Genomic DNA, 140,799 nt, shown 5'->3' on the forward strand with positions numbered 1-140,799 from the left:
AGTTTGTGTTGGTGTAGCCACTTTTCTTTAACAACCCCACTCGTCTAGCCCATCCTTCCCTCCTTCCTGCCCTTCCACGGAGAGTTTCAGAGAGCCGGCTCCATGCAGCCACACGCCCAGCTACCAGGAATAGGAGTGTAAACAAAACAGTCATGATCTTGGCCCTCAGGGAGCTTGCTGCCCAGTGGCAAGGCCTGATGAGCCCACTGACATTGATGTCACAGGAGTAGTGGCCTGAGACAGGCGCTCAAGGTGCTGTGGCTGCACAGGCCAGCGGATGGGAGTGAGCCGGGAGAGCTCTCAGGAGGAGGTGATGTTTCAGTTAAGACCTGAAGGTTGAGAAAGAAGCAACCAGGAAAGAATGTGGGGCCCTGGGGGAGGGGCAGGGTGTTCCTGGCAAGTGGCACAGCACAAGCAGGAGCTGGGAGGTTGCAGAGAGTAGGGAGTGGGCAAGCCAGTGGGGGAAGCAGGAGTCAGGGGAGGGGAGGGGAGACCGTGAGCGGAAACAGACAGGAAACAGCTCCCATCGAAAACCGAGACACAGACTGCAGCCAAACCACTGCAGGGCCTTGCCGGCCAGGCTTGCCAGGTATGGGCTTGACTCCGAGGCCCACAGAGAGCCACGCAAGGCCTTGAAAGCAGGGAGTCACATGGCCAGATTGTGCTTTAGAAATTAGTGATTGCAAAGAAGAAAGCAATATTTTATGGGGCAAAAGCCATGAGCAGAAATTTCACAAAAGAGAAAATGCAGACGGCTGAGGAACATGGCAAGATGTCCATCCTCACTAGTGACGAGGGACACGTGGACTAAAACCATGCCAGGTACCATTTCACACCTACTACACGGCACACACGAGTTGGTGAGGAGGTGGCACGCTTGGCAGCAGCTGGTGGAAATACACATGGGCACAAACGCTTTGCAGCAATTGTTTGGCATGAGCTGATGAGCCTGAATATGTGGATGCCCCATGACCTAGCTCTCTCCTGTATGCCTGCCCTAAAGGACTCGTACAAATGTCACAGGGAGACAGGCACAAGGCAGCTATAGCAGCATTATTTGTAATAGGAAAAACAAAATAAAACAAAAACCAGAAAACAATCTCAATGTCCATAGACAGAGACTCATTCAGTATCCAAGAGCTGGGCTGTGGAATACTCTACAGCACTGGAAAGGAATGAAGACCACCTGGGAGCACTGACGGATGCATCTCATCTCCTCAATGCAATGAGTCTCTTTATATCAAGTTTGAAAATAGCCCTAACTACACAGATTAGGGATGCATACAGAAGTGGGAACACTTTTAAGGAAACTCTGGGAGTTAAGTATGACTGGGAAGGGACCCCAGAGAGGATTTCTGGGTCAAGAAGCCTGTGCTTTTCACAGGACCCCCTTCTCGTGTTTGCATATAACCCTAATCAGCCCCTGGGCTCATGTCACATTCTCCCCTGCTGGCTAACATTTTTGCAATGGGTGTAACCTGCTTGTTTTATTATTAGTCACCAACCGCAGGCGACTTGCTTTTCCATCAGACCCTCGTGGTGAGCCTAGCCTTCGGTTCCCAACCTAGTGCAAACCAATGATCCTATGAGATCCAGCTCTGATTGGCTGGATCACGGGGGCTTCCACGACTTGAGAGCCAATCACTGAGGAGCTTGATGAAGTCTCCTTGTGTCTATTGAAAATTTTACAAAGAGCATATGAAAAAAATGTGTGCTACATGTACCCCAGGACCTAAAGTACAATAAAAAATAATGTGTGCTAAATACATGTCTGACAGTGTCTGAATTGAATGTCCAAGAAATTAACCTGAAACTAAAGACTGCAAACTTACCCCTACTATCGGGGCCATTCACGGATCACTCTCCAGTATCTGGGAATAGCCCTCAGTTTCCATGTGGAGATTCCTCCCACCTGCTCAGGCCTCTGGGCACACATATGACCTGGGTGGGATCACTCTCCAGTATCTGGGAATAGCCCTCAGTTTCCATGTGGAGATTCCTCCCACCTGCTCAGGCCTCTGGGTACACATATGACCTGGGCGGAGCCAGTCAGCACGGCCCATCTCTGCTGCAGTGACTGGTTCAGCCTTGGGCACCTGAATTGAGCCCCTCCAATTGGGGAGAACCTTAAGACCAGTGCATTCGTGCTGCATTCTGGCTGGACTTGAAGAACCCTTCAAGGGTTGAGTTGAGGGACAAGCGGGGAGAAACTTGCTCCTGGTAACATATTTGAGAGTCTGGATTGTGCTGCGCTTGAAGTCCACCCCCGTACTCTCTCAGTACTGAAGTCAATAGTTCCCTTCTTGACTTAAGCCTCTTTGAATCAAGTGTACTGTGACTTGTAGCAGAAAGTACAGGCTAGCACCCTTTCCCGACTCACATCAGTCACACCTCCTGAGCCAGAAACGTGTGTGTGTGTGTGTGTGTGTGTGTGTGTGTGTGTGTGTGTTTGAAAGAGAGAGAGAGAGCCTGCCTCTCCCTGTCCCTGGCTCCCAGCATCATACCAGTCTGTGTCCTCTCCCCACCGAATCTCTCCAACGCCACCATTGCCTCCATGCCGCCAGCCCAGTCTGGGCCCCATCATCTCCCTCCTGCGCTCTTGCACCAGCTTCCTCCAGTGGCTCCCCACTGCTCTCAGAATAAATACGAAGCTTCTTCCCACGCCCACAGGCTCCCTCATGAGGCCTGGCCCTGCCACCTCCTCTTGAGAGATTGGCTCTCACGTCGTGGAAGCCCCAAACATGTCAGGAGGCCAGGACTGACAGATGGAAATGAAGGATTGAAGCATACCTCCCTGGGGTCTTCTCGATTTCCAGGGGCTTGGGCCAGTGTGGTCCAGAGGGTGTGGGTCTCCCACCTGCTCCCTCATCAGAACCCTGGTGAGGAGGCCTGGGAAAAGGAGGGACTGAAGCACCTGGGAGAAAGCTGGAGGGGCTGGGAAGAGACCAGAGGGCAACTCGGTGCAGATACCCACGGCCAAGCAGCTCTGCACGCTCAGCTTGGAGGTCAAGGGACCCTGGAGTCAGAGTGTGCTGGCACCTTAATACATCACCCCAAATAACTACTGCCAGCTTAGGTCACGTGGCCTGAAGTCTAGAGGCTGGAATGTGGAAGGCGAACTTTCTCTATGGGCCGTGCAGACCACTGCAGGGACCTATGCTTAGTCCCTGATATAGTCCTGGAAGAGGACAGCTGAATTGGGCCCAGGGCACTAGAGCAGCTGGGGTGACTCAGCCTGGGATACAGCAGCCTTGAGGCTTTGGCTGAGGAAGAGCAGGCAAGCCTAGAGGAGCAGAGGAAGGGGCCGGAGCTCAGAAGGCGGTCACCTCTCTGTGAGAAGAGGACTTTTTTCTCAATATCCACAGTGGCTCAAGAAGAGAAGGTGTTGCTTTCCCACCCTATAGCCCAGTTCCTGGCTCCTTCCTCTGGGTTCAGCTGGGGCAGGGGGACCTGGGCTCTTTCCATCCAAGGAAGGGGGTTCCAGGCTCTGTCTTTCCTGGCATTCTGGTGGCCCCGTGGGAAACACAAAGCCTGCTGGTCCGTGGCCCCAGGCCCAGGGTCTAGACTGAGAGGCCTAGACAGAAGAGCCTGGGACTCCAGAGGCCTGTGTGGCTCACCGAAGCTGCCTGGGGGGACCCAAGCGCAGCTGTTTCTGAGCTGTCTCAGTTTTGTTATCTGTGAAGTGGGGACACACAGTGTTTAAATTTCAGCAGGTGGAGGAGATGCAAGAGAGGCAGCTGTATCTGAGCTTCATAGACTGTATAATGCAGTGATGATTTCAGTTACTATTAGAATTAACTTTCAGAGCCAGGCGTGGTGGCTCATGCCTGTAATCCCAGCACTATGGGAGGCCCAGGCAGGAAAATCATGAGGTCAGGAGATCGAGACCTTCCTGGCTAACACAGTGAAACTCCATCTCTGCTAAAAATACAAAAAATTAGTCAGGCATGGTGGTACGTGTCTGTAGTCCCAGCTACTCAGGAGATTGAGGCAGGAGTATCACTTGAACCTGGGCGGCAAAGGTTACAGTGAGGTGAGATTGCAGCTCAGGTGACAGTGCAAGACTCCATCTCAAAAAAAAAAAAAAAAAAAGAAGGAAATAAATAAATAAATTTATTTTCAGTACTGCAAAAGGAATAGCATTTGAACATAAACATTCTCAGCATTTACTTGCAGGTGGCTTGCATGTGGTACATGCTCAGTAAGTATTAGCTAATATTATTTCTATAGAAGTAAGGAAACTTACTTCTATAGAAGGGTGTGTCTTGTGGATGGAGCAATGGCGAGTGCACACCTGAACAAGGTAAGGGAAGGGGTTCATATCCCTGACGCAGGTAGCCCTTACTGCTGTGTTGTTTCCCTATTGGCTAGGGTGGGACTACACAGTCTAAGCTAATTCTGATTGGCTATTTAAAATAAAGCAGGGATACGAGCCAGAGCAGGAAAGATGGTTATGGAACAGGTGACTCAAAAGTGACTCAGGATGGAGCAGGTGACAAGGGGTGACTCAGGACGACGCAGGTGACCACGACGAGTCAGGACTTTAAATATGTAGGTTACAAGGGGGACGGGTGGGGGGGACATGCAATTTAATTGAGAGGAATCAGTGCAGATAACAGGGGAACAGATGTGAACTACCGATTAGAGCTGGTGGGAAGGTTGTTTACCAAAACTAGGGGCAAGGGGACAAAAATAATAAGGAAGTTAAACTTCAAAATGGAGAACAGGCAGGTGCGGTGGCTCACGCCTGTAATCCCAGCACTTTGGGAAGTCCGACCTTCCAACATGGTGAAACCCCATCTCTACTAAAAATACAAAAAAAAACCCAATTACCCAGGTTTGGTGGGGTGCACCTGTAATCCCAGCTACTCAGGAGGCTGAGGCAGGAGAATTGCTTGAACCTGGCAGGCGGAGGTTACAGGGAGCTGAGATTGTGCCACTGCACTCCAACCTGGGTGACAGAGCAAGATTCTGACATACCAATTCTTTGAAGAGAAACTTAGAACTCCCTGTATTTAACATTACTATTCCTATCATTGCATCAGTTCAAGTCTGTTAAGAAGCCCAAAGTGATTTTGCCAGGCAAGACAGGATTAGATGTGCAAGGAACAGTTTGCAGGGAGGAAGCAGGAGAAGGCAGAAAGAGGTTCAGAGGGCAGCACAGTGCTGCCACTTTTGCTGGCAGAAGGGGAAGAAGGATTGCAGAGGAGTAGTCTTGGAACATGATGCAATTCCAAAAAACTTCAGCCAGGATGATGAGGGAGCCTTGGGAACTTGTCCAGCAGGTAAGTGCAGGGAGTCCTGGGTCTCTCTGAGATGTTGCTGCATCCCTGTTCCTCGTTCTGTGCTCTGTCATTGGTTGGGAGCAGCTCACAGTGGCTTCAGCACAAATGTGATGGTGGGTGTGGAGAAGCAGCCGGTGACCTATGCTATGGAGAAAACTGGAGATACATCTTCATGGCCACGATAATCCTCATTATCTGAAACCCACCTATACCCAAGGACTGGTTGAGTCAAGTCCTGCCAGGTAACCAGAGGTTACTTGGAGCCTCAGAGGCCAAAGTCTGTGATTTAAACAGATGTGTTTCCCTTCTTCACATTCCTAGAAGGGGAGACTTCCAGGCATAACTGGAAATCCTTGCCCCACAACAAGGCAGCCTGCTGGAGGACCAGTCATCAGCGGCATAGGAGGGGCAGCCAGAGGGGCTCGGGGTTAGATTTAAGGGCAGCAAGAAAGAAAGAAAGAATGGATGGATGAAAAAAAGAACTGGAATAGAATATAGGTAGCTTACTATTCTATTTTTATCTTGAAATAGAGGAAGCCTTTCCAAGCACAACCCCAAAACCATAGACCACAAAGAAAAATACGGGTAGGTCTGTCTACAACAAATTTTTAAAATTCTATGTGTAAAAAAGCACATAACCAAAGCTAAACTAGAGAATTCTGCAGCATGCGCTTGGCAGACAGTAGATCGGCACTCCTGCTGTACAAAAAAATGCTGATCAAGTACTACAACCAAGATGCACACCTCCATCCATAATGAAAAGAAATGAAGAATGTGTGCAAATGGTGAAATATTTAAAAGAAAGAAAATACATGTATACGTGCCCTTTGTCCTTGCAACTTCTTGGAAATAGACCAGTGCTCCAAAATACAGATTTATGGTTTTTCATTTTTTTTTTTTTTCCAGAGACAGGGTTTCACTCTGTCTCCCATACTGGAGTGCAGGGGTTAATCACAGCTCACTGCACTTTCCCACCTCAGTCTACCAAGTGGCTGGTATTACAGGCATGCACCGCCATGCCTGGCTAATTTTTAAATTTTTTTGTAAAGATGGGGTCTTGCTATGTGGTCCAGTCTGGTCTCAAACTCCTGGCCTCAAGCAATTCTCCTGCCTCAGCCTCCCAAAGTGTTGGGATTATAGGCACAAGCCACATGCCTGGCAAAGAATGTTCTTTAAATCATGTTTTATAATAAAAATTTGGAAATTATCAATGGAGGCCCAGATAAATGAACTGTGGTGACAGAATACGGTAGAATAATGGACAGCTGTTGACAGTGATTCCAAGGATATCTGTTATTGATGTAGAAAAATGACCATAATATATCACATGATAGAAAATGTTTATTAGAAGTTGTGGGCAGGCATACATACATACAGTTATGTGTATGTATAGAACATAAGCAGTTGGGCTGGGTGTGATGGCTCACACCTGTAATCCCAGCATTTTGGGAGGCCAAGGTGGGCAGATCACTTTAGGTCAGAAGTTCGAGACCAGCCTGGCCAACATGGTGAAACCACCATCTCTATTAAAAATACAAAAATTAACTAGGTGTGGTGGCATAATCCCAGCTGCTCGGGAGGCTGAGGCAGGAGAATCTCTTGAACCTGGGAGATGGAGGTTGCAGTGAGCTGAGATTGCGCTACTGCACTCCAGCCTGGGTGACAGATTGAGACTCTGTCTCAAAAAAAGAAAGAACAACAACAAAAAACAAAAACAAAAGTGGCTGGAAGAGATTCCTTGGGAAGATAGACTCTCCCAATGTTAAATGTTTTATTATATGTATTTTCTAACTTTGCTATTAAAATTAGAGCCAGTCTCTCTCATTTCACAAATGGGAAACTCAGGTTGAGAGTGGGCAAAAGCCTGTCTGGAACCAGGCTCCCTGTCTCTGGGCTGCCTTCGCTGTCCCACGGGCCTCCTTTAGCTCCTTAGGGTTTCACTGTGTGGCCTTAGGCAAGTTGCTTCCCTCTCTGGGTGGCTGCAGTGGGGAAGGGGCTCTGAGGCTGCTCGGCCTATTTTTTCAGCCTGCTGGGGAGGTCCCAGCCTCTGAGACCAGCACCCTGCCCCCTCACCCTTTCCTCTGCTGGGAGAGTTGGCCCCAACAGCAAGGCTGGGCCACGATTTATCACACCAGGCGAAGGAATGGGCCAGGGTGAGTCACGAGCAAGCTGGGCCATAGGAGGTAAGGAGGGCTGACCATTCCCAGATGGGGGTTGTGAGGCCAGACGGCTTTCCTGGAATAAGTAGACTACTTGGAAAAGTGCAAAGACATTCCAGAGTGGAAGAAAGTTGTAGTGCCTCTCCCCCACTCCTCTCCCCGCTCTATTCCGTGCACTTCAGCCCTTCCTGCCACTCTGCCAAGGGGTCCCAGTCCCTGTCCGCACACTCCGGCTCCCCACCACCTCACTACGATGTTCCCCCTCTTTCTCTGGAAGGGCAGGGAAAGCACGCTGACTCTGGATGGGCTGCTCTGGGTGGGGCCCTAGCTCCGCTGCTGAGCCTCGATTTCTCTGTAAAATGGGGGAAATACCTAGTACCTCTAGAACTGTGTAGAGGATTAAATGATCTAATCCATGTAAGGTGCCTGTTAAAAGGCTTAGTACACAGCATATGGTTAACAGACATGAGTTTATTTTTATTCTCTGTTTTTTTTGAGGCGGAGTCTCACTCTGTCGTCCAGGATGGAGTGCAGTGGGGCGATCTTGGCTCGGCGCAACCCCTGCCTCCCAGGTTCAAGTGACTCTTCTTGTCTCAGCCTCCCAAGTAGGGGGCCTGCTACCATGCCTGGCTAATATTTTTGTATTTTTAGTAGAGACAAGGTTTCACTATGTTGGTCAGGCTGGTCTCAAACTCCTGACCTCATGATCTGCCTGCTTTGGCCTCCCAAAGTGCTGGGATTACAGGCATGAGCCACTGAGCCTGGCCATTTTTTTTTTCTTTTTTCTTTTTTAAGAGATGGAGTCTCACTTTGATGTCCAGGTCTTGACCTCATGATCCATCCACCTTGGCTTCCCAAAGTGCTGGGATTATAGGCGTAAGCCATTGCGTCCGGCCCTATGAGTTTATTTTTCATCACAATCGCTGCCCCCTTTATTTAAGGCAAAATACCTTTGGAGAGAACCTAGCTGTCATAAAAAATGGAACCCCTGTAGCAAATACCAGTGCTCAAAGGGGCCAGGTGCTGGACTTGGTGGGTAATGTTGTTTCAGTGAGATGAACTTTATTAGCTAAGGCTCTAGGGTGATAGAAGCGGGCACATCAAGGCTCAGGTACAAGAAACCCCAACTTAAATAGGCTGTAGCCTCAACTAAACCAACTCAAAAACAAAACCCCAACTCAAATTGGCTGAAGCCCCAAAGAGCATTTATTGACCCTTATAACTGAAAGACCCAAGGGCAAGATGGCTTCAGGCCGAGCTATAAGCTTAAACATCACGCCATCAGAAAGCCTCTCTCTCCTTCCCCTCCTCCTCTCAGCCCTTACCTCTGAGCTGGTTTCATTCTTAGCAAGTTCCCCTAAGAGGTGGTCTCCAAGCTACTGGCTCACACTTCCAGCTGAGCAACAGGGCCGAAAGAGCGTTCCCTCCCCAGCTCCCGGGCAGGCACAATGTCCAGCCCTTACAGATGCCCCTCACTAGGGTCACATGCCCTTCCCTGAGCCAACCACTGTGGCTGGGGAGGGGATCCCCCAGTGGGCCACACCTGGCACAGGTGCTGGGGAGGATCAGCTCCAACCGAATGAACCCAGAATGGAGCCAAGAGGGCTCTGCAGAGGAGCCTCAGGGCTGGCAGCTGGTGCAGGGGCATGGGAATGGGCAGACACCAGAGATGTAGACTGCACAAGTCTTCTCGGAAGGCTCTGAGTCAGGAGCTTTTGTGGGAGATGAAGAACACAGCGTGTCTATCTATGACGTCTTAGTAGAACATTTGAGCCTGATATTGAAATGGGAGGGGTGGTTATTAGTTGGGTGTAGGTTAGGCTGCTAGTTATAGCAAGGCTATAAAAGACTCATGTGAAGGTACAGGTCAGGTGGGTGCCTCTCTGCTGTCCAGGGACCCCTTCCATGCAAGTGTGACTCTCATCTGGTAATACAAAGTGGCTGTTTCCAGCCAGCAGGAGGGGAAAGGAAGGAGAAGACTCATCCTTTCCTTTAAGGCCATGAGCCAGAAATTGGCCACGTTACTCTGCCCCCATTCAACAGTACAACACATTTGTGGTCCTACCTCGCTGCCAGGGAGGCTGGGAGTGAAACCTTCAGCCAGGAAGCCATGTGGCCATCTGCAATTTCTACAGTTATGTTTCTTACATGAACGGTAGGGGCTGACGAGGTTTCTGCTACAGGGTAGGAAGGATCTGGGTGGGTGGAACAGCGTTTGCAGTAGGGTGGAAAGGCAGAGAGGTGGGGAAGTACCTGGCGTAAGAGAAGAAATCAGTTTTTCATTGAGTGAGGAATAGGGCTCTGGGATGTAAGGACAGGGTGTAGGATGGGTAAGGAGCTGGAGAGGCACTGGGGATCCAGACCGGAGACAGCCTGAACTTGGCTCCCAGGAGGGACTGTGTGCTCATAGGTCCATGCTCTGTTCATGCTACCTGCTAGCAGCTGCCCTTGGGCCTGGGCCTGGGGTGTGTAGACTGGTGTACAGTCCACTCTTGGGAGGAAGGAGGATGAGAAGAGACCCGTGCAGACCTTGGGGATCAGGGTCGTTTAAGCAGGGACCTCTGGGCACTGGCATATGATCTGGAAAGGAGTGGGGGGAGGGCATTAGGGACTCCTTGGCAGGCACATCTCCTGTTCTCTTAGACTCCTCACTCTGGGAAGGGACAAAGCTGGAAGAAGAAGGCCAGAGGGGGGTTCCCCAAGTGGTGTTTTTCACATCTGGCAGCCTCTTACAATCTACTGGGGATTACGGAAAAAAAAAAAAAAAAAGTATTTATGCCCAACTCTACCCTCTGGAGACTGGGATTTAATTGTTCTGGAGTAGAGTCTGGTAGACAGTGGTATTAAAAAAAAAAAGAGAGAGAGCAAGAAATTCCTCAGGTGATTTGGATGCTGACAAGCCTTGTTCTAAAGCCTGGGAGCAGGTGTGCTGTCCTGGGTCTTTGATGGGGAGCAGGATGGCAGGTGTGGCCGTCCCCTGAGGGAAGCGAGGCTCTGTCTACATATCTTTCCTATTGTGTGCAATTCTCCCCCTTGAGGGTCTTAGTGGGCCTGGACACTGAGTTTCTTCTCCCTTGCAGCGGGGAGACCCACGCTGCCCCCACTGTAGCTGCAGCCTCTGTTAAATGGGAGGCAGGAGAGGTGACTAAGCAGGCTCAGGGCTGAACCACTGCTGGGGAAGGAGAGGCACTGCATCCCTTGGAGGGAGCCGGGGAGAGGCCCAGGTGGGCAGCGAGATTTTGGGCCCTGTTGCTGGGCCTTTTGTCCCGACCTGCAGGACGACAACAAGGGCCCGAAGGGAGGGAGTGGGGATGGATGGGCAGGAGACGCGAGAAATGGAGACAAGACAGGAGTCTGATCAAGTCTCGTTTATTGTTGCTGAGCTCACAGCTTAAATAGACCAGGCAGGGAGGCGGGGCAAAGGAAGCTTGCAATTGGAAAATTCCGGCCTGGTGTGCCTCGTGCCGCTACCAGCCTCGTGCCGCCTCGTGCCGTCCACGGGCTGGACCTGAATCATCAGGACTTGAACCTTCCACAAGTGGCACCTGGGCTCTCTTGGCCCCAGGATTTGGCCTGCTGCTCACAGCCTCCCACAAGCGGCACCTGGGCTCTCTTGGCCCCAGGATTTGGCCTGCTGCTCACAGTCTCCGATAAGCGGCACCTGGGCTCTCTTGGCCCCAGGATTTGGCCTGTGCCGCTCCCCACAGCCTTTCCCCCCGACTTCCAGAGACTCTGATCACAAATCTCTTTTCTCATCCAAACAGCTCAAGTTAGTTTATGTTGTTTGTAATTAACAACAACAAACATTTAGTGGAGAGCTTATGATCTATCAGACACTGCTGTGAGCATCTAAGCTTCAAAACAATCCTATAAGGCAGGGACTTCTTTATAGGCTAGGACACCAAGGCCAGAGGGGTGAAGCCATCTGCTGAAAGTCATACAGGGAGGATGTGGATTTAAATCAAAGCCATTGGGTCCCAGAGCTCATGCTCCTAAATCTATATTATCGCATGGGGTTATTATTATTGTTACTCTCATTTTGCAGATGTCAGGACTGAGGCTCAGAGAAGTGGAGGTGGCCTCCCTGAGGCTACCCAGTGAGGACGCAGACCCAGGAAGCCCAGCAACGCTTCTCTTCCCAATCCGGGCTGCCCAGGTGGGACAAGAGAGCCTCATGCCTGCTGGCCCTGGCGCCTCAGTGCCCAGGGAGATGATGAGATTGTCACTGATGTAAATAACTTCTCTGCCCACTGCGATCATTCTGTCTACGCCTTATCAGCCTGAAACTTCCTCCAACCGTGTCTCAGCCAAACCCTGGGCCCCAAATTCCTGGTGGGTGATGCGTGCTCTGCCTGCGATAACAGCCCTGGAAGGACTCCGAAGGGACCATCGCTTTGGCCACATCTCCGGCTCAGATAACAGAGGACGGGAGAAGTGTCTCCACTTTATCTTGTGGAAAGCTGGCCAGGCCTTGGGCTCCCTGGGCTGCAGGGTGAGCCGCATCTGGCTCAGTGCCTCTGCTTCCAGGCCCGGGCCCTATGGGGTGGAGCGAGCCTCGTTAGCAGTTGTTCAAGGTTTTGAGGCACTTCGATCACCCCAGGCCACTGCCCCTCCTCCCCCACAGGAGGAAGGATTCAATCTGTCACTTACTCATCAGATATTTACTGAGCACTCCCTTGGGTCAAGGCCCATCCAAAGTACAGATAATCCCTAACTCAACGATGGTTCGACTTAAGATTTTTTGAATTTAGGATGTTAGGAAAGTGGTACACACCCAGGAGAAACTGAACTTGGAATCCCCAGGTGATCACTCTGTTTTTCACTTTCTGTACACTATTCAATGAGCTACATGTGATAGTCAACACTTCATTATAAATAGGCTTTGTGTTAGATGATTTTGCCCACCTGTAGGCCAGTAATGGGAGTGTTCTGAGCACATTTAAGGTAGGCTTGGCTGAGCTGTGATGTTCTGTAGGTTAGGTGGATAAAATGCATTTTCTTTTTTCTTTTTTTTTTTTTTTTGAGACGGAGTTTCGCTCTTGTTACCCAGGCTGGAGTGCAATGGCGCGATCTCGGCTCACCGCAACCTCCGCCTCCTGGGTTCAGGCAATTCTCCTGCCTCAGCCTCCTGAGTAGCTGGGATTACAGGCACGCACCACCATGCCCAGCTAATTTTTTGTATTTTTAGTAGAGACGGGGTTTCACCATGTTGACCAGGTTGGTCTCGATCTCTCGACCTTGTGATCTACCCGCCTCGGCCTCCCAAAGTGCTGGGATTACAGGCTTGAGCCACCGCGCCCGGCTGCATTTTCAACTTACTGTATTTTTGATTTATGATGGGTTTATGGGGACATGATCCCATTATAATTGAGGAGCATCTGTACTTTTGATTTGGCTCATTTCGGTTCATTTGATCTTTCCAATAGCATCATAAGAGGCTTTGATGTCATTATGTTGATTTTACAGTTGAGGAAATGAGGGCCCAGAGAGGTGAAGTAACTTGCCCAAGGTCACACAGCTGGTGTGTGTTGACTTTCTTAAGGACCAGATGATCCTACTTATAGTCATTTATAAATGAATAAAAGAAGTCAGCCAGTGACAAGCACTGTAAATAGAGTGTGGCTAAGTCCCAGCCTGGAGAGTGGTAGTTGCTGCCCCTGCTGGGGACTCCTGGAGAGGTTCTCTGGGGGTGGTGGCGTTTCAGCTGCATCTCAATGCAGGAATGAGTCAGCCACTGGGATCTGAGGAATAGCATTCCCTGCAGAGGGAATGCTATGGCAAAGGCCCTGAGGGAACAGTAAGCACAGAGCTCCAATGGGGAAAGGGTCCAGAGGGAAGGGACCTGCCCGGGGTGAGAAAGAAGCCAGGGCAGGCCAGGTGCAGGCTGCTAGCTCAGGCTTTGGCCCCTCCATCCGCTCCTGGCTTTTCTGTGGGTGGCCCCACAGGGGCCATGGGGCCCTTCCTGGATCTAGACCCTCTCTGCTGTGTGGCCCTGGGGAGTCAGCTGCCCTGCCCTTTGCCTTTGCTCTTGGCTGTCTCATCCCTATCCTAGGCTGCAGGGAGACCCTTAGGGTGGGGTGGGCACACTCTGGGCCCAGGGCTGCTGCTCAGATGTGAGGTGGTGACCGCTGGGTCAGGTGTCTCTGGACAGGGATGGGAGGTGGTTCTGAGCCTCAGAACCTGCACAGTATGGCCCCAGGACTCAGAGAGACACAGAGACCAAGAGATAAAGTCAGAGGGAGATGTAGAGGCCAAGAAGGACGAACCGACGGACACATTGGATCAGCGATGGAGACCCCGAAAGGGACCCAGAAAGGGAGCGGCGTGGGCGTGGACTGGAGGAAGAGACACTCTGGGGGTTACACCGCAGTCACAGGCATCAAAGCTGGGGTGAGGGAAAGGACAAACTGAGTCTATCCCAAAGGTGTGGGCTCAGTACTGTCTGCCCGGGGACGTGCAGCAGCAGCGGGGCTGCAGGCAGGCCCCCAGGAGGCTGGGCCTGGCCTCTGGGCAGTTTTGTACCCGGGCCCCTCAGGCCCTCCTAATGTGCCTAAGGCAGCCGGGTCCATTTTCTAGGGGTGGGCACTGAGGCTCGGGCTGGCTGAGGCGGCCGGACTCCAACCCCTATGCCTGCCCTGCGGGCACCAGGGCCAGGCTTGGCACTCAGAGTTTAGTGCGCCGGCTACGCGGCGAGCGCGCGGGGCGGGGGAGCCGGGTCTGCGCGTCTGGGCCCCGAGCGAGCTGCGCCAGCCTGGCCCCCTCCCCGGCGGGCGGTCGAGACCCCGCCCCGGAGGCGGAGGCGGAGTCTGGGGAGGGGGCCGGGGGCCGCTGGTCCCGCCCCTCGCGCCTCCGCCCCGCCCCGCGCGCACACAGCCGGGGGCCGCCCGGGCTCTCGACGAGCCGACGGCCCGGCGGACAGACGGACGGACTGACGCTGAGCGCAGCGCCCCGCGGTGAGTGCACGCGGCCCCTCCCGCCCCGGCTCATTCCCGCTGGCCGGCGCCTCGCAGCGCAGGACTCAGGGGCGCTTGGACGCTCCGACGGCTTGGCGGACCCTCGGACGTGCCCAGCGGGCTGCCCGCGCCTCCATCCGCGGCGCCGGTCCGGTCCGCCTGGGTCTCGCTCTCCCAGTCCCGGCGCGGAGGCGGCCCGCGAGCTCCGCGATCCAGTGTACGGATGCGGGCACAGAGGCTGGCGCAGGGTGGGGGGCCAGGGGCCCGCGGGCGGGTTCCCCCACCTCGGGTCCGCAACTTCCAGCACGCTGGGTCCTCCCTTCTCCCCCGGGGCCAGGTCCTGCCACATCTACCCTGGTCCCACTGCCCACCCCCTCCCCGACCGCAGGACCCCACCACCCCTCCAGTCCAGAGAGCCGGGTCAACACCCTCAGGGAAAAACGACTGGATCCCCTGGTCTAGCACTACCCCCTCCATCACCCCCAAGTCACACTCACAGCCACACACGCACTCACAACAGCAGAAGTTTCTGCACGCTCTGCATTGGCACACCCACCTTCCCTGTCACCCCATCCTCCCTCTCCCAGCCCCATGCCCACCCTCCTGGCACCTCCAGGCCTGAATCTCTCACACTCATCTCACATCTCCTTAGCACACAATGCTCCACACGTGCCTTGCACGTTGGCACCCCTCCCAGGCATGCCTCTCTAGCAGACAGTTGTGTCTTTAATAAACACATGTGCCCTTACTGCCTTCTGACAGGCACACATGTCCACCCCACAGGGGTGACTATCACACGTGTATCTCCATCATTTGTGTCACATGTGTCTGTCACATGTGTGTGCTCCTTAGATACCTGGAGTCACTGGGAGTGCCACACCCACTGAATTTCACACACAAGCCACAGACCCGCACGACTTCACAGTCCCAGCCCCCCTGGCATTCCATGGGCAGTCTTCCCCTCTCCTGGGGGGGGGTGGGGAGCTGATTTTGGAGGAGGGAGGTGGTTGCTCCTGGCGGGGGCTGCTTACCGTGGGACCTGGGTGGTTGTGGGGAGCATGGGGGTCGCTCAGTCTCAGGCAGGGCCTGACTGCTCACCTCCCTGCACCCTCTCCCCTGTGCTGCAGTCTCCTAAATGGGGGGGGGCCCTCCCTCCCTTTTTTGCTGCCACAAGGACTTACCCGTATCAACTTTGTAGCGCCCACTTGGGCCAGTCCCAAGCAGGTCTGAACCAGCAGGTGTCCCCTGACAGACCAAAAAGAGAAAAAGGGAAGTGGATGGTTTGGGTGCTTGTGTCTACCCCGATGCCCCTGAGGTGCTGGTCCGGGCCCTCACAGAGGGAGCCCTGATGAATTGGATGGCAGCTGAGAAGTGTTCTTTCAGCCTGGCACAGATTGGGAGCTGGTGTGTGTTTGTGGCTGATTGGGGCTCTGGGCCTTAACTTCCCCATATGCAAAATGGGGTGAAGTCTCCCCAGCAGGAGGAAAAGAGGGAGGGGGAGCTACTACCCTGGGGTGCACCCTTGACTTCCTGCCCTCCCCTCCTGCAGCTGCTTGATGGGGGTGAGCAGGGGATGAAGTCAAAGAATCTTATTCCGGAGGCACAAACCTGCCAACCCCGGCTGTGGCTGCCCTGTATGTTTTGTTTGGCTCTCACCATGTTATTATTATTTTAAAAAATTAATTAGCTGCCAGCATTTACAAATTGGCAGTTTTCACGTAAAAGTCCGGATTTCCGTCTTCTCTTGAAAAATCACAAGGGCTGGCAGTTCAGGGTCTGCATCCCCTGGCTGGTGCTGCCTGCCCCCAACCCTGGGGATGGGGCAGGAGCGCTGTTTGGTCCCCGTCCCCACCTGGTCCTCTCGTGCCTTCTCGGCTCCTGCCTGGCCTGCATGGCCTTGTGTGACTGTGACTGCTGCATGCGTTGGGCTGATTTTGCTGCACTGCCTGCCTTAAGCATAGGCCCAGGTTGGTCCTTCAAGCGTAGCTGGGGAAGCCCTGGGCGGGCCTTCTCTCCTTCAAGGCGTTAGTCATTGGAGCAATGAGTGGCACCCAGGGCCCTGGGCCACAGAGCATCTTTGTGATGGTGACAGGCACTTCCCGCTGGGCTGTGGGGGACGGTGACTTGGAGTCCTCATGAAGCAAGAGCTCACGGCAGACGGTATACTCTGAGGCAGGCTTTGTTCATCCCTTTTCTTGCCAGATCCTGTCACCCTTCTGCAGGGTGGAACGCTTGCCGGGAGGCTGAGAAAGCAGGCAAGGGGGAGAGCTGGGGTTCAGCCCAGGATCTTGTCCCTCCAAAGCAAAGCTCTTTGCCTCTCTCACTGAGCCACTAGAGGGAGGACTTGGTCTCCTTGGCCCTGGGGGGAGTTCCCTGAACCCATCCATACCCCACACGGAGTAAGTTCTTCATAAATGCTTGGGGCATGCTGGTGGTAAGTGAAACTGTGTTCTCTGAAGCAGATTCAGGCCTAAGGTGAAGTCTGCACAGCCACTTACATGACCTTTGACACTTTTAATCTGCTGTAAAACCCAGCTCAGGACTCCTGCTTGGGTCTTGATGGTCACATTTGCTGTGACCCCATCGCCACCAGGTGGAGACCACTGAGTCCCGGGTGAGTCCAGGGGGCCCTGGGACCATCACGGTGTGTCCCGTTGGATGCCGCATGCAGTGTTTGCTTTGCATTTAGGAGCCGTGGGTGTGAGCATCTTTTCCTGAAACCCCTGGTTGGCCTAGGCACATGAGATCCCACATGGTGAGGGACTTGGGGCCACCATGGGGGGGGGCAGCTCTCCTTCCCAGTTCATGTTCCTCTGGGTGGCTGGGTGGGTGGCATGGGGTGGCTGGGTGGGTGGCATGGGGTGGCTGGGTGGGTGGCATGGGGTGAGGCAGTTGCTGCATTGTTCTATCCCAATTCCTGTGGCCCTCTGCTCTCTGCCTGCCATCTGTATGTGGCTGAATTCATGTTAACTAAAGGCCTTGTGATATGGGGCCTCCTGGAAGTTTGTCACCCGAATGAAGACCAGACCTGTGAGCGGCACATGGGACCTGGGGTTGGGGGAGCAGCCCTGGCCTCTTCCTTATATCTCCTGGAGAGGCTGACCCTAGCTTTTTTATTTCTGTCCTGCTGGGGGAGAGGTGTTGGGCCTGGATGTGCAAGGTGACATGGAGGGCCTGGGGCCAGGGCTGGTCTGCGTGTGGCTGCCATGCACCCCTGAGTCTGGCCCTCCCTCTTCGGGACCTCAGTCTTCCATTCTGTAAAGTGAATGCTTCTAATAGTTTCCAGTGCTCAGGGTCCTGCCGTGGGGTGGTGATGGGGGTGGATTCAGGGATGGCTCTGCAGGAGGCAGTTGGGTGTGGGCCACCTCACTGGCTTCTTGAACTCTGAGGGCCTCCCTCATCTGAAAGCCTTTCCCTGAGATGCAGTTCCAGCCTGGGACCGGCTTCTGGGCACTGTGTTCTGCCTGGCCATCCATGAGGCAGGAGCTGTAGCTGGGGGCCTGGCTCTCCTGGGCTAACCGGGGAGTCACTTGCCCATTCTGGGCCAGGCTTGGTCTGGGTAGGTGGCTCACAGAGGACAACGCAGACACCGTCTTTGCTCCCATGCAGGTTCTATTCTAGTTGGAGGGGTGATGTTGAATGCCTGGAGCTGTATTTAGATGGGTTAGATGCTGTCAAGGAGTTATGGCCAGCTGGGCAGTGTGGCATCTAGGTGGGCAGGGAGGGAGCCTTTGAGGAGGGGATTTATGAACTGAGCAACAGGAGAAGGAGGGGACAGCTTGTGCAAAAAGCTTGAGGTGGAGCCTGCTTGGCATGCTAGGGACAAAGAAAGAGAGAAGGCTGGAGTGGGTGATGGAGAGGAGAATGGGGCAGAAGAGGCAGGCAGGGAGTTGGAAAGCTACTGGAAAGTTTTGAGCCAGGGTGCAATGAGGTTTTCATTCAAACACCCTCTCCCTAGCTGCAAGGTCGAGAGGCTTTGTGCCTCCGTGGAGAGATGCTGGCGGGACTGCTGAGCTGCCTGTTCACCGGTGCCAGGCCCTGTGCTGGGGACAGGCCTCGCCTTGAGAAGCCACAGGCAGGTGGGAGAGGTCGGCCTGTCCACAGGTGCCGAGGTCTGGGGTGATGCATGCCGATTCAATAGATTATGGCTCATCCGCAGGGGGAATATTATGCAGCTACCAAAATGAGGATGTTTTCAATGGAAAGATCTTTAAGATCTTTTACGAGAAGAAAGCAAGGTATTGACTGGTGTGTAAAGTGTGCCACCTTGTGTGTAAAATAGGGATAGAAATTCATCAGCAAATCAGAAGCTGGTTTCCATGGTTACCTGTGGTCACCTGGGGTGGGGGGACAAGTGTGCAAGGGGAGGTGAGACTTCCTACCTCGTGACTTGCTCTATTTTCTGGTTTTGGGGTTGTGTTGCTGTATCACCTGTTCACATTACATGAAATTAAGAAGCAGTTGGTGGGTGAATGTTCATTGGTGAGTTTTAAGTAAAAATGTTTAAGATGGTTTAAAATTCCCTGTGTTACTGACCTTGTTGAAGAGACTTCTTCCTGGCGTGATATATGAAAGTTTCCATTGTGATTAAAAGTATATGGTACTGCAGTCAGTTTTTGCAGTTTGGCCAGTAGACAAAAAAATAGCCCCACCCATTCTCCCTCCTGCTTTTCCTTCACCTCTCTTCCGGTGGGTGTTTCCTTCTGGGGAGCGACTTCGGGCTTTTCCTGTGGGGCATCACTTCGTTTAACATTCTGTCTGGAGCCTGTTTGCTCAGTCTGCCCCACTGCCCCAGGGTTGGTGACAGGACCGGGCCCTGGGGGGGGGGGCAGGGAGCGGGCCCTGGGGGGGGGGCAGTGAGCAGGCCCAGCTCCTGGCAGCGAGCAGCCAGGTGCAGGGAAGTCCCTCTCTGGCATTCTGCAAGGCTCCAATCCAGCTCCGCTGCTCACAGGCTGTGTTCCCTTAGGGCCAGTGTGTCACATCTCAGGTCGCAGATTCCTCCTCTGGGAAGTGGGTGTCAAACTCCCTAGCTCTCAGGGTGGTTGGAAAGAGGAAAAGAGGAAGTGAGGCTGGGCCCGGTGGCTCACACCTGTGATCCTAGCCCTTGGGGAGCCCAATGCAGGAGGATCACTTGAGGCCAGGAGTTCAAGATCAGCCTGAGCAACAAAGCGAGACCCCCATCTCTACAAAAAATATAAAATTAGCTGGGTGGTGTACCTGTAGTCCCAGTTACTTGGGAGGCTGAAGTAGGAGGATCACTTGAGCCCAGGAGTTTGAGGCTGCAGTGAGCCGTGATCACACCACTGCATTCCAGCCTGAGAGACAGGGCGAGACCCTCTCTTAAAAAAAAAAAAAAAAAAAAAAAAAGGAGGGACTGGGTGCGGTGATTCATCCCTGTAATCCCAGCACTTTTTGGAGGCCTAGGCAGGTGGATAACGAGATCAATACCATCTTGGCCAACATAGTGAAATCCCATCTCTACTAAAAATACAAAAAAGCTGGGCATGGTTGGTGCACGCCTGTAGTCCCAGCTACTCAGGAGGCTGAGGCAGGAAAATTGCTCGAACCCGGGAGGTGGAGGTTGCGGTGAGCCGAGATCGCGCCCCTGCACTCCAGCCTGGTGACAGAGTGAGACTCAGTCTCAAAAAAAAAGGAAAGGAGAGCACACATTCCTTTATTCTGCATGTGTTTGCTGAGTGCTGGGCACTGTTCTGAGTCCTCGGGGTAAAGCAGTGACCAAGACGATGTCCTCTGCCCCCACAGAGCTCACTCCCGCAGGGAGACCCAGATGGAAACACGTTGATGTCCACTGTAGTGTCCTGCGCTGACCCCGTGTGGGAGGAGGGGCGGAGAAGCTGGTCTAGAGCAGGGACTGCTGTTGGGGCTGTTTTAGGTGAAGCGTCAGTGGGGGTCAGGACTCAGCCTTGGGTGTTGCTGAGGGGAGGGACATTAGGAATGAGGGTACCCCAGGTGCAGGTGACTGGGTGTGGTGAGGAGCTGCTGCTGGATTCTGGTTCGGGCAGGGGTGCGGTCTCACTGAGATCCTAAAGGTAACCTCCCCAATGCTGCTGCTGTTGGGGGAGCAGGCTGAAGGGTCCCTCTGTAGCCCAGGTGAAGGGATGGACCTGGAGAGGGCCAGGCGGCAGGTGGGAGGCCTGTGAGAGTGACAGGGCCGAGAAACTGAGGCTCAGAAGGGGCCGTGCTTGCCTGCAGTCACATAATGACTGGGGAGGAATATCTGGGATGGGAGCCAGCTCCCTCCACCTCCAGGCCCTGCCTGGAGAGCTGCCCTTGTGTACAGGGCACCACCGCACGCCTGCACCACAAACTCACCTCCTCCAGGCACGTCCTTTCCCAGGGCCCCTCTTGGGTCAAGCTGTGCGTCATTTTGTGCCATTGTCTTCAGTTATTGCAATTTGGAAACGTTGCAGAAATGCCTCTCTCTCTCCTCATATATGGAGATTGTTGCAAAGCAAGTGCTGCTTTGGGGAAAGGTTATTTCCTTCCTTGCGGGCGGGGAGCCTGGCTTTCCTGAGAGGGGCTGTATTGTAGGCGGCCAGCACGTCCCGCCCAGGTCTGTGTGTTGGTGAGGAAGTGGTGCCACCCGCCTGTGCCAGGCCAGGGATGTGGAGGGGAGCATCCATGTGCTCAGGCAGACCCTGCCAGTCCCAGGCCTCATACCTTATCAGGCCTCCGGTTATTTATCTTTGAATCGGGGGTGCCCTTCTGGCTCTGCTGACATTGGTGCCCAGGAATAGCCTGAAACTGGAGGAGGACTCTGAAGTGTGATGGGGCCCAGCTGGGAGCATGGGGAGCACCATGGGCATTGAGCGCTGCCTGGGCCTGAGCCCCCGGAGCCTGTGTCATGAGGGGTTTGTCTGCTAGCCTCAGCTTCTCTATCCGGAAAATGGGCCTGGTGGTAGAGCCTCCCAGTACGGTTGGTGTGAAGGCCGAAGGATGAATGGAGAGCCCTGGGCCCACTTCGGGAAGGTGAACAGCGCTGCTGGCTGTAGCTGGTTCTTGAGTGTGGCTGAGTGTGTCTGCCCATTTCTCCTGTGGCTTCTCTCTTCTGGCCGTGGAGACGCCATCATCTGTGTCTGGGGCTAGCCGTTGGGCTTGTGATTGGGGCACCCCAGTGCTTGATAAGCCTCCCAGAATTCTTCCCTCCTTAGCCTGGGACCCCATCCTGGCCCAAGTGAGCTTTGAGATGATCCAGAAGGTTCTGTTCTTCTTAGAGTCTCCTCAAAATGAAAACACATCATCAAAAAACATTGTAGCGGAGAACTCTCAGGACCCCAGAACACATCTCCCAGCCTCCACGGGTCCAGCCTGTGGACTATGCAGTAGCCCTAAGGGCAGTGGGGATCCCTGAGGGCCGTGGGGATACCTGAAGGAGTGGGGAGAGTGGGGTTGGGGTGGAAGCCCAGCTGGGACTTGAGAATCAGGCTGGAGTGCAGTGGCGTGATCACAGCTCACTGCAGTCTCGAACTCCTGGGCTCAAGTGATCTTCCCGCCTTGGCCTTCCAAAGCTCTAGGATTACAGGTGTGAGTCACCATGCCCTGCCCCTGCCCTGGACTTGTGGCTCTGTCACATGCCAACCCTTCAAAGTCACAAGCATGTCACACCCTCGTTGGCCCTCGGTATGTGCGTGGGCACATACACATACATTCTCTCAGTCTCTCACCTCTGTCTCTGAAGATCCCACTCGTCACCGTGGTTTCTTAGATAACTTCCCTAGTCCTTGGAGCGGAGACTTTCACTGTCCTCATGGTGGTTGGTGTTGGCCCAAACATCTCAGTGTCCTCCCTCATCTCTGTTCTCCTGCATGGCCGTGGAAACAAATTACTCCCACTGATTTGGCCCATGGGCATCCCAGGGGCCCTGGCGGCTGTTGTCTGATTATGGGGCTGATAGAGGCAGAGGGCACATAGGGGAACCTGTGCACTTTCTTAGGGAACAAACCAGTGGGTGTCAGCTTTGTTTCTGACAGAGTGAGGATGAGCTTCACCACTGTGTTTTTGGCTGTATCCTCCCTACCACCTCTCCTCAACATCATACTTAATAACTTAATGTTATTTTAATAATCCCTTCCCCGTTTTGCTTATATTTACTTTTTTTTTCTGAGACTGAGTCTCACTCTGTCTCCCAGGCTGGAATGTAGTGGCATGATCCCAGCTCACTGCAACCTCCGCCTCCTGGAGGCGCAGTGGGGATTATCCTGCCTCAGCTTCACGAGTAGCTGGGACTACAGGTGTGAGCCCGCCACGCCTGGCTGCTTATACTTTTATTTATTTTTTTTTTGAGGCAGTCTTGCTCTGTTGCCAGGCTGGAGTGTGACGGCATGATCTCGGCTCACTGCAACCTCTGTCTCTCTGGTTCAAGCGATTCCCCTGCTTCAGCCTCCTGAGTAGCTGCGACTACAGGAACCCGCCAGCACGCCCGGCTAATTTTTTGTATTTTAGTAGAGATGGGGTTTCACCATGGCCAGGATGGTCTTGATCTCCTGACCTCATGATCCCCCTGCCTCGGCCTCCCAAAGTGCTGCGATTACAGGCATGAGCCACCACGCCCGGCCATTTACTTTTAAAGGAAACCTTTTATCACAACTGTAGATAGAAATTAGGATCACTTGCCCTAAACCAGCAGTAGCCCTAAAAATAAATACAGCAGTAAAAATAGAGTATGAACATCCTAGCCTCCTAGTATTCCCTGCCACAGCCTTTGGCCCAAGCGAGTGTTGCCTGGTTTATGAAAAAGAGCGGTTGGCAAGCATCTGAGAGATGTGGGAGACACACACCCTTGCTGCCCGGAGACAGTTTCCGATAGCCCGATTGGCTCAGAGGAAGTCACAGGGGAACATTTCCTCACCATAGAACCGTTGAGCCTTGGTGCTTGCCCCTGAAATCAGCTGTCCCTGCAGTCATCTCTAGCCCTGCTGGGAAAGACCCCTGTGGCGGGGCGTCACATACCTGAACGTCTGCTGGGGCCCCCTTGGTGTGTTTTGTGCTGGCCTGGGGTGGACGGAGGAGGCTCCAGCCCTCCAGCAGGGATGTCTTCTCTGGGACAAAGTCCCTGACTCTCAGGGAGTGACTGTGTCCTCCGTACCCCCAGCCCCATGCCCTGAGACTGTCCTAGTGGGTTCTGGCTGCTGTAACAAATGTCACAGATGAGTTGAGGAGGGAATTGAAGATGGACTTTTATTTCTCAGTTCTGGAGGCTGGAAGTCCAAGCCCTAGATTTGGTTCCTGGTGAGCATTTTCTTCCCCAAGTACAAGTGGGTGCCTTCTTGCTGTGTCCTCATGTGATGGGGGAAAGGGAGCCACGGGGGGGTGGGGGGTGAGGGAGGGGGAGAGGAGGGGGGGGGAGAGAGAGAGAGAGAGAGAGAGAGAGAGAGAGAGAGAAAGGAAAGAGAGGGAGGGAGGGAGAGCTAGTGAGCTCTGGTCTCTCTTCCTCTAAGGACACTAATCCGCACATGGGGTCCCCATCCTTGTGACCTCATCTAAACCTCCTAATGGGAGGCCCCAGTTCCTGATGCCATCCTACTGGGGTCAGGGCTTTAACATATGAATGTGGGGAGGACACAGATGTTCAGCCTCTAACAGACTGGCTGAATGAACTGCCGAGGATGCTGTAACACCAGCTGCCTGTCCCTGAATGGTCACACTGTGACCCCAAGGCAGGGTGTGGTGGGGTGACCATGGCTTCCTGTGCATGGGGGTTCCCGGGGGCTGGTTGGGCATCAGCACGTGGCACTGTAGCCCACCTGTGACCTGGGCTTGGTCCCCCACGGTGACTTCAGAAGTTGGCCTGCCCATTGCTGGAAGCAGGGGCTCCTTTGCATAGGCTTCTCTGTGTCCGAGGCCACTCAGGAGACGTAGGGGCCCCACTGCATCCTCATGGAAGGACTAGCGACCCGTCAGCCCTGGGTCAAGCTGCGGCCACTAGGACTCCCTCACGCCCTATCTTTCCTTTGTCTCTGCCTTTCTCTGTGAGCCTGGTCGATTCTCTCGAAATGATGCCTGCCACATGGCAGGAAGCGTGCCTACTTTCAGAACTGGCTGTTTCTTCCCCTGCAGTTGGTCTGTGTGTTCCTTTATTTCCACTTCAGGAGCCCAGGGAGGAGCTGTGACCAGCCCAGCCTGGGAAGAACGTCAGCCCTGGGCCCGTCAGCTGTGGCTGGGGAGGGTCACGGAGTTATGCATTATGTGGCCTCAGGGGCATGTCTGGAGCCATTCCCTGAGCATGGGGACTGATCGAGGCAGCCTGCTGCCCCAGGAGGGGTCTAGTCTACTGCAGGGACACAGTTTAATAATCCCAGAAACTCAGATGTTTTGGGGTTAAGTCAGCCATGAATACAGGAAGGTGGTTCTTCTTTCTTTGTTGTCACAAATGTCAGGATAATTTGGTTGCAGGTGATAGAAAGTACAATTTCAGCAAAAAAAAAATCATGGAACTAAAATCGTATAGAGTGTAGCTTCAGGCATGGCTGTATCCAGGGCCTGTGCAGACGCCATTGAAACTGGGTCTCTGTCTCTCACTCTGCTGTTCTTTGTGTCTCATGCTCCCGGCAGGCCGTGATGTGTGGTGGTCAGGTGGCCCAGCAGCTCCAGGCTCACCCTCCTGCTCAGAAGCTCTGGAGCAAGGCAGCCCCCTCCCAGGAGCGTCAGTGTGGGCCATGTGACTGGGTTGTGTGACTGCCCTGACCTGACACTGTTGATGGGACAGGGAGACCTCTCATTGGCCATCCAGCAGTCCATGTAGCCTGAAGTCAGAGAGGGGGTTCCCCAGAGGAAAATTGGGGTGCTCTTAGCAGGAAAAGGGGGCAGAGATCCCCAGTCATCTCTGGCCTGCTCTGCATAAAGAGCCAGTATGTTTCTTTCCCTGTCGTGATCTCTCACGGCCAACTCATTGAAACGGAATGTGAGGACCTTCTAGTAGTAGCAGCTATTCATGATCTGTGATAGCTCATGCTAAAATAGGGAGTTGTAGAGAGCGGGTAGAGGCTGCAAAGCCCCAGCCTCCAACCCACCCCCACTGATGCCAAGTGGTGTGGAGTCTGTTACTCTCTGAGGGTGGGTTTGCTCTAAACTTCTTGGTTTTTCACCCTTCTCATCTGGGAACCCTAAAGATCCAGGAACTCCCTATGCAGAGTGCAGGAGGTCACAGAGACGTATCACGGAACTCCAAGGAAAGGTTTCCCAGAGAAGGGAATATTTAGCTGGGTCTTTAGGGGATAAATAGTTTGCTAAGGGGAAGAAAGGTATGCCTGACAGGGGGACCACCCTTGCAAAGGCATGGGAAGGTTTGAAGAGCTAGGAGAGGTGTAGAGTATCTGGAGTCAGTAATTGAAAAAAAATTGAACATTCCTTGAGTAATTTGTTTGCTAAGGATTTCTAGGTCACTGTTGTTGGAGCTGGGGTCTCTACAGCGTCCCCTCGAGTGTTCCCAGTAGTGCTGAGAGGCTGCTGTGGCTGGACCCATTGCGCAGATGAAAGCGCGGCTGCTCAGAGGGTCACATGCTCCGAGGTGCCCAGCAACTAGGGGCAGGGCTGCGTTCACATTTGAGGTCCGATCTCTGGGAGTCCAGGGCTTGGTCCTGCTGGCTGTCTCGCCTGGCTTTGATGGCGGGGGCTGACTACCCTGGGGTCTTCCTGGGCTCTTGAGCCCGACAGTTAAATCACAACCTGCACCAGACCCCGCTGTTGGTTGTACACCGGCCGCCTCACTGGCAGCCCTGAGAAATTCCTAAATTTCAGGGCCGTGCAGATAAATTGGGCACAGCAAAGGTCCGAGGGAGTCGTAGAGACTGGGCTGCCCACTCCGCTGGCTGGTGCCTCCTTCCAGATGCTGTGAGGGCTGAGGGAGCCTGGGTCTGCCGTAGGTTGGCCTCACCTGCCTGTCTCCACCAGCTGTCTGTCCGTCTGCTTGGCTTTCCATCTGTGCTTCTCTCTGTCTCTCTGTCTTGCTCTCTTTCTGTCTCCCTGATGGATCTCTTTCCTTGTCTCTGTCCGTCTCTGTGTCTCTCTGTGTCTCTTTCTGCCTGTCTCTTGTTGGCCCCACTCTCCCCTGCCCCCGCCACCACCCAAGTCTAGGATCTCAGCCCTTTGTGAGAGTCCAAGGGAGACACAGAGGTGAAAGGGCTTCTGTATGAAAGGGGGACACGCACCTTGGCTCTTTCAGTTACTTAACCAGTGACTTGCCAGCTGACGTCAGGGAAGCCTTTTCTGTTTCTGAAGCCCTCCTGGGATAATTGTCTGTGATACTCACATTCATAACTCATCCCATCCTCTGTGCCAGCCCGGTGCTGGGGCCATGCAGATCAATGACTCTAACCCTCTCCCCTCACCCACCCATCCATATACCCACATACCCATCCATCCATCTACCCACTCATCTGTCCACCCACTCACCCATTCATCCGCTCACCCACTCTCTTAGCCACTGGTCCATTTGTCCATCCATCTGTCCATCTATCCATCTATCCATCCACCCACCCACGCAACTACCCACCCACCTCCCCATTCACCCATCTGCTACTTACCTCACCCTTGGGGCTTGGCCTTAAAGCCGGGAGTGGGATTTGGGTTTTCAGGGTTCTAGGAGAGTTTCAGGAGAGAGGGCATCCCAGGTTGAGCTAAGATAAGAAAAAGATGAGGGGTTGGGAACCAGAGAGAGTTTTCCAGTTTAGCAGGAGTTGGGTGTGTGAAGAGCAGCAGAGGGGGATGGAGTAGGAAAGCTACGGGGGTTAGATAGTGACGCGCTTTGGGCGCCTTCCTTGGGAGTCTTTTCTTTATCCTTGGGCCGCAGGTCTTCAGCCAGGGGGATCTATGAGGGGACTCCAAGGAGTCTATGTAACTCCCTCACACAGCCATTTTAGGTATGTGCCCATATGTCTGTTAAGTGTCTTGGTTGCAAGTAACAGAAATCCTGGTCCCAGTCAGCTTAAACAAAAGGGGTTCATGTCATTGTGAAGTTCAGCTTTTCAGTTAGCTTCAGGCATAGCTGGATCCAGGTGCTGGGCAGCTGTCACTATGACCCTGTTTCTCTTTCTCGATTTTCTTGGCTTTTTCGTTTTATGAGTGGGTGCCAGCCTCTGACAGTCTCCACTTGATGACAACATGGCTTCGGGTCCCCTTGATGTTAAATCATCTTAGTCTAATACAGTAGGAAAGAGAGAAGTCGTTTGCCCAGTATTTCACCTGAGATGGGGCTTACAGGCTCTGATTGTCCTGGTGTCCATCTCTGAATCAGGTACTGTTGCGAGGGGAATGGGAAGTGCTGATTGGAGCTCCAGCGAGGTGATGGGGGGGCCACAGAATGAAATCCAGGGGCTGTTCTTGGAAAGACGCTGAATATGTGCGAGGTCATCAGAAACCCCCCAGCGTCACTGCAGAGCTTGGTTCATTTGGTGGAGCTGGGCGTGTATCATCCAAAGCTTTTTTTCACATTCTCCAAGGGGCCAGAGCTGATACAGAACCATTCAGCTTTTGGAGCAGGGATGAGATGTGATGAGCAGTCCCTGGAGGCAGGATCTCGGCCCAGGGGCAGACCACGTGGAGGATGCCTGGGGATCTTAGGACCCCCCCGCCCCAGGGGGGTCAAGGGTGTGCCTCCCTCTAGGGTCGGGCGGAGGGCGTGTGGAGCGCCAGGTGGGGAGGGCAGTGAGCTCAGCCTTGGCCGCGGGCAGCCCCATTTCTCATCGCTCCCACCCTGGGAGTGTTTCCTCTTTGCAGAGGAGTAACTTGTGGGGAAGGAAAATACCAGCTCCCTTCAATGCCAAAAGCAACATTTTCTTTTCTCAAAGGTTGATTAAAAGTCACGGCCATTAATCTTTGTAATTTTTCACCTGCTTATGTTGGTAATGAGATTAGTGATTGTTTATGTAGGGTCAGCTCTTACTCAAAGTTTGAGGAGCTTTTTATTCATTTTTTTTTTTTTAGGGAGGAGAGGGAAAATAGGGGAGAAAACCCTGGCTGTTCCGAAGGATTATTTTTCCTAGGGTTCTCATGAGCTCACCCTGTTGAAGGAAGGCCCCAGTGACCAGTGAGCGTGTGAGGAGCACGGGGCACCTGGCACCCGAAGTCCCACCTGAGGCCCACGGCTTGGTCTGTACTTCACACACGGGGCTTGCCCTGAACCTGCCTTCTCCCTCCTCCTCCTTGGGGGTCTCATACCACCTACCTGTGTCATCAGCCTCACCTGCTCAGCATGAAGGTCCACAGATCCCTGCCCATCCTCCTGGCCCTGTAGCCCTTTCTTCACAGCCAAACTTCTGGTCTTTGTGCCCATGTCATGCTATCTATTAAGATGTTTGCCCATGAGGAAATGAAGGCAACTGTAGTTTTCAAGAGTGAAGCCAACTTGATTACTTGGCTCTGATAATTTGTGAATTTCAAATCAGTCACTCCCCTTCTTTCCATTTCTCCTGCCAATACCTTCTCTGGCTTTTGTTTCCTTTTTCTGGATTATTGTAATGGTTTTTTTTTTTTTTGAGACAGAGTCTTGCTCTGTCACCCAGGCTGGAGTGCAGTGGCGTGATCTTGGCTCACTGCAACCTCTGCCTCCTGGGTTCAAGCAGTTTTCCTGCCTCAGCCTCCTGAGTAGCTGGGACTACAGGCACATGCCGCCATGACCGGCTAATTTTTTGTATTTTAGTCGAGATGGGGTTTCACCGTGTTGCCTGGGCTGATCTTGAACTCCTGAGCTCAGGCAGTCTACCCGCCTCAGCCTCCCAAAGTGCTGGAATTACAGGAGTGAGCCACTGCACCTGACCCTGTAATTATTCTTTTTTCTTTTCTTTTTTCTAATTTTTTAAATTGTATTAAGCTTTATTATTTTATTATTTTGCTTCTATTACTTTTTTTTATTATTGCATTTTAGGTTTTGGGATACATGTGAAGAACATGCAAGATTGTTGCGTAGGTACACACATGGCAGTGTGATTTCCTGCCTTCCTCTCCTTCACCTGTATCTGGCATTTCTCCCCATGCTATTTCTCCCCACTTCCCCACACCCCATCCCTCCCCTATTTCCCCCCAACAAACCCCAGTGTGTAGTGTTCCCCTCCCTGTGTCCACGTGTTCTCATTGTTCAACACCCGCCTATGAGTGAGAACATGCAGTGTTTGATTTTCTGCTCTTGTGTCAGTTTGCTGAGAATGATGGTTTCCAGGTTCATCCATGTCCCTACAAAGGACACGAACTTATCGTTTTTGATGGCTGCGTAATATTCCATGGTGTATATGTGCCACATTTTCCCTGTCTAGTCTATCATCGATGGGCATTTGGGTTGGTTCCAGGTCTTTGCTATTGTAAACAGCGCTGCAGTGAACATTCGTGTGCATGTGTCCTTATAGTAGAACGATTTATAATCCTTTGGATATATACCCAGTAATGGGATTGTTGGGTCAAATGGGATTTCTATTTCTAGGTCCTTGAGGAATCACCACACTGTCTTCCACAATGGTTGAAGTAATTTACACTCCCACCAACAGTGTAAAAGTGTTCCTATTTCTCCACATCCTCTATGGCATCTGTTGCCTCCAGATTTTTTAATGATCGCCATTTGAACTGGCGTGAGATGTATCTCAATGAGTTTTGATTTGCATTTCTCTAGTGACCAGTGATGATGAGCATTTTTTCATATGTTTGTTGGCCTCATGTATGTCTTCTTTTGAAAAGTGTCTGTTCATATCCTTCTCCCACTTTTGAATGGGCTTGTTTGTTTTTTTCTTGTAAATCTGTTTTAGTTCTTTGTAAATTCTGGATATCAGCCCTTTGTCAGATGGGTAGACTGCAAAATTTTTTTCCCCATTCTGTTGGTTGCTAATTCACTCTAATGACTGTTTCTTTTGCTGTGCAGAAGCTGTGGAGTTTGATTAGGTCCCATTTGTCTATTTTGGCTTTTGTTGCCAATGCTTTTGGTGTTTTGGTCATGAAGTCCTTGCCTACGCCTATGTCCTGAATGGACATAGATTTGCCTAGATTTTCTTCTAGGGTTTTTATGGTGTTAGGTCTTATGTTTAAGTCTTTAATCTATCTGGAGTTAATTTTGGTGTAAGGTGTCAGGAAGGGGTCCAGTTTTTGCTTTCTGCACATGGCTAGCCAGTTTTCCCAACACCATTTATTAAACAGGGAATCCTTTCCCCATTGCTTGTTTTTGTCAGGTTTGTCAAGGATCAGATGGTTGTAGATATGTTGTGTTGCCTCCGAGGCCTCTGCTGTGTTCCATTGGTCTATATCTCTGTTTTGGTACCAGTACCATGCTGTTTTGATTACTGTAGCCTTGTAGTATAGTTTGAAGTCCGGTAGTGTGATGCTTACCACTTTGTTCTTTTTGCTTAGAATTATCTTGGCTATGCGGGCTCTCTTTTGGTTCCATATGAAGTTTAAAGTGTTTTTTTTCCAGTTCTGTGAAGGTCATTGGTAGCTTGATGGGGATAGCGTTGAATCTGTAAATTACTTTGGGCAGTCTGGCCATTTTCACGATATTGATTCTTCCTAACCGTGAACATGGAACATTTCTCCATCTGTTTGTATCCTCTCTTATTTCGTTGAGCAGTGGCTTGTAGTTCTCCTTGAAGAGGTCCTTTACGTTCCTTGTTAGTTGTATTCCTACATATTTTATTCTCTTTTGTAGCAGTTGTGAATGGCAGTTTGTTCTTGATTTGGCTCTCTTTAAGTCTGTTATTGGTGTATAATAAAAACGATGGTTAGATGCCACGAAGTAGGTGGCAATGCCTTAACCGTGTGCGTATTGTCAGGCCCGAGGGCCTCTTCCATCCTTGTCAAGGGGAGTGCTAACCTTCTCTTCTTTCATAAAACACTCTTTTTTCTTTTCTTTAAGAAGTCTCTCTCTCTGTGTGTGTCTTTTAGATAATGGGGTTTTGCTCTGTCACCCAGGCTGGAGTACAGTGGTGTGATTATAGCTCAATGCAGCCTCCAACTCCTGGGCTCAAGTAATCCTCCCGTCTCAGCCTCCCAAGTAGTAGCTCTTTGAAGGGGAAGAAAACACGCATACAAGAGAGTACCTAAAATTGGTGTAGGGTGGTGGAGGAAATTCTTGGATAATCACCACCTGGGCAAAGCAAGAGGACACTGCCTGCCCATAGGTCCTCCGATTTACCTTACTGGCCACCAGACTATGCTGGTGACAACTCTTGCTTGACTTTCTAGTTCTGCATCCTGCATTTGTAGTCCCTAAATGATGTAGCTTAGATTTTTACCAGGTTTTGTACTTTATATGACTGGACTCTGTCTCAGATTTCTCAAAATGGGTGTCTACAGTCTGTTCTCGAATTCCCAGTGTGTTGTGACCTAGTGGTGGCCCTGCCACCCTGTTGGGACAACATCCTCTAATTGTTTTGCTGAGGTCCCTGGGCACTGGATGCCGTGACTGACTGACCTCCCCCTCCTTGGCGTCCCTCCTTCTGTGATGTGCGTCCCCCCTCCCCCACCTCCACCATTTTTCTTCGTGCTGCTCACTTCCCAGCGTCCACTCTCTTCCTTGTTCCCTGCATGCCAGCTGCAGTGTGTCGGGCTGGTTCCTGCCTCAGGGCCTTCACGTATACTGTTAGTGCCACTTAGGATACCAGTGCCCAGATCTTTGCGTGGCCACCACATTTTTGCATGATACCACCAAGCAGGTGTCGGCTGAAATGTTGCCTCTTAGGCCTCCTCATGTGATCGTTCTTGCCAAAAGAGCATGCAGTCTGTCTCTGTGGCAACACTCTTATCTTTTCCCGCATCACAACGTTGACTGCCTGTGGTTAGGGCTTTCCCTCCTCTTCTTCCTGGCTGTATCCCAGCACCTGCAGTGGGCTAGCCAGTAGCAGCTGCTTGCTGAATAGCTGCAAACTATAGGACTGTAGCTTTACTGTCTTGGCTAAACAGACCTGGGTTCAAATCCCCACACCTTTTACAATTCTGTGGCCTTGGACAGATCATTTACTCTGTTTGGGCCTCAGTTTCCTCATTTGTAGGTGTCAGATGGTTAAGGAAAATAAATATCCTTGGAAACTCGAAGTCCAGTGATTGGCACTGTGTTGGCATTGAGGAAGTGATAGTTAGACACGAACTTGATCAACAGCTGAAATCTCTACTTCATGCTTTGTGCCAAGGACAAGTTTATTTTTCCCAGTGAACTAGATGACTTCCTCTTATCAGATGAAGAGCACTGGGTCACCGTCTAATTTCCCTTTGGCCTTGGCTGCCAGGAAGCGGACTGCTCAGGGGAGTCTCGGGAGCAGCTCTTACTTCCTGTCCATCTTCAGTGCAGTTAGTTCTTCTTCCTCTTCTCCCTGTTCTTTGGTTATTTCCTTTTGGCTCTACAGCACACTGTGTCATTATCATCTTTTATTTTGGTAAAATATACGTAACATAAACTTTACCTTTTTTTTTTTTTTTTTTTTTGAGACGGAGTTTTTGCTCTTGTTACCCAGGCTGGAGTGCAATGGCACGATCTCAGCTCACCGCAACCTCCGCCTCCTGGGTTCAAGCAATTCTCCTGCCTCAGCCTCCTCAGTAGCTGGGATTACAGGCACGTGCCACCATGCCCAGCTAATTTTTTTTGTATTTTTAGTAGAGACGGGGTTTCACTGTGTTGACCAGGATAGTCTCGATCTGTCGACCTCGTGATCCACCCGTCTCGGCCTCCCAAAGTGCTGGGATTACAGGCTTGAGCCACCGTGCCCGGCCAACTTTACCTTTTTTTTTTTAGACTCCTCTGTCACCAGGCTGGAGTGCAGTGGCGTGATCTCGGCTCACTGCAACCGCCGCCTCCTGGGTTCAAGCAATTTTCGTGCCTCAGCCCCCTGAGTAGCTGGGATTACAGCCCCTGCCACCATGCCCGGCTAATTTTTATATTTTTAGTAAAGATGAGGTTTCACCATGTTGGCCAGGATGATCTGGAACTTCTGACCTTGTGATCTGCCTGCCTCAGCCTCCCGAAGTGTTGGGATTACAGACGTGAGCCACTGCACCCAGCCGAAGTTGACCATTTTAACCATTTTTAAGTGCACAGCTCCGTGGCATTATGTAAATTCACACTGTTTTGTAACCATTACCACTGTCTGTTTCCGTAACTTTTTCATTGTCTTGGGCAGAAACTCTGTCCCCATTAAGCAGGAACTCCTGCTTTACCCCTCGAGTCCCTGGACCACCGTTCCACTTTCTGTCTCTGAATTTGATGACTCTAGATATGTCACAGAAATGGAATCACACAGGATTTGTCCGTTGGTATCTGGCGTATTGGCCTAGCACAGTGCCCTCAGGGCTCATCCGGGTTGCAGTGTGGGTGAGAGTGCCCTCCGTTCCTTTTAAGGCTGATAATGTTGCATTGTATGGAATATTTTGTTTGTCCATTCATCCATCGGTGGTCACTTGGTTGATCCATGTGACTCGATTCTATCATGAATAACGCTGTGGTGAACTTGGATGTGCAAATATTATTTTTAAAAAATTACTTTCTGGGCCTTAGGTGGTCCCAGGCCCACTTATAAATTAAGGGTAGATTTTTGGACAGTTGCTAGGACCAGGCTCTCTTCCCTGCCTCTGCCCGGTGTGTCGATGTGTCTGTGCCCAGTAAACTCCATGGCCACTGTGGGTGCCCACCCAGCTCTCCCCTGGAGGTGCACGTGTCTCCCAGCGGCCGCAGGGCTGGCTACTGATGGCTCACACCTGTGCCTTCTCCAGCTGCTTGCACTTTGCTGGCAAGTGTCACCGTGGGGTACCTGAGAGTCACTGTCCATGGTCTTTGGCCAGTGACTGACGTGCCTCTGAGTGGGATGAGCCCGGGGCACCCCCACAAGGTTTGCCTTCTCCTGGGTCACTGGACTCCAACTGAGATGGAGCCTTGCCCAGCTCCCTCTGGCTCTGCCTGCTTTTGTTTGCCCTTCTCCTGAGAGCGCTCCCCTGACAGCCTATGCCCTCAAGCGCCCCCACCTTGGACTCTGCTTCTGGGGAGCCCAATCTAAGACAGTGTGCAGCTCACATATCCCTCCGAGCTCTGTGGGTCTTGCAGTACTGTGGGCGTTGGGTTGGACTCTGATGCAGCTGATCTACTGAGGCTGACTATACCATGTGATCATGGGTGGTCTCCTTGGAAGAGGGTGAGAACTCCCAGCATCCACCATGTATAGGAGAGGCAGGTCCTCATCCAGGAAACAAGCTATTCTGGGGGCGACCGTGGGGTGGGGTGGATGAAGGGGCCGGAGCTCCCACCTCATCCAGGCCTCTCTCCTCCTGGTGCGGACAAGAGACGCTCAGGCCTTGGAGTGTTCAGGCTGGTACGGATGACCCAGGGGGCCCAACGATGCCAACGGGAAGGGATTGTGGATTCAAATGAGCCCAGGGAAGCCTTTTGCTGGGCCCCACAGCTTCAGTGTCAAGAGTCCTGACATTAAATGCTATCATCTTAAATTAATTGTCGATGACTAATATTGGTAGCTAATTTAAAAAGCACCACATGGGCCCCACAAACACATTTGTGTGTGGACAGGCTGGATAGCTAGTGCGTACCTGCTCTCTGCTTGGACTTGGGCCAGGGGCAGCCGTGTGGGCGGAGCCAGTGGGGCAGGTGGTACTGATTACATTTGTCTTTGTCACTGTCTTGTCTGTGAGTGTCTTGTGTGTTTATTTCCCTGCTGTCATCCCCAGCTGTTTGCATGTCCCCGTGTTTTGATATAGCTGCCTATTATTGTTTAAAAGAGATCCCCTGCAAATATTTAAAAGTTTTAAAGCCTTACTGGCTCCAACCTGAGATTTTGTTCTAATCTATAGTTGCCTGGTCAAATGGAGGCTGCCCAGTTAAGGTGGAATTTCAGATAAGTGACAGATGTGTCCCAGATATTGTACAGGACATCCTTAACTGCTAGATGGTTCTCCACCATTTCTCTGAGATGCCTGAGCACATCCCAGATCTGTATTTGCTGGACCTCATCAGACCCAGAAGGGTCAGAACTAGAGGTGGAAAGACTTTTCCTTCCTGATCCAGTGTCATATCCTGTGGTCTGTGTATCCACTGAGGTGGGACCCCACTTTCCACAGTGGCGGCACTGGGAATGTCCCCCAAGGTGGCCTTGATCTTCCAGTGTCCTAGCCAGCCCAGAGAGGCTTCATCTAGGGCCTGCTCTGGATGAATGTGAAGGTCAATTTATCAAAGGAGGTGGTGTTACTTTACTGTAGGGATATGTGTTTGTTTTTATGGTGAGTTGGGTCCTAGCCCTGCCAAGACAGCAGAACAAGGAACTTGTGGCCAGTGAGAGAGGCAGCTGGGGCCTGAGCCATATCCTGAAGCACGTCTGACTCTGTTGTGCCGGAGCCCTCACTCCTCATTCTGCCTGCTCCAGTTGCCTTGTGGGGAGTCCACAGGTCTCCAGAAGGCTTACAGTGTGTGCTGAGTCACCTGTCCCTGCTGGATACTCCCTGGGGAGACCCTTACTGAATGTCTCCCCAACCCCACACTGCCCTGTGCATGATCAAGTGATGGCTCTGAGAATGTAACCCCAGGTGTGAACCCTGCTGCCACTTTAGAATGCCCTGATCTTGGCCGGGCGCGGTGGCTCACACCTGTAATCCCAGCACTTTGGGAGGCCGAGGCGGGTGGATCACGAGGTCAAGAGATCGAGACCATCCTGGTCAACATGGTGAAACCCCGTCTCTACTAAAAATACAAAAATTAGCTGGGCGTGGTGGCGCCTGCCTGTAATCCCAGCTTGGGAGGCTGAGGCAGGAGAATTGCTTGAACCCAGGAGGCGGAGGTTGCGGTGAGCCGAGATCGCGCCATTGCACTCTAGCCTGGGTGACAAGAGCGAAACTCTGTCTCAAAAAAAAAAAAAAATTAAAAAAATTAGAATACCCTGATCCCCTACCCACAGCAGGGATTTGATCAACAAAGGCCAAAGCTATGATCGCCCGATAGCCCTGGCTCCACCCACTGCTGGTCCTGTCTGGAACCTGCTCTGTGTCTTTACTCTGATGTCAAAGCCTTGCCCACAGTTCTGGATACACTCCCACATGCTAAGTGCCGAGTGCCACTTCATGTTGGCTTGACATCCTCATTGTCACCTAAATGCGCATTGTTATTTTGGCTCTTCCTATGAAGAATGGGTGGCCAAATACAAAGGAATGGCTGGGTGCAGAGGCTCACGCCTGTAATCCCAGCACTTTGGGAGGCTGAGACAGCATGATTGCTTGAGCCTGGAGTGAGGAGATGGACAAGCCTGAGGTTTGCGGTTGCCTGAGTATGGACAGAATGTGAGGCCAGGGCTGTGCTGGTGAGCAGAGCAAGGGGACAGATTCGGTGGACCGGGTGGGCTGGGCAGGAAGTTCCTCTGGAAGAAGTTCTAGGACAGCCCTGTGTCCTGTGGCTGGGGTACTGTCCTCCAGGACATGATGTTCATGCCTAGGTGTGTGATGCATCAGAAGGCAGGAGGGCAGGGAGCTTGGATCTCAGTCCACCAAATATTTCCTCTTTTGTTTTTGAGATGGAGTCTCACTCTGTCGCCGAGGATGGCGTCCAGTGGCATGATCTTGGCTCACTGCAACCTCCGCCACCCAGTTTCAAACGATTCTCCTGCCTCAGCCTCCCGAGTAGCTGGGATTACAGGCACATGCCACCAAGCCTGGCTAATTTTTGTATTTCTGGTAGAGGTGAGGTTTCACCATGTTGGCCATACTGGTCTCGAACTCCTGACCTCAAGTGATCCGCCCGCCTTGGCTTCCCAAAGTGCTGGGATTATAGGCATGAGCCACTGCACCTGGCCAAGGATTTCTTTTTTTAAAAGATTCTGTCAGCTGGCATGGTGGCTCACACCTGTAATCCCAGCACTTTAGGAGGCTGAGGCAGGAGGATCACTTGAGGCCAAGAGTTCAAGACCAACCACCAACCTGGGCAACATAGTAGGAACCCTGCTGAAAAAAAATTAGCTGGGTGTGGTGGCATGCCCCTGTAGTTCCAGCTACTCAGAGGCTGAGGTGGGAGGATCGCTTTTTCCTGCAGTGTGCTATGATCATACAACTGTGCTCTAGCCTGGACAACAAAGTAAGATCCTGTCCCTAAAAAACAAATATAGAAAGGCCCTGTTGAGAGTGGACCTGAGGGCCTCTCCCTTGCAGTCTGGAGGGTCCTTGCCTTTTCGAACTGGGATCAAATGCCCTGATTCTCCCAGGGGCCCACTCCTAATCTCAGTGGTTTTACGGATACCTCCAGCCTCTTGAGGTGGTATCTCAGTGTGAGGGCAGGGCGTCAGCCCTCGAGGCCCCAAAGGCTCTTTGGTACTCCCCTGGCCCTGGGCCTGGCATGGGCTCCCATGTCCCCACCCACGCATGGCCCTCTACCGCAGCTTTCCCTGCCTTGAGCATGCAGCTCCCACTTCCAGGTGCTCCTGGATTTCTCTCCTCTGTCCACTGCATCCTATCCATCAGCAAATCCTGTGGGTCCTACCTTCAAAATAGATCCCCTGTACCGCCCTCTCCCACCTCTCTTGGCTCACTGCCCTAGCCTCTCTCACCTGCTCCTGCTGGCTCCCCTGTCTCAGTGCGGCAGGCAGCTGGGGGGGTCCCTTGCACTGGAGAGTCCCAGGCTTCAGTGGGGATGAGTGCTTCCAGGTGTGTCCAGAGGCCCTCACTGCAGGGCAGAAGCCCATTGCTCCACAGTAAGCAATTATGTTGGCGTGGCTCTTGTGCCGGCGTGGCTCAGCCCTGGGGGCCCTCTCTCGCCCTCACTGCCTGCTGCTGCTGGTCCAGCCTCACCCCGTGGCCCTGCCACTCCCTGCCTGACCCCTCCTCAGAGAAGCCCTCTTTTTCCACTGGGCTGACACAGGCTCCCCTACCCTGCCACGTCCTCCTTCTGTCTCCCCAATTTCCGTCGTTTATTTCTTCACGGGGCTCATACCTACCTGGCATTCGGTTCTCTGCAGGTTTGCTCTTGGGTTTACTCTCTGCCCCGCTAGCCCTGAGGGTGTCAGTGCTGGGAGGATGCTGGGAGGCTGTCTTGCCGGCTCCTAGAGGGGCCAGACACAGAGGAGGCATTCCCTCAGGGCTAGGGTCAGGGGCAGGGGCAAGCCTGGGGACCACTGCTGTGGTGACGAGCCCTCCTGTCTCTCTGTCACTGTCCTGTGGGGCTGTGCTTTAGGCTGGAAGTCAGAGAGGAGCTCTTGCCTCTGACTTCGGGGAGCACGCTGTCTAGATGGGGCAGGCGGGGCCCCTGGGTCACAGGTACTGGGACTTAGGCCAGGGTGGCAGAGGGAGGAGGCGTGAGGACTGGTGAGAAGGTGGCATTTGAGTGTCTTGTGCAAGATGAGAGGAGAGAAGAGAGCCCTCAGGAGACAACAGGCCTGAGGGCCCGTGGGAGGGTCGGGTTGGGATGGCTCCTGCAGGGTCTCAAATGCTGGGCTCAGTGGGGAATCTGGACCTTGCCTTGCTGGCCATGGAAGCTGGGGCAGGCTGTGGGGCCGAGGCACGTCAGCTGCTCTCAGACCAGACTGGGCTCCCTGGGAAAGGAGAGGAGTGGAGTTGGGGTAGGCAGGGAGGTGGCGGGGCTGTTCCAGTGCAGGTGGGAGCTGAGGCTGGAGTGGGGACAGGACCTGGCGATGGAGGGAAGGGCCAGAGACTGTGGTGGGGAGGGAGTGGGGACGGATTGTGCGGCGAATGGACATGACTGGGGGAATTGGTGGGGTGTTAGCAATAGCAAGGCATCAGGAGGCGTTTGCCGGTGCTACTGTGGAGGGGAGCAGGAGTGGCCCCTGGGGCTCAGCCTGCAATCCCAGAGGGTATCACGGGGGTGTTCCTGGGTCCTAGGGTCTGTGGGCTGGGGCTCTAGTGGGGATCTAGTTCTTGCCCAGCATTTCCCCACTGACCGTGGTTTCTGGCCAGCAGCTGCCATGTGTGGCTGGGGACCGAGGGATCTGCCGGGAGGGATTGGTCGTGTGTTTGCACGGGCCTGTGTGTGTGAGACTGCCCACGGTGGGTACCAGCATGTGGGGATGCTGTGGGTGAGACAGCATATATGACTGCATGGAGGCTTATGTGCCCGACGTGCCCTGGTGAGTGTGACTGACTGGGTGTGAGGCTGTGCATGTGTGCATGTATGTGGGCATGAGGGCTCATTCAGAGGGCCTGCGTCAGAATACAGGTGAGGCTGAAGGCCAAGTGGCCCGGCAAACACCTGTGGGGTTGTCACCAACTCCAGGTCAGCACTTGTGGCACCCAGCCACTGCACACTCACCTGTCTGTGATCTGCTCCATGTGTGGCAGAGCCTGTGTGTGTGGAGGGGCATAGTCACGAGTGTGCCCCCAGGGATGAGGGCCTGCATGTAGGTGGCTGAGGCTGGGCTCTGCCTGCGTGCATGCCAGTGTGCACCCCGTCTGTGTGTGTACCCCGGTGCTGACAGGCTTCCTTTCTGATTCCTCCAGGGTCTTGAAAGAGAGGGGACCATCCTGGGCTTGCCTGGACCATGGCGCTGTTCTGGGAGCCTGTGGGAGCCTGGCTTGCTCTGGGCCTGGCCCTGGCCCTGGGCTCCAGTGTGGCCACTGCTGCCCCTCGGCAGGACTGCACGGGCATGGAGTGCCCACTGCTGGAGAACTGCATTGAGGAGGCGCTGGAGCCAGGGGCGTGCTGTGCCACGTGTGTGCAGCAGGGCTGTGCCTGCGAGGGCTACCAGTACTATGATTGCCTGCAGGGGGGCTTCACGCGCGGCCGCGTGCCCGCCGGTCAGTCCTACTTTGTGGACTTCGGCAGCACCGAGTGTTCCTGCCCACCAGGCGGCGGCAAGATCAGCTGCCAGTTCATGCTGTGCCCGGAGCTGCCGCCCAACTGCATCGAGGCCATGGTGGTGGCCGACAGCTGCCCACAGTGCGGCCAGGTGGGCTGCGTCCACGCGGGCCGCAAGTACGCTGCTGGCCACACTGTTCACCTGCCACCCTGCCAGGCCTGCCACTGCCCTGACGCTGGCGGGGAGCTCATCTGCTACCAGCTCCCTGGTTGCCACGGGAACTTCTCAAATGCCGAGGAGGGTGACTCTGAGCGACACTATGAAGAACCCTATAGCTATGACCAGGAGGTGGCTGAGACAGAAGCAGCAGCAGCCCTGGGGGGCGAGGACCAGGCGGGTGCAGTCCAGGTGGGCGCAGGGGGGCCCCCGGCTGCTCTAGGAGGTGGGCATCAACCACTATCCACCATCCAGGCCCCTCTCTGGCCAGCTGCCCTCCCCAGGCCGACAGCGGCTGCTGCCTTGGGTCCTCCAGCCCCACTGCAGGCCAAAGCTAGGAGAGTGACTGAGGACAATGAGGATGAAGAAGAGGAGGAGGAGGAGAGAGAGGAAACGGCTGTCACCGAGCCACTGGCAGCAGGTGGCCATAGGGGGCTGGACGGGTGGCCCACTACAGCCTCAGCTGGACCCAGTCTTCCCATCCAAGAGGAGAGGGCAGAAGCCAGGGCAAGGCCCGAAGAGAACCTCATCCCAGATGCCCAAGCCACGCCCCGCAGCGCTGGGCCAGAGGACGTGACGCCTGCACCAGGCGCAGGCACAGCTGCTGTGGTCCTAACTCAGGCCATGCCTGACCCTCCCAGGGACCCAGTCAAGCCCAGCCCCCACACCATCCTGTCCACACCACCACATGACTCAGCCTGGGTGCCACCCAGCCCAGAAGTGCCCAGGAAGCCGCAGGTTCTCCCCCATTTCCACACGGAGGAGGACACAGACCCCAACTCTGTCCATTCTGTCCCCAGAGGCAGCCCTGAAGGTAAGACCCTGTCCTGGTTCCTTCAGGGCATTTTGCTTGGGAAGGGCAGCCTTGGGCTCTGGCCACTGCTCCAGGCCTCTGCCTGGGTCTGGGGGTGCTGGGTCTGTGGGGCCAGGCCCAGGGCGGCCAGCCCAGGCCCTTGGTGTGGGCAGGAGGCTGTGAGAGTATACCTTCTCCCAGGCCCAGCTCTTGGGATGGAGTTGGCGGGGGGAGTGGGGTTCCTGTTGTGGGAGGTGCTGGGCCCCCTGGTAGGGCCGCGGTTGTAGTCAGGGGTCTAGAAGGTGCACACCTCCAGAGCTGGGGGTGCTGAGGAGGTTCCTGCTTCAGTCCAGCAGCCCTCTTCTCAGCTGTCCCAGTGGCTGGCCTGTGGCGTAGGAGCCTAGCATGGCCACCTCTGCCAAGTTTTCAACACATGTCAGCCAGAAAGCTGAATTTTGTGGTGACGTCTTCTCATTTCTAAGTTTCCGCGGCAAGTTCTGATCTCACAAGCATGTGTTGTAGAAAGAAGTGAACTCGTGGACAGAGGCGAGGTGGGTGGGCCATTTGAGCGGGGCTGCTGGCCACGCTGGGCCAGTGGAGGTGGCGGGGCCATGCCAGCTATACCCTCACTCCATGGAGGCCCCTCTCCAAGCTGGGCAGGCAGCTTCCCACCAGTCCTGTCAGCAGCACTGGGTGCTTACAACCCGATGCTTACAAGCCAATGAGGCAGCAGAGGCTCAGGGTGGTGCTGGAGGCTCAGGTGAGCAGTGGGCCTGGAATGCCCTGAACCCTACACTCCTGATTCTGTATCCTCCAAGCCACCTGACACGGAGTTCAACACACTCCATCGAGCACATGAGAGTAGGCAGTTAGGACCAGGGCACCCAGGCCTCAGACGGGGACCAGCCCAAGGCTGTGCAGAGGCTGGTAGACAGCCCACACCTCTTCCTGCCTGTCCATGCCTGCTCTCAGCAGGCCCTCCAAGCCCGGCACAGTCAGACACCCCATTGGAAGACCCTGTGGGCTGTGGTGAGGAGGGGAAGGGTCAGCTGAGCCCACCTATGAGCCCTCCTCAAAGAGCTCTGCTATTGAACAGGGGCCACAGCCCGCACGAGGCTGACCCCTTCCTGCTCCCGCTAGGAGCCTTGAGCTCCTGCAGGGGGTGATTCTGCATCAGCCGTGGGCTTGTGGATCCAGAAGCCTGGTCTAGCTCCCATGGGGCCCTGGGGTGGTGCTCCTCAGACCCCATGCAGGTTCGAAATCCCCCAGGACCAACACTGGAGAGGAGAGGCGTCAGATGTCCTCCAGCAAACAGGCAGGTCTGGGCGGGCCACCCTCTGCTGCCACAGCCTGGGGAATCTAGGACCTCACAGACCCATGGACGTTGGAAAGGCCCAGAGCTCCCTCAGCGTGAGAGGGGGACAGCCCCACACCTGGGGGTAGCGCCAAATCAGAGCACGCCATGCTCTGCCCTATATGGCTTCCTCCTGCCCTTCCCCAGCCTCTTCTCGCACAAATCAGAGCTTCTGTTCTTTTTTGAGATAGAATCTCGCTCTGTTTTCAGGCTGGAGCGTAGTGGTGCCATCTAGGCTCACTGCAGTCTCCACTTCCTGGCTTCAAGTGATTCTTCTGCCTCAGCCTCCTGAGTAGCTGGGACTGCAGGTGCATGCCACCATGCCCAGGTCATTTTAGTATTTGTAGTAGAGACAGGGTTTCACTATCTTGGCCAGGATGGTCTCAATCTCTTGACCTCATGATCCACCCACCTCGACCTCCCAAAGTGTTGGGATTACAGGGATGCACCACTGCGCCTGGCCCAGAGCTTCCTTTCAATCAACTTCAATTGCCTCTGGGTACAGGGCCTTTGCAGGTGCTGTTTCCGCTGCCTGGAGCACCCGCTTCCCACCACTGCCTACTTATCACGTCATCCTCCACATTGCAGCTCAAGTAGAAGCTGCAGGCTTCCTCCAGGGAGCCTTCCCTGACCCCCAGGAGGCATCAGATCCCCTGAGTGAGGCTCACTACTTCACTCCTCAGCCCGTATCACTGCTCAGAATGTCACACCTCTGTGACTGCTGGGGTCTTTATCTCCCCCTCAAAGCCCCAAGCTCTGAAGGGCAGGGTCTTTGCTGGATTTTGCCCAACCCTGTACTTTCAGCATCTGCCCGGATCCCGTGCACATGCTGGGCCCTCAGAAACCACTGTCAGAGTTGGGGCCGGGCACGGTGGCTCATGCCTGTAATCCCAGCACTTTGGGAAGCCGAAGCAGATGGGTCACCCGAGGTGAGGAGTTTGAGACCAGCCTGGTCAACATGGTGAAACCCATCTCTACTAAAAATACAAAATTAGCCAGGCGTGGTGGCGGGCGCCTGTAATCCTATTTACTTGGGAGGCTGAGGCAGGAGAATCACTGGAACTCGGGAGGCAGAGGTTGCAGTGATCCGAGATTGCACCATTGCACTCCAGTGTGGGCGACAAAAATGAAACTCCGTCTCAAAAAACAAAAAACAAAACACTGTCAGAGGGTGAAGAGCTGAAGAAGGCAGGAGAGAAGCCTGCTTCCACCGCTTTCTGCCCTTGTGTCCACAGGTGGTGGCCCGGGCTCGCTGCAGCCCACTCTCCACTCCTGTGAACTAAGAGGGCCGTTGTGAGGAGTAGAGGGCTCCGTAATCACAGAGGTCTGCCTGGCAGAGTCACAGTGCTGAGGGGCATCTGCAGGGGACAGCAGCAGTCATCTGAGTTTGAGAGTTTCCCTGTTAGCCAGAGCATCACAGCATTCAGATATCCTGCCCTGCAGAACCTGCTTGTGTTAGGCCCCAGGAAGGGACCCCTTTTAGCTGGAGTCACAGGTTGTGCTGAGGCCTTCTGCAGGTCAGGGGCTGCCCCCCAGCTGCCCTGGGAGCCTCTGACCTCCTGGGGGCCACCCTGCCTCAGGGTTCCTCCATGTGGCCCTCCATTGGGCCAGCCCTGCGGGAAAAACCGCCCTCACAAAGCCTCTTGAGTGACAACAGACGTCAGACTCCTTCCCTCCAGCCCAGGGAGTCGGGCATGTGGCTTCCATTAGGCCACATCTGGACATGCTCAGAGGCAGGGACAGCCTGGCTGAGGCAGTCTGGATCCCTGGCAGGGCTCCAGCTCAAAGACAGGACCCCCAGCCCAGCCGAGCCTGGGGCACTGGCTGTAAACCCCTTCTCTAGGCCCCAGGGCTGCCATGGCGACATGGCTGGAGGGGTCACTTCCGGCCCCATTACCTGCCTTTCTGCAGGGCCCAGGGCTGAGCAGGGCAAAGCCACCTCCCCAGCTTCGTCTCATTAAGGGCCCCTCCATCATCCAGATCCCCCAAGGCCTCCTCTAACAACAGCAGCCAGGGGCTCTAAAGCCCACACCCCTCTTCTCCCAGGAGGCTTAGTTGGGCAGCCCGATCTCCCACCTGCTGGGCTCCCATCTCTCACCCCTCCCATGCTGGGTACACATGGCGATGACCAGGATAAACCTGCCTGTGTACATCTCTGTAATGCCCTCTTCCCCCATTAGACCCTAAACAAGGGCGAGGTTGTGCCCGCCTTGCTCACTGTCGCAGCCTTGGCACAGTGAGGCTGCCCCATGAGTATCTGTTGAAGATATCAGCGGGTGGGCTGAGGACAGATGGTGACTAATCATTGTCACATTTCAAATTGCTCAGCAAGTCCTCAGCTGAGCATTGGACAAGACTTAGCTTGTTTAATCCTCAAAGCAGCCCCATCACTCAGGGACTTCTCTGCTGCTTACAGTTGGAAAAACTGAGGCACAAAACCATAAGCCACATGCCCAAATTCTGTGGGTTGTGGAGCCAGAGCCCATGAATTGGTGGTGATGAGTGGGTCATGGTGGGCAGAAGGGTGAGGGATGGGGTGTGGGTGTGGATGTTTATCTGGTCAGGCCTGAGCTTCTGGGTCCCATTTGAATCCATCCCCTACCCCTGGGTCCTTAGATCTTCCATTCCCTGCACACCAAAAACTGTAGCTGCCTGTCCCTGCCCTACTAATTGTGGTCCCTGGGCCTTTGCACGTGCTGGGTCCCCTGCCAGAACAGCCCTCAGACAAGATAAGGGGCACTCAGTTGGGGGCCCGTTGGCCAGCAGCCCTCATCAAAGCCCACACCCAAAAATCCATTTGAGAAAGCTCAGGGGAGAGGGGAAGACAGAGGCTCCTGAAAACAAAGCGGCTCTCCAGGATCCCACAGCCCAGACCGCAGAGAGGCCTGGGCATCGAGAGGCAGGGGCAGGGCTAGGGTGGGGGCTGCTTCTATTTCAGAAACCCTGGAAGCTGCACTGCCTGTACCATGCTCCTGAGTCTGGCTGCACGCCCTCCCTGGCACATGTGCACTTCATTACACATCCTGCCCACAACATCCATGCTCCCCACCTCCCCCATCCCAGCCTGCCACCTCCCGCCTGTGACCTGGTGCTGCTAGCCACACCTCTTGGATGCACTCCGCTGAGAATAGGGAGATGGAGCCCACCTCCCCAGCTTGTTGGGAGGGTCAAATCACAGAAGCAGGAGCCAGGCACCCAGGAGATGCTCAGCGAGGGTGAGTTCTGGCCCTGCCCACCGTGAGCAGGCTGAAAGCAGAGTTGGCAGGGGTGGCAGCCAGTGGGCCTGGAGGAGCCAATGGAGAACCCAGTTTCACCCCCATTGCGTGTGCATGGGCTTTGCACATGGTCTGTGCCCAGCAAGTGCTGTGGGAAGACTTGAGAGATGGGAAAACAGGATCCCAGCTAGTTAAGAGCCTTGCCCAAGGCCACAGCTATGGGCAGCAGAATGAGTGGATGCAAACACTGCTGACACTCCAGAGCCCCTCCTGCTGCCTCCTTCAGGAAACCTTCCAAGATACCACACAGGCATCTCTTCCTCGCAGCCCCCAGCCTGTGAACCAAGTCCATCCTGGTCCCTCTCTGCCCCCCCGGGGACACCAGGGCACGCTCACAGTTGACACCTAATGAAGGTTTGTAGAGTGAATGATATGGGATTGAACACGACACAGGCATCCAGCTGTGGGGACTGATCTCTAGAAACCTCCGAAGGGAGACGGGGAGAAAGTAGAGCTGGAGTTGGGGAAGTGCTGAGGGAAGGCACGAAGATTCAGGACAGCTTCCCAGAGGAGGTGCTGTCTGAGCTGGCCAGGAACAGTATGAGCAAATGCCTGGAACAGAGGGGAGATGGTTTGGGATGCTCAAAGGATGGCAGGGGAACGAGGGTGAGGAGGAATTACTAAGAGAAAGGGTGATCGGGGGATCTCCCCTGGTTCACTTATTTATCCACCCAGTGTTTATAAAGCTCTAACTGTGTGCAGGCCCTGCTGGACACCCTTGGGCTCCGCAGAGAATATGACAGGTATGATCCCCACCCTCACCTCACAGTGCTGATATTCTGCTGGGGAAGAAAACAGTAAACAAGTCCACGGGAATTATCTGCCGTAATGTCAGGTATTGGTAGGAGAAATTAAAGCAGGGTCAGGCCGGGTGCAGTGGCTTAAGATTTCCTCCAAGGAGCCCTCCCTGACCCCCAGGAGGACTCAGATTGCCCGAGTGAGGCTCGCCACTTTTCTCCTTAGCCCGTATCACTGCTCAGAATGTCACACCTCTGTGACTGCTGGGGTCTTTATCTCCCCCTCAAAGCCCCAAGCTCTGAAGGGCACGGTCTTTGCTGGATTTTGCCCAACCCTGTACTTTCAGCATCTGCCCGGATCCCATGCACATGCTGGGCACTCAGAAACCACTGTCAGAGTGGGGTCCGGGCGCGGTGGCTCATCCCTGTAATCCCAGCACTTTGGGAAGCCGAAGCAGATGGGTCACCTGAGGTGAGGAGTTCGAGACCAGCCTGGTCACCATGGTGAAACCCTATCTGTACTAAAAATACAAAATTAGCCAGGCGTGGTGGCGGGCGCCTGTAATCCCAGTTACTTGGGAGGCTGAGGCAGGAGCATCACTGGAACTCGGGAGGCAGAGGTTGCAGTGAGCCAAGATTGCGCCATTGTACTCCAGCCTGGGTGACAAAAATGAAACTGTCTCAAAAAACAAAACCAAACCAAAACAAAACACTGTCAGAGGGTGAAGAGCTGAAGAAGGCAGGAGAGAAGCCTGCTTCCACCGCTTTCTGCCCTTGTGTCCACAGGTGGTGGCCCGGGCTCGCTGCAGCCCACTCTCCACTCCTGTGAACTAAGAGGGCCGTTGTGAGGAGTAGGGGGCTTCGTAATCACAGAGGTCTGCCTGGCAGAGTCACAGTGCTGAGGGGCATCTGCAGGGGACAGCAGCAGTCCCCTGCTCAGTCATCTGAGTTTGAGGGTTTCCCTGTTAGCCAGAGCATCACAGCATTTAGATACTCCTGCCCTGCAGAACCTGTTTGTGTAATCCCAACACTTTGGGAGGCCAAGGTGTGTGGATCACCTGAGGTCAGGAGTTCAAGACCAGCCTAGCCAATATGGTGAAATCCCATCTCTACTAAAAATACAAAAATTAGCCAGATGTGGTAGTGGGCACCTGTAATTCCAGCTACTCTGGAGGCTGAGGCGGGAGAATTACTTGAACCTGGGAGTTGGAGGTTGCACTGAGCCAAGATTGTGCCACTGCATTCCAGCCTGGGCAACAGAGCAAGACTCCATCTCAAAATAAATAAAATAAATAAAAATAAAGTACAGTGAGAAGAAGGGTGGGTGGACAGGGGAGTCCTCCCTAGGGTGGTGACCTGAGCAGAGAGCTGAAGGGATTGGGGAGGGAGCCACTCGGACACCAGGAAGAGCAGTTTGGGAAAACGGAGTGCAAAGGCCTCAGGGCAGGAAGGTGCCTGGATAGGAGGCCAGTGGAGCTGAGGTAAGTGGGTGGGGGAGGATAGGAGGTCTGGGAGGTCACTGGGGCAGGCTGTCCAGGGCCTGTGGCCACCATGAGGACTTTGGCTTCCACTCTGAGTGAGGTGAGAGCCACAGCAGGGTGTTGAGCAGAGGAGGGACGCCGGCCAACTTATGTGTTAATAGGATCTCTGGCCAGAAGGAGTGGCAGAGTTAGTACTGGGCCCTCACAAGGGGTTCCCGAAAGGGAACATATCCTCTCTGTTGTCAATACAGAGACCAAGAGTACAACTGTGCCTAGAGGCTCTGTCGGGGAGGATGGGAGCAGGTAGCTGCCCCAGGTCCACAGAGCTCCACAGCGGGACAGGTGCCCTGCATTTGCTGCAGGCCCCTCCAGGCCAGCTCCCTGGGTCTTAATGCCATCAGCCCTGGCTGGCGGCTGGGTTCAGGCCCTCTGCTCAGGGGCATCTGTCAGAACATCAAGTTTCGCCCTGTGGCAACCTTAAGATACTCCACTTGGACATCCCATTTCATGGAAGAGAACACTATGATCTTGGTGCTGTGGCAGGGGCGCAGCCTCCTAGTGGAGCAGGAGGGCTTGTGGTTCCCATGGGGGACATAGAGGTACAAGTGAGTCTGGGTGGCTGGCAGCTGGGTGCTCCCCGTGTTTGCCTGCTCAGACAAAATGCATGCATTTCACAGCTGTACCTGACCCGTCTTGAGAGTCTGGGGCCAAGGCTAGGCCTGTGGTGGGTTTCTTTATTTTAATTTTTAAAACTAACTCTTGTCTTTCATTCAAAACCACTTTATTGAGATATTATTTGCATGTCATAAAGTCCCCGCTTTGAGAGAGCAGAATCTAGTGGATTTTAGTAGATTCAGAGTTGTGCAGACATCCGCAAAGTCTAACCTCAGAGTGTTCGTCACTCCAGAAAGACCCCCACATCCTGTAGCACTTTCTACTCCCTCCTTCTCCCAGCCCTGGCAGCCCAGAGTCTCCCTTCTGAGTCTATGGATTTGCAAATTCTGGATACCCCTGGACTTTCTGGGAGCCAGGCACTGTGTGGTTTCTCGTGTGTGACTCTACTTTCACTTAGCAGTGTTGTCAGGGTCCATTCGTGTGGTAGCATGTGTCGTCAGTTCATTCCTTTTCGTGGTTGAATAATGTTGTATGAATATACCACAATTCAAAAAATCTGTTCATCTGTTGTTGATGGACATTGTTCTAACTTTTCGAAATTATGAGTAATGCGGCTATAAATATTCATGTGTAAGTTTTTATGTGGACACATGTTTTCATTCATCTTGGGGAACATATCTAGGAGTGGCATCGCTGGGCCACATGGTAACTCTCTGTTTAACCCTTAGAAGAACGACCAGACTGTCTTCCGAAGTGTGCATGGCTGGTGGGAATGTCAAATGACTGCACCATTGTACTTTCCCACCAGCCATCACGAGGTTCCGGCTTCTCTACATCCTCACCAGCACCTGCTGTTGTAGCTATCCTTTGGGTGTGAAATAGCATCTCATCATGGTTTAGATTGTACTTCCCTGATGACTAAGGATGCTGAGCATGAGTTTCTAGAGATCACTCTAGAAACTTCTAGAATACACAAGTGCACATCCCATGAGACTCAAAGTGATGACATCATCACACTATCAGGTAGTCTCCGGAGAACTCCATGTACACTGGACTCTGGGAGAGGGTGTATGAAAAGGCAACCGAAGTCTTAATGTTATTACAAACATAATTTTGACCTCATGGATCCCTGAAAGTGTCTTGGAGACCCTCTAGGGCCAGGACCACACTTGAGAACCGCTGGTCAGTGCGACTTCAAGCGTGTAGGTGCATGCACGTATTTTTCACAAGCACTGACACAGGATGCACAGCATTCTGTTCTATGGTTTTTTTGAATAACAATGAATCTTGGAGCTTTTCCCTGTCATTGCATGAAAAGCCCTCTTCCTGTGTCTGACGGCTGCAGTGCCCCACAGTATGCACACCCCATCTTTGATTTACCAGTCCCCTTATTGATGGATATTCAGGTCGTTTCCAGTCTTCTGCTCTTACAAAGCGATGATGCTGTGAGCCTCTCTACACCATGCCCCAGTGTGGAATTGTGAGGTCAGTGTGTCTGTGCTTTTTCTCTTGGTACGCTGTTGATACGTAACCACTAGAACCTGTCAGAAACACACAACTCAAATGAATTTTCACAAGTGAACATGCCTGTGGAGCTGACCCTTAGCTCATGAGACAAGACCAGCCCCTAGGAAGCCTTCTTTCAGCCCCCTCTCAGGAAACCACTGCTGTGACTTCTAATGGCAGAAGTTAGTTTTCCAGCTTTTATAAGTGAACTTTTATAAATGAACATTCCGTGTTGTTGCGTGAATCAGGAGGGGTCTTTTTGATTGCGGCATCATACCCCATTGTAGGGATCGACTTTGCCTTGCTTGTTATTCCCTGGCTGGGGGCATCGGGGTTGTTTCCAGTAGGAGCCGTGAGCTTTCTCTGCTAGGCTTCTGGTCCTCATGCCTGTGCATTTCTGGCTCAGTTCTAGAAGAGATGGATGTATTTTTATAGCCCCGGTAGATGTTGTTCACTTGTCCACCCTGGAGGGTGTACTGGGTTTTACTTACACCTGCAGTGCATGAGAATGTCTTTCCTTGTTCTCTTCATGCAACAAGTATTTACTGAGTGCCTGTCTCACTGTCACAGACGCTGGGGAGACAGGGTGAGCAAAACAGACAAGGCTGGAGCTGCCAGTCATGGGGCGGGGAGACACACAGTCAGTGAAATGAATATCTGAAATCAGGCACATTAGATAGTGAAAGCGCTACAGAGGAAATTAAGCAGGTTCTGGACTTTGCCAGTCTGAGAGGTGGGGGGAGGCCACTCCTGGTGGTTTTGGTTTGTGTGTGCTTAGCTCTTCACACGCCTCGTCTGAGGGTTCCCCGGTGAGTCTCACTGGTCACACTCCTACCCATACTGCTGTGGGGTGGCCTTCCTGCCATTCTCGCCAAACCAATGTCAGTCTTTCCTCCTTGGACACACTTTGGTCGTGGTATCACTGACCCATTGCCACAGTAATGCAAGTGAGGCAACCCCTGCTCCTCTGTAGCACACACATTTATTATTGCTCCCAAGTCCACACGCCAGTTAGGCAGTCTTGCTGACCTGGCCAGGCATGGCTGGCATCAGCTGGGCCTGAGCATGTGTCTGCGGTCCGCTGGCAGCTCAGCTGGTCTGAGATGGCCTCAGCCAGGATGGCTCATGTCTGCGCCACGTGGTTTCTCATCCTCCAGCTGGTTAGCTCTGGCGTGTTCTCATTGTGGAAACAGACATCCAAGAGAAAGGTTAAACACAGGTGTTTTAGTTTAGGATCCTGAAGATGGAGAGCACCCCTTCAACCATTAAGACAGACTCGGGATGGAGATTGAGAATTTATTACTTCCTGGGGGATACGTAGTGCACCTGGGGCCACACACACGGGGAAGTCGGGGAGAACAAGGTTGGGGGCGTGGTGGGGAGAGAGGCGTGGGCCTGGGGCACTGGCATTCACTGGGCTCCAGGGTGGGGAACGTGAAGCCACGTAGTGGCTGGGCAGATTAAAGCAAGCAGGCCTGAGATTTAAAACAAACCAGTGCAAAATCCTTTCCTGGAAGGAGGTGTTATTTTGGAATCCTGCTGGCCTGGAGGCCAGGTGTGGGTTTGGGGCGAGCTGGGCTGAAGTAGAGGAAAGACAGCAGGAATTTATCATCTAAGTTAGATGGGCAGTTAGCCACAGAGGCCGAGGTAGTACATTTGCTGTAAACCTCAAGAGCCACTAGCAGGGCCACTGCTTTTGCCAAACTGTGCTGTCAGCCAGTCAGGAGGCCAGCCCAGGGCCAAGGCTGCTGGCCATGAGAGTTGCTGCAGAGTCCTGCTGCCATGGCGAGGGTTAAGGAGGGGAGAACGCAGGCGGTCTGCTCAGTGAGTGCCCCCATGCCTGAGCACCAAGCCCCAGACCCCCTGCCAGTGCTTCACGTGCCTCGTCTTAGTTAGGTCCCACAGCGACCTTACAGCAAAGGGATTAGGAGTCCCTTCCCACTGCGGTGCAAACCTGTGCCTGGCCGCGGCCGAGGGCGAGGAAGTGTTGGGCCCAGCTCTTAACCCAGATCTGTTCATGTAAAAGGCGTCTCTGTGTTTCCTGCTTGGGTCTTGGCACAGGGCTCCCCAGGTTGGAGGGTGGTTCCACCCGTCACTAGCTGTGTGACTTTAGGCAAAATGCTTAACTGTCCTGGGCCTCAAGATTTCTCGTCTGTAAAAAGGGCTTACTGCCGGCTCGCTCCCAGAGCTGTGTTCTCAGTGGGAAGAAAGCTTGAGGTGGATTCCAGGTGCTGGAGGGGCAGGGGTAGGGGGCTGCCACAAGGCAGGGCTCCACTCACAGCTGGTGTCCTGGGTGCTGTGGTTCCAAGCCCTGAAGCCCTGCTGGGAGGGTGGCAGCCTCTGAGCCCTGGCTGCATCCTCTTCACATACCCAGTCCGAGGCAGCAGATGTGGCTCTCCTAACGCTGGACCATGCCTGGGAGTCCTTGGTCTCCTGAACCTTACAGAATCCTGGGGCCCTTAGTGAGCTGGAGTTCAGGGTCTGTGCTGCAGGTCTCCCTGGAGTCTGTCAGCATCCTCTACCTGCCAGCACCGACCTCCTCCAGGCTAGGCTGGGCTGTGTGGCCTCTAGAGCCTTTGGCCTGTAGCATCCGGGGCTTTGAGGGGAAGCTTCTGGTTGAGATCAGAATTGCATGGGCTGGGATTCTGCTAGGATGTCCACCCCCTTGTTCACTCCTAGGCCTCCGTGCAGGGAAAGTGGACTTGGGGCCAAGTCGCAGTGAGATTGAGCCTGCTTTGGCCCTCAGAGAGTGAATTCCTGCTTCGGTTGCTCCTGGCTGTGTGACCTCAGGCAAGCAGCTCACCCTCTGAACTTCAGTTTGTGCATCTGTACAGTGGGGTAGTCCTGTTAGTCTCAGGATTGCTGAGAGGAGCGGGCAGGCCAATGGCAGACAGCTCGGAGTGTCAGAGGTTCTGCAGGAGCGGGGTGGGGGGAGGTGGGGATGAGAAGAGGGCTTTGTTTTTGTATCCACAAACAGATGTAGATGTGTATCTTCTGGTGGCCAGAAGTTGTCCCCTCTGGCAAAAGAGCAGAGGCGCCGGGCGTGGCGGGGCTGGGCAGGGGCCTTTCGGCTGCTGTGTTTGCTATTCCAGCTGCCTCCAGATGTGCAGCGGCGCGTTCCTCACTGGCTGTTTCCCTCCCACACTGCACTCTTGTTTCAGCCCCTGCCAACGACGTCAGCAAACACGCAAGCTGCCAGACCCCTCCCTCAGCCACACAGCCTGGCTGGGAGGCTGGCTTCCCACAGACAAGGGGAGGGGCACCCTCCTCTACTGAGTCTGCACGCGAGGCCCTCTTCGTCACCCTCACAGGTCACCCTTCGTCAGCGGAGCGTTTGTTATGTGCCAGGCGCTGTGTTCATCACTGGACGCGTATCAGTCTATGACGCAGCATGACCCCCCTGTGAGGGGATGTCTTCATTATGCCCGTTTTGTATACGAGTTGGCTGAGGCCCAGGCAGGGTAAGTGAATTGTCCAAGGCCCCTGAAACTAGTGAAGCAGATGTTTGCCAACCCCTGACTTGGTCCTCTGCACCAGGCACTTCCACCTCCTCCCGCCACCTCTCTGAGTTTGCCCGGCTGCCCGGCGTGAGCAGGCATTTGTTGTGGGCAGACTGAGGCTTCAGGACTCTCTGGATGACTGACCTTCGAGGGGCAAAGCTGAGCCCAGGGCAAGGCTTGCAGGCCCCGGGCTCTGCACTCGCCCCCACCCCCAGGTCTCTCCCTGGCACCTGCTTGGTCAAGGTCTGGGCCGGTGGACTTGGTGGGGCTGGTGGTCCCAGGTATAGTCAAGGGCTGCATAAGGACATTTCAGTCATTGACAGACCCTGTATATGACAGTAGGATTAGCAGGCAGGCAAGCCTGCCCGGCACAGAGGGCCCAGAATCTGGGTCTGGGGGAGTGGGGATAGAGAGAGCCGGAGGCTTTCTCTCCTGCTTCCCACTCTGCCCTCTCACCTGCCCCCGTCACCCTTTGAGTGCTAGGGATTCCGTGGGAACCACAAAGGTGAAGACCTGTAGGGATGAGGGTCCCTGCTGTCACTCCAGCGACTGTGGCCAGCCGGCCTTTAGAATGCATATGATGGAGAAGCAGTGCCAGGACCCTGGGAGTGAAACAGCTTGTGGGAAAGTAGGGGCCGTGGGGACGAGAGACCGCACCTAGCACACAGGGCAGTCGCCCCTGCTGTTGCCCTGGGGCCGTGGCCATAGGTAGAGGCCGCTGTGCCTGCATGGGGACCCTGGGATGCCACCCTCCAGGCCAGCTTCCCTCAACAAAGAGCAAGGCTGACGGGTGGGAGGTGGGTCTAGGACAGATGGGGAGTGGGCAGCAGCCGTGGGGAACAGAGACCTCACCTAGCACACAGGGCAGTCACCCCTGCTGTTGCCCTGGGGCCGTGGAGGCCCAGCATGGCCTGAAATTTGGGATTTTCTACCAGAAGCCTGGGATCTGGAACTTCATATGACAGCTCCCAATTTGTAAACATTAGCAATTCATTCACACATTTTTAAAGCACCCACAAAGTATGCTAGTGGCACCTGATTGCTGCCGTAATTTGGACTTCCCCCCTCCCACCCCTCATGACACCACTAGGATGACACAGAGACCCCGGGCTGGGTGAGGAGCTGGCCGACGGCTCTGCAGGCACAGAGGATGGGGGCCCAGGAGTCCTGACTCCAGCCCAGGCTCTCTTGCCAGACCTCCTATCCCAGCTGAGTCAGAGCTGGTGGGATCAGTGTCATGGCGAGGCTACATGGAGAGCTGAGGGTAGGGACCTGCAGGTAACAGTACAGCACCTGGTCCAGCAACAGTAGGAGCGTCACCCCTGGCCTGCAGGGGAGGCTGGTGAGAGCTGAGGCTCCAGGGAGTAGCCGTGGCCGTTGGTAGAGGCAGCTGTGCCCGCATGGGGACCCTGGGATGCCACCCTCCAGGCCAGCTTCCCTCAACAAAGAGCAAGGACTGACTGGTGGGAGGTGGGTCTAGGACAGATGGGGAATGGGCAGCAGGCTTTGGGGAGGTTGGCTGTATGGGTGTGGTGGTTAGGGATCAGGGACCGCCTGTGATGCCAGCACACAGGTGTGGATGTGAGATGAGCGGCCTCAGACTCATCTCTGTGTGCTCCTCACGTGCTCACATGGGAGGAGCTGGTGTCAGCTCTGACACCCAGGTAGAGATGCCACGTTGGCAGTGGGAACTCGAGCCTGGTGCTCAAGGCACAAGTCTGAGCTGGAGGTGGAAACTGATCAGAGAGTGGCTGTGCTTCTGTCCCTTCCCCACCAGACTGGCCCACCTGGCAGTTGGGACTGGGTGTGTGGTGGGTGAGTGATGGAGGGTGACCTTACAGTTCCTCCTCTGTCACCACGTGGCCCCTGAAGCCTGGGTGCAGGAGCAAGGAGGCCAAGGGTCTTGCTGGAGGTTGCTTGGCTGGTGGGGGCACGGCTGGGCTCCGAGTGGAGCTCTCTGGCTTCCAGGCTCTGTGTCCCTCACCCCAGCTGGCTGTGGCCATCAGCATAGAAGTGTTTCCTGCTCAGCATGAGGGTGGGGAGCATGTTACCCTCACCTCCCCCAGGCACCTTTGGTCAGTGCTGATTGCTTCACTTTGAGTGTCCAGAGTGGCCAATTATTCTGCAGGAGCAACTAGACAGGAGGGATGTGTTTTAGTTGAGGGTGTGTATGGGGAAATCAGATCCATTAATGTCTGGTCAAGGTCTAGGCAGGCAGGCCTGGTGGGGCCATGGTCCCAAGTACCGTCAAGCACTGCACAATGACATGTCCATCAATGATGGACCCCATATGTGATGGTGCAATCTCGGCTCACTGCAACCTCCACCTCCTGAGTTCAAGGGATTTTCCTGCCTCAGCCTCCCAAGTAGTTGGGATTACCGGTGCATACCACTATGCCCAGATAATTTTTTGTGGTTTTGGTAGAGACAGTGTTTCATCATGTTGGCCAGGCTGGTCTTGAACTCTTGACCTTGTGATTCACCTGCCTCAGCGTCCCAAAGTGCTGGAATTACAGGCCTGAGCCACCGTGCCCGGCCAGTTCCATATGATTACAGTGAAGCGGAAGGAGGTGAAAATGCCTGTTCCTAGTGACAGCATAGCCGTTGCTTGTGTTGGTGGTGGTGCTGGTGTAAGCAAACCTGGGCACTGCCAATCATATAAAAGCCCAGCATATGTAGTTAGGTACAGTGCCTCATACTTGATAGTGAGCGAGTGTTACCAGTTTATGTGTTTACTATAGTTTTGTTATTTTGATGTAGGCCCAGGGTACTACAATACACTAGTATGTTATTTGGCTTTCTACTTATTAAAAAAAAAGTTAACTATAAAACAGCCTCTGGCAGGTCCTTTGGGAGGTATCTAGGAGAAGGCATGGCGGTCACAGGAGATGACAGCTCCATCCCTTTTACTGCTTCTGAAGATGTCCCAGTGGGATAAGACGTGGAGGTGGAAGGCAGTGATACTGGTGATCCTGACCCTGTGTAGGCCTAGGCTAGTGTGTGTGTTTATATCTTAGATTTTTTTGTTTTTTGAGATGGAGTCTCACTTTGTTGCCCAGCCTAGTGTGCAGTGCCATGTTCTTGGCTCACTGCAACCTCCACCTCCTGGGTTCAAGCAATTCTCCTGCCTCAGCCTTCTGAGTAGTTGGGACTACAGGTGTGCGCCACCATGCCCAGCTAATTTTTGTAGAGACGGGGTTTCACCATGTTGGTCAGGCTGGTCTTGAATGCCTGACCTCATGATCTACCGCCTTGGCCTCCCAAAGTTTTGGGATTGCAGGTGTGAGCCACCACACCTGGCTTATGTCATAGTTTTTAAGAAAAAAGTTTTTTTTTTTTTTTTTTTTTCTTGAGACGGAGTTTTGCTCTTGTTACCCAGGCTGGAGTGCAATGGCGCGATCTCGGCTCACCGCAACCTCCGCCTCCTGGGTTCAGGCAATTCTCCTGCCTCAGCCTCCTGAGTAGCTGGGATTACAGGCACGCGCCACCATACCCAGCTAATGTTTTGTATTTTTAGTACAGACGGGGTTTCACCATGTTGACCGGGATGGTCTCGATCTCTTGACCTTGTGATCCACCCGCCTCAGCCTCCCAAAGTGCTGGGATTACAGGCTTGAGCCACCGCGCCCGGCCAAGAAAATAGTTTTAAAAGTAAAAAGAAAAATTAAAAATAGGCTGAGTGTGGTGACTCATGCGTGTAATCCCACCACTTTGGGAGGTCGAGAAGGGTGGATCATCTGAGGTCAGGAGTTCAAGACCAGCCTGGCCAACATGGGTAAACCCCATCTCTACTAAAAATACAAACGTTAGCCAGGTGCAGTGGCACAGGCCTGTAATCCCAGCTACTTGGCAAGCTGAGGCAGGAGAATCGCTTGAACCTGGGAGGTAGAGGTTGCAGTGAGCCAAGATCGTGCCACAGCACTTCAGCCTGGGTGACAGAGTGAGACTCTGTCACACACACAAAAAAATTAGCCAGGCCTGGTGGTAGATGCTTGTCATCCCAGGTACTTGGGAGGCTGAGGTAGGAGAATCGCTTGAACCCGGGAGTCGGAGGTTGTAGTGAGCCGAGATATCGCACACTGCACTCCAAGCTGGGTGACACAGCGAGACTCAGTCTCAAAAAAAAAAAAAAAAAAGAAAGAAAGAAAGAAAGAAAAACATATATAGAATAAGAATATAAAGAAATATTTTTCTATAGTGGTACAGTGAATGCATTTATGTTTTAAGCTAAGTGTTATTACAAAAGGGTAAAAATTAAAGTTTATACAGTAAAACCATTACAGTAAGCTAGGATGAATTTATGATTGAAGAAAGACAAATATTTAAAAATAAATGTAGTGTGGCCTAAGTGTCCAGTGTTTATAAAGTCTGCAGTAGCGCACAGCAGTGCCCTAGGCCTTCACATGAACTCACTGCTCATTCAGGGCAACATCCAGTCCTGCAAGTTCCATGCATGGTAAGGGCCCTGTCAACCAAAAATAAAATTCTACCCACCCCACAACACCTCCAACCATCTAAACCAACTTACTCCTCGGCCGGGGCTCTTAAAATGTAACTGGAAAGACTGGTTCAGGCCAAGAAGGGAAGTGGGGGTCGATAGGCCTCATTATACCTCTCACGTTAATGTCAACACAGACTTTAAATCTGATAAGAAACATTTTACAGCCTAGCTAAAAGCTTCATCTGCATAAAACTTTGGTCTTTATCTACATGATAAAACTATACCATGCACAACCTCTTATCCCAACCCACATCATTCCTTTCCACTGATCCCAGGTCTTTAGACAAACTCAACCAATTGTCAACCAGAAAATGTTTAAATTTGCCTGTAGCCTGGAGGCGCCCCCAGCCTCGCTTTGAGTTGTCCTGCCTTTCTGTACCAAAGGAATGTGTTTCTTAAGTGTGCTCCATTGATGTCTCTTGCCTCCCTGAAATGTATAAAACCAAGCTGCACCCCAGCCACCTTGGGCTCGTGTGGTCAGGACTTCCCGAGGCTGTCAGGGGCGCGTATCCTCAACCTTGGCAAAATACTTTCTGAATTAACTGAGAACTGTCTCAGATTTTCTGGGTCTGCAGGCCCTATACAGGGGAACCACTTTTTATCTTTTATGCCGTATTCTTACTGTGCCTTGTCTATGTCTAGCTTTGTTTAGATCACAGATACTTACCATTGTGTTTCAGCTGTCTGTAGTACTCAGTACAGTCATACGCTGGACTGATGTGTCGCCTAGGAGCAAGGCTACACCATGTGGCCCAGGTGTGTAGCAGGCTCTGCCGCTTAGGTGTGTAAGGATGCTCTGTGTCCTGACACGATGATGACATCACCTAACTATGCATTTCTCAGAACTTGTCCCCTTCGTTACGTGATGCATGATGGTGTGGGGTGAAGAGAAATGGAAAGCTGCCAGGTGGAGGCACGGGGTGTTCAGTTCTGGAAGGGCCCCAGCCTGGCCCTGAGGCTTCTCATTCGGAACCGTGGGCTCCAGGTCCCAGACCACCCTGGCTTTGCTCTAGCAGAGCGAATCTGGTGGCTGCTCCCAGGATACCTGCTGCCTCTTCTCCAGGCAGGACTTCTGAGTCAGCGCCTCGCTGGCCAGCGTGGGTCACCTGAGGCTTTGTAGAAGATGGAGCTGGACCGTGCTGGTGCCCAACTTCCTGTTTACTTCTAAGAGAAAAAAAATCCAGTTTATATTATGTGATATTTTTGTTTTTTATCAATCACTACTTATTAATGTTTCTAAAAAGGTATGTTTATATTTCTTACAGTAAATACTGGCCTGGGAACACCAAAATTGCTATGTCGTTAAATGTCTCATATTAAACTGTATATATGATGGGCTGGGAATTAAGCAAGATAGAAAAACCATAAACAGAATTAAGTCATTTGTAAGATTCATCTGTAAGTAACATAAAACATTCACTTTTTTGTTTATTTGTTTCTTTTATTTTTGAGACGGAGTCTCACTCTGTGGCCAGGCTGGAGTGCAATGGCCCAATCTTGGCTCACTGCAACTTCTGCCTCCTGGGTTCAAGCAATTCTCCTGCCTCAGCCTTTCTGAGTAGCTGGGATTACAGGCACACCCCACCATGTCTGGCTAATTTTTGTGTTATAAAACCTTAGTCTAAGAATCAGAATTGTGTTAAACTTCAGTTTGAGCTGAAATATAGTCTCTTAGGTAACGGAAGTTCCTTAAACTAATAAAGAGGTAACTGACAGTTCTGAGAAGGGACGGTACACACTTCAGTGTCTTACATGTTCCACACATTCTTTTAAAACAGAGTTAAATTTGTCAAGAATTTCTGTGCTTCTCCTGAATCAGGGGAGCCCAGAGTTGTGCAAGATACTTTTCTCTCTTTTGCATAGAGTTGGCCCCTAGACATCACAACAGAAATAACCCATGAAAATGCTGACGACAGCCGCACACATCACTGGCTCCCTGGAAGGCTGTGGAAGGGTGTGGCTTGCCCATGGGTCATCTGACTGCAAACATACCACCTTCCAGAGCTTTCTAAGGAGCAGCTGGAAGTCAGATACTATGGAGTCTCACAGCCCCTCCCTCCCACGTTTTTGAAGCCCACCATCAAGCCCTCTTTGGAAGCTGTGACTCTCCCAGCCACAGCTCACTAACATCCCAGGTTTCCACCTGGAACCCCAGCCCACACCAAGCAGCTGGGACAAACTTTCAGTGGGTCTGTTTGAGGGGGAAGGGGGCTCAGTGAAGAAGGGGCTCAGCCTCATCATTGTCCAGTGCTCTAATTTCAGACACACACACACACACACACACACACACACACACACACACACAGAGATATGTCATTCTTGACACTGTATCTTGCAACTCTTAAAAATAAAGCTGTTCTCTAATATTATCACATACTGTGACCCTACACTTAAGGCAATTACCAATTCCCTAATGCCTTCTAATATTCGGACTATATTCATCTCTCTTTTCTTCCCAAAGGATATTGTATAGCTCGTTTTGTAAAAGGAACGTCTAATCAAGGATAATTAGATGTTTGGTTTATTTTTGGTTGTTATGTCTCCTGAGTTTCCTTCTTTCTTAAAGTTTCTGTTGAAGCATAATGTCCATGCTCTTGAGTGTCTTTTAATCTGGAATAATATAACAGTACTCCTCTTAGAGCTTTATTTATTTATTTATTTTTATTGCATTTTAGGTTTTGGGATACATGTGAAGAACATGCAAGATTGTTGCATAGGTACACACGTGGCAGTGTGGTTTGCTGCCTTCCTCCCCATCACCTTTATCTGGCATTTCTCCCATGCTACCTCTCCCCAACTCCCCACGCCCCGCTGTCCCTCCCCTGTGTCCCTCCAACAGGCCCCAGTGTGTGATGCTTTTTTTTTTTTTGAGACAGTTTTCACTCTTTTGCTTAGGCTAGAGTGCAATGGCACCATCTTGGCTCACTGCAACCTTCACCCCCACCCCGGGTTCAAGTGATTCTCCTGCCTCAGCCTCCCGAGTAGCTGGGATTACTGTCACATGTCAATATGTCTGGCGAATTTTTGTATTTTTAGTAGAGATGGGGTTTCATCACTTTGGCCAGGCTGGTCTCGAACTCCTGACCTCATGATCTGCCTACCTCAGCCTCTCAAAGTGCTAGGATTACAGGCGTGAGCCCCTGCACCCGTCCAGAGCTTTTTATTAGAGTAAAATGTATAGACAATAAAGCAACAAGCCTTAATGGAACAGCCCAGGAAGTTTCTACTTATGTGTAAATCCAGGCATTCCACAGTCAAGATAGAAAACATTTCAAGTACTCCACAGTTTTCCTGGTGCCCTTCCTCAGTTCTTATACCCCATCGCTGCCTGAAACCATTATTCTGACTTTTATCACCATCAATTACTCTTGCCTTGATTTTTTTTTGCAGAGATGGGGTCTAGCTATGTTGCCCAGGTGTTGGGTCTCAAACTCCTGGCCTTAAGCAATCCTCCTGCCTTGGCCTTCCAAAGTGCTGTGATTATAGGTGTGAGCCACTGTGCCTGGCCTAACTCCTTCCTATTTTTTTTTTTTTTTTTTGAGACTGAGTCTTGCACTGTTGCTCCGGCTGGAGTGCAGTGGCATGATCTCGGCTCACTGCAAACTCCGCCTCCCAGGTTGTTCAAACAATTCTCCTGCCTCAGCCTCCCAAGTAGCTGGGATTACAGGTGCCCATCACCACACCCAGCTAATTTTTTGTATTTTTTTTTTTTTTTTTTTTTGAGACGGAGTTTCGCTCTTGTTACCCAGGCTGGAGTGCAATGGCGTGATCTCGGCTCACCGCAACCTCCGCCTCCTGGGTTCAGGCAATTCTCCTGCCTCAGCCTCCTGAGTAGCTGGGATTACAGGCACGCGCCACCATGCCCAGCTAATTTTTTTGTATTTTTAGTAGAGACGGGGTTTCACCATGTTGACCAGGATGGTCTCGATCCCTTGACCTCGTGATCCACCCGCCTCGGCCTCCCAAAGTGCTGGGATTACAGGCCTGAGCCACCGTGCCCGGCCCTATTTTTTGTATTTTTAATAGAGATGGAGTTTCACTATTTGGCCAGGCTGGTCTCGAACTCCTGACCTTGTGATTCTCCTGCCTTGGCCTCCCAAAGTGCTGGGATTACAGGTGTGAGCCACCACGCCCAGCCTGCCTATTCTTTAATTAATTTATTTATTTGAGACAGAGTCTCACTCTGTTGCCCAGGCTGGAGTGCAGAGGCGCCATCTCAGCTCACTGTAATCTCTGCTTACCAGGTTCAAGCGATTCTCGTGCTTCAGCCTCCTGAGTAGCTGGGACTACAGGTGCCTACCACCATGCCCGTAGTATTTTTGTATTTTTAGTAGAGATGGGGTTTCACCATGGTGGCCAGGCTGGTCTCAAACTCCTGACCTCAAATGATCCACCCGCCTCAGCTTCCTTAAGTGTTGGGATTACAGGCATGAGCCACTGCACCCTGCCCTGTTTTGTTTTCTATTCTTGAATTTATTTTGAATGATGGGAACATACAGCATGATCTTGCTTGTATTTGGCTTCTTTAGCTCAAGATAAAGTATTTGAGATGCATGCATGTTGGTGCATATAGCAGCAGTTTATTTTTAGAAAATGACTCCTTATGATTCCATTGTAGGAATATGTCATAGTTTAAAAAATCTGTTTTAGTGTCGATGAACATTTGGGTTCCATGCTGCACACAGTTGCTGTGAACATTCTCATCTGCGTCGTTTGGAAGATGTAGGCATCCATGTCGGCTGGCTACATACCCAGGACTGGTGTTGCTACATCAAAGGTTATGTTTAACGTTAGCGGATACGGTTTTCCAAAGTATATCTCCAGTTTCCATCCCTGCCAGCCATGCGTGAGAGTTCCATTTGCTCCACATTTTTGCCAACTCTGGCGGTTGCCATTCTTTGTAATTTTGGTCAGTCTGGAGGATGTGTCATAGTAGCTCACTAGTAGAAGCCTTTATTTGCCTTCTCTCACAAGTCGTGGTGTTGTGTACATTTTTATATTACACTTGGCCATTTTGCTGTCATTTGCCTATTTTAAAATTCAGTTTCTTTGTCATATTGGTTCATAGGAGTTTTTAAAATATGTTCTGGTTATGAGTCTCTTGTTGGATTCCACATATGTGATCTCATTCTATGACTCGCCTTTCTACCCTCTTAATGATACTTTCTGATGAATTCATTGCCAATGTTGTCATCCGAGGAACACAAATTCCAAATTGGAATAAAGAGTCATCTATTGATCTGTATATTTATGTTAATACATTTTGTGTCCTATTTAAGGAATCGATGTCTCTCCCAAGGTCATAAAGATATTTTTCTGTTATGTCCTAGATGTTTTATTGTTTTACCTTTCACATTTAGCTCCTCAGTCCATCTGGAACTTGTTTTTGTGCATGGTGTGAGTAGGAGTCAAAATTCAGTTTTTTACAAATAGGCGTTCAGCTGGCCCGGCGTGTGTTGAAAAGACTGTCTTTTCCACTCTGTGTTACATTGTTAGCTTTGCCAGGGATCAAGTGACTGCATCTGTATGGTCTGTTTCTGGCCTCTCTTCTCTTTTATTATTTATTTATTTATTTATTGAGACGGAGTCTCACTCTGTTGCCCAGGCTGGAGTTAAGTGGTGCAATCTCAGCTCACTGCAACCTCTGCCTCTTGGGTTCGAGAGATCCTCCTGCCTTAGCCTCCTGAGTACCTGGGATTACAGGCGCCTGCCACCACACCCAGCTAATTTTTGTATATTTAGTAGAGACGGGGTTTCACCATGTTAGCCAGGCTGGTCTTGAACTCCTAACCTCAAGTGATCCACCTGCCTCGGCCTCCCAATGTGCTGGGATTACAGGTGTGAGCCACTGTGCCCGGCCAATGTTTCTGGCCTCTCTTTTTTGCTCCATTATCTATCTTTGCACCATTATCGCTCTGTCTTGATGACTGTAGCCTTGTAGTAATTTTTAATATCTGCTAGTGGGAGTTTTCCAGCATGGGATCTTCTTTTTCAAGATTGTTTTAGCTGTTCTGGGTCCTTTGCATTTCCACTGAAATTTAGAGTCAGCCCCTTTAAAAGGCTGCTAGCATCTCAATTGGTATGGTATTTGAATCTGTAGCTCAAGTTTGAGAGAATTGACATTCAATATTAAGTTTCCAGTCCATGCAAATGATCTATCCCATTTTATTTAGGTGGTTTTTATTTTCTTTTGGGAGTGTTTTGTCATTTTTAATGTAGAGTTCTTGTATATCTTTAATTAGACATATTCCTAGCTAGTTGATGTTTTTAATACTCTTGCAAATTGTATTGATTTCAACACTTCATTTTCTAAGTTTTTGTGGCTCATATTAGTTTGCTTTGGTAACAGTTTATTTAGCTCATTCTGTGAGTTAGCAGTTTAGGCTGGGCTCTGCTGATGTGGGCCAGGTGTGGCTGATGTTAGCTGAGCTTGCTCATGTGTTTGTGGTCGACTGGGGGCTCAGCTGGGGGATGGCTGGTCTGGGATGGCCTCTGCTGGGATGATTGTCGATCTTCCCTCATCCATCCTCCAGCAGGCCAGCCCAGATTATAGAGTCCCAGGAGACAGTGCAGAAGCCACAAGGTCCCTTTGGATTTCACGTGTGCTGTATCCTGCTGTCCGTGGCAACATAGTCACGAGATCAGCCCCGATTCAACAGGTGGGGAAATAGGTGCCACCTCTCAATGGGAGGAACTGCAAAGCATTAAGGCGATTTCTGCAGTTGTCACAGATAGGACGACAATATTTATACTGAATTTAGCAGCCTCCTCTGCAGGGTGGGAACCTCATGGGAGTCCTCCACATGTTAACTAGCCAGGCATGGGTTAGGGTTAATCTGCACACTCACACTGTGATATAAACATAGGAAATGGTTTCAAGTTTATCTCTGGTAGACAACAGCCTTGGCTTTGGGGACAGGCAGAGCTGCGTTTCAGTCTTGGTATAGTCACTTTCTTCACCTTTAAGAGGAAGATAATTGGCTGGGCACAGTGGCTCATGCCTGTAATCCCAGCACTTTCGGAGGCTGAGGCGGGTGGATCACAAGGTCAGGAGTTCAAGACCAGCCTGGCCAAATGGTGACACTCATCTCTACAAATGCACAAATTAGCCGGGTGTGGTGGTGCAACCCTGTAGTCCCAGCTACTCAGGAGGCTGAGGCAAGAGAATTGCTTGAACCTGGGAAGCAGAGGTTGCAGTGAGCTGAGATCACACCACTGCATTCCAGCCCAGGTGACAGAGAGCGAGACTCCGTCTCAAAGAAAAAAAAAAAAAAAAAAAAAAAGAGGAAGGTAATTACCCGTGGCCTGAAGGGTTGTGGGAAGAGTGAAGTAGGGTGACATATTCAGAAGTCCCCAGTGTGGGCGTGGGCGGCTGTAACCATCAGCAAATATGAAACCTTCCTCTCTCCGCCCCAGAAGCAGCCCGTCTTAATCTGGTGTGCCTCTTGCTCTGCCACAAACACTGCAAGCTTTTCTAGCACTCAGTTTACCTCCACTTCAGAGCTGAGCTGAGCTGAGCTACAGTCGACAAGCTGTTATCCTGTGAAAGTTATAGACTTTTAAGTGAACATTTTCCCAGTTCTTTTCTGTGGTTGTCTCTTTAGATTTTGGAGCCTCTATATTTTCTTCCAGGGCCAGGAGTCAAGCATTTTTTCTGGAGACCTTTGAAAAGCTCATAGACCCCAGTGGGTGGGTGGGATACCGAGGGTACAGTTAAACCCACCCTCCTTGGTGTTTGGGGGCTGTGTGTAGAAATGTGGGCAGAGTTCCATCAGAGAACCGCTTACCTGGGTTTGATGGGCCGGGGGTGGCGCTGGGCAGGGCAGAGGTCCCCTGCTGTGGTAGGTCTCTCTCCGGAGGGGGCAGAGGTCCCCTGCTGTGATGGGCTTCTTTCTGGGTGGGGCAGAGGTCCATTGCTGTGACAGGCCTCTCTCTGGGTCAGGCGGAGGTCCCTTGCTGTGATCGGCTTCTCTCTGTGCTCAGACCTCATCTCTCACCATTCCTGGGCTCAGGGAACCTGCAGCTTGGGCAGCTTTGACTCCTGTCCTGGGGAGTGGGAGTCACCTCACAAAATAAGCTCGCCATGCTATTTAAACCCTGTGTGTGACCTTGGACATGTCACTCTGCCTCCCTGGGTCTTGGTTTTCCCAGCTGGGTGGTGGCTGTTACTAAAGTGATCCTGGCTCTGCAGGCTCTGAAGGGAGGGGGAGTCCTAGCCCCCGACCTGGGCCCAGGGAACAGCTCTTGCTGCGAGCCGGGCATCTCGAGCTGGCAGAGCTGAATGGTCAGGCTGGCTTCCAGGTGGCAGTCTGCTGGGGAGGCAGAGGGACCCCAGAGCCCAGGCCCCTGGCTCCAGACCCTGTGCAGGACAGTGTGTAGCCGAGAGCCTGCTGTGAGAGGGGGCGTGGGGAGGGGGCCAGAGGGGTGGCAGGGAGGGCCCTGGCTCCTTTGGAGGAATTGATTCGGATGGGGACTTGAACTTCCCTCCCCTTCTTTCCGTTCTTGGATGCTCGGCTCAGGAGCCTGCACTCTGGAGCCATACAGCCGGGGTGAGATCCTGCGGCTGCCCTGGCTGGGTGTGTGGTCTGGGCAAGCTGTGCCTCCTCTTTCCACAGCTGTCTGCTGGTCTGCAAAATGAGGGCTGGGGCTAGGACCTTCCTTCTAGAGCCAGAGGGAAGATACCACGGGTGCAGGCCTGGGCCCAGCAGGTAGCTCTGCCAAGCCTGAGATCCGGCTGGTTGTCGGGACTGGCCAGGCGCCTCATCTGGGCCAGGCTGGAGTGTGCAGACGGTAGACATCCACAGAGGAGAAGGTGACGGGAGAGCCATGGAGTGCAGTGGGGACGCAGAAGCTGGTGCTGAGGGGGCCGGCTGTGGCTGCTCTGCCTGCTGAGGAAGGTGTCCCTTGGGCTGAGTTGGGTGAGCTCAGGCAGAGCCCCCCCACCCAGCCACTTCTGCTGTTTCTTACCATCCCCTGCTGGTTTCTGTGATCCTGGGGAGGAAGGCAGCCCCGGGTTCAGGAGTCCTTCCTGTCTGTCTGTTTTACAGTCCTCATAAGAAAACCTCAAGATGCCTCCCCAGACCTGCAGGTAACCCCCACACCCTGCCTCTCTGCACTCCCAGGAGAGCACCAAGGATGGTGGGAACATCAAGGCTGCAGCCTTCTCTGCGATGTTTGCTCAGGCCCCACAAACATCCTGTCCAAACGGGCCTGGTGGAGATGGCCTGATCACCAGCCTCCTGCCAGGTGTGAAAACTCCTCTGCAGCGTTTTTAATGCCAGAATTCTTTAAGGCTTTAATGTCACGGAGCCAGGACTGTCTAGAGGGGTTACGACCTCTGCGCTGAATTGTTTGGAAATCCATTGTGCTGTGATCAAAGGAGCTTAGAATCCTCAGAATCTCAATTTTTTTATGAGTCTCTTGAATGAGTAATACTTGCATAAGAGATAAGAAACAAATATAAAATCAAAAGTGGTAAACAGTGACAGGTCAGTTTCCTTCCTCCCTCCCAGGGCTGAGTCCCTCCCCAAGATAGCCACCGTTTCCAGTTTCTTGGGTCTACTTCCAGAAATAATCCATGCATATCCATGCATCTTTTTAGAAAGACAAATGGTAGCTTAGTAGAGACACTATTCAGCATTGATCCTTAAAAAATTCTTCACCGTGCACGTGGAAATTGGTTCATGTAAGTACATGTAGATCTAATGCTTTTTAACAGCGGCATCAGATTAGATGGCATCAGATTAGATGGATATAGCGTCAGTTTTGCTTTGTTTTGAGATAAGGTCTTGCTCTGTCCCCAGGCTGGAGTGCAGTGGCGTGATCACCGGTCTCTGCAGCCTAGACCTCCTGGGCTCAAGCCATCCTCCTGCCTCAGCCTCCCAAGTAGCTGAGACCACAGCTACATGCCACCACGCCTGCCTAATTTTTAAATTTTTTTGTGAAGATGGAGGCTCACTGTGTTGGTCAGCATCAGTTATTCAATCCTGTCCTGCAGATGGGATTTAGGTTGTTTCTGGATCTTTGCTGTTCACAAATGCAGATGCATCAGAATCTGTGATCCTCCTGTTTGTGTTCATTAGATCATCCAATCTATCAGCAGATTAGATCCCTACCAGGAGAGGTGTGGGGTCACAGCTTTTTTATACTGCAGTGTATTATTGTTTTTATCATGTAACATGACATTGCCCATTTTTAGCTCTGCTCTTCCATGGCATGAATTACATCCACCTCGTGCAGCCATTGCCACCATCCACCTCCAGACATTTTTCATCTTCCCAAACTGAAACTCTGTCTCCGTTAAACACGAACTCCCTATCCCCCACCCCCAGCCCCTGGCATCCACCATTCCATCTTCCGTCTCTATGAATCGACTACTCTAGGGATCCTATACAAGTGGAATCATACAGTCTTTATCCTTGTGCATCTGGCTTGTTTCACTTACCGTGATTTTATTTTTTATTTTTGTTAAAACTTTTTTTTTTTTTTAGATAAGGCCTTGCCCTGTTGTTCAGGCTGAAGTGCAGTGGCACGATCATAGCTCACTGCAGCCTTGACCTCCCAGGCTCAAGTGATCTTCCTGCCTCAGCCTCCCAAGTAGCTGGGACTATAGGCACACACCAGCACACCTGGCTAATTTTTAAATTTTTTATAGAAATGGAGTGTGGCTATGTTGCCCAGGCTGGTCTCGAGCTCCTGGCCTCAAGCAGCTGTCCCACTTCGGCCTCCCAAGATGCTGGTATTATAGTCGTGAACCACTGCATCTGGCCTGCACCTATTTTTAAAAGACTCTTTTAGTCTTTAGTTTTAGAGGTTTCTGATCATACTACCATTTTCAGTACTGTTTTTGTTTGGGAGGCGAAGAGCAGTTCGGGAAGTGTCCACGTGGGCAGCAGGGCAGAAACCTTAGGGTCACCCTGACACCCCACCCCACAGTTACCACCGTCCTGACAGCAGTCAGCAGGAGTTCCCTCCTTCTCTTTATACCCCCGAGCAATCTTGCCTCATTCCTCTCTGTTTTTGAGCCTCATATGCAAGTCCGTGTACAGTACTCCCCTGTGACCTGCCTCTTTCCCTGGCGCAGTGCTGGTGTGGTCCTTGTGGGTCATTGCACGTGGTGGCAGTGAGGGAGCTGGCATCATGTGGTCACCCTGCAGCCTGCGGACCCTTTCTGTCATTTGTGGGAACTTGGAAACCACCTGGAGACTACCAGAACACTCAGGGCCGTGGGTGTGGCACCTTCTGCTTTGCCAGGGGACAGTGAGTGGTTTTCCAGAGTGGACCTGCTCTGTGCTGCTCGGCGTGGGAGCAGTGGGGTTCCTTCGGGGCAAGGGTCATGCTTACCCTGCTGCCAGGCCTGGAGCCCTGATTCTGTGAAGTCAACCGTGCGTTCCGAAGCCAGGATGTTGCTGGGCCATGTCACTGCCAATCCCAGGAGGCCAGAGAGAGCCTCAGGGTTGGGGCTGGACTGTCAGGGTGGAGAGCACCTGCGTCTGAGAACCAGCAGGTGGGGAAGGCATTGCTCTCCCTCAGCCTGAGCTCCTGCAAAGCAGCAAAGTGGACAGAAATGGGGGATTCTTGAAAAACCAGAAGAAAGAAGAGGCAGAGCAGGGTTGGGTGAAGGCTGCACCAGTTTCTGCAGCTGAAGGGATGGCTGCTTATCCTTCCATGGATTTGTCTATCCCTTTGTTAATTAACTTGGAAAGTAGTCACCAAGCATCCTGAATGGGCCAGGGGATAGGGAGGCTGCATTTACTGAGCACTAGCTGTTTGCCACACACCGAATCTTATGTCCCCACTTGTGAAATGTGGGTTGGGAAGGGGGGGTTACTTGCCCATTTTACAGGTAAGGAAATGGAGGCTCAGAAGCTGAGTGACTTGCCCAGGTCCCCCAGCCAGTGAGTGGTGGCCCAGCTACACACCTGTGCTTCCAGCAGTGGGAGGACACACCTGTGCTTGTCTTGTGACCCTGGTAGCATCTGCTACTTAGAGGTGGTATAAGGGGAGGTGGCCAGTAAGTGTTTGCATTCTTTTTTGTCATTTCCCTAAGCCTGTGCCCTTGGGCTGCATCTCTCTCTTTTTTTTTGAAACGGAGTCTTGCATCATTGCAAGGTTGGAGTGCAGTGGTGCGATTTCAGCTCACGGCAACCTCCGCCTCCCAGATTCAAGTGATTCTGGGACTACAGGCGCATGCCACTATGCCTGGCTAATTTTTTTGTGTTTTTAGTAGAGATGGGGTTTCATCATGTTAACCAGGATGGTCTCCATCTTCTGATCTCATGATCCACACGTATTGGCCTCCCAAAGTGTTGGGATTATAGGCGTTAGCCACAGGGCCTGGCTGGGCTATACCTCTTAAACTCTGAGAACCTCTTTTTACACCTCTGGGACACGGAGATCATCACACTGACCTCCTGTTGTTGATGTGAGCTTTACATGAGATGATATACACCAAGAGCCTGAAATATTTCACCCAGCCCCAGATTTTACCAGGGTCCTGGTCTGTGCTGTGTGCTGCACACTGGAGACCCTGAAATGATCAGGCTGATTTTTGGACCATGAGATCCTCACAATCTGGTGGTTAGGTCAAGCCTGCCACCTGACAGGGACATCGTGGTGGAAGGACGTGAGTGAAGTCAGAGGAGGCAGCTGCTTTACCTAGGTGCTAGACAGAGCCTGCTGGACGGACAGACAGGGAGTCACATCTGGACTGGCTCGTTAGGAATGGGTAGTTGGATACTCGCCAGGTGGCCAAGGTAGAAGAAGGGCATCCCATCAGGGAACAGCGTGTGCAAAGGCATAGAAGAAGAGAAGGTATGTGTGGCTAGGAGCTGAGTCTGGGCTGTCCTGCGAAGGCCCTGAGTCTTACTCCAGAGAGAGGCACTTGATCCTATAGGGCAGTGGCTTTCCTGTGGGATCTGTGGAGCCCCAGGGCTCCCCAAGATGACTCATGGATGGGAAGGCCAGGGCATTGTGAGGAAGACTAGGTAAGGTGACGTGATGAGGGTTGAGTAGGAGCTAGTTTAGATAGGGAAGTCAGGGAGATCCTCTCTGAGGAGGAGAGTCCCCCCAAAAGAAAAAGAGCCTGCCCCATACAGAGTGGTGGCAGCGGATGGCACAGGGAGAGGTGGAGGATCCAGGTAGGCAGCATGGCAAGTGTCCAGGTCCTGGGGCAGGACTGAGCCCAAGGAGCTCCTGAGTAGAGACAGCAAGTGGGAGAGTGGGTCAGAGAAAAGAGGCCAGGAGGGGAGGCGGGCAGTGCCCCACCATATAGGCTTTGTAAGGAAAGTGGGGACCATGGGGGGCCATAGGCACAGGAGAGATCCCATCTGATTTGTATTTGTGAACAGTCATTCTGTAGCCCTGTGGGTGACGGGCTGGAGGGTGACAGAAGTGGGAGCAAGGAGGAAAGGAGGGGGTGGTAGAGGAGGGGGTGGCTGATGGACTGGTGGACGGGGATGCCTTTGGAGGTGGCCCCACGAGTGATGGATTGGAGGGAGGCAGGGGACGGGGGATTGGCCTGAGGATGGCAGGGCCTTTGTTGACACAGGAAGACCTGGGGAGGGGGCAGCTCGGGAAAATCTGGAGCTGAGCAAATTCTAGCTGAGGGAGTGCCAGGGAGACATCTGGAGTGGTTTCTTGGCCAGCTGTGGGCATGTGCATGTGATGTGGGGGGCGGGGGCAAGGAGAAGGTGGCATTGGAAGCTTGGAGATGAGATCAGCCAGGCCAGGGTGTGATGGAGAAGAAGCCCCAGGGCTGAGACTCCAAAAGCCTTGTGCTCAGGAACTTAAAATGTGTGTGTGTCTGTGTGTGTGTGTGTGTGTGAGAGAGAGAGAGAGAGAGAGAGAGAGAGAGAGAGAGAGAGATGATCTCAGAAGAAGACTTGGAGGAGAGGAGGTGGAGGTGGCTGCTGGTTGGAGAATCAGGGTGGAGGGCTGGGGCCTCTGGACATAAGATGAGTTGTACTCACTCACCTTGCTGGGCTTTGCCTGGCTCTGCCTCCCACATTTTGGACGGCACCTGGCAATGCCACTCATGGTACCTGCACAATTTCCCCTCCTGCTGCTAGTGGCTGGCCCTCCCAGCATAAGGGTCATAGCTCCTGAGCTTTGTTTGCAAAGGAAGGTGGCCAGGAGAGAATGGGGAGAAGCCTGCCAAGCTCAGGCTGAAACCTGGCATCTGATCAAGGAGGGGCAGGTGGAGGGCGCCATTCAACTGCCAAAAAAGCAGACCCACTTCTCAGGCTGGTGATAGTTACAGTCTCAGAGAGGACCTTCAGGATCAGCTGCATCAGGTCCCCTGTGCAAAAGACGTGGGGAAGCTCAGGCCTGGAGAAAGGAGAAGAAGAGGGGAAATTGAGGCTGGGACTTCTTTTTTAGATTTGTACACACTTACGGGGTGGGTACATGTGAAATTCTGTGACATGTATGTAATTCATAGTGATTAAGTCAGGGTGCTGAGGGTATCCATTACCTGAGCACAGTGCATTTTTGTGAAGTGCAGTCACCCTGCTTGGGATTTCTAACTCCCCAGCTCATCTGTGAATAGGAAAGCTGTCAGTACCCACTCTTAGTAACTGTGAGGTTCGTGTGCTGGGACCTGGCCTGCCTGGTTACTGGCCCTGCTGTATTTCAGCTGTTACTGTTATCCTTATTGGGCATCCCATTGATGTCACCTGGCTAAGAGCCAGGTACCATCACCTCTGTAAGGCAATCTTGGAAGAGGTTTAAGGAGGGAGGATTCCGTCCTATAGAAAAATGTTGTGAGTCTGAGCTGTGCAGAAGAGAGGATAAGCCACCTGGGCAGAGTCACAGCCCGTCAGCAGGTGTTCAAATAATGAGAGACTCCCACATGCCCAGAGTGTAACAAGAGGGGATGAAGCATTGAATAGTGTCGTCACCCTCAGTGGCCACAGAGACTCAAGTCGGCATCCTGGGAGGTGGAGGCAGGGCTCTGCCTGGCACCCGGTACTCCCGAGTCCTAGGCCAGACATATCTGAGCCATGTTCCATTCAGATGGTGAGCACTGATCCCAGCCTCCGACATAGCGGCTCTCAGGGGCCCAGGGTCTCCTAGATTGATTCAACAAATACTCATTGAACACCCGCCATGTGCCAGTGGCTGATACAGCTGTGAGCAAGACAGATAAGATACCTACCATCTGGGAGCTGACATTTCAGAGGAGGAAACAGAAAACTGAGAAAGTTAACTCATAAACAAGACCCTCTCAGAGTGCCATCTCCTGTCAGAGGGTTATTTATTTATTTGTTTGAGACAAGGTCTTAGTCTGTCACCCAGGTTGGAGTGCAGTGGTGCAAGCGTGGCTCACTGAAGCTTCCGTCTCTTGGCTCAAGCAATCCTTTCCCCTCAGGCTCCTGAGTAGCTGGGAATGCAGGCATGTGCCACCATGCCCAGTTAAATTTTTTCTTTTTAAGAGACAGTTGCACTGTGTTCCTCAGGCTGGTCTCAAACTACTGGTCTCAAGTAATCCTCCTGCTTCAGCCTGGCAGAGTACTGGGATTACAGGCTGCGGATTTTATTTCTGAAGAAGATTCTCTTTATTCTGAAATTATCTTTGTAAGTTTTATTCTAATACTGCCTTTATAGATTTAGAATCGACTTTTGTGTATGATGTGATGTGGGTCCCAGCATCATATGTTAAATTCTTTCCCTGCTAAGTTTGAACGTTGCCTTCCTCATATATTCGGTTCCCATATGCACGTAGCTCTGCTTCTGAACTCTTCTCCACTGAGCTCCTTGCCTCCTTGTTCTGATTATTAGAACTTTGAAGTGTATTCTGATACTGTTAGAGAAAGTCTGCCTTCTCTGTTCTTACTTTTCAGAAACGTTCTTGGGTATTCTTAAACATTTCTTTTTTTTTTGGATGGATTTTAGAATTAACATGACAAATTCTGTGACAGTTATGCTTTGCTTTGGTTGGAATCACATTGAAATTGTAGAGTCAGTAGAAGAGAATTGACATCTTTAAGGTGTTGAATTACCCATCCAGACACATGGTATGTATTTTGAATAAAGTGTATGTTATACCCATTAGACAATTAAATTTTCTTCTTCATGTGAATCAAGCATGTTTACCGTAGATTTATTTCTAGGGAATTTTTTCCTATTAACTTTTCTATTTAGGCCGGGCGCGGTGGCTCAAGCCTGTAATCCCAGCACTTTGGGAGGCCGAGGCGGGTGGATCATGAGGTTGAGAGATCGAGACCATCCTGGTCAACATGGTGAAACCCCGTCTCTACTAAAGGTGCAAAAAAAATTAGCTGGGCATGGTGGCGCGTGCCTGTAATCCCAGCTACTCAGGAGGCTGAGGCAGGAGAATTGCCTGAGCCCAGGAGGCGGAGGTTGCGGTGAGCCGAGATCGCGCCATTGCACTCCAGCCTGGGCAACAAGAGCGAAACTCCGTCTCAAAAAAAAAAAAAAAAAAAAAAAAAAGAACTTTTCTATTTAATTGTTATGAGGGTATAGGAAAGCCACTAATTTGAGTGTGTTGTTTTGGCTATTGTATTATAAATCATTATTGTTAATTGTATCAATTCTAATACTTTGTGAGTTTTGATTCTCTTGAATTGGCTAGGAAGGTGAAACCATAACATCTGCCAATAATGACTGTTGTTTCTTCTTTCTGTTATTTCTTTGGCCCTTCTCTCTCTCTCTCGCTCTCTCTCTCTCTCTCTCTCTCTCTGTCTGTCTCTTTTTTTTCTGAGACAGTCTTGCCCTGTCACCCAGGCTAGAGTGCAGTGGCATGATCCTGGCTCACTGCAACCTGTGCCTCCCTGGTTCAAGCAATCCTCCTGCCTCAGCCTCTTGAGTAGCTGGGATTACAGGTGCATGCCACCACGCCTGGCTAATTTTTTTGGTATTTTTAGTAGAGACAGGATTTCACCACGTGAGCTAGGCCAGTCTTGAACTCCTGACCTTATGATCTGCCTGCCTCGGCCTCTCAAAGTGCTGGGATTCCAGGCATGAGCCACTGTGCTCTGCTTCCTTTTTTCTTGTTTTACTATATTTGCTAGTATCTCCAGGACAATGCTATACAGTAGCATGGCCCATGGACATTATTTTTGTAATATTTAATGATTCAGTGGGGGGTGTGTTTAATGTTCCCCCATTGAGTGTGATGTTTGCTATGTGCTTCTGGTAGACACCAGTTTTCAAGAACTCTCATTCCTCTCGGTGCCTCAGAGCAGAACAGTGACAGGCTGTGATGAAAGCTGTTTTCCCTGTGGAATAGAAACTTAGGAAAGCGTAGTGACTTGCTGTGCCTGCTAAGCTCTTGCTCCTGCTGGAGTATGCAGGCACTGTCCTTCACAGCATCTGTCCTTCAGCCCTGCACCCTTACATGAACTGCTCAGGACATTTAGAGGACTTTGAGGGCCTTACTGCCTGCACAGCCGTTTCGTCCTCATACAGAGAACGACCCTGAGTCTGTAGGGAGGAGAAGTAGCTGTCAGGGGTAATGCTGAGATGTGGACCCAGGCCCATCAGGCTGAGGCACTTGTCTGTTACCTGTTGCCCCCAGCACGAATGTCTAGGCATTCTGTATGAACTTGACTTAGGAATGTCACTTTCAGACCTCAGGGGCAAATGCGTGGGTTAATTACACTTCTCATTTCTTGGCGTGGCTCTCATTATCCTCTTTGCAAGGCTCTCTCTTGTTTTATTTACATAGTAATATTTTATTTTTGGTGCTCTGCATGTTCAGAGAAACTTATCTAGTAACGAACTATAGAAATGATCCCGGAAAGTATAGCCTTAATATTTTATTTTCTTTCATCTCCGTTCTCCATTCCCATCCACTGCCTCCACCCCCATAGCTGACAGTTTCATCTCATCAGTGTGTTTTGGCTTTCATGTGTTCTTGCAAAGTATGTATTGTCATTTTACGTGTGACATTTTAAATCTGTGTCGTAGAGCTGATTTGGCTTTTTCCTTATTTCTCTTAGTGCTGTGTTCCTACACACTGTTGTGTGTCCGTGTGTCTGGCTCGTGCTGCTGTGTTTGTATCCAGTGTGTTGTTTTTGATAGCTCCTCCACATAGGATGGCCCCCATTTTCCTCATCTTCCCCCCAGTGATGGACACCCAGGCTTTCCCCAACTCCCTTTCACAAATAACACTTGACATGGGCATCCTTATCCTGGTTGTGTTACGGGCTGTGATGAGGACCTCCCTGGCGTGGACAGCAGGAGCAGAGCGTCTGGGTCCTAGATGATACGTGTGCTTAACTGTGTAACCACGTCTCCCTCAAGCTGGCCACACCGCTTGCCACTCCCACCCCAGACACGTGGGCATACAGCAGTGCGGAGGAACACAGCACGGAAGGAGAAAGGGGATCCTCACCTCTGGCTGGCATTTCTCATATTTCCAGTTTCATGGATATGTTATGATTTTTTGAGACAGAGTCTCGCTGTGTCGCCCAGGCTGGAGTGCAGTGGCTCGATCTCAGCTCACTGCAACCTCTGCTCCCACTCCCCATCCCTGGGCTCAAGCAATCCTCCCACCTCAGCCTCCTGAGTAGCTGGTCTAACTTTTGTATTTTTTGTGGAGTTGGGGTTTTACCATGTTGCCCAGGCTGGTCTCCAACTCCTGAACTCAAGCTACCAACCCATCTTAGCCTCCCAAAGTGCTGGGATTACAGGTGTGAACCACCATATCTGGCCTAACGGGTCTTTTACTTTGGAGTTCTTTTTTTTGTTTTTTTGTTTTTGGTCAGTTTTCAGGAGTTTATTATGTTTTATAGATAGCAATTCCTTGTCAGTTTTGGACATTCCAGAAACGTCTCCTAATCTGTCAACCGTCTTTCTTATACATATTATTTTAATTTTGAGGTAATCAAATTCATTAATTTTGTAACCTAGAGCTTGTTGAGTTTTGAAAAGTTCTCTGCTACTCTTGACTCCTTCCAACCTCCCTGTCACAAATACAGTTGCCCCTTGAACAACTCAGGAGTGAAGGATGCTGACCCCACTAACAGTCAAGAATCCGCATGTAACTTTTGACTCCTCAAAAACTTGATTAATAGCTGCCTGTGGACAGGAAGCCTTACTGAGAGCACAAATAGTCAGTTAACACGTATTTTGTATGTCATATGTATTATACACTGTATTCTTACAGTAGAGTTAGCCTGAGAAAAGAAAATGTTATTAAGAAAATCATAGGAGAAAATCCGTTCACTATTTCTGCAGTGGAAGTGGGCCGTCATGCGGGTCTCCATCCTCGCTGTCTTCGTGTTGAGTAGGCTGCGGAGGAGGCGGGCTTGGTCTTGCCATCTCAGGGGTGGCAGAGGCCCCCATAACAATTAAATAGAAAAGTTAATAGGAAAACATTCCCTAGAAAGAAATCTACAGTAAATGTGCTTGATTCACATGAAGAAGAAAATTTAATCGTCTTATGGGTATAACGTACACTTTATTCCAAATAAATACATACATGTGTCTGGATGGGTGATTCAATACCTTAAAGATGACTATTCTCTTCTACTCACTCTACAGCTTCAGTGCGATTCCAAGCCAAGCAAAGACTCCTGTTTTGTTCAGGGGTGAGGTGTGTATTCAACATGAACCCTCCATGAATTTCCTGGATGAGCTTAAACTTCTCTTGCTGCCACTGCTGCTGTTTTCTTCTCTCTTGTCCTGTTTTGGTGTCTTAGATTGGGTTCCTTAGAAGCAGAGCCTGAGTTCGGGGGTCTTGTGCATGTGTTGGTTCGTTTGGGTAGACATCTCAGGAGAACCATTTGAGGAGTGAGGGGTGAGAGGCGTTCAAAGCTGTGACCTGCGTGTGGTCTGACCCCGTGGGATCTCTGGAGTGCGAGCGGCCCCACAGAGCTGGCTGCTTTGAGACTGGGGGCTGAGCTCTAGCCCCATGCTAGCCTGCGATTGCCTGGGCTCCTCCCAGCCCCTGTGGGGAGGACTCCACCTCCCAGACAGTTCTCCATGGGCAGCTGTGTTGTGAGCTGCTGGTGGCCAGTGTGCACGGCGGTGGGGTGGGTGTGTGCCTGCCCAGTGAGGGAGAGCTGGGCGGGCGCCTGCACATCTGCTGTACTTGGGGACCTCTGTATGGTGACTCTTTCTCATGTTGCCATCCACAGGCTCCACCAAGGACCTGATCGAGACGTGCTGCGCAGCCGGACAGCAGTGGGCCATCGACAATGACGAGTGCCTGGAGATCCCTGAGAGCGGCACCGAGGGCAGCGTCTGCAGGTAGGGTGGGCTCCTTGGAGCAGGCAGAGCTGCCCACTGGCCTTCTCCAGAACCCTGCTTACCTAGGGCCCGAGGCCCTGGGCAGCCCAGAGAGCGCGTACCTTCCCCTGCCTCCGGGGCACGAGGGTGACTGGCTGTGGCTGCTGTGGGCCGTCCGGCCAGGCTTTCTCCAGGCGTGGAAGGTCCAAGATGTCCCAGGAACAAACCAGCCACATAAATTGGTAACTGGCCTAGTGAGCAAGATCCGAGGAATATATAATTTGAAACAAGTTTTAAAACACTGCCGTCGCCTCGGAACAGCTGGGTGCTCGCCTCCCCACACGCTGCGGTTGCGGCCGCACTCAGCCTCCTCGGGGCTTCTCTCCTCTGCCCTCTTCCTGTCTCCGCTTTGCTGCCCTTGGGCCTCCAGGAGGCTGCCCTCTCACCACGCTCCCTTCCTGCCGTGCTGACTGTTTCTTCTGACTCTGATATCGCAGCAAAGCAATCATTTATCCCCGTGCCTTCTTCCCTTTTCCAGGCCCAGAAGGGCTCTTGGTCAGCTGCTCATGCTTTCTTTTTTTCCAGGGACCCCGTCTAACCTGCTCATTTTTCCAGACAAAGACACAGTTCAGAGAGGCAATGTGATTCACTCAAATCCGTGCAGCTCACTGGCAGCATGGCCACGATTAGACCCTGTGTTTCCCACTGTTCAGCCACGTCCTTTAAAACATTTCTATTGTAACCTTGTCTTTCCCGTCTGCTATTCCACCAATCTGGGGCTACTTAGGAGTTAGAGCATGCGCCACTGGGACTGCTGGAGTTTGGAGTCAGCGGTCCTAGTGCATGCTTGCATCCCTCTTGTGGACATGCCCTGCCTCAGGGGATGCTGCCCCCCTGCCCCCCATAATCCCCACCGCCCTGTCCTGGCTCTGGCTTCTGCAGCTGACTTGTCAGCCACCTCTGCCCCAGGCAGCCCAATGGTGACTGGCAGGCAGTGACCAGGGACCTGGAGCCTGTGCCCCTCCAGGCTGACCTGCCAGCCTTTCCTGGGATTGTGTCTCTCTGTCCTTCTCGACCCTTGTGGTGGTGGGAGCCCTGATACCAACCCTTCTCTCTCAGAGGTCAGGGACACACAGCTCCGAGTCAGGGGACCCAGGCCTGCTTCTTCTTGGTTAAGCCAAGAAATGACACCCATGCAACCCAGCGGAGGTTGTGCTGGCTCGGCCACCAGCACCAGCTCCCTCGCTGTGGACCTTGGACAGGGCTTTCCTCCTCCGAACCTCACTCAGTTTCCCCTCTGGGAGGATGGGGCAGGCGAGCGGGGGCTGAGGTACCCCCCGTGTTGCAGGACAGCCCAGAGGCACTGCTGTGTCTCCTACTTGAAGGAGAAGAGCTGCGTGGCCGGCGTCCTGGGAGCCAAGGAGGGTGAGACCTGCGGGGCCGAGGACAGCGACACCTGCAGCGTCTCCCTGTACAAGGCAAGCCTGACCTGCACCCTTCACGGGGGGGCGGGGCAGGGCGGCGAGGGGGGAAGCTGGCCTGGGCCTGAAGGTCCTCACGATCCAAGAAGTTAGGCTTTCCTTGGGACTCCTCCTGGGGGTGGTGCTTACGCCGGGGGTGGGGGACTCTTCATCTGCGCAGAAAATGTTATCAGTTAATAAACTGGCCAATTAATTCAGAGAATATTTTTTAGAACACCAGTGTGTGCCCCGGGCTCTGTTCTAGGCATCAGGGATGTAGCAATGAATAACACAGATTGTAATTCCTGCCCTCCCGGGGATTTCTTTCTGGCCAGGAAGACAGAGGAAGATCACGATGAATATGTTAGCACCTGGCGTGGTCGTGGTCGCAGGTGATTTTGCTAAGGAGGAAAAACTAAAAAGAGGTGGGATAGGCAGTGTCAGGGCTGGGGAGGGGCTACAGTGTCAGCTGACAGCCTCACTGAGAAGGGGATGTTTGTACAGTGCCTGGGGTAGGGACGTCTGTGAAAATGCTTTCAGGCAGAGTGCAGCACGTGCGAAGGCCCTGAGGTTGCAGCCTGCTTGGCATGTCTAGGCTGTGTGGCTGGAGTGCAGCGAGTGACAGGGGCAGGCAGAGCCAAGCCCGGAGAGATGACAGGGCTCTCGGCCATCATGGGAAGGACTGTGGTTTGACTCTGAGTAAGGTGGACCCCATGGAGAGTTTGAGGGACGTAATTTGGGTCCCTTCTGGCAGTTGTGGGGACTGGTTATTGATGGTGGCTTTCCCACATGGGCAGTGGGATTGGGGTGGGGTAAAACCACCGGGCAGCAGTGGTGCAGAGAACAGTGTGAGCTAACACTCAGGCAAGGACGTTGGGAAATGGGGTGTGTGGTCCAATGGCCTGGCAGCAGTAGACACAGGCCACCAGGAGTCCTCAGGCTGGCACATAAAGGACAGTAGAAGATGCTGAGAGCTTTGGGCTTCTAGCGGAGCGTCTGCACAGCCCTGGGAGGGATTTTCATCAGGAGGTCAGTTTGTGTGCTGGAGCTTATGGTGGCCACTGCAGGACAGAGCCAGGGACAGGGTATCCGTTTGGCTGTAAGTAATGGAAAACTTCCTGGAACACTGGCTTTTCTCTCGTGTGCTGCAGGCTGGGAAGGCAGACCAGAGTTAGGGGAGTGAGTGGCTCCATGGTCGTCAGGAATGGGGCACGGGCGTGGTGGTCTTCTTGACCTGCCAGCTCTAATTTGCTGCCTTATGGTCCAGGATGAACTCCAGAAAAGGACAGGAGAGCTTCCTTGTTTTAAATAATAATAATAATAATAACTATTATTATTATTTTGAGACGGAGTCTCTGTCACCCAGGCTGGAGTGCAGTGGCGTGATCTCAGCTCACTCCATCCTCTGCCTCCCGGGTTCAAGCAATTCTCCTGCCTCAGCCTCCTGAGTAGCTGGGATGACAGGCATGCACCACTACGCTTGGCAAACTTGTATTTTTAGTAAAGACAGGGTTTCACCATGTTGACCAGGTTGGTCTTGAACTCCTGACCTCAAGTGATCCACCTACCTCGGCTTCCCAAAGTGCTGGGATTACAGGCAGGGGCCACCGTGCCCGGCTTAAATTATTTTTGGTCATGGTAAAATACATGTGATGTAAGATTGATCGTCTTAACGATGTTTAAGTTCACAGCTCAGTGGCATTAAGCACATTCACATTGTTGTTCAGCCATCACCACCATCCTTCCAAGGAATTTCTCCTTGAGTTGAAACTGTTCCCATTAAACACTAACTCCCATTCCCTGTCCCTGTAGCTCCTGGTAACCACCATTCCACTTTTTGTGTCTGTGAGTTGGACTACTCTAGGGAACTCATATAAGTGGAATTATTCAGTGTTTGAGCTTTTGTGTCTGGCTTATTTCATGTAACATAATGTCTTCAAGGTTCATCCATGCCATGTGTAGCAAATGGAAGTGTTTCCTGCCTTTTTGAGTTGGAATAATAATATTCCGTTGTGTAAGACAGACCACGTTTTCTTTATCTGTGCATTCATTGATGGATACTTGGGTTGCTTCTGCCTTTTGGCTATTGTCAATAATAATGCTGCTGTGAACATTAGCAGAATAGCTCCCTTTTTTGAGGGTGGATGGCACTTCTGCTTAGATTTCATTGGCTGGAGCTTAGTCTGCTGGCCACACCTAGCTGCAAGGAAGACTAAGGAATGTAGCGTCTATTCTGGGAGGTCAGATGCCCCGCTGAACATGGGGAAGAAGGGAAGACAGACATTGGGATGGATAGCTGGCTGTCTACAGCAGAGGTGAGGGCAAACTAGGGCAGTAGCACAGTTTCAGGAGACCTCCCAGAAGGGACCTCATCCTGACTGGGGAGCCGGGAAAGGAGTTGAAGCCCACCGTCTAAAGCCTGGGTGATGGTGACAGAGGCTGCTGGATGGTTCTGGCATTTGGGGGAGGAATTTGACTTCAATTTTCGTCATCTTGGGGTCAGTTTTTTCCTTAAAACAAGTAGTATTAGTGAGAGGACCCCGTTGACAGAGTTTAGAAACGTTTAGAATCCCCTTTTCTGGTTTTGACCAGGTCTCTTTTCTGAGCCTCAGCTTTTCTATCTGGAAAATTGGGATAATAATCCTTGTCTTTTTGGTTGGTTGTGGGGAATCAGAGATAATGCAACTAAGTGTTAAGTATGTGATGGGCCTTCAGTAGCAGCAAGTGCTCAACGTTGAGAGATGCAGGACTAGAGTATCTGTTAGCTTTTGCTGGATAATGTACCATCCAAAACCCAGTGGCCTGTTGCTGGCTTAGCACATGAATTTGTGGTCAGCCAAGTACTTCTCCTGACCTGAGCCATGCTCAGCTGATCCTGGGGGGGCTTGCATATGTGGCTGCTGCCAGCTGACAGCTACACTGGAGCTAGATGATCTAGGATGGCCTCCGCTGGGGTGACTTGTCTCTGCTCCATGCAGTGTCTCAACCCCCAGCAGGCTAGCATGGGCCTGTTCCGTTAGTGGATGTGCAGAGTTCCAGGAAAAGAAATAGAAGCATTCAAGGTCTTTTGAGGCCTAGGCTAGGAACTGGTACACCGTCGTGTGTATCTCATTCTATTGGCCAAAGAAAGACATAAGGCACAACTAAGAGGCTGGGAAATATACACATCCTCTTAATAGAAGTAGCTGCAATATCACATTGCAAAGACAGTGAACACAGAAAAGAGTGAATAATTGGTGCTGTTGGTGTAACCAATATACCACTGTATTTTAAAATAATTAAACCAATTAATTTTTGATGAAAGTGGTCTGGGGTGGGGTAGATCTACATGTTTAGGAAGCCAGTCTTCTATTTTTATGTTTATTTATCTTTAACTTGTAGCTTTCATCTTCAGGATCACTTCATGGCCCAAGTGGGCTGCTAAAGCTCCAGCCATCACATATGTGCTCCAAGAAGGAGAAAGAGGGGGAGCAAAAATAATGTACTTGATTCAAGTAGAATCATCCCCAGTTTAAAGCCCTCCTGAAGTCTCCACCGAGTGAATCTGTCTCTAACTGCAAAGGCCCCTGGGAAATGCTGCCTTTTAGCTGATTGAATAGAATTGGGGTTTGCTAGTAAACATGAGGGGATAACGAGTGTGGCTAGGGGGTTAATTTATAGTTCCTTCCACAATAGGCCATTTATTTGTTATCTATTTCAAAAGACTTAAATTAGCCCTACCCTGTGCCAGACCAGGGAAATAGAGGCAGAGGGCCCCTCTGCCCTGGGAGAGTACGTAGTTTGGCAGAGAAGATAAGATAATGGCGAATTCACCTTGATTTATCAGCCCCTCCTCTGAGCCTAGCTCCAGGCTAGGGCCAGGGATTGGGCAGTGATAACCGTCTCTCTCTGCAGCAATGCTGTGACTGCTGTGGCCTGGGCCTCCGTGTGCGGGCCGAGGGCCAGTCGTGTGAGTCCAATCCCAACCTGGGCTATCCCTGCAATCATGTCATGCTCTCCTGCTGTGAGGGTGAAGAGCCTCTCATAGTACCTGAGGTCCGCCGATCTCCAGAGCCCGCGGCTGCACCACGGAGAGGTGAGTGCTGCCCTTCCCTGGCTGTAGCATATGAGGTCCAGGCTGGGTGACCTCTGGCCTTCCGTGGGGACCCTGGGTCCATCATCACCTGTGGCTTGAGACATAAGGTCTGCTCTAAACAGAGTTCTGAGGATGGTGATTTCATTGTTTTCTGTGGACCACCCACTCCACCCCCCTAACCATAAACTACCACCCATCACCCTTTCACCATCCACTCATCACCCTCCCCTCTCTTTGTCTGTACATCTTCTTCCCTATCCACTTACCAGTCTGCTCTTTTTCCATCCATCCATTGCACTTGTCCCCCACCCATCCTCCTGCCCTCTTGTCCATCTCTCTATCCATTCATCCACTCCCCCGTTCATCCGCTATCCCATTATCTGTCCATCCATTTATCCATCCACCCACCCACCCACCTACCCACCCAATTATCCATCCATTCATCCATTCATCCATCTATCCACCTACCCACCCATCCACCCACCTATCCACCCATCCACCCATTCACTCACCCACCCATCTGTGTATCCATCCATCCATTCATCCATATATCTACCTATCTACTATCCATTCATCCATCCATTCATCCCTTCGTTCATTCATCAGTTCCTCTATCCATTTATCCATCTACCTACCCATCCATTCATTCATTTATCTGTCCATCTGTTTGTCTGTCCATCTGTCTGACCATCTATTCACCTATCCATTCATCCACCCGCCCATCTGTCTATTTATCTATCCTTCTGTCCATCTATCCATCCATCTATCCATTTATCCATTCATCCATCCATCCATCCATTCATGCATTTATCCATCCATCCATCCATCCATCCATCCATCCATCCATCCATCCTTCCTCCCTCCCTCATTGTTCTTGGTGTTACCCGCTTCTGTTTCCCTTCTTGTGATGTGTCTTACAGCTGCCATGTCTAGTTCCTCTCTCCTAGCCAGGGCTGTCTCCTGGACCCATGACCATTAGCTTTCTCTGTGCCTGGTAGGTCTGCAGGAGCCCAATGAGGGTGCCCCAGTGAGTCAGCGAGTGTCCTTTGTGCACATGGGCCTTGGTGGCCCTGGGGCTGGTGCCATGAGAGTCCTGGCAGACTTGCTTTGTGGGTATCCGCATGTTCAGCCTCAGCTGGTTGGGGGTTAGATGTCCAGGTGGGTTCCAGAACCACCAGCTTAGTTTTTTTGCTGTTCCTATGGACCATCATCTGGGGCCCCTGTGAATTTGTCCTGGGCACTTCATGGAGTGGGAATTAGAGCCACAATGGGAATGAAAGCCACAGTGGGAATTAAAGCCACAATTTAATCCTGGTATCAAGATTAAACTCTTGGCCTTGGGAGTCAAGCAGACTTGGTTGGAATCTCAGCTCCTTTGCTTACTTGGGGCAAGTCACACAGTCCTCAGAGCCTTCACTGTGGCATCTGTCAAATGGAGTTGTATTCTTTACCTTGTTCAGTGCAAGGATGAATGATAGGATGCCTGTCAAGGGCTTTCCTCAGTGCCTAGTGATGCACTCAGCATTGCCACCACTGTTGCTGTTACCATTGCCATGTGTCAGTAGCTCAGAGCAGGAAGATGAGGCCCGGAGAAGGGCAGGATCTTGCCCCAGGCATATGCCGGGTCTTTGGCACAGCCAGGGCTGGACATCTTGGCTCTAATGACTCCATTTCTGCCTCAGGCTTCCCGTTGCCCGGAATTTTACCTAGACCCAGTCAGCCTGGGCTCCAAGCGACCCAGGTCTCTGTCACTATAATGCAAGATGGTGGAAGTCTGTGCATAGGGATTAAGATGCCTGCTGTCTGCAGCTGCCAGGGCCCAGGAGATCCTACAGGAAGAGCTCATATCCTGTGAGGTGCAGGTTGGGGAACAGATATCTGGATCTCCTATCAGGATGAGGCAGGGGCGAGTGTGTGGGGGTTGGACCAGGCCAGCCCTGGGCAGATTAACTAAAATAGATGGACAAACCACCCTCGCCAATCCAATGTGGGTACAGAGACTAAGTCCAGTCTAAGGAAGTGCTGCTTGCTGAGATTGGCTCTAAGGGGGCTGGTTGAGTACTGGTATGAAGGCCAGGTTAGTACACAGAAGAGTCTGGCTCGAGATAGAGTTTGAGAGGGAGTCTGGCTTTAGAAGTCAAAGGTCGGGTGGGTGGGCAACATGGCCAGGCATGATCCAGACCAGAGATCCATGCTTCCTCCTCCTGTGAGGAACATGCTGGTGAGGGTGAGCTGAGCCTGAATCCTGGAGGTGCCGCCTAGCCTGTGGTGTGCTAGGAGGGGCCCTGGGACCAGGTCTGTCCGCCACTTGCCTGCAGTGCTAAATCTCTGCAGGGCCAGACTGCCAGCCATCATGGCCCTGCCTGGAGGCACCGGCTGGGACTGATTGGGCTGCAGCTTAATGTAAACATCCTCCATATGAAACACGTTCCTCAGACGTGACTTCATGCAGCTACTCTCTCTGTGGGCTCCACTGCCTGGGTTGGGTGGGAAGGGCGGAGGCCCTGGGCTGGCACAGAGCTTGGAGGGGCTGTAGGCCTCCCCCTGAAGTCCCGGCTGCATGCTTTCTCCACAGCTGTGATACAGAGAGCTTCTCAACGCAGCTTAGCCCCAGAAGCCTCCTCTCCCATTCTCACCTGCTCCCCAGGGCAGCCCTGGGAGATGGGTTTATCTCAGAATCTGGAGACACAGAGAGGCCTAGTGCTGCCCAAGATGACCCACCTAGGGAAGGCCCAGGTCAGTGGTCACATCTGAGCCAATGGAGCCCAGATTTGGAGCCCTTTCTGTTGCTAAGGAAGGTCCTCCCTGATGTCACTGAGGTCAGGGGTCTGAATCCATTATAACACTTTAGTGAGAGCTTCCTTGTGGGTCTGACCCTGTCCTATTGTAGGGGATGCAGTGATGAAGACTTGGACCTGGCCCTGATGTGTTCATTCTCACTGTGGAGGTCTGTTCATTCATTTGCTCATCCATCCATCCATCTATCCATCCATCTGTCCATCCATCTGTCTGTCCGTCCGTCCGTCTGTCCGTTCGTCCATCCATCCATCTATCCGTCCATCCATCCATGTAGCCACCCATCCATCCATTCATCTGTCCATCCATCTACCTACCAATCCATCCATCCATTGTTCATCTGTCTGTCCACCCATCCATCTTCCTGTTCACTCATCCACCCACTCATCTACCCATCCATCCATTCAGTCTCACACCCATTCATAAATCCACTCACATATCCATCTACCAACCCATCCTTTGATCCACATATCCACCCTTCCATCTACCCATCCACCCACCCATCCACTCACCCATCTGTCTGTTCATCCACTCACCTATCCATCTACCCATCTATCTGTCTGTCCACCCACCCACCCATCCATCCATTCAGCCACATACCTCTTCAACCATTCACCCATGTATCCATCTACCATCCATCCTTCTACCTACCCATCCACCCATTCACCCATTCATTCACCCACCCACCAATCCATCCCCCCGTCCTATCCATCCACCCATCCTATTCATCTACCCACCCATTCATTCACCCACCCATCCACCCACCCACCCATCTACCCATCCATCTATCTACCCATCTGCTCACCCACCCATCCATCCACACCCATCCATCTATCTACTCACCTATCTACCCATCCATCTATCCATCTGCCTTCCCACCCACCCATCCTGCTTCATCCATCCTTGCTGTCTGCTGGGGACACAAAGGTCCTGATGAGGACCTGCACTAGTTTCCTGAAGCCGGTGGTCTCAGCCACCTTCTCTGACAAAGCTGGCTCTGTCTTGAGCTCTAACCCCTGTCCCAGTTTCAGAGGCAGAGATGGCAGGCCGAGAGGCCCTATCCCTGGGCACAGAGGCTGAGCTCCCCAACAGCCTGCCAGGTGATGACCAGGATGAGTGCCTTCTCCTCCCGGGAGAGCTGTGCCAGCACCTCTGCATCAATACTGTGGGCTCCTACCACTGTGCCTGCTTTCCCGGCTTCTTGCTGCAGGATGATGGCCGCACTTGCCGCCCAGGTAAGGACTGTGATGGACAAGGCAGGGGCTGTGGGCAGGGCTGATCTTGCCAGGGGGGTGTGGCATTCCTGGGGTGCAAACTGTGGGTTCCTTCACCTCCTGCTACCTCACACACTGGAACCCACAGGAGCCTGAGGCCCCCAGTGATGGGGAATTTGTGAGGCAGAGAAAATAGAAGCTTCCTTCCTGGAGCTCCATCTGCAGGGACCTGGCCCCAGTTCCTGGTCCTATATTTGAGCTCAGGAACAGGCTCAGGCCACAGAGGCTCTCACCAAAACCCAGCTATCTCCCCGACGCCGGGCCCACGGTGATCCAGAGGGATTTGCTCCCAGCCAGTGGTCCCGAATTGATTGGTTTTTAATCTAGACACTCTTTTTCCTTTCTCCCCTCTCTTCTTCCTTGCCTCTTTTCATCCCACCCCCTGTACTCCCAGTAGCTGAGATCGATCTTGCCTAAGGTATATGCATACTCCAAACCTCCGTTTCCTTTCCTGTGAAATGGGGTGGGGGATTAAATGTCAGTGCCCTGCGTGAGAAGGGCAGGTGCCTAGAAGTGCCTGAGGCCTGGCTGAAGACCTGAGACCTCCCCCAAACCCCTCTCTGTTTACCCGTGACAGAGGGTCACCGTCCACAGCCAGCAGCCCCACAGGAACCTGTGCTGGAGTCAGAACTTTCCCAGGTGGCCCCTAACACCATCCCGCTGCCGTTGCCACAGCCCAATACCTGCAAAGGTAAGCAGTGGGGGCAGTGTCTCCAGGCCAGGGGCCAGGGCCCAGGGGGTGGGTCTGGGCTGCTTGCAGGTGGTGAGCTCTCTGCTGCTGGGTATGTACAAGATGGCCCTTCCGAAGGGGGTGCTTCTGTTTTGGGGATGATGGACTCACCCGGGGCTGAGTGAGGAGCCGAGGAAGTCACTGAGGAGGCACAGTGTGGGGCAGCCTGGGACCTGATGTGTGATCCCAAACAAGCCCATTAGCCGCTCTTTGTCTCCATTCTTGCAGTTGAGGTAGTCGGTTCCTGGTTTGCCGAGCTGTGGTGGAGGCCGCGTTCCGCGGCGCCTAGAAAGTCCTCTTCTTTGTCGTTCTCCTCCTTCCCTCCCTCTCCTTTTTTCCTGCCTCCTTCCTTTCTCTTCCTCCTTCTCTCTTCTCCTCCATCTCCTCACTATTATTGCTGTCACTCAAGGCATGGGCTGGGATCTGAGTGGTGGGGGAGGCAGACCCAGGACACCATCCCCGACGCCAGCCAGTGTTGGAGCAGACTTAACGGATGCACCTGTGAAAAGGACCAGGAGTGGGGTTCCTTGTCTCCCAGGCTCTCTGCCTCCCAGGACCCTTGTTTCTGTGTCTCACTAGTAGGTTAGAGACAGGGATGGGGAATGAGCCAGTGTAGGCCAAGGCCAGGCCCGGGTAATCTCTGATTTCTTTATGGTTTCCTTCAGACAATGGACCCTGCAAGCAGGTGTGCAGCAGCGTTGGGGGCTCAGCCATGTGCTCCTGTTTTCCTGGCTACGCCATCATGGCGGATGGCGTGTCCTGTGAAGGTGAGTACCTTGGGGCGCCCTCCTACCTGTGCAAACCTGAGTTGGTCTGTGATGGGGACCTCCAGGTGGGGGTGGCTGGGACCTAAAACTTGATGAGTTTGTGGGGGAAAGGTCTTGGCTGCTATGATGAGCACCCCCAGTAGAGCAGGTTAAATAGTCACTCCCTCTCACGTGGCTGTGTGGTGTTACATGCACTCCTGGGTGGCCCGAAATGTGGCTGCAGAGGGACAGGGCCCGGGCTCCTCCTCTGGTGTTGCTCCGTGTTTCCTGGAGTGGTGCTTCTCCCGCTGAGTGTGTACCTGAGTCCCTAGAGGCCTGGGTAAAACAGGTGGTCCTGAGATTCTGCCGAATCCCCAGAGATCGAGTCAATAGTCCGAGTGGGTAGACCTGAGAATTTGTGCTTCTAACGAGGTGATATGGATGCTGCTGGTCCGTGGACACCACCTCCACTCACCTTGCCCTTGATTGTTGCCCTGGTCTGTGAGGCCATCTTCAGGCCTGGGTGAAGTGGGGGAAGGGGAAGTGATGCCGGTTGTTTTAAGAGCAGACAGAAGTGTCTCCAGTGATGAGTGAGAGGGAGGCTGGACAGCAGGGATCCCTGGCTGAATCTGTTCCCAAATGAAGGACATTAGTGATGATTAGCTGTCCAGGGAGCCAAGTCCTTCCACCCGTGGCCCCGCCTAGGTCTGGGTCTTGTCTCTGCGGGGCCTCTGGGGGCCAGGCCCCCCACTGTAAAATGAGGCCATTGGATCCAGCACCTGCTGGGTTGGTTCCCACAGTGAGTGGCATCTGAAGAGCCAAGCTGAGAGGTCTCAAGACTCCACCTCCTGCCTGGGGGCAGGTCAGAAATGGAGCATGCAGAGCCTAGGAAGAACGGCAGTTCAGGCTCAGGAGATGAGACCCTGGCGGGTGTCTGGGGAGAACAGAATGAAATCTGCCTGGGTGAACACCCATATCCCTGCCAGAAGCTGAAAGCCTGTGTCCACCCCCAGCTAAGACCGTGTTCTGACGTGGACAGATACCATCCTACAGGCCAAGAGAAGACAGTAGATTTGCCTAGGGTGCATGACGTGGCGGTGACCGGCAGGCCTTCCTCTCTGATGCTGGGGGCAGCTTTCAGGTCCAGGTGGAGCTGGGTTCTCTGGGCCCCGCCCCCCATCTCCCAGGGCCCTGAAAATGTAAGCACTGCATCTCTCCTGGGGCGGGCCTCCTTTGGGCCTAGCCCTGTGAGGCCTCTCTGCCTGTGCTGGCCGTGCAGCCTGGCCTTCGTCTGCATCCTCAGGACCCTCTCCCTCCTCTGGAGGCCCTGGCAGTGAAAGCCGGGTTCCAGGCCACAGGTCGTGATGGGCATTCCTAGGGCCACCTGTCCCCTTTGGGACAGAGCATAGACACTCAGTGTCCTGGAGCCCTTGTGGGCCCTTCTCTGGTTTATGTGGTTGGCCTGGTCCCCTAAGTATTGGACTTTGCAAGCTGTCTGTGGTATGGTTCCTTCAGTGGCTGTGGATGTGGGAAGTGTCGAGTGTGCACGGGAGGCGGCCTCTGGGCCTGTCTCCACTGTGACTGTGGGCAACCACCCACCTTCTCTGAGTCTCGCCACACCACTGTCGTTACTGAAGCAGTGGGGCCCAGTTCTGCACACTCAGGCTTGGGCCCAAGGCCCAGCTGCACACAAATGGGGAGACCCCGGGCAGGCCCCACCCCTCACTGGGTCTTCTCCTTCTGTCACTGGGTGTTCCGTGGCAGGCCATGCCCCTCTAACAGTACTTCTGTTTTCCTCCTGCGGCTGCTGCTAGACCAAGACGAGTGCCTGATGGGTGCTCACGATTGTAGCCGGCGACAGTTCTGTGTGAACACCCTGGGATCCTTCTACTGTGTCAACCACACAGTGATCTGTGCCGAGGGCTATATCCTCAATGCGCACAGGAAGTGCGTGGGTAAGCCAGGGCCCCGCCTGCCGCCTGCCGTCTTAGCTCTCTGCTCTGCTCCACACCAAGCCTGTCACACTGCGGCCACGTGCCAAAGGGTCTGCCCTTTGCATGTGAGCTCTCAGCACAGCCGGCACCCCCGTGCTCCATGTCTCACCCTTGCGTCCTGGCGTCCTGTCCCGCTTGGCTGCCAGCTCCACCCGGAGGCTGCTTTCCCCAGGGACGTGTCTGTGTGTCAGGGAACTGGATGTGTGGCCTAGTGGGTCGTGGACCCCACCTGAGCTGCAGGGAAATGAGGGAGTCACACATGCTGGGAGTAGGATAGCGTGTGTGGGGTCTGGAGGGTGGGAGGCCTGGGGTCCAAGCAGGACCCCCAGAAGCTCTGTGGCTGTGGATGAATGACTTGCCTTCTCCTAGCCATAGTTTTCTCATCTGTCACATGGAGGCTGTTGCTCCTCCCTTGACAATTGTGTGATGTGTGTGCACAGTTGTAGCACAGAGCCTGGGCACTGTGAGCATGCTACATCAGCCGCATGCCTTCCCCAGGATGCCCCGCAGAGGCTGGTGGATGGAGGCTGGGGTCCAGCAGAGCCCGCCTCGCACACCAGCTTGACATTCTCTTGCTATGTGATCTTGAGCAGCAGAGCTCTTCTCTTTGAGCCTCCCTTTGTTCCCCTCTGACTGTGGGGCCAGAGGACGGGGTGAGGGCTCACGCCTGGCACTTGCGCTGCGCATCGCCTGGGTTGGTTATTGGTGACGTCTCTTATTTCCCCTCTCTTAGGCCGTCCGTGGGCCCGGGGCTGGGACTCCAGGAGTGCTCTGTGCATACGTGTCTGCAGCCTCCGATGTTTTCATAGAGGACCATAAGCCCTTGTCCTCATCCAGTTCGTGGTCCCAAATGGAGATAGACCCACAGTAGCTGGGACTCAGGGCAGACTGTGGTAAATGCCATCACAGAGACACACGCAGAGGGCAAGCGCATTCCGGCTGGTGGTAGTGGAATAGCATTTGGAAATCAGGAAGGGCATGTGGGTAGAAGGAACAGCTTGAAAAAAGGTATGGACATAGGACCAGAACATAGTGTGTGCAGGCCTGTGACCAGAGCCCCCTTTGTCTTCTGTGTGCTCCATGTCCAGCCGGGACATGTCCCCTTCCTTCCTCACCTTTCACCGCTGGGCACATGGGCCCATGGTGCTGGGCTGAATGCCTGCTGCAGACATGTTTGCCCTAGGCCTCCAGCCGTCGGCACAACATGCGCTCCTGACCCTGCCTGCCAGCAGCTGGCCAGCTCTTCCTGTCTGGGTTGGGTCCGTGCGTGTATGTCTGGGAAGGCAGATTCCCACGAGGGCCCTTGAGCACCCCTCCTGGGACGCCCTGCCCTCTCACTGTGCCTGAGTATGCAGGCTCCTCTGGTTGCTTGGAGGTAAGACCTCATGCTAAAAGGGACCCCCAGGCACCTGCAAAGTGGGTTCTGGGAGTAAAAGAGCAAGGGCACATTCCATTCAGCAAAATTTATGAGCTCATATGCATTCCTTTATTTCTTTCCCTCCTTGTTCATCCTGTACAAACGTGTCAGCGCCTCCTCTTCATCCTTCATGCCCCTCGTGCACACGCTCATCCTGTCGTGTTAGCACCTGCTGCGCGTTCTTTCCGTCACGTGCACGTCCACAGCGCACTCCTGCAGTTTGCTCTGCACTTGTTTATTAACCCGGGCAGGTGAGACGGGAGGCTCATGCTAGGATCAGGAGTGTGGCCTCTGCAGCCGGCCTGCCTGCCTGTGCTCAAATCCTGGCTCTTTGAATTTCTAATTATAGGCCTTAAACGAGTTGGTTAACCTTTCTGAGCTTCAGTTTCCTTAACTGGGAATGAGATAACAGCACCCACCTCAAAGAGTCATTGTGGGGATTAAATGAACTAGTTCATTTAAAGAACTTGCTAGTTCTGTGACATCATTGTTAAATTCAACCAATGTGTTATACTGAGGCAACCTGCAGAAGTAGTAAGCTCTCCGTCACTGGAGGTATGTAAATCAAAGTGGGACAGTATTGGGTGTGAGCTCTGCCAGAGACTCCCCTGTGCTTACCAGTTACCTTTCGTGGTCTGTAGACTGTCTTGGGCACAGGGAGGAGTGCTTCAGGCGGGCTGGGCTGCAGGGAGGGGAGGCAGCCCCCAGCTCTGAGCCTCCCTTAAAGCGATGCTGCAGCAGTGCCTGAGTGATGGGGCCAGAACACAGCTCGGGGCCAGGCACTCTGGCTTCTGTTCTCAATCCTGCCACATGGCTGGCCGTGTGACTGGTCCAGTCACAGCACTACTGGGAGGCTGATTTCCTCATCTGTGAAATGGGGCTTGCAGAACCATCCTCTAAACCACCGGACCCTGGTGAACCTCCGCTCATGGTGCTGCTATTATTTATTGCCTTAATTCCTCCAGGCTGTGGGAGACTCCCTGGGCTATGGGCATGTCTGGGGTCCTGGGAACTGCCTCCCTCTGTTAGTCCAGCCTATAAATCAAGTCTTTATCTTGCGCAGCCAAGCCTTCCTTGGAAACTGCTGGCCCATTCCCAGCCACCCCCGGGTCTGCCTGGCCTGGACACTGTTTGGTTCACCTGTGAGTTTGGGAGGGTCTCTTTCTCCAGGGCTCCACCTCTCCACCTGATCTCCTAGTCGTCTTTGTAGACTCAACTTGAATGTCACCACTCCTGAGAAGTGAATCTGATGGTCCAGAACCACAGCAGGCAGCTCTCTGGCTGGAGCCTTCAAGCCTCCACCTGCCTGTCCTTGAGGGCCAGAGCTGGGGCTGACACACCCGCTTGGTCACAGGAGCCTAGCACAGAGTTAATGTGTATAGAATGGATGCATAAGCAGAGGAATGGCGCGCCCGACCGCCACTGCAAGGTGGAGCATCAGGAGTCAGGAACTGGGTCAGCTCTCCATGCTGGCTTAGCTCTGGCCCCAGGGCGGTTTCTGAGTTGGTGGCCTCTGTGACCCTGGGGGCGATTTCAGAGCTAGTGGCCTCTGTTGCCCCAGGGACAGTCTCTGAGTTGGTGGCCTCTGTGGCCCTGGGGACAGTTTTCTGAGTTGGTGGCCTCTGTGGCCCCGGAGACAGTCTCTGAGTTGGTGGCCTCTGTGGCCCCAGAGACAGTTTCTGAGTTGGTGGCCTCTGTGGCCCTGGGGACAGTCTCTGAGTTGGTGGCCTCTGTGGCCCCAGGGGTGGTTTCTGAGTTGGTAGCCTCCCTTATGCATCCTCTCTCTCCTTCATTGGCTTCTCCTCTCTCCAGCTGCTTAGCCCTGGAATCTCCCAGGAGTTGGTCCTTGTCCTCCTCTCACTGTGGCCTCTTCTCCTGGGTGGCCTCAGCCATCTGACCATTCTCAAGTTACTATTCTCACTTGAACCCTTTGTGTGAACTCAGAGGCGTGTCCTCGGCTGCCTCTTCCCCCTCAAACTCTCATGGCCAGCAGGTCTCCCACCTTCCCCCACAGCCTGCACCTCACAGCTGCCCTCACTGCCACCGGTCCAGCTGCTTGGCCAGAAGCTCTGTGGGCCTCTAGGCCCCTCTTCCTGCCTCATCTTCATCTCATCCGTCATTGGGTCCTGTTGCTTCCAGCTTCACAATACTTCCGGAATCCAACCGCGGCTCCTGACCCATAGAAGGTAGTCTGAGCCACTGAATCTCCTGCCTGGATCCTCACCCCTATTATCCACCCCATGCCAGAGATCCCTGCTCCAAATAAGTCAGACCACTCCCTCCTCTGCTCGGAACTCTCTGTGGCTCCCAGCCTTCCTCCTGCTCACCCTCTTTCTCCTCTCTCTCCCCTGCAGCGCACGCCGCTCCTGGCAGGCCCTTGAGCCTGCCCGGCTGGGCTCCTTCTCAGGGCCTTCACGTCCCTGACCCCTCTGCCTGGACTGTCTGCACGACCCAGTCTGTCAGCTTGTCACACCTTTGCTCAAATGTCTTCTTTCCTGAGAATCTATCCCTGACCCATCCCCGCCCCCCCCGGCATCCTGCTCTGTTTTGTTCACAGCACTGAGCACCACCTCCATTTGTGTGTGTTTATGTATGTATTGTGTCCCCTCCCCTTGTGTGTCTGCCCCACAAGGGCAGAGATTTCTGTCTGTCTTGGTCACTGATGTACACCAAGTACCAAGAACGGTGCTTGGTGCATAGCAGGTGCTCAATAAATCTTTGTTGAATGAACGGATGTTTGGGTGCCGAGACATCAGCCACATCTCTGGATGGTGAGCACCTTGAGGGCAGGACCTGGTGCTCCCTCCCTCCTGGTGACCCAAGGTCTGCTGGCTGCACTCAGCCACTGTTCTGGGGGCTCCCTGCAGCCTCTGACGGCCTTGCTCTCCCTGCAGACATCAACGAGTGCGTGACGGACCTGCACACGTGCAGCCGGGGTGAGCATTGTGTGAACACGCTAGGCTCCTTCCGCTGCTACAAGGCACTCACCTGTGAGCCAGGCTATGCCCTCAAGGATGGCGAGTGCGAAGGTGAGAAGGGCCCAAAAGGACCAGCTGGAGGCCCTGCCCCTCCTTGGCTCCACCCCAGTCCTGCCCTGGCCCTGCCCAGGCCTGGCCATGCCCCTCCTCATCCCCTCCCTTCTAGCAAGCTCCCCTTAGTTGGGTTTCCTGCTGGTGGGAAGACCCCATGATGGTGGTGTTTGGGGCAGAGGTAGGAGGCTGAGGCTGGGTGAGGGCAGGCTAGGTTTACCCCGGCTTTGCTCCTGCCTGCTCGTGTCTGGGTGCCAGTTATTCTCCTCATTGTGGGTTGGTTTCCCTGTTTGTGTGCTGAGGTGAAGCCCACAGAGGGCTCACTCTGTCCCTTTCACTGGAAAATTCCACCCTTCTAAGCAGAGGGAGGGGTTTCATCCAACCTTTTCAACAAGTACTTCCCGAGCTGCTCTTATGTACCTGCCGGGTCCTGGGTACCAGGGCTGCAAGGTGGGGTGCTGTGGCCCTTCTCTGATCTCGTGGTGGGGTGCACACAGGCAAACGGAGATGGCAGAGTGACTGGGGGCCCCTGTAAGTGATGGGTTCAAGGAGGTCCCTGGAGGAGGTGATGTTGGAGTTGAGACCTGAATGAGAAGCTCCTGGGGAGGGTGTTCAGGCAGAGGGGGCAGTGTGCTGAGGCCCATAGGATGTGGGGAGGAAGCACTCTTGGCGTGTTCCAGAAGCAGAAAGTCTCTGGGGCTGGAGCCTTCTTGCTACCTGTGCTACCTCCCTAAAGTGGGGACACATGACCTTACCTTCAAGATCGAGGCACATGGTGGGGACATCCCCACTTCTGCCCCCTGCAAGTGTGGGGCAGTGACTAACAGAGCAGGCTTGGAAGCCCGTCCCCCGAGTTCTGTCCTGGTCCAGTGCTCCCCAGTGGTGGAGGCTTGTTTATGCCTCAGCTTCCCTCTTTGTAAGATGGAGCACATCACGACATCTACTTTGTAGGGTTGTGTGGGGATTAAGGAAATCAGTCCATCTCAGAGTGCCCAGAAGAGTGCCTGGGACCAAGGAGAAGTGCAGTAAACATGGCCACATCGCTGTTACTCCTGCGACAAGGGCCATGTCAGCAGCAGTGTGGCCCTGCCAGCTTCTCAGGGAGCAGAAGATCTTTGTGGCCATCAGGGTCATGGTTCTGAGGGCGGGGATGTGTGGGCAGGGCTGCCCAGTGTAAAGGCAGGACCTGCCCTCCAGCCCTTGACACCCAGCCTCTCCTCTGCAGATGTGGATGAGTGTGCGATGGGCACGCACACCTGCCAGGCAGGCTTCTTGTGCCAGAACACCAAGGGCTCCTTCTACTGCCAGGCCCGGCAGCGCTGCATGGAGGGCTTCCTGCAGGACCCTGAAGGCAACTGTGTGGGTGAGCAGGGGCTGCGGGGCTGGTGGCCACCAGGGGCCTTGTGGGGGCTTTGAGGGCTTTAGAGACCAGAGAGGCCTGGCTTCTGCTCTGTTCCTCTCCCAGCCTCCTTGTCCCTCCCTGTGAATGGCATGTCCCCCAAAGTGCAGCTGCTTCCACTACCTTGAGCTGTCGGACCTTGGCTGAGTTACTATGCAGTGGCCTCCGTGCAGATGTCTGTGGAGTTGGACTGGATGCGAATGAGTATCCACTTTTGTTAACCAGTCAGCAGTGCTGTGTGATAGATCATGACCTGGCACATACATCTACGCACATCCGGGAAGAGCTGGAACACCAGCGTCCCCACACAGTGCTGCGTGTGATACCCACTGAAATTCCCCATTAGCAGAGAATGCCAGTGAGACCTCCTAGAATGATTCTATGTTGCATTCGAGGGTTGAGACTTTTAGTTTTACAGATGCCAGTCTAGTTGTCCCCAAGTGAGCCTGAGGTTCCACCCGCTCTGCACCCCCATCAACTCCTTCCAGAAAGGGGTTTGCTATCTTAGTCTCTGTGCCTCTAAAATGTCCTGTTGATGTGCTGTGCTTCCGCAGCATCATGTGCTTCCCCGGCCTGTGGTTGGTGTAGTTACCCTGGTACTGAGCCTCCATCCCGCCCCGCCTCCAGCTGCTCCGTTGGGCAGATATGAAAGGGTGTAGGGCCAGCCAGCAGGTGCTTGGGTTCTGGGAGGTGGGGCACAGGGGTGGAACATTCTGGTCCTGCAGCTCTGACCAAGGCTGGTCTGGAGCCTAGGACCCTCCCAGTGTGGCCCTGGGAGGGGATGGGGCTTGGGAGGGCACCACGCCAGGTTCCCTATCACCCTCACCTGCCTCTGCAGACATCAACGAGTGCACATCATTGCCCGAGGCCTGTCGGTCAGGCTTCAGCTGCATCAACACAGTGGGCTCCTACACTTGCCAGAGGAACCCACTGGTCTGCAGGCGCGGCTACCATGCCAGTGAAGATGGGGCCAAGTGTGTGGGTAAGGCCCGCCCCTCTGCCCTGCCAGCCAGCGCGGCTTGCCTGCTTCCCTATCCGTGAGTGGTGTGTGTGGAGGGAGCCCCAGGCCTCAGGGTGTCCTGCTCATCCACAGACGTGAACGAGTGTGAGACGGGTGTGCACCGCTGTGGTGAGAACCAGGTGTGCCACAACCTCCCCGGCTCCTACCGCTGCGACTGCAAAGCCGGCTTTCAGCGGGACGCCTTCGGCCGGGCCTGTATCGGTAGGTAGGGCTGGTGGCCAGGACTCCTGGGAACATTTGGCTGGGCCCATGCCCTCTGTACACTTCACCTCCCCATGCCCAGCACCCCCATTGCCTGAGTGGGACCCACCTGATGAAGCTCCCAAGGCCGCCTTCTAGCTGGCCTCATCCTCCTGCTGGGCCTGACTGTGACTCCCTAAGCTTCTTGGTCCTTGCTGTCTCCTCCTTGTGTCTCTGCCCCTCTTGCTCTGGTCTTTCCTGCTTCCCTCAGTCTCTGTCACCATCTCTTCTTGTCGCTTGCTATGCCTGTGTCTGTCCTTCTGGCCTCTGCCTCTCGCCTTCCTCCAACACCCTGGCTGTGTCCCCGCCACCTGGTCTCTGCCTCTCTGTCCTTGCCTCTCCCTGTCTTTCCTTCGGTGTCCTTCTCCCACCCAGTCCCCTCTTCAGCCCCGGGTGGCCCCTGGGGGTGGAGGGAGCTGGCTTCCAGGCCACCCACCCTGTGCCTGCGGCCTGCCCTCCTGTAGACGTGAACGAGTGCTGGAGCTCGCCGGGCCGCCTGTGCCAGCACACGTGTGAGAACACACGAGGCTCCTACCGCTGTTCCTGCGCCTCCGGCTTTCTGCTGGCGGCCGACGGCAAGCACTGTGAAGGTACACTGGCCCTAATCTCTGCCCCTGACCCTGGCCTCCGACCCCATGCCGCCTGGTATCCACAACGGACAGAGCCACCTTGGAAAGCCCAGAGCCTCCATGGCCCTTCGCCCTCACGCCTTCACCCACGCCGGCCCCTCCGTCCTCCTCCATCTGGCCAGTCCCTCTAAGGCCTCCACTCTCGCCTTCCTCCTGTTGTCTTCTGCCCTGAATTCCCCCGATGAGGTCCTGGGGCCCCAGCTCCCTCAGTCCAGAGGGGCTGGGTCTCTGTGTCATCTGTGCCCCTACATGGGGCATCCGAGGCATGAACAGGTGCGTTCGTGTACCCACCTGTGTGGGATGCACCTGTGGCTGAGGGAGGGGCTGTCACATTATTCCCACGTGTTCATGGTGCTGTTGCCCCAAGCTCAGTGGGGCCTGGTGTGGAGTGAGGCCACCAGGCTGCTCAGCGAGGGGGTGAGGGGCCAAGACAGAGGGGCATGGGGTCTTGCCCCATTTACCTGGCACCGTCTTTCCCGGCCCCTCCCTGGCCTGGGGGCACTTTCCTCACTTTCTCCTGGCGAGATGAGTTGGCTGAGACCCCTGGGAGGCCAGGCATCCCTGCCCAGTTACTGGGCCCGGCAGGAGAGCTGGCCCTCAAATGGGCCAGCCCCATTCCAGACCAGGGAGCATGGTGGGCCTGGCTGTCAGGAGGCATCTGGATGCGCTCTCCAAGGTGGACCTGGGCCCTGCATGACTGCCCGCTGGTGTCGCTGCAGACGTGAACGAGTGTGAGGCCCACCGTTGCAGCCAGGAGTGTGCCAACATCTACGGCTCCTACCAGTGCTACTGCCGCCAGGGCTACCAGCTGGCTGAGGACGGGCATACCTGCACAGGTACCTCTCCTCTGCCCAAGGGCTCCCTTCCAGAGAGACTCCTTCCCCTTGTGCCAGGCTCCCCGAGAGTCCTTCCTGGGCCATGGACACAGAAAGGGTTTAGCATGAGATCTGCAGTTTTATAGCTGTGTGACCTTGGGCAAATTGCCTCTCCACTCTGACCTCAGGCTCCTCCTCTGTAAAATGGGAATAGGGGGATGAAGAACTAAGTTGACACAGGTGCCCATGACTGGCATCTGATTGTCCCTTCCGCTGGTGGCAGCAATCAGGGAGCAGCCCTAGGGTGTAAGCACTGGAGTGGGATCCTGTTTTGCTTCGTGGCCTTGAGCAAGTCTCTTCTACTCTCTCGGTCCCCTTGTCTTCATTTTAGAAATGGGCCTCTAAGCTCTGTGACTGTGTCAGGGACAGGCTGACTGTCAGTGGCTGGGCCCTGTGGGTGGACGGGGTTCACTGGGGGCCGAACCTTTCTCTGACAGACATCGACGAGTGTGCTCAAGGTGCCAGCATCCTCTGCACCTTCCGCTGTCTCAATGTGCCGGGGAGCTACCAGTGTGCGTGTCCTGAGCGGGGCTACACCATGACTGCCAACGGGAGGTCCTGCAAGGGTGAGCAAGTCCCCCCACCCCCGCCTCCACCAGGGTCCCGGGCAGGCTCCAAGCAGACCCAGAAAAGCACACATGGCTTGCATGCTCTTGGAGCCCCCACACCCAGTGCAGAAATTTAGGATGGCCACTGCCTCCAGTGGCCACATTCACTGAGGTTGTGCCTGGGATGAAGAAGCTGACAGTCTTGCTGCTGCTCAGTCCAGCTTAGAATCTTCTAGGCCTGGGCTCGGCTCTGTGACCCTGCCCTGAGAGTGGGACAGGGATACTCTGGGGTGATTCTAAGGAGGCAGGAGGCCTGTCCAGTGAGAAGACTGCAGAAGAGCCGCAAGGAACCCAGGCAGTGTCCCGAGTCTCTGCAGTGTTATGCGGGCACAAGGGGATCAGGCAGGTCTGTGGACCCAGAGTGTAGGGTGGGATCCCTGGAGTAGGGCAGGGGGTCACAGGGGGACTGATCCCAGCCCTTGTGCCAAAAGGCGTTCTCCTCGTCAGAGCTGTGTAGATCTGGGAGGGGCTGCACAATGGGAGGGGCTCCCACTCCCCTGCCATTGAGGATGTGCAAGGGCTGGCCAGTCACCTGTCCGAATTTGCAAGAGAGCGGACTTTGTCCCTGAATAGAGACCATGTTCTGTGGTATTTAGTATTCCTCCTCCTCTAGAGAATTGTAATTCTAAGTTCAGTGCAATTTGCTACCAGATTCTGGGCCCGGTAAGTCACCAGGGCAAGGTGAGGGGCCACGACGCAGAAGGGGCCCTTGCCCCGGGAGAACCAACCGCTAAGCCCCTCGGCCCCTGGGCGCTGCAGAGCTCAGACCGCCTGCCCTCCTTCTGGCTTCAGTGGCCAGGTCTTCCCCATACATGGAGCTGAGAACCTTGAGTTCCCTGGGGTACAGCCTTTGGGGTGTGACCAGGGGCCCGGCCCAGCCCTGGGCATCTTCTTGGCTCACAAAGGCAGGTCCTGGTGTTCTGGGGACCAGGGGTCAGAGTTAGCACCCAGAAGGGTTTGGAGTTAGCCCAGCATGGTGCAGGCTGGTGGTGGCTCCCTGTCGGTGAATCCCGAGGTCAAGTCGGTCGACTCTAGCCAGCTGTCTGCGTTCTCCTTTCTATTAGCATAGAACAGAAAGCAGCATGGGGCAGGTACCCCTAGGCTCCAGCCCTTAGGTGTGTACCTAGTCCCAGTGCTCGAGGAGTCCTTGCTGTGGGTGGATGTAAACATATCAGAGTCCTAAGTTAAATCAAAAGACTGCGAGAAGACCCGACTCCTCTGACTGGGAGGCCTGCTGGGCCCACAGAAGCTGGCCTAAGTCTTGCGGGCTGCAAAGCCCTCTGCTATTTAATTTTAAAAAAATCAATATGGACTCTGTAAAATGTAAGGATTCTACTCACCATGTGCTTAGCTTGGCAGGAAATATGACTTTATCCTTCTGGATTGTGATTTCACACATGACACCAAGGCCCTGTTCCTCCTGGTGCCAAAACACAAGTGTGGCCACTCAAGGAAGCCCTGTCACACCCTGCAGTGACAGTAGTTCTTGGAGGAGTTTCAGGATGGCAGCCTGTCTACACTGAGGACAGACTCTCCCTGGCTTTTTATTTTCTGACCCACACCAGGCACCTGGGGACACCTTGATGCCCACATGTGCCTGGCTGGCCACTAGAGAGGGCTCCCTGGGACAGCATCTACCCATCATGGGTGTACCTGACCCCCAGTGCTTCTCTCTTGACCCGGCTTGCCCCCGACCCTGTCTCTGCATCCTCTTCTTGGGGTGGCTGCCCCTCTGCCCCCACAGCTTGCTCTGTGTTGAAGAACTGGTGAGGCTAGGTCCCCTCTGCAAGCCCCGGCTGCGCCACCAGCCCGCACCAGGAGGGTGGGGCAAGGTAGAGCCCCACATCCGCACATCTGCTGCCCTCACTTCCTCTCCAGACCTTCCTTCTGGAAGAGCCTTCTGACTCACATGGTGGGCAAGGGCACAGCGGGGCTGTCGGCTACCCGGCCTCGTCCATTTTCCAGGTCACTCCACATAGCCACTTCTGCAGCTACTGACCTTCAGAGCTCAGAGGTTGTCATCTTGTTCTGTTCTGGCTTGGGCCAAACCCTGAGGTCCCTCGGCTTAAATGGAGGCGGAGGTCGACGTTGGCGGAAAGAATATGCTGGACAATGTCTCCATTAGCCTCCAGCCCATCTCCAACAGTTGGAAAAAAAAAAAAAAAAAAAGACAGGAAAAGCCAAAGGAGGCCCTCTCCATGTGGAGTCCATTAGTGAATAATCCACAGCCTGGGACCACCCAGCTGGGCTCTACCCTGCCTGGCCTCTTGCGATGTTTTCTCCCACTCACCGCTGCGCCACCGTGGGACCCATTTTACAGAGGGAGGGAAGTGAGGCCCGGAGAGGTGAACAGATGTGAGCTGACCCCTACAAGAGAGCCTGGTGGCCAAGAGCTCAGAGTGGGTGGTAGGCCACGGGTAGTGAGTCCTGGCCTTGCCCTGGAAGCCGCGTGACCCGGGGCACATCTGTGGACACCTATACCTGCCTGGTGGGGTTGGTGTCGGCGCAGAGTGCCTCAGGCATCGCAGGGATGTTAGGCGATAAACTCTGGAGGCAGGCTGACTGTTGTTACTATTACTCGTATATTGTTGTTATTGTTAGGAGTCAGCTTGGCATCATGATTGATCCCAGATTTTGGCATCAGGCATGCCTGGCTTGCAGCCCTGTTCACTGCTCTGTGACCCTGAGCAAGGCTTTGCCCCTCTCTGCACCTCCATGCCCTCCTCTGTCTGAGGAAGCCAGTGACCCTCACTGCCCGGGGCTGGTGTGAGGACTGAGTGAGGAGAAATTTCTTTTTTTTTTTTTTTTTTGAGACAGAGTTTCGCTCTTGTTACCCAGGCTGGAGTGCAATGGCGCGATCTCGGCTCACCGCAACCTCCGCCTCCTGGGTTCAGGCAATTCTCCTGCCTCAGCCTCCTGAGTAGCTGGGATTACAGGCACGCGCCACCATGCCCAGCTAATTTTTTTTTGTATTTTTAGTAGAGACGGGGTTTCACCATGTTGACCAGGTTGGTCTCGATCTCTCGACCTTGTGATCCACCCGCCTCGGCCTCCCAAAGTGCTGGGATTACAGGCTTGAGCCACCGCACCCGGCCACGAGAAATTTCTAAATGGTATTGATATAGAGGATTGGAAAACAAAAACTGAAGCCCTCCATGGTTGCCCCTGGAAGACCCCTGCCTCCACCCCGTGGAACTTCTCTGAGGCCTCCTGAGACGGCCCTCTCTGGGCTGAGCAGCTCATCCTTAAAGAAAGTTTCTTAAGAACCCATTTCTAAGACCTTTTGTCCTCTGGGATATCTGTGGGTTACACACACACACACACACACACACACACACGCACACACACCAGCTTCTCTGAGCTTTTGTGAACAGTATCTATTCCTCTGTCTGTTGATGTTTATATGTATATGTTTCTTTCTTTGTCCCAGACGGGCCCTCTGTGTGTTTCTCTGCACCTGTGTGGGTGTGCGTGTGCTCACGTGTGTGCTGAGCCTTTGTGGCTGTTGGAGTTCCTTCTGAATGTACAGGAAGCATCAGCACACCTGTGGCTCATGGGGGACGTTCACTCATAGCTCTGTGTCTCGGAGTCTGTACTTCAAGCGATGGGTCTTACACTTCCGTCCAGCAAGACGTGTTGAGTGCTGCTCCATGCAGTCACTCCACTGGACACTGGGGACACCGTGGGAATGAGAAGAACAAATACCCCTGCCCTCCTGGAGCCCAGGTTGAGGGGGGACGGTGGAAATATACAAAACATGCAGCCATGCAAAACAGCCTAGGTGTGTTGCAGAGCATGATGAGCCACAGGAGGATAAAATGGGTGGGATGGAGGGTGAAGGAGGACCACTGTAGAGTCAGGGAGGCCATCCTGGAGGGGTCGACTCAAGGTCAGAGAGTTAAAAGATGAGAAGGAGCCAGCAATAGGAAAAGCTGGGGAAAGCGTTCCGGCAGCGGCAAAGGCCCTGGGGTAGATTAAGGGTCGGGCTATTGGGGCAGCCCAAGGATGTCCAGCAGGACTGTGGCCTCTGTGGAAGAGAAGGGGCTTAGAAAGGCCAGAGAGGCCTTGCCCTGTGTGGCTTGATGTCCAAGGGTGGGACTTAGGCTTTCTTCTGGAGTACGGGAAGCCATTGGAGGATGTGACATGAGGTGATTGACACTTCAGAGCAAGGCGCCCTGTTGCAGGTGCCGAGCAAGTGGGCATGTGTGTCCAGGGAGGCACACGGCTGTTCTCACAGGTCCTGCTGCCGTGGGGCCCAGGCCTCTCATGCATGCTGGGGAGGTTCAGGCTGGGCCCCCAGCTGTGGCGACTCTGCCACTGCCCCTCTTCTCCCCCAGACCTGGATGAGTGTGCACTGGGAACCCACAACTGTTCCGAGGCTGAGACCTGCCACAACATCCCGGGCAGCTTCCGCTGCCTGCGCTTCGATTGTCCTCCCAACTACGTCCGAGTCTCCAACACGTGAGTGCCCCCACCCCAGTCCCCGACCCAGGGAGCCTGCCCTGGTCCTGAACTACCCAGGGGAGAGGCCGAGAGATGGGCGCCTGCCTCGACCACCTCCTTCTCTTCCCAGCCCGACTGCTGGGTCTGTGAGATTGGTGAGCAAAACCAATATAAGTACCTTGTAGAGAGTTCAGGGTTGCGAGAAAGAAGGGAAGACTCACAGAAAACTCCAGCCTTGTTCTTCACACACATGCATCGTAGTTACTGCTGTGTGACCAGTTATCCCAGCCAACATTGAGCACCATAATACAACACATAATTTCTCTGTCACACAGTGTCTAAGGGCCAGGAGCCTGGGAGCGGTGTAGCTCGGTGGTCTGGCTCAGGGTCTCGGGCTGCCCACTGGGGCTGCAGCGTCCTGCCACCCCTCGTGGGGCTCTGGGCGGGAGGCCTCAGCTCCACACCGCATGAGCTTCTCCAGGAGGCTGCACGTGACATGCGACTGTCCACCTCGGCCTCAGGAGCATGAGTGATAGCCGCTTCACCTCACTTAACCTCAGAACTGACGGACTGCTACTCTGCCACCAGCCACATACCCCGGACTTGGGAGGGACCCTGGGTGCACAGGGAAGAAGGGAGAAGGGAGGAGGAAGAAGGAAAAGGAAGGAGAAAGAATGGGAGGATGGCAGGAGGGAGGAAGAAAGGAGCATGGGGAGGGTAAGAGCTGCGAATGAGCCCGGCCGGTGCCACGCTAAGCTTTGTATGTGTAACCTCACCCATTCCAGTGAGCCCATGAAGCTTTTATTAACCCCCTCTCACAGGCGAGGAAACTGAGACCCAGAAGTAACGGGACTTACCAGAGACTTCCAGGCCACTAGGGGGAGAGCTGGCCCTTGATCCTGCTGCTGAGCTGTGCCATGTCTGTGTCCCTGTCTGGGGTGGGGGTGGGTGGGTGAGCGGTGGGTGACCCAGCCCATCCTCCCTGCAGGAAGTGCGAGCGCACCACGTGCCATGACTTCGTGGAGTGCCGTAACTCGCCGGCAACCATCACGCACTACCAGCTTGACTTCCAGACGAACCTCCTGGTGCCCACGCACATCTTCCGCATTGGCCCCGCGCCAGCCTTCACAGGGGACACCATCTCCCTGACCATCATCAAGGGAAACGAGGAGGGCTACTTTGGCACACGCAGGCTCACCCCCTACACGGGCGTGGTCTACCTGCAGCGGGCGGTGCTGGAGCCCCGAGACTTTGCCCTGGACGTGGAGATGAAGCTCTGGCGGCAGGGCTCCGTCACCACCTTCCTGGCCAAGATGCACATCTTCTTCACCGCCTTTGGCGTGTGAGGTGCCAGCATGGGCCACCTGTGGGGGCGGTGCAGCCCGGGGCTCACGCTGTGTGGGAGGGACTGGGTTACTATTGTGGTTTTTACTATAACTTTGTAAATTAACTTAATTTTGCTGACTTGATTCCTGTGGCCTTCTGGACGCCTCCTCTGCCCCACAGGAGGAAGTTCCACGCAGGCGGTGCGTTCTCATGCGGGCACCAAGTGGAAGCTTGTGGGGTGGGCCACCCTGGTGGCGGGTGCCCTGTGGGTGAGGCTGGGCGATGACCTGAGGACCAGAGACACGCAACCACGTTGGGGCTCTTGGACTCCCCTGGATGACCTGTCCCCAAAGTTGACATTCCATTTCATGTTCCACTGTGATTCTTTTCTTTTTAAAAAAATCATTTTAAAGTTTTGTGTTTAATTATAAAGTAGTATATGTACATTGTAAAAAAAAAAAAAAAAGCTCAACTAGTATGAAAGGGTTCTAAAGTAACAGAGGAAAACACCTCTTGGTCCCTTTAATTTTGTAAAGCGTTCTGAGTTTGACAGTGTTCTGTGGCCTGGCCAGCTGTCGCGAGGTTCCATGGCCTGGCCAGCATGTCAGTTCATTGATCAAGACCTTGATGTCCTTCTCCAATAACAACTCCGCACCAGGAGTTCACCTTGGGGTGGGAGCACCCCAGTGTGAGCAGACACTCCTCGGGCCCTTTATTCTGCTTTTACCGCTTCTGCTTTCCCTCCATCCTCCCACCTCCTTCCTCCACCTTCCCCAGATGGGGACCTCCGCCGCTGGTCTGTCAGTACCTCTTTGCATCCTGGGTAGCACATTCCTGCACAAACCATTTCCATGTTATTAAGAAACTCTGGGTCTGGGTGTGGTGGCTGACACCTGTAACCAAGGTGGGTGGATTGCCTGAGCTCAGGCGTTGGAGACCTGGGCAACATGGCAAAACCCAGTTTCTACAAAAATACAAAAATCAGCCAGGCGTGGTGGCCCATGCCTGTAGTCCCAGCTACTCAGGAGGCTGATATGGGAGGATGGCTTGAACCCAAGAAGTGGAGGTTGTAGGGAGCTGAGATGGTGCCACTGCACTCCAGCCTGGTGATAGAGCCAGACCTTGTCTCAAAAACGAAACGAAACGAAACGAAACAAAAACCTCTGGGGGCTGCCCTCCCCATTGGACGTTTGTTTTGACATTGTCCGGAACATGATGTGTATTTCAGATTTTGAGATGATTTTATAGCCACCTTCAATTGTAAGTAGGGGTGGCCTCAGTCAAAGTCCAATCATTGTCTCTCAAATGAAAGTTTTCTAGTCCCAAATCCCTGTGGTCACCCCTGGGTGGCACTAACAGGCTTTTGCCATAAAGCCCTGTCTGTGTAAGGACTCTGGGGCTTTTAGGGATAGTTTTATGGGAAGGAGTTGCAATATTCCTGGACATGGAGTATGAAGCCCCCCAAAATCTGAATCAACTGACCAGATGCTCATCCTCAATCACTATTGCCTGAAGGACAGGTTTACCTGCCTTCTGTTTTGCAGCAATCGGTGGGAGAAGCATTCCCAGCCACACCGTCTCCATCCCCAGCATATGCTCTGGTAAAGCGGGATGTTCATTGTGGATATTGGCCTGTAGTTTTCTTTTTAGTTGTGTCTCTGCCAGATTTTGGTATCAGGATGATGTTGGCCTCATAGAAAGAGTTAGGGAGGATTCCCTCTTTTTGTATTGTTTGGAATAGTTTCAATAGGAATGGTACCAGCTCCTCTTTGTACATCTGGTAGAATTAGGCTGTGAACCCATCTGGACCTGGGCTTTTTTTTGGTCGGTAGGCTATTAATTGCTGCCTGTTCTTCAGCCCTTGTTATTGGTCCATTCAGGGCTTCAACTTCTTCTTGGCTTAGTCTTGGGAGTGTGCAAGTGTCCAGGAATTTATCCATTTCTTCCGGATTTACTGGTTTATATGCATAAAGCTGTTTGTAGTGATCTCTGATGGTAGTTTGTATTTCTGAGGACTCAGTGGTGATCTCCCCTTTATCATTTTTATTGCATCGATTTGATTCTTCTCTCTTTTCTTTTTCCATTAGTCTAGCTACTGGTCTACTTTGTTGATTATCTCAAAAAACCAGCTCCTGGATTTATGGATATTTTGAAGGATTTTTTTGTGTCTCTGCTCCTTCAGTTCTGCTCTGATATTAGTTATTTCTTGTCTTCTGCTTGCTTTTGAGTTTTTTTGATCTTGTTCCTCTAGCTCTTTCAATTTTGATGATAGGGTATTGATTTTAGATCCTTCCTTGTTTCTTATGTGGGCATTTAGTGCTATAAATTTCCCTCTAGACACTGCTTTAAATGTGTTCCATAGGATCTGGTACATTGTGTCTTCGTTCTCATTGGTTTCAAAGAACATTTTTATTTTTGCCTTTATTTCATTGTTTATCCATTTGTCATTCAGGAGCAAGTTGTTCAGTTTCCATGTGATTGTACAGTTCTGAGTGCTTTTCTTAGTCCTGATTTCTAATTTGATTAAGCTATGGTCTGAGAGAGTGTTTGTTATGATTTCCATTCTTTTGCATTTGCTGAGGAGTGATTTATTTCCAATTATGTGGTCAGTTTTGGAGTAAGTGCAATGTGGTGCTGAGAAGAATGTGCATTCTGTGGATTTGGGGTGGAGTGTTCTGTAAATGTCTATTAGGTCCACTTGGTCCTGATCTGCATTCAAGTCCTGGATATCCTTGTTGACTTTCTGTCTCATTGATCTGTCTAATATTGTCAGTGGAGTGTTAAAGTCTCCCACTATGATTGTGTGGGAGTCTCAGTCTCTTTGTAGGTCATTAACTTGCTTTATGTACCTGGGTGCTCCTGTATTGGGTGCGTATATGTTTAGGATTGTTCGCTCTTCTTGTTGCATTGATCCTTTTACCATTACGTAATGCCCTTCTTTGAGTCTTTTTATCTTTGTTGGTTTAAAGTCCATTTTATCAGAGACAAGGATTGCTACCCCTGCTTTTTTTTTTTTTTGCTCCCCATTTGCTTGGTAAATCTTCTTCCATCCCTTTATTTTGAGTCTATGTGAGTCTTTGTATGTGAGATGGGTCTCCTGAATACAGCACACCGATGGTTATTGACTTTTTATCCAGTTTGCCAGTCTGTGTCTTTCGATTGGGGCATTTAGGCCATTTACATTCAACATTAATATTGTTATGTGTGAATTTTTTCCTGCCATTTTGTTACTAGCTGGTTGTTTTGCCCGTTAATTGACATGGCTCCTTCATTGCATCATTGTTCTTTACCATTTGGTACATTTTTGCAGTGGCTGGTACTGGTTGTTGCTTTCCCTGTTTAGTACTTCCTTCAGGAGCTCATGTAAGGCAGCTCTTGTAGTGACAAAATCTCTTAGCAACTGCTTGTCTGTAAAATATTTTATTTCTCCTTCACTTATGAAGCTTAGTTTGGCTGGATATGAAATTCTGGGTTGAAAGTTCTTTTCTTTAAGAACATTGAATATTGGCCCCCTCTCCCTTCTAGATTGCAAGTTTTCTGCAGAGAGATCCTCTGTGAGTCTGATGGGCTTCCCTTTGTGGGTGACTCGACCTTTCTCTCTGGCTGCCCTTAGGATTTTTTCCTTCATTTCAACCCTGGTGAATCTGACAACTGTGTGCCTTGCGGTTGCTTTTCTTGAGGAATATCTTTGTGGTGTTCTCTGTATTTCCTGGATTTGAATGTTGACCTGCCTTTTTAGGTTGGGTAAGTTTTCTTGGATAATATCTTGAAGAGTGTTTTCCAACTTGGATTCATTCTCCCTGTCACATTCAGTTACGCCGATCAAACATACTTTAGGTTTTTTCACATAATCCCATAGTTCTTGGAGGCTTTGTTCATTTCTCTTCACTCTTTTTTCTCTAATCTTGCCTTCTCATTTTATTTCATTGATTTGATCTTCTATCTCTGATATCCTTTCTTCTGCTTGATCGATTCGGTTGTTGAAACTTGTGTATGCCTTGTGAAGTTCTTGTGTTTTTCAGCTCCGTCAAGTTGCTTATGTTCTTCTCTAAGCTGGTTATTCTAGTTAGCATTTCATCTACCCTTTCTTCAAGGTTCTTAGTTTCTTTGCATTGGGTTAGAACACGGTCTTTTAACTCAGAGAAGTTTGTCATTACCTACCTTCTGAAGACTGCTTCTGTCCATTCATCAGATTCATTCTGTCTTTTTTTGTTCCCTTGGTGGTGAGGAGTTTTGATCCCTGGGCGGAGAAGAGGTGTTCTGTTCTTTGGTGGTTTCATCCTTTTTGCGCTGTTTTTTCCCCCATCTTTGTGGATTTATCTCCCTTTAATCTTTGAAGTTGGTGATGTCAGGAGGAGTCTGAGCTGACATTTTTTTCTCTGTTGAGGTTGGAGCTGTATCTTTTTCGGCCTGAAGAGGGCGCTGCCGGGCTCTCGGGTTCAGGCAGGTTGCTGGGTGGGTGGTCCTTCCCCGGAGTTCGTTTGCAGGTGAGATTGGCCCCGCCCCCAATGGCGTCTCTCCCAGAGCTCCATCTTCCTGGTTGGGGTCAAGCTGGTGTATCTGCTGCCCAGTTCTCTGGCGAGGGTTTCAGTTTGAGTTCTGTGGAGGTGAGCCCTGTCAGGCCTTAAGGTCTGTTTTCCTGCTTTCAGCTCTGCCTCCGTCTGTGGGACGGTCTGTCCCGCTGGCGTTAGTCCAAACGCCCCCCCCCACCCCCGCCCCAGGTCCCTGCGGCAACATGCCAAGCCGGCAGTAGCCGCTGCTCAGATTTGCATCGACTACCCACAGTGCCCCACCATCTGGCAGGGATCTCGTGGACCGTGGGTTGCAGGAGGGATGAGGTAAGCACAGAATTCGAAACGGAACACGGAGGGCTTAAGTCCGCCGACCCTCCCAGCCGGTTGCACGTTCAGGTGGGGACATGCCCCTCCCCCCTGAAACGTCTTGATTTGCCCCCCTACCGGGTGGCTCTCCACCAGCGGCTCCTTCCCTGGGCCTAAATTCAGTGCCCTATTTGTTTTGAGATAGGAGTCTTGCTATGTTGCCGAGGCTGGTCTTGAACTCCTAGTCTCAAGCGATCTTCTCACTTTAGGCTCCCAAAGTGCTGGGACTACAGGTACATGCCGCTGTGCCTGGCTTTTGTCTTGGTTTTGACGACCTTGACAGTTGACGCGGGACCGTCAAGCCAAAATCAAGATAAGAGCCAGGCCCGACCCATTGTACAAAACCAGGACAAAAGGCAGGCTGGATACATGGTAGGATGCCCACTGCTGGGGTTTGTCTGACACTTTTCTCCTGATGAGACCGGGATTGTGTGGGGAGGAAGATCACAGATCTTCCTGATCAGCACATCAAATGGAGGGCACCTGCTGTCAATGTGACACACGCCCTGTGATGCTGGCCTTGCCCACCTGGCGAGGTGCTGGTAGGTCTCTCCACTGTGAAGTTTCTCTTCCTCCCCACTTGCCACTCTTGGGTGAACGTATTTGCAGTTGCTTTGCAGCGCAGTGCTATGGATGCCACACGACTCCCTGATTGTATAGTCGGCTGTGTTAAGTGTTCCTTGTTGCTGCACGCCTTTTCTGTTGCTGCCACCTGCTACAGAGCCCTCTGAGGGGCACCCCACACTTTCCCCGGGGTCACACCCCACAGACAATGCTGCAGTGAAGGGGGCTCATTTGTGGAATTTGCTGGACATGCAACCAAGGAGTGAACTGCTGATCACAGGGTGTCTGTGCTCCAGCTTTGGCCCCCTTTTATCAGGCTGCCCCCCAGAAAGCCTATGCATCCCCGTCAATTATCCCACTTCCTGATATGTGCCAAGTGGAGGGGTGTGCTGGGCTTGCTTGCTGGCGGTGCTGCACAGGGGTGCTAAGGGTTCCGCTTTCTCTGAGTCACTGAGCTCCACCCGAAACCAGCATCCCATCCTGTGGGCTGCAGGCCCAAGTGGGTCATTGCTTGGCTTGGGCACAATATTTAGGAAAGTTTTGAGCCAACATGTTAATACTGAGGAATGTCACGTGCACTTTTAGTTTTGGGCTTCTCTGGAAACTCCAAGCTGCTTCTTTCTCATAGTTCCCAAGCTAAATGTGTTCTTCTAAACGTTTTTCATTTGGAAGACCCTGCGGCCCCACAGGACCTTACGGCTTCTGCAAAATAGTCTGGACCATTGCAAAGCCCTCTCTCCAGGCAGCCTGACTGGAGGCAGTGAGCATCCATCGCAGGAGGTGTGAGAGCGGCCCCAGCAGGTCCTCGGTGTGGGATGGGGCCCCTGAGGCCCCCCTCGTTTCGTTTCCTGCTTACTTCCCATGCTTTGTGAGAGAGGCATTCTCCTCGCCTGCTCCTCTGTGAGCTGGTGGGACAGAAGCGCCTTCCAGCGTTGTGGATGAGTTCTGACGCAGCTGTGGGCCAACAGCGCCCCCTCGTGGCTGCAGCCTCAGCCTGGCCACTGCCTGCGATGAACGGGGGCGGGCGGGGGGCGGGATTCGGACAGGTGGCACAGGAGAAACGGAGGGCTGCAAGGTCCTGCTCCCGGCCGGTGTGGCTGGAGGGAAGGGTGTGGCAGGAGCAGAGGCCAGAGGTCTGTGGGGGCCAGATGGGGAGGGGAGAGGGTGCCAGTGAGGAGTGGTCCTTGAGGGAATTTGGGCAGAGTGGCCACCCCTCCCTCGAACAGCAGGTCTGTCTGTGACTCCAAGGCTTCCCTGGGGTCTGCTCCTCTGACTCATTCCTAAGACCAAGGGATTCCCACCTGCAAGAATTTTCCTGCAAACAGGCCTGGCCTGCTCTGCCACGGATGGGACCGTTGTTGATGGCTAGGGGCTTTAGTGATGGAACTGTGGGCAAAATGCACCCCCGAGAGAATGGAGGTGGCTCAGCTCCACCAGCATCTACTGGCAGCCCCTGCCCTGTTCAGGCTCTGTGCCCTGTTCAGACTCTGTGCTGGCGGCTCTGCATTGCTGAGATTCTCTTCCCTCTACAACATGGAGGGAGGGCTCCCAGCCCCATCTATACAGGTGGAAACTGAGGTTCAGAGAGAGCGTATGATTTGCCAAGGGCCACACGGGGATTCAACTCTGTGAGGGACTGCAAAACCTCACTGTTCAGGAGAATGAGAGGAAAAGCCACAGACTGGAAGAAAATATTTGCAAAAGACATAGCTGATAAGTTTCTGTTATCCAAAGTCTACAAAGAACTCTTATCACTCAACCACAGGAAAACAACCCAATTAAAAGGTGGGCAGAAGATCTAAACAGACAAGAAGATACACAGATGGCAAATAAGCACATGAGAGATGCCCCATATCATATGTCATTAGGGAACTGCAAATGACACCAGCCACGAGATACTGCCGCACACCTACCGGAGTGGCTCGTATCCAAAGCACTAACACACCAAATGCTGGCGAGGATGTGGAGCAACAGGAACTCACATTCGTTGCTAGTGGGAATGCACAATGGTGCAGCCACTTTGGAAAACAGTTTTTTTGTTTTGTTTTGTTTTCAGACAGGGTCTTACTCTGTCACCCAGGCTGGAGTGCAGTGAAATGATCATGGCTCACTGCAGCTTCAACCAACGAGGCTCAGCGGACTCTTCCACCTCAGCGTCTTGAGTAGCTGGGACTATAGCCATGCACCACTATGCTCAACTAATTTTTGTATTTTTTGTGGAGGTGGAGTTTTACCATGTGGCCCAGGCTCCTGGGCTCAAACCGTCTGCCCGCCTCAGCCTCCTAGACGGCTGAGACTACAGGTGTGAGCCACCGTGCCTGGCCATTTGGCCATTTTTTACAAAACTAAACAAACTTTTACCACACAATCCAGCAACTGTGCTCCTTGATATTTATCCAAATGGGTTGGAAACTTATGTCCACACAAAAACCTGTGCACAGATATTTACAGCAGCTTTATTCATAGTTTTCAAAATTTGGAAGCAACCAGGAAGTCCTTCAGTATCACGAATGGACAGATAAACTGTGGTACATCCAGACAATGGAATCATATTCAGGGCTAGAAAGAAAAGAGCTACCAAGCCATGAAAAGGCATGGAGGAAACTTAAATGCCTATTGCTATGTGAAAGAAGCCAATCCGAAAAGGCTACACACTGTATGATTCCAACTATACGATATTCTGGAAAAGACAGAACTATGGGAACAGTAAAAATATCGTGGTTTCCAGGGGTTGGGGGAAGTGAGCACGGGGGGTCACAGGGGGAGCACAGAGGATCTTTAGGGCGGGGGGACACATTATTCTGTGTGGTAGAACAATGGTGGATAAGGGTCGTGGTACATTTGTCCAAACACGTGGCATGTACAGCCCTCATGTAAACCATGGGCTGTGGGTGGTACTGATGTGCCAGTGCAGGTTAATCATGCACCCCTCTGCTGGGGATGTGATGGAGAGGTTGTGCATGCGTAGGAGCTGGGGGTGTATGGGAGCTCTCTGTACTCCCAAAGCTCACATTCTAGTGGGGAGTCGGACACAGAAACAGACACAGCCACGTGGGCAGTCACGGTAGTGATGAGGCAACCACAGGGGGCTGTGGAAACTCAAGAGGACGTCACTACAGTGGCATCAGGGAAGGCTTCCTGAAGGAGGTGTTGCCTCCAGTGGGTATTGACGTGCAGCAGGAGTTGCTCAGCTGGAGATCAGGGCAGGCACTAAAGGCAGCATGCACAAGGCACCGAGGAGTGACGAGTTGCGCGAGCAGCGGAAGTTCCTAGTCCAGCGTGGGGGTGCTCCGTGCACAGATAAATTGCGGACGGCGGGCAACAGGACCCTGGGTGTCCCCCAGAGCCTCGCGGACCGGCCCCAGGGTTGAATCCCAGGGCTGGCTTGCAGAGGCGCCTCGGCATGTGTGCAGCGACACCTGGCGGTGGCACTCGGAACTGCGGGCGGTTGCCCAGGAGCCGACAGCGGAGAGGTGGTGCCCCGCGATGCGGGCCAGTGTGGGCCCGGCCAGGGAGAGGCAGGTGGCAGGGTCCGAGGGCCGCGTTCCGCAGCAGCTTCCAGGACCTGGAGAGAAATCGGGGTGTGTGTGAACGTGGATGGCAGAAAAGACATCTTTTGTACTCTAATTGGATCGTAGGACGTCCTTTAATTATGGACGCAGTGAACGGCAGCAGCACTACTCATTTCAGAGATGGCGCAATCTTGCTTTCCCTCCTTAGTACTCTGAAATTACAGTGGGTGTTAGACCCGCTGCCAGATGGTGTCATTCACTGGGTTAAGAAGGAAGCCCGTGCAGCGCCGCGTCACAGACCTTCCAGTATTTTAATAACTATAATTTAAATCGAATTGGCATTTAAGAAACTACGGGCTTGCCCAAACTGCCAAAGGCGTCTCTGGCACACACACATGCACACACACTAACATGCACACAAGCAGACACACATGCATGCAGGCATGCACATGAACACGTGCACACTGCATGTACACATAGGTACACACACGTGTGCACACCTGCATGGTTGAGAACCCCTCTGGAGAGGAGAGGCCACACCAGGGTGTCCGCTATGTAGTGGTCGATGAGATAGTTTATTGGAGACATGGGCATGAGTGAGAAAGGCCAGGGCAGTGGATATGAGGTAGGACTGTTCCTAGAACACTGGGACCAGGACCACCCTGAGGCCTGCAGGACACTGGGAGCTGTGTATGAGTGTGCATCTCTGCAGGCATGTGGCTGTGAGTGTGGGGGAACCTGGTGGACTGCATCTGAGGTGGGGAGGGGTGTCTGCCCCTGTCCTGGGGGTGTGTGTGTGTGTGTGTGTGTCTATAGGGCATTCTGATCTCCAGTGCCTGGGTTCTAACAAATGCCTAACCTATAGCCCTGTGATCAGCCTGGTCATTCCAGCACTCTGAGAGACCTTGCCCAGCCATTCCCTGGGGTAGCAAATGGTCCGGAACTGGTCTGTCTTGCCTCCTCTGAGGGAGACAGGTGGGCTACATGTGTGGACTTCTTACCTCACTAAACTCATCCTCCCTTCCATGATCATCCCCATTTTATAGACACAGAAACTGAGGCCCAGAAGAGTTGAATATTTGGCCCAGGCCACATGGTAAGTCCAGCCAGAGCTGATGAAAGGCTGAGGATTGGGTGGGACAGGACGCTTGTCCTTTCTGAGCCTTGCGGTCCTTGTCTGCTGTGTCAGGAGGTGAGAGGAAGATGTCTGGGGCTGAGCTAGCAGAGAGGACACCGAGCTTTGGTCTCTCCCCTGTGAAAAGCCCACCATGACTCCCCATTGCCACAGCATCAAGTCCCAGTGCCACGGCCTGGCATTCCAGTCGCCGCCCCCCTGCAGTCTCATTTTCATCACTCCCTGTCCATTCCCTATGCTCTAGCCACCCTGGCCACCAGCCCTCGCTGGCACCCTCCAAAACCCTTCTCATCTGCATGCTTCTGCCCATTCTGTATCTTTTGCTTAGAGTGCCTGGCGAACTCCTATGCATCCTGCAATGCTCCGCTCTGAGCACCCACACAGAGTTGGCATCTCCCTGCTGTGTGCTCCTGCTGCCCTCACACATCCCTGCAGGTAGCCCTTCTGATGCAGCTAAACATGATCCAAGTCCCCAGCACCTAGCACCAGGCACGCATAAAGCAGGCGCTAACAGATGTGTGTTGAATGAATAAGCAAAGGGCGTGTGTGCACACTCTGCTCCTCCCCCCCACCCCCCACGAGCTGCTTGATAGAAGGGCTGGTTTTTTTTTAGCTACTCAGGTGGCAATCGGAGTTTGTCCAACTCTCCAGGCTGAAGCCAGAGTTGAAGGGAGGAGCAGGCTGGGGTGATGGTGGCTGTGTTTGGGGTTGGGCGGCCCAGGCTAGGCCTATGAGCTGCACACCCTACCCCAACACCTGAGGCATCTGCTCCAGGTCCCCCTCTGCATGATCCTGGATGGGGTTTGGCTGTGGCTTCAACTCAGGCCCCTGGATATTCCCTCTGCCGCCCGGCCCTCTGTGACTCACTCTTTCTCAGCCCTAAAGGTCAGTGCAGGGCCAGGCCTCGTCCTCTTCTCCATCCATTTATCAGGTCGGAAGCTCAAGGCTGACCTGGCTGGGGCCAAGGTTTATGAGCTTGTCCTCCCCACCCAGCACCTCTGACCCTGTGAAACATACCAGGAAGGGTGGGGACAGGAAGGGGACAGTAAGGCCTCTGTATCTGCCCCGGGGCGCTGTCAGCCAGGTCAGGATTTATGCCCTGATGTTCCCACCCCTAGACCTGGTCACCAGGCCCACGCCCTCGGTCTGGTGCTGAGCCATCCCTGCAGGGGGCCCAGCAGAGCCTACAGGCTGGGAGCCGGCTGGACTGCAGGGTGGGCCAGGGTGAGGGGTTGGCATGGGGCAGCGGCTGCAGTTTGGGTCCCAAGTGAACATGGCTAGCGTCTTGTCCTGCTGCGAGACATCAGCTGGGACATCGTGCCTCCTGGGGCTTGTTTCCACAGCTGTAAGTGGGCACTGTTTTAGTAGCCACCACTTGGGGCTCTTGGACAGCACGTGTCCACAGGACCTCAGCTAATGTGCCTGCCTGCAGTGTCTCCATTTTCTTTTGGGGAGCTCCCCTTGCCAGTGCCAATGCACGTGGACTTTGGAGGGCCGTCCCTTGTATACCGTCTCTCCAGGCCTGGGGCTTGAGAGGGTGCTTCCTCAACAGGGGTCCCACGCACAGGCTGGGGCTCCAGGCGCAGGAGGTACAAAGAGGTGGTTTTAGTGGGTTTGCTGGCAGCAAGCTGGGGCCGGGGGTTGCAGTGGAAGGAACGGGGCTGGGAGGAGGGACAAGGCCAGTTGGATCAGTGGATACACAGGAGATGGTGCCTTTGGTCACCCAGTCGCTCAGTTAGAAACCTGGACAGCCTGGTCCCTGCCCTTCCCCGCACCTCCTAGCGAGTGGTGAGTCTTGCACAGCCCTCTGCCTGCTCTAGCACCTGCTGCTTCCCAGGCCTCTACTGCCCTGGCCTGCTTCTAGCCGCCGCCATCTCTTTCCGGCATCTGCAGTCACCTCCTCGGAGCTCTTCTCCTCCTCTCCTCTCCACCCCCTCCCCTTCCACTGTCACCACCTTGCTCCTCACAGCTGGCTGAGCCATTATAACTAATGACTGTTCTCAGCTCCCAGCCCCAGGTTTCCATCACACCGGGACACAGTCACATTCCTTGCCTGTGAGACCCTCGGAGCCCTGGCACTGCCGCCCCTTCGACCTCCTCTCCCTCCCCTTCCTCTGCTGCGTCCACAGCTCAGTGAGCCCATTCCTACCTCGGGGCCTTTGCACCTGCCATCTCCTCTGCTTGGCACATGCTGGCCCCAGCTTTCATAAAGCTCCTTCCCTCCTGTCACTCAGGCCTCTCCTCAGACGTCACCTCATCAGAGTCGCCTGCCCTGACTGCCATATCTACAGTACCCTCGCCGACGCCTGGCATCCCCCTCCTCACTCTTGCATGACTGTTTTCAAGGCACATTCACTTGCGAGCATTGCTTTACATATTTAGTTGCACGAGTATAATCTGGGGCCCCTGGGAGACAGACTCTGGCATGATGGGTGTTGTGATGGGGGAAACTCGGGCATCTCCTGGGGACTGACAGCAAGTCACTGCCCTTCTGGGTCTCAGTTTCCCCTTCTGGGCCATAAGGCGTGAGCTGTCTCTGCCTGCTCACGTGTCCTGGGAATGCTGAGCTTTCGCTTTGTCCTGGAAGTGGGGTTGCCATGGAAACAGAGGCAGGAGGCTCTAGAAGAAGCAGCATCTGCCTCCCTTTGTTAGACCTAGGGCCTGCTTTCTGGGGGTCCCCTGCTGTGGGGGTGGGGTCTGTGCTTCTTGAGGAGCCGGTAGCCATGACTTGGCCCTACTCTGGCTGTCCTTCCCCCAGTCCCCAGCTTGCAGTTTGCTTTACTAGATTGTGAGGCAGATGATGAAAGGGCAGAGGGTACCAGGCTAGGGGTAGAAGATCAGGGGCATCAGGACCCAGGGCACGGGGAGCAGGAGGGTGTCCTCACCTCAGGTGGCTTTAGACAGTTCCCCCTTTGTCATCTGTGCCCCGTAGCCCTGGCACTCCCTCTGTACACAGCTCTGCTTTGATCAAAGCTGTGCCTGGCCCACTTCTCTGCTCCCATGCCCACTGGGGCAGGATGTGGGCTTGGCGGGGAGTGACACACGGCAGCCCTCTGTGTCACGACAGCTGGAGACATCCCCTCTGCCTCAGGTTCCCCCTTAGGGCTGGGCGATACCAGGAGGGGGACCCGACTGTCGGCACAGCTGAGCGATGGGATGTCGACCCCCTGCCCAAGCATCCACACAATGGCGCCGCGCAGGAGTGGCCGGGATCCAGGGCAGTCGCTCTCCAGCCTGTCGCTGGGGCCGGGGTGTGAGCGGGGCGCTGGGGCCGGGACACCCTCCAGCAGGTGGCGAGTCTCGGCCCGCCAGGGAGCCATTCCGTCCCGCTAGCTGCCGCCCGGCCGCCGCCTTCCGCCCTTGCCCGCCCGCGGCCGTCCCCGGGCAGCACCCGGCCGGGCCTTGAGCGCCTCTTCCTCTTCCCGGCGCGCCCTGACTGCCTGGCGCGTCCCACTCGGCAGGAAGGGTCCATCCACGCCCAGGGGACGCGAGAGGGCTGAGGGTCTCCCAGGCGCGGCCCAAGGCCCGTCCGCCCCGGCCGCCTGCCCTGCTGCATCTGCCAGTGCCCCTGGGGCGGGTGATGTTCCCCTCGATGCTCTGCCCTGGCTTTGCCCATTAGTGCCATTAGTGCCCGTGTGAGTGGGGCCGGGGCTGGAGGAACCTGAAGAGCCAACCCTGGGAGTCCCCCCCTCCAGGGAGCCGCCTTCCCCTGGCACTTCCGAGGGGAGTGGCTGCCCAGAGATAGCCAGAGACTGCAGGGAGCCTTGGGCCCCCTCCCTGGAAGGCACAGACAGGTGCCATCCGTCCCTGGGCCTGAAGGCTTTCCGAGAGAGCAGCAGGAGGAGGTTCCGGGAACATCCCATTAAGGAGAAAACACTCTTAGGTGTCTATTCTATCGCTGCTTTGGAATCTCAGTGCCGGAATTCGGGACCCCAGCCCTCAGAGTTTCAGTATAGTATAGCCACGAGGCACCTGATGGCTTAAGTTCAAATCCCAGCTCTGCGTTTTCCAGGCGAGTCTCAGAACTTCTCTGTGCCTAGTGTCCCACCCGTGAGACGAGGCCAGTGAAGGTAGCCTCCCCACCGGGTTGTGCGAGCACTGGAAGCTCAGTGCAGTCCACCTCCAGCTCAGCCCCGGGAGTTACCATCACCGGGTCAGGAACCCACTCATGTCGCAGCACAGAGGTTCAGGGCGTTGAGAAAGATAGCTGTATCTACCCTGCGGTGAGTATTTGGTCCAGAATTTTCTCTTTCTGGGAAGAAAAGGAAAATAAGAGGCCCCAGTACATTGAGCCATAGAGGTGAAGTCTGTGCCAGGCCAAGACAGGGGCCTTGGAGACGCAAACCAGCTAGATGGCAGGGGCCAGCTATAAGACACTTTGAGCCCAGGCTCCCCATCTGTAAAATGGGCACAGCTGCATCTCATGCAGGGCACGTCAGGGATGGGCTGTGGCCCACATAGGTGCTCAGTAAGTGTGCATAGCAGTCTCCCCTACTTTGTCACGCAGCAAGGGAGGCTTTCATGGGGAGACTGAGCCAGCTGTCCGCCTCTTCCCAGAAGAGAGTGATGACGACAGCTGTCAGGCCATCCTCGAAGGGTGCTGGGCAGGTGGAGGGCAGCCCTCGGTGCCCCTGACTGTCCCCCTGAGCCATATATTCCTCTTCCCTGCTGTGGATTCCATACTCTGAGCAGCAAGTGGGAGGTGAGCACTAGTTGGAGAGGGGCAGGCAGGAGGCACACCAGGTGGGGGTGACTGGGAAGACACAGATCAGAGCAGGGACAGGTTTGACAGCAGTGAGATGGGGGCTTTGTGACCATCTTCAGTAGCCTCGCACTGTACCTACAAGGAACTGAGCAGAGGAGGCTAAAGGGCTTGCCCAAATTCACATGGCCTGACAGGTGTGTAGGACAAAGGGGGCCAAGACCGTATGTCTCTGGCATGAGCAATGTCCAGGCCTGATTCATTTCTATGGACCCCTCTGAACTAGCATGGGGCAGCATGAAGATATGTTTGTTGAGTGGATGACTGTGTCTGTCAGGCCACATTACCAAAGGTCTGTACTTGCAGTGAGGGAGGGGAATGTCAAGTTTTGCTTTGTTCTCTGAGTTCTCTGGCTCCTGTGCTCAGCTCCAGACACTTCAGTAGATCCTGAGATGAACAGCAACCCCTGGAGACAGCATTCTGTTAGGAGATGGGGTGGCTCAGCCTGAAGGGGGTTCCCACCGCTGTCCCTAATTCTCTGCAGAGTTGTCCTGGGACAGGATGGTTAGGAGAAGCTGGTAGATCGGTGGGCAGGACTGGGACCTTTAGAAGACAGGTCCCAAGCTTATGAAGAGGTGTCCCAATTTTACTCATAGCTGCCACATGGGGGTGAACAAGTTGGGATAGCTATTTGGTGGAAATGTTCATGCAGTTATTTTTCCAAAAGTCTTTATGGAGCACCTACTGTGTGCCAGACACTGGAGCTGATATTATTTTACTGGAGAATTTGACAGTCAACAAATAAATCGATATGAAGTTAGATGCAGACAAGTGGGAAGATGAGCAGCGGAGCAGGGCTGGGGTCAGATGGCAGCAGCGAGGGGCCTTGGTTAGATAGCGGGGCTGCCACTGGACGGGAAATGGGATGATGTGGAAAAGCCAAGGGAAGAATGTGCCAGGTGGCGGGACCTGCAGGAGCAAAGGCTGGGATGCGGCAATGTGCCGAGGAGAGGTGTGGCTGGAATGGAGTGAGTGAGACTCCTGGGCAGGACTGCGCCCTGCGCCCCAGTGCCCCCTTGCCCTCTGCCCAATGCAGTCACCCCTTTCTTCCTCCAGCCTGCTTCACAGCCCCAAGCTCCACGACCCCAAAGCTCCGTGGCCACAAAGCTGTGCGGCTCCGAAAGGCTGCACCAACCCCAGTGACCACACAGAGGCAGCAGAGAACATGGCTGAGATGAGTATGGTGGATGAGGACTGAATCTGAGCGCCCTGGGGACTCCCACGTAGCGGGGGCTGGAGACAGGACCCCTTCCTCTCTGCTTCTTTGTACCCAGCCTCATTTCTCTCTTGGAAAGTTCCTCCCTCCTAGGCAGCATGAACAGCACCTGCAGAAATCACCGCTTCACTCCACTGCTCTGAGAAGCACATCTCTTCAAGCCTCTATGGCTGCATCTGTGAAGTGGGAGCAATCAGAGTTTCATCTCTAGGGGGCATATTGCAAGTGCTCCGTAACGTCTGCTTGCAACCGTGTGTGCCTCACACAACGACTTGTGTGGCTTTGCGCAACTCCCTGAGTCTCAGTTTCCCACTTGTAAAGTGATGGGAAGACTATGGTGTGGGGATCTTCTGCGTGGCATGCACAGAGCCTGCACTTAGTCAGTGCCCAGTGGCAGTAACAAGTAATCATGAGGGTTGCATTGATGACCTGGGGCAGTAGAGCCGGGAGAGACCTGCTGTTTGGAGGAGAAGGGAAAGGAGGTGTTTGCCCACCATATACTCACCAGGAATGAGAGGCGGAGGGGCCCCTTCAGGACTCTTGTCCACCTGACAGATGGGGATGCTGAGGTCAGAATAGGGTTGGCAGCCTGGCCAAGGCCACCTGGTGGCGGGCACGGGGCTAGGATCCGGGATGCCTGCTTCCCTTCACGGCTCATCCAACCACGTCTTGGGGCCCTTCCTTCTAGGGCAGGTGGTTTCTCAGGCTGCAGCTGCGGATGTTCCTTTCCCTCCTCCAACTTCCCCCCGCCCACAGCCGTGCCAGACTGTGTAATCTTGGAAAGCTGCATTCTTGGAAGTCTGGTCCCTTCTAGTCTTTGGATTCTTCGAACTTCCTATTGGTAGAAGAATCTGCGGCTGTGGCTCCTAGTTTCCGATGGTGCTTGGGAGGAAGCCTCCTGATTTTGATGTTTTTCAGAGTGAATGAGGTGCTTCCAGTGGATGGGCAGCCCAGGGTGGGTGGGTGCAGGTGACAAGGTGGATGGCAGTTGGATGAAGGAAGGAGGAAGGGGGCTTGGGGGGCACCTGTGAGCCCGTGGGAGTTTTCCCCGGGGTGCACTTCCCCCCGGCTTGGAGAGGAAGCAGTTTTCCACGTTCCGTTCTCTCTGTGCTTGGGAGACACCTCCAGCCCCCTTGGAATAATTCCTCTGAAACCTCCAGTACCTCCAGCGTCTCCCGGGGCATTTTTCTTGTGGTTAAGGTGGTATTTACAGTGAAAACAGCTATTGAAACGAATCGCTAAAATAATGTCAGTGTTTCCACTTTTGACAAAAATGGGAAGGCAGGTGGTTTCATGTCTGCGATAAGCGCACTGCTCCTGCAATAATTACTATTTGAGATAATTATGAAAAAGAATTTAAATACTTAAGGCATGCACAGGGGCCAGGACAACTTTCTTTTGCCTTATTCATAATTTCTGCTGCGAGTTGGAGTCTTGTCCTGACTGGGACGTGGGATGGGGGTGGGACGCTGTGGAGCAGTGGCCCGGTGGCAGAGCCAGCACTGAGACCTGCTCCAGGTTTGAGGGGCATGGTTGGGCCCAGAAAGAGCGCAGACCTTGCAGTGGGCACACCTGGGTGGAAGCTGAATGTTTTAGGACGGCCATTCTGGGCAACTTTCTCTGCACCTCAGTTTCCTGATCTGTAAAGTGGGGTGAATATTCGGGCCTACCTTAGAGCATTGTATGAAAATGGAAGCAGATGATGTTTGAAAGCACTCAGCACTCTACACGGTCTATAGCCAGGGATCAACATGCGCCAGCTCCTTCCCTTCCTGTGACAGGGGAGGCCTGGGCGAGCTTCTGCAGCTCTGTTATCCACTGAGATCAAAACCCAGAGTTCGAAAAGGCCCCAATGAATCTGTATTTTCTTTCCTCCTGTCTCCTGCTTGAACTTCTTCCCAAGATGCAGAATTTCAGAGTGGCAGGGTGGCGAATGCCCATGAGATTGGACAGAAGCAGCCTCAGGGAGCCCTGGTCTCTGCCCCTGCATGAGCCCAGAGGGTAGGCCGGGGCCAAGGGCTGGAGGCTGGGTCCAGCTCTGCGTGTGGCCCAGGTATCCCACTTGGAACCCAGCAGCACTGGGCCAGACCAGCAGGGAGGAACCATTCTCCTGTCACCTGAGATGTCCGAGCAGCACCTGGGTGGCCATCTGGCAGTGATGCTGTGAAAGCGGCAGGCAGGTCTTGGGCTGGCAGACCCCTGAGGAACCCTCTAGTCCTGAGACTTAAGGGTGAGTCAGAACCCATGAATTCTGGGCCCTGGGAAAGACACGGAGACATGGAGGCAGGTGATTGGGGTCGACATAGCACACGTGAGGTGACACAGCCTCCTCCATAGATGTGGAGGCAGGTGACATAGCACACGTGAGGCCCAGAGAGGGGAAGGGCCTCGCCTAGGCTCACACAGAGCCCAGGCTTCCCAGTACCTCGACCTAAGGCTGCCTCTGGGACCTCTGGGGCTTCCATAGCGGGAATGAGACAGGGGCTGGCAAGCGTGGCCTCAAGGGAAGAGGGTCTTGTGACCATGAAAGCAAAAATCCGAGGAAGCAGCCTAGGGGCTTACGAGAAGTCAAGGCAGGTGCGGTGCCGTCAGTTCCGCCCTGGCTCTGCTCTGACTCATCATCTAGCCTCGCACAGGTCGATGCCTGACTCAGGCCCCACTTGCCCCATCTATGCAATACGAGGATTGGACTGTAAATGAAAAACCCAAAGAACAATGGCTTCAAGAAAAGAGACATTTCTATCTCATTCATCTTTAAGCTCCAAGGTAGGTGGTACAGATCTGGCATGGGGAACAGCTTCCTTCTAGCTCCTGGCTCCATCTCACCAAGGAGGAAACCTGGCCTTGTGGTCCAAGATGGCTGCCAGAGTTCCAGCCATCACAGCCAAGTTCTAAGTAGGAGGGAAGAAGGAAAAGGACAGACTGTGGATCTCAGATGTTTTTTAAGAAAGCCTTCTGGAAGCTGATGTGGGACACTTTTGCTTATATCCTACTGGGCAGAGCTTCATTGCACAGCCACCCTTAGATGCCAGAGAGGATGAAAGTGAGGGCTTTATTCTGGGAGCGCAGCTGAAATTCAGGGAAAGAAGAGGAGGATCGTTCTGGTATCTACCAGCCGACTCTGCTATGGGACAATCTTGTGGGGCCTTTCTGCTCTGAGTCTTGTAGATTCCGAGGGTCTGGGCAGGTACAGTTGTCCATGACTCAGGCGTCAAGAGCAGAATGTGAGCTAAACTGAAATAAGTGAGTTTTCAAAATTCTAAGATTCTGAAATTTCCAAACACAGTGTGTGTGCATGGTATATGTGTGTGTGCATGCACGTGTGTGGCGTGTGTGTAGAGGAACACGGGTAGCAGATGTGGGGCTCTCGAAGGGTGGGGGCTGCCGGTGCCCCTTGGTGGGCAGCCTTTCTGGGCTCTCAGGCTGCTCCCTCAGCTTCTGGAATCCACTCCTGCCGGCCTGTTCGTACATGCGCCTGTGTGCACTAGCGCCCCGGGGCTGGGGCGGTGGGAGGGGGGCGCCCAGGAATGCCTGCTCTTTTTAAGGCAGAGTTATCTGTGCAGACTCCAGAGGTCTGGCTCCACTCACAGGCGACTGGGGGGTGAAGGGCACCCCAGAGCAAGCTCCAGGCACTGAGGTGGGTGTGGAGGAGGTGATCAGGGTCAGCGCTGAGCTTCCATCTGATGGTTCTGAGTTAAGCATGACTTTTGCACCTACTCTGTGTGGGTTCTGTCCTTCACACAGATTGGGTCATTTTAATGCCTGTTCCGGGGGCAGGTGGAGGCCATGCTCTGATTGGGGCTAAGCTGTCACAGGCCCTGGGCAAAGGAAAAGTCCCTGCCCTCCAGGAGCTATATACAGTCAATTAACAAAACAAATAAGGAAATAAATGGCCTGCGCTAAGTTCTAGGGAACAAACCCAAGCAGGAAGTGGGGTGGGAGAGATGGCAGGGGTTGGAGTGAGGGCAAGGTGATGGTCACTGGCAGACTCACTGTAACAGTGACTCCTGGGCAAACATTTGCAAGAGGACTGAGAGTCGAGTAGCGTCCGAGACAGGGCCTTTCAGGAGGCAGGCACGGCCCAGGCAGAGGTCCCTAGACAGGCATGGGCCTTGTGCGCAGGAATACGGTGCAAGGCCAGGCAGTAGCAAATGGGGTGCAGGGGGCGCAGAGAGGCCACAGGGCCAGATGGTGTGCAGCACCTTGAAGCCACAGTAAGGAATTTGGTCGGGTGAGGACTTGGTGAACAGTGGAGGGTGGTGGTCTGACCTAGGTTTATACACGTGCTCCTGGCTGCTGTGGGGAGAATGTAGATGAGAGAAAGGGTGATGACTCAGTTTCCCCACAGGCTGTCCTCTCTCCCCCAGTGCCACAGAGCTCCAGGTTTCCCTGTTCTGGCCCCCTCTGCCTTCTCCACAGCCGCTGTTCTGGTTCAGGGCTCATCTTCTCTCGCTGGCAGTCTTTTTGCTCCTGCCTCCTCTGGTTTTTAACTCCCTCATGATGGCAAAGTTGCTGCTGTGACTCCAGGCCTCTCTGGAAAGTTTCCGCCGAGGTTCTGTCCTTTGCACCGATTGGACCATTTTAATGCCTGTTCTAGGCGCAGGAGGAGGCCGTGCTCTGATTGACTTGGTCCTGATTCATCTGGACCAATCGCTGAGGCGAGGGGGTGGGATGGCCCATTCCTCGAGGCAGGTGTGTGTGCCTGCCGCATGCGCTGGGAGTGGGAGGTCCCCACCGCGCTCGCAGCTGTGCCCATGCTAGGAATGTGGCCTTTCCAGGGGTAGCTTAGTGTCCCATGGGAGGTGTGCCCAGGGCTTCCTCGTGCCCCAGGCACTCCTGCCCCATGCACTCTTCAGGCCGGATTATTTTTCTATGGGGCTTGTAGCAAATTCCCACAAATCGGGCCGGTGAAAAGAACACCTTATTCTTTTGATGGTTCTGAAACCCAGGCATCCAAAATGGCTTTCATGGACAAAATCGAGGTGTCGGCTGGGCCGTGCACCTTCCGAGAAGCCCCTCTTGGCCCTTTCCCATCCACAAAGCCCACAGCGAGGCCACCCCATCTCTCCCACTGGGACTTCCTGCCTCCTCCCACAGTTTTTTTTTTTTCTTTTGGAGACAGGGTCTCACTGTGTTGCAGGCTGGAGTGCAGTGGTGCGATTTTGGCTCACGCAAACCTCTGTCTCCTGGGTTCAAGTGATTCTCCTGCCTCAGCCTCCAGAGTAGCTGGGATGCATGTGCCACTACACCCGGCTAGTTTTTTTGTATTTTTAGTAGAGATGGGGTTTCATCATGTTGCCCAGGTTGGTCTTGAACTCCTGAGCTCAGGCAATCCACCAGCCTCAGCCTCCCAAAGTGCTGCCTCCCTCTTCTAGGGACCTTGTGATTGCGTTGGGCCCACCTGGGCAGGCTGGTGTCTTCTCCCCATCTCAGCATCCTTGGTTAAACCGTATCTGCAAGGCCTCTTCTGCCCTGCAAGGTGACACATTCGCAGATTCTGAGATTAGGATGTGGCCTTTCTTTTTGGCAGGGGGTGGGGGAGATGCATCATTTTCAAACCACAGTGGCCTAGTCCTACTCGCTGCTGGCATGGGGACTCTCTAACCCCGACTCCCCTTGGCCACAGGCTGTCCTAATGGCTCAGGGTGGGTAGCTGAGTCCAGGCAAGCCCTGCGGTTGCCCCGTTTGCTGTCTCAGCTGCTGAGGGGTGTGTGGTGTGGGATGTGCCCCGAGTGAAATGCATGAGGCTCAAGGTGGGAGGGATTTCCTTTTGCTCCCACCTCCGAACCAGAGCACATTCCCAGCTCTCCCTGCTGGTCCTTTCCACCTGCTTTCTGCGCTGAGGGAGAAAAGGAAGGTGCCAGTGAAAACACCAGGAACTGCCCCAAACCCTTATCCACGGCCACATGTCCAAGGCTGCATGGGTGTCCTCAGCCTGAGTGCCAGCCTGTGGAGGGCAAGGGTGGGCCACTTGCGGACCCCACCCCACTGGGAAGCCTGAGAAAGCCCAGGGTGAGGCCGGCCCTGCGGAGTTCTGGAGAGCCCGAGAGGCATTTGCACAGTCAGCCAGCTGGGTTGGGACTGATGTACCGACTTTACAGCACAGGGAACCGAGCCTCCTGGTTTAGGGCCAAACTCCCCTCCCTCATCCCTGCTCCTTCCCCACCAGGGCCCTCTGGAGGGGCCTCCTTCAGCTTGCAGGAAGGTTTTACCTGAGACTCAGTGTTTTAAGTAATTCAATAAGGCAATTTTACTTAAAAATCTGGATTTGTTGGTTTTTTTTTCAAAAACAATACAATAACACCAACGGGAGCAGCTGAGCTGCCTGTCTCATCTCCCTTCTGCTACCTGCGTTGACTTTACAGCCCCAGCTGGTGCAGGGCTTCAGCTCTCTTAGCCACTCCTGGGACACCCTGTCCCAATGCTCTGAAGCTGGCAGGGCCTGGGCAGCAGGGATACACTTCCAAGCCCTAGAGAAGCTACGACATCCTGGTCAAATCTGATACGGGGAGATCAATCCCCAGACGGGGGTGGTGAGAACAGGCCCTCTCGCTGGATGGACACATGGCAGATGCCCGCAAATGCACAAGGGCCAAGTGGGTGGCTGCAGAGGTGGAACCATTCTGTCACAGCCTCCTCCAGGTCGCAGGACTTGAAGACTTCCAGTCCCCACAGGCCTGGAGTGTAGACACCCAGCCTCGTCTTTGACTGGCTCTCTGACCTTCAGCGATCCCTTGACCTTTCTGAGCCATGGTTTTCCCACCTGTGAACAGGTGCGTGGGTTGGGTGGCACGTTCTATAAGAGGCTCTCCAGCCCAGGCACTGAGATGCAACCCTGAGAAGCACTTTGAAGTCATTAAGTGCTGGATTCAAAGCCTGTTTCCATGTTGCCCTCCCCAAACCTCCACTTTCCCATCTGTAAAGAGGAGTCATCGATCCCCCGGTCTCCTTCCCATGGTTGCTGTTAACTGTGATAAGGGTCCTGAACTTGCTTTATTAGGCATCCAGACTAAAGGGCGAGGGCTTAGTGTGTATGATGTCGCTGCTGTTTGCCAGGCACTGTGTTTGACAGTGGAAACTCATGGCCACCCAGTGAGCTGGATTCATCCCTCCTTCAGTCCCACAGGGAAACAGGGGCTCGAGGAGGCCACGTGAGCTGCCCCCATGGGGTGGCAAGTGTGGGGAGATGTCTGGATTTGAACAGAGGCTCCTTCCTCCCACCTACAGTGAGCTCAGCACAGGCGAGCCACTGGGGAGGGGATGAGTTTGTGCTCCCTGACGACTTCAGTGCTGGCTTCCAGCCTGCTGTGATGGGCATGGGAGGCAGGTCGAGGTGCTGGGCAGGGCTGCCCAGGGTGGGGGCAGGAAGACAAGGGGGCCTTGGGTGCTGCCAAGAGGTATTGATTCCAGGCACCAGGCTCTGGGCTGGGTCCCAGCCAAGAGATGAGGTCATGAAGGACGGGGACGGTGACTCCAGGGGCTGTGGCGTCCCGGCCGATGACGTGATTGCCAGACGTGAGGAATCTCTGCCTAGAAGATGCAGCTTTCTCCTTCCTTCTCCTTGATAGTCCCCTCACTACAGCCTGTTGTGTCTGGGAAGGGAGGCTTATGGGCCCTGCCCTGCTGCTTTTGGGCTGTGTGACCTTGGATAAGTCATCACCATTCTCCGGGCCTCCTGGGGAACTCCAGATCTCTGACAGTACCTCTAATGGAGACCTTCCCATCCAAGGCCCTCAGTCTCTCAGGAGGTTCAGAAGGGAGGCTGGACTGTCTGGGAAGTGGGTCATCAGCGGCTCCCTGCAACCACTCATAACTGCCTCGGCTTCCCCACCAAGCCATTACGAACAGAAGGCAGTTTATCTTCCTGCCTCCCTCTGACTTCCCCCAAGATGGAGGCTGGAGTGTGCAGTGGGGAGGCAGGGCTCCAGGCTCTGCCACTTCTAGGCTGGGCGGCCTCAGGCAGATTTTTTAACCTCTCTGTGCCTAGTTTCCCATCACGGTGAGAGCACGTGCAGAGCTGCCCTACACAGGGCTGGGCACGTGGCTGGCACTGAGAACCGATGAGTGGGTGGGTGGAAACCTGGCTATAAGTTGGCGCTGTCATCCAATCACAGGCTTCCAGAGTCTGGTTGAGTCTGGGTCCCAGCTTTGGTAATGCTTAGCTGTGAAACGTTGGGTAGGTTGCCACCCTTCCCGAGCCTCAGTTGTCAATAGTGTCTCCCAGATTAGAAGCTGTGTGGGGTAAGCTTCGCCACAGGGCTTGGTACACGAGGGCATGAAAGGATAGGTTCTGCGTCAGCAGAGGACTGCAGATGACAGACTGACCCATCCCAGTGACCAGAGTCATGAGGCCACCATTCTGGGACTCTCTTGGCTACAGGACCACAAAGCCATGAATCTCCTTTTTTTTTTTTGAGACGGAGTTTCGCTCTTGTTGCCCAGGCTGGAGTGCAATGGCGCGATCTCGGCTCACCGCAACCTCCGCCTCCTGGGCTCAGGCAATTCTCCTGCCTCAGCCTCCTGAGTAGCTGGGATGACAGGCACGCGCCACCATGCCAAGCTAATTTTTGTATTTTTAGTAGAGGTGGGGTTTCACCATGTTGACCAGGATGGTCTTGATCTCTTGACATCGTGATCCACCCGTCTAGGCCTCCCAAAGTGCTGGGATTACAGGCTTGAGCCACTGCACCCGGCAGCCACGAATCTCTTTAAACTTTCCCTGTGAACTTAACTTGGGAATTGAATTGGCTTCTAGGGAAAAAATATCCAGATAAACAAAAGGAGGACAAGAAGACTGCACGCAAGCCCCCCTCGCAGAGATGGTCATTAACATTGCTAATGTCTTCTTTTATGCCCACACATACAGATGCATATTTAGAAAGAAGGGACCACGTGATTTTTCATTTTAACAGTATACAGAGCTCACGAATCTGTGCTGTTAAACGTTTCTCTACAGTACCATTTCACGCAGCTGCATGGCATCCGACGCCTTGGCAGGGTGTAATGCATGCAGCCTAACCCTCCATCGACACTGAGGTGTTTCCTGGCTTTTCCCTGCTCGGGTGAATATGCCCCGACCACCCTTGCTGCTAAATCTTTGTCTCCATGTAACGCTGCTTCCTTAGCATCGGTGTCTTGAAGCAAAATTGCCTGTTCAGAGTATGCATTTTTAATGTTTGATTCATGATACTGGTTCCTACTCCCACAGCTCTGTGTTAGTTTTTACACAAAACGTTCTGGGATCAAAAGTGATCCATGCTACATGTGTTTCTTCCTTCAGACATAATTCCTCATGCTTTGGAGGAGCTGATACTCTCTGGGGAGTCAGGCTTTCTTCCGGGGACCCGAAACGCCCAGCCTCATCTCCTCCCACTCTGTCTCTTCTGGCTCACTCTGGGTCGAATCACACCGGCCACTTCACTGCTTCTCAAACAGGCCAGACATCCTCCTGCCCCAGGGCCTTGGCACCAGACTTTCCCCCACCTGGAATCTCTTCCTGCAGATAGACATCATCTATCTTTTTCTCCGCAACTTAAACTGTGTCTCCAGAGAGGCTTCCTGGTTACCCATGCTGGCTTAAATGTGCCTGCCCTGCCCCCATCCCTTCAGGATCCTGTCTGTCTTCATCATGCCAGGATCACTTTGGGAGTGTGTCTTTTTATGTATTTGTTTGCTGGTTTAAGGTTCAGCTCTCTCAGGGGTGCAGTGGATGGTGGCTGAAGGTCCGTCCTGGTCTCTCCACAACAGAAAGAGCAAGGACCTTGTCTGTGCGGCTCCGCACGGCTCCTCAGAGCCCAGATTGGTGCCTGGAAATGAGAGTTGGAATGACTGTGAACCTGGAAACAGGTGGGCAGTGACCCAAGGGTGGGTTCCTTTGCTCTCTGGTTCAGTAGAACACGTAGTGACCACTTTGGGGGCGGCGAGTGCAGCAGGTTGGACTTCCTTCTTTGAATCTCAGTTTCCCCAGCTGTAAAATGTGAACAACTTTCTAACTAGCATGTGTGCTGTGAGGAAGAAAGGTGAGGATGCTTGGGGTGCCCAGCACTCTGTCTAGCACACAGTAGGGCACACACGCAGAGCTGCTGCCCATTTCCAGGCGGGGCGGGGGAGGCGCACCATTCTTCACGCTCTGCGTAGACTACCTCATTTAATCCTCCTAACACCTGTGTGGTGTGGGGTGCGTCCTATACGAATCCCACTTGACAATCCAGAGAGGTCACTCTCCAAAGACACCTGGCTCATGTGGGAAGGAGCTGATATTCCACCCCAGAAATGTGTCGCCTTTGTCTAACCACAGCATGGCTCAGCCTAGTAAGTGGTAGAGGTGCCTTAATAGAGCCAGAATCCAGTCTGGCCCCAGATGTACTGGGAGACCTTTGACCAGCCCATCTTCTCTACAGACCTCTGTTTCCTCATCTGTACAGCACACAACGCACTCATGTCATGTCTACTTTCAGGGGTTCTTGGGGAGAAGTAGGATTGAGTCTTCAGGAAGTTTCTGGCTGGAGGGGGACTGCAGCCCCCAATAAAGGGGGGAAGCAAAGGATGAACATTGAAGACACTGGGAGGAGGGTGAGGGCCAGAGTCTGACTCAGGCACTCACCACGAGGACACTGTGCCGCCTCCGCTGTCCCACTCCCGCTGCCCATCGTGGCCTCCTCAAGGGAGAAGTGCCACCATGTCTGGGTCCTGGCTGCTCAAAGAATGGTGAGGGGCAGTTGGGCTGAGGTGGAAATGGCTCAAAACCCTGACTCAGGACTCACAGTGGCCTTATCATATTGGCAGGAATCGTGTCAATACCAGCACTTTGGTCCAAAAAGCAAAATGCACATGGCCAGGATAGGAAGATGGCTTAGCACTGTTGATGGGGCTCAGGGGCTCCGCCCCGTGTGGCACATAAAAGCAAATATGCTCAGAGGCCACATTACCTAGGGCATAGAGCCTAGAAGGAGGGAACTGATGTCTGCCTCCACCTCTGTGCTCTTTAGAACCCCCTAAATGCTGCAGCTGGGATCCTTTAGTGAAGGTCGGGTGTGGATTGGGTTATGTCCAGAGGGGGCGGCCAGGCAGGAGAGACCTCACTTGGTGAGGAGCAACTGGAGGAGCTGGGTCACTCAGCTTGGAGAGACAGCCTCAGGGGTCCTGGTCACTACCTCCTCCAGCGTCTGCAGGGCTTCCTTGAAGGGGCTGGAGGTGGGAGGGGCAGGGAAGTGTGTGGGCTGGGACCCTCTATGTATGGGTGTCTGATGCTAAAGAAAGCTGGGAGCTCTGCCTGGGTATGCGCTTGTTCCCAGTCTAGTTTCTGGGAAAGAGAAGGGATATCCAGAAAGATATGTATTGCAGCCATCTACCACTCATCCATCCACCCACCCACTCATCCACCTATTCAGCCACCTACCCACCTATCCACTCACCCACCGATCCATTCATCTCTCCAGGAGCCCCTGCTTGGGCACAGGTGAGCCAGTTCTTCCACCCCTCCAGCACGGGTCCTGTCTCTGCCATGGGGGCCCCTGGGACAAGGGGGAAGCCAGCATAGTCAGAAATGAGCCCAGTGGTAAAGGTGTCTTCCCACCCCAGCAGAACCCAGAGCTCCACATTGGAGGTGTCTCAGTGCTCAGCTTATGCTGAAATTCAGTTATTCATGGAGCTGCAGAGTTCCGGGGGGTCCCTTGGCATCTATGGTAGGTGGATTGGGAGAGGAACAATTAAACTTTACATCCTTTTTTTTTTTTTTTTTTTTTTTTTTTGAGACAAAGTTTCACTCTTGTCGCCCAGGCTGGAGTGCAATGGTGCAATCTCTGCTCACTGCAACCTCCACCTCCTGGGTTCAAGCAAGTCTCCTGCGTTAGCCTCCCCAGGAGCTGGAATTACAGTAGCCTGCTACCATGTCCAGCTAACTTTTTGTATTTTTAGCAGAGATGGGGTTGCATGATGTTGGCCAGGCTGGCCTTGAACTCCTGACATCATCATCATCTGCCTGCCTTGGCCTCCCGAAGTGCTGGGGTTACAGGCGTGAGCCACCGTGCCCAGCCTACATCTTTTTTTTTTAAGGTTTCCTTGAATGGTTTTGCTTGAAAAATAAAGAGGGGTTCAATCATCAGAAGAGTTCATAATACATTGGGCTTGGGTCTATAGCCATTTTACAGAGAGGAAAACCCAGGCTCCAAGCCATCAAATCTTTGCGAAGGACTTCCAAGAGGGCTGACTGGCTCCGGGATTCTGGTGTTCCCTCCCCTGCCACAGCCCTGGTGCACTGGCTTGCTGTGTGGCAAGGGCAAACCTTGGCCCCCTTTGAGCTTCTGTGGGATGAGGTGGTATCTGGGAGTGCTCCAGGTTTACCTTCCGCACCCCTGGCCACCTCCTGGGTTCTCCTGTCCTTACGGTTACCTTTAATGAAACAAGAAGTCATTTCTGTCTTTACAAAGGACAAATGAATCAGAGGGCTGTTCAGCGAAGGGACTAATGCAATTCCCCAGCTGACTTCGTCATTCCTTTGTGCCTTGAATGAAATTCCTCTCCAGTACATGCCTTTCAGAAAAAAAAAAAAAAAAAAAGAACATGGGGCAAAGAATCCAGAGAGATGGATTGACCCTGATAATATCAAAGAGTTAATTTCCGAGCTCATTCCTAACCTGTCGGGTCTGGAAGACTTTCTGGGAGCTATAAATAACACATTTTAATAAGGGGAACTTTGATTTCTCTCTGGGGGCTGAAACTGTATTGTGATTCGGGTGGCAACTTGTCAGGAGGCCAGCATGGGGTTTCTGTGGCACTTATTAAGGGATTACATATTTTGGGCATGTTCAGGTCTTCATGGTCTACTGGAAAACCATCTTGCCAAAAATGTTTTTGACCTAAGGAAATGGACTTTTAGTGGAAAACAACCCCCCTCTCTGCCTCAAGTTCATTGTTTACCAGTTTCACCCTGAATTTGATCGAAAGTTATTTTTAATTATTTTCTCCATTCCTTTGGTGTTGTGGCAGTTGAATGACTCAAAGACGACTCCAGTCTCCCACCTCATGGAACCCCACGTCTGAGTCCATTTTGGATACTGGAATTTTGGTGCCCTAGGGAGTATAGAAACCCTGCCTTAGACAACCTTCAGGCCGAGTTCTGTCTGGACCAGGTGTCATCTGAAAGAAAACTCGGAAGAGCCAGGTTTTAGACTTTGCCATGAATTTGCTGTGTGATCCTGTTCAAGTCATTTAACATTTCTGGGCCACATTTCCTCCTCTGTGAAATAACAACTGAAGTCCAGTGACTTTGTGGATTGATGCTTTTTGAGGTTTGGAGAAGAGGCCGTTTTGTCTCCTACAAAATGAGGGTAATGACACTCTTCTCCACAGAAGAGGTGCTTGGTTCCTTCTCAAGTCAACAAATATTTGTTGAGTGCCAGCTGTATGTGCCGGATCCTGCTCCAGAAACTGAAGACAGACTCACAAACAAGGCAGACAGCTTACAGCTGCCCCGGAAACTATAGGGCTTATGCACTCATTCCAACATCTGTATGTTTCTTTATTGTATGAAGGATGAAAAAGAAAAATATAGGTAACTGTGGTAGACATTGTTATTTACCTAACCAATACCCGTCTCCCCCTCTTCTCAGTAATAGAGCTAATAGAGCTCCAATTTTGTTCAGAGCTGCCCTATGCCCAGGTAAAGAAAACGTTTCTCAGCCTCCGTTGCAGCTAGAAGTGGACATGGACACAGCTGCAGCCAATGAATTCTAAGCAGATGTTGGGAGAGGCATCTGGGAAACTCATTTTGATGTTTATTCTCTGGCAGTTATTTCCCTTTCTGCCTGGGATGTGGATGTGATGGCTAGAACTCTGCAGCTGTCTTATGATCATGAGAAAAGGGCACACCTGAAAGAAGGTAGAGTAGGGTGGAATGGAGCCCAAGTACTTGGGGACAGTGTAGAGTGGCTGTCTGGCCTGGTCTGTATACCTCCTGACTTCTAGTTCTATCATGTTTTAAGCTACTGTTATTTAGGTTTTCTATGCTGGCAGCCCCACAGACATGCAATGGCAAACAAAAACTTCAGGGAAAGGCAAAAGAAAAATCCAAGTAGAAATCAAGTCTGGGAAGGCAATAAGAATGCACTCACATGGGTCAAAGAATTCTACATGGCTTTACAAGTTGACCTGCAAATTTGGCTTTGAGCCTCCTAGTGGCCAGTTAAAGGAGGAAAGACCAACATGGATATCATTCTCATCATCCCTAAAGAGGGCGTGTTGGGCCAGGTGAGGTGGCTCATGCCTGTAATCCCAGCACTTTGGGAGGCTGAGGCGGGTAGATCACCTGAGGTTAGGTGTTCAAGACCATCCTGGCCAGCATCGTGAAACCCCGTCTCCACTAAAAATACAAAAATTAGCCGGGCACAGTGGTGTGTGCCTATAATCCTAGCTACTCGGGAGCTGAAGGAGGAGAATCACTTGAACCCGGGAGGTGAAGGTTGGAGTGAACCGAGATCGCACCTCTGCACTCCAGCGAGTGACAGAATGGGACTCCGTCTAAAAAAGAAAAGGGGAGGTGTTGAAAAGAGAGTCTCAGTTTTTCCTACTACTTAGTTGGGCTACATCACAGACTGAATTTTGCCCAGTGCTGGGGCCCAGCACCCGGCAGAGTGGGCCCCTGACAAACGTTTGTTAGGTGCTATTGTCGACTCTCTTGTCTATGTGGAATGTAAGCAGCTCCTAAAACCCCCCTTCGGATGAACCAAACTAATTTGAAGTACGTTTGTCATTGTGTGCCCTCTATGTGCTCTGCCCACGACAGGAACCACTTTCAGAGGCACATTATCAAACTGGCCTCCTTCTACACCCCACTTCCTGTCTCCCCCAAAGGCATGCAGCCCCCTGTCCAGGGCCCTGGATCTGTGTCCCTCCCACCTGCCCTGGCCAACTTTCTCAGTTACCCCTCTCCTGGGTCTGGAACTCTCTCTCTCTCTATTGACTTCTTCACTCATTCTTTAAACACATGTAAACTACATGCATCTGAAAAATAAAGCCCTCCCTCACTTCCTTTCCCCATCCCGTTTCTTTTTCCCATTCACTACCAAGCTTGCTAAATGAATCGTCTATACTTGGTGCCTTGGCTTCCATGCCTCCCACTTTCTGGATTCATCGCCAAACTCAGAGAGGGCTATTTGCAGTTCTTATCCGACTTGAACCTCATTCATTCTACAAATTTCACTGACCACTTATTACAGTCCAGGAGTCTTCTAGACACGGGGACACAACAGAAAAGACACACGGAGCTGCTTTGAGCTGCTAAATAGCCCAGTATTTATGCTCAGGAAATAGGATAGAGGATGCAGCGTGCGTGGGGAGGCAGGAGCACTAAATAGCCCAGTATTTATGCTCTGGAGAGAAATAACAGTGTGGAGGATGCAGAGTGTGTGGGAAGGCAGGAGTGTTGTATAAGACAGCTAGAGAAGACCTGTCTTCTGCTCATTGTTGGAATGGAGCTTTGTAAAATCTTGAAGAAGCGTGTTCCAGGCAGTGCGCACTGTCAGTGCAAAGTCCCTCAGGTGCAAATACGCCTGGCTTGCTTACGGAACAGCAAGGAGGCCAGCATGGCGGAAACACAGCAGGGAGAGAGTAGGGGAAGGTGGGGCTGGAGAGGTGGGGTGGGCAGTGGCAGGTCTTCGGGGCACTGAGGTGCTGGTGAGGACTTAGGTGCTCACTCTGAGGTGGGGAGACAGGGTGAGTGTGGAGCGGAGGAGGAGTGTGACTTGCCTTAGGTTTTCCCAGGCTCCCTCTGGCTGCTGTGGGAGGAATGAGTGCAAGGAGTGAGGGAGGAAGCAGGAGGCTGAAGCTTCTGGAGGGGCTGGCGATGTGGCCTCAAGTGTAAGGTGGGCGGTGGGAGGGGGTGCTGGTGAGGATGGCTCTGGATGCCTTTTGAAGACAGCACCCAGGGCTTAGCGGGCTTAGCAGTATTCCACCCAGGTGCCCAGCGTCCTTCTGGAAACCCTCTCTGCATTTGTCTCCTGGCTTTCTCTGACTGCTTCCTCTGTTCCCCAAGTCTCCATCAGGTGTCCACATCGCCAGGGCCCTGTCCTTGGTTTCTTCTCCATCTCAGTTCCTCTTCGCCTCATCACCTCAGCTGCCAACACCTGTCTGCTCCTCCCTTCCCCTCCCTCCCAATTCCCTCACCTCCTTCCCACTCTGGCCTTACACGGTCAGCCCCCACCTGGCCTCCTCCCTGGCCTCCCTGGCTCTGGTCTCCCACGGCCAACCTGTTCCTAACCCACAGTTCACCCTGGAACTCAGAACCTTCCCTTAAGGCCCTCTGGTGTTACCCACTCCACCACCAGCCTGCAAGCGAAGGTCTGAACTCTGCCACTTGGCACTGAGCTGCCCTCACCAACTCCAGCTCTGCCTGCAGCCTCACCCACCTACCATTCTCCATTCCCAGGATGCAGCACTTGCCTCCCACCCCATCCTCAGCGCACTGCTGTCTTGGCCTGGAATGTTCTTTTGCATCTTGCCCACCAGACACACTGACTCGCCCTTGAAAGAGAATTGCTCGGGATGGTTTGGCTACAATAATCCATTCACCAAGGGCCTTCATTTTTATCCTAAAGCAGCCTGGAGATAAGGGGACAGACAAAGACACCAGGGACCCAGCCTTTACCATCCTCCCACATGGCTTCCTCAGTGTGTTCCCTTTCCCCTTTGGGATGGTGCTTCATGGCCCCAAAATGGCTGCGAAAGCACCAGGCACCGTAGAGCCAAAGCAGGAAGCAGGAGTGCAGGTTACAAAGGGGACTTTCTTTGGATGTGCTTCTCTGTTATCAGGGAGGACACGTTTTCCCAGAAGCCGCCAGCAGACTTCCTCTGATGTCACTTGGTCATCTCGTGCCCTGTTGGAGACAAATGATTATGAGTGTCATGATTGGTGTGGACAATCATCATTTATTCCCGAGGACTATGCATTTTAGCCCCATGTGAAGAAGGACTGACTGTTGCTTTGGATACCAAACAAGTTTCTTGTTTGAAGCCTACTCAAAGCTGTGACAGCATCCCCTTCCCCTGGAGTGGCCCGAGCCTGAGCCCCAGATCATGTTCCAGTCATACTGGCCCAGGGCTCAGCATTTCACAGCCCTTATCCCACAAATATATCCCCTAGCACTGTCGCCCTCACTTTACAGAGGAGGAAACTGAGGCTCAGAACTGGAAAGGATGGAAGCATACATCAGGAGTCAGAAGGGAGAGGGGACTGCCTGGGGTCTCCCACTGAGTTTCTGCTGGAGAACAGATTGGCCAATAGAACCTTCTGCAGTGATGAAAATGTTCCATGCTCTGCTGTTCAATATGGCAGCCACTAGCCATACGGCCACTGAGCACATGGAATGTGGCTAGTGCAACTGAGGACTGAATTTTTAATTTAACCAGCCACATGCGGCCGGCGACCCTGTGTTGGAAGACGCAGGGCTAGAGCCAGTACTGGAACTCTCAGTTCCTTGGCTGCAGCCCAAGCGTCCAGACCCCAGGCTGCGGGCAGAAGGTGGCCGGGCAGCAGACAGATAGATGGCTTTAAAATGTGTGAACGGAGTTGGCCACACCTTGGCCCTGGAGGGGGAACCCCAACTGGGAACCTGTCACGAGAAATGCAATTACGGTCTTGGAAAGGGCTTGGCAGGGCTGGGAAATCATTCACCCACCCGGTCGGCTACTGGAAATCATTCACCCTGAGAAAGAATGAGAAACAATGCCCTGGCAATTTGTTCTGTTCAGATGCATTTGCCCGTGGAGCCCACTCCACCCAGGTGGCAGGTGGTGGGCCCCAGCCTCCCACCTAGGGCTCAACCTGGTCCATCAAGGCCTGGGCTCTGGGAGTTGGGGCGCGTGGAAGTCGAGAGGCAGCATCCAGGCAGCCCTCTTATATTATATATCACTAGAGGGGAAACTGAGGCCCAGGTAGGGACATGCCAGTGATAGAAGAGGTGGTACCTTAACCCATATGTCTGTCATAGGACTAGATACTTGTCAGGTTCCTTGTGTGGCCTCTTCAGCACCCAGTCTCCCCCTCACCCCACTATGCACTGATCATGACATGTTGAAGGTGGCTGTTTTCACCTTAGCTCCACCGTGAGCACGGCTTGACCTGAACCAGGAGGCAGGGTCCCATTTCTTTTGTCAGAGTGATGGATACATAGTGAGTGCCTAAGCCAATCACTGCATGGGGACAGTCACCCTGAGGCAAAGCCAACATCCAAAAGGCTGTAGAGGAGAAAGAGTTGTAGAGGCACAAGGTTGGAGCCCTGATCAAACCATGCCTGAAACTATCTACTTTTGGAATGTTCTGTTATGTGCTCTAATAAATTCCCCTTATAGTCTGGACTAGTTAAAATGGATCTTCTGTGACTTGTCATGA

The 140,799-nt window shown here is 53.2% G+C and overlaps 1 protein-coding gene, 1 non-coding gene and 2 pseudogenes across 3 annotated transcripts; 1 reads left to right on the top strand and 3 right to left on the bottom strand.

Moving 5' to 3' along the window:
- The first annotated feature begins 14,305 nt into the window (after positions 1–14,305).
- Positions 14,306–106,777, top strand: FBLN2 (fibulin 2). 2 transcript variants are annotated; one of them, XM_003926180.4, is made up of 18 exons: positions 14,306–14,397; positions 39,811–41,139; positions 78,193–78,304; positions 79,632–79,761; positions 83,638–83,818; positions 87,640–87,849; positions 88,466–88,579; positions 89,284–89,385; positions 91,179–91,319; positions 95,670–95,804; positions 97,030–97,167; positions 98,042–98,185; positions 98,297–98,425; positions 98,929–99,054; positions 99,813–99,929; positions 100,406–100,534; positions 104,914–105,037; positions 106,008–106,777. In XM_003926180.4, the coding sequence occupies exons 2-18, from the start codon at positions 39,852–39,854 to the stop codon at positions 106,363–106,365; spliced, it is 3,678 nt and encodes a 1,225-aa protein (XP_003926229.1). In that variant the 5' UTR covers positions 14,306–14,397; positions 39,811–39,851; the 3' UTR covers positions 106,366–106,777. The 2 variants fall into 2 exon arrangements, with proteins under 2 accessions (XP_003926229.1, XP_003926228.1); XM_003926179.4 differs by lacking the exon at positions 91,179–91,319.
- LOC120367268 (U6atac minor spliceosomal RNA) lies at positions 31,098–31,223 on the bottom strand. The gene has a single exon (XR_005581686.1). It is a non-coding gene; the product is annotated as a U6atac minor spliceosomal RNA (small nuclear RNA).
- On the bottom strand, positions 75,779–75,861 carry LOC120367299 (small nucleolar RNA U3; annotated as a pseudogene).
- Positions 106,778–112,293: 5,516 nt separating the features above from the next.
- On the bottom strand, positions 112,294–118,644 carry LOC101032285 (uncharacterized; annotated as a pseudogene).
- Between the last annotated feature and the right edge of the window lie 22,155 nt (positions 118,645–140,799).

The sequence above is a fragment of the Saimiri boliviensis genome, chromosome 8, assembly GCF_048565385.1.
Source record: "Saimiri boliviensis isolate mSaiBol1 chromosome 8, mSaiBol1.pri, whole genome shotgun sequence".
Classification (NCBI taxonomy): domain Eukaryota; kingdom Metazoa; phylum Chordata; class Mammalia; order Primates; family Cebidae; genus Saimiri; species Saimiri boliviensis.

Excerpts from the sequence above, each read along its gene's own strand:
- FBLN2 (XM_003926180.4), top strand. The coding sequence starts at position 39,852 with ATGGCGCTGTTCTGGGAGCCTGTGGGAGCCTGGCTTGCTCTGGGCCTG. Across the intron at positions 88,580-89,283 it reads ACAGCCCAATACCTGCAAAG|ACAATGGACCCTGCAAGCAG; the intron begins GTAAGCAGTGGG and ends GGTTTCCTTCAG. Across the intron at positions 105,038-106,007 it reads TACGTCCGAGTCTCCAACAC|GAAGTGCGAGCGCACCACGT; the intron begins GTGAGTGCCCCC and ends TCCTCCCTGCAG.